Source organism: Brachyistius frenatus, unplaced genomic scaffold (assembly GCF_029030835.1).
Source record: "Brachyistius frenatus isolate BFR_SWC_R1_liver_20210118 unplaced genomic scaffold, ASM2903083v1 Contig_3, whole genome shotgun sequence".
Classification (NCBI taxonomy): domain Eukaryota; kingdom Metazoa; phylum Chordata; class Actinopteri; family Embiotocidae; genus Brachyistius; species Brachyistius frenatus.
The window spans coordinates 1,501,010-1,615,448 of NW_027210602.1; the positions used below are offsets into that span (position 1 = coordinate 1,501,010).

The 114,439-nt window shown below is 41.3% G+C and overlaps 5 protein-coding genes across 7 annotated transcripts in view; 1 reads left to right on the forward strand and 4 right to left on the reverse strand.

Moving 5' to 3' along the window:
- Window positions 1-2,562, reverse strand: part of crhbp (corticotropin releasing hormone binding protein) — a 5,510-nt gene extending 2,948 nt beyond the window's left edge. Inside the window, exons 1-5 of the mRNA XM_069706842.1 lie at window positions 2,454-2,562; window positions 2,248-2,341; window positions 1,570-1,727; window positions 638-848; window positions 1-25 (exon numbers count right to left, since the gene is read on the reverse strand). The exon at window positions 1-25 is cut by the window's left edge and continues 121 nt beyond it. Coding sequence (XP_069562943.1) covers window positions 1-25; window positions 638-848; window positions 1,570-1,727; window positions 2,248-2,341; window positions 2,454-2,543 — 578 coding nt within the window. The 5' untranslated portion in view covers window positions 2,544-2,562. The remainder of the gene's footprint in view (window positions 26-637; window positions 849-1,569; window positions 1,728-2,247; window positions 2,342-2,453) is intronic.
- An 11,817-nt stretch (window positions 2,563-14,379) lies between these two features.
- pde8b (phosphodiesterase 8B) lies at window positions 14,380-49,317 on the forward strand. The gene is given in 23 exon segments (XM_069701863.1): window positions 14,380-15,081; window positions 22,720-22,776; window positions 27,907-28,097; window positions 30,936-30,995; window positions 32,592-32,649; window positions 32,948-33,036; window positions 33,152-33,230; window positions 33,783-33,923; window positions 34,026-34,114; window positions 34,196-34,250; window positions 36,789-36,840; window positions 37,961-38,038; window positions 38,281-38,357; window positions 39,281-39,445; window positions 40,733-40,781; window positions 41,473-41,602; window positions 42,114-42,312; window positions 43,141-43,358; window positions 43,458-43,596; window positions 44,579-44,746; window positions 44,884-45,013; window positions 46,479-46,579; window positions 46,582-49,317. Coding segments are annotated over 23 exon segments (2,781 nt in total). The 5' UTR covers window positions 14,380-14,799; the 3' UTR covers window positions 46,756-49,317.
- A 1,159-nt stretch (window positions 49,318-50,476) lies between these two features.
- On the reverse strand, window positions 50,477-58,847 carry wdr41 (WD repeat domain 41). The gene is made up of 14 exons (XM_069702038.1): window positions 58,668-58,847; window positions 58,452-58,527; window positions 56,938-57,053; window positions 55,933-55,981; window positions 55,565-55,693; window positions 55,404-55,466; window positions 53,986-54,097; window positions 53,844-53,906; window positions 53,649-53,753; window positions 53,346-53,530; window positions 53,138-53,259; window positions 52,053-52,138; window positions 51,101-51,234; window positions 50,477-50,990 (listed from the first exon to the last, which is right to left on the reverse strand). Exons 2-14 carry the CDS (start codon window positions 58,497-58,499, stop codon window positions 50,850-50,852), a joined length of 1,353 nt encoding a protein of 450 aa, XP_069558139.1. The 5' UTR covers window positions 58,500-58,527; window positions 58,668-58,847; the 3' UTR covers window positions 50,477-50,849.
- A 10,267-nt stretch (window positions 58,848-69,114) lies between these two features.
- Window positions 69,115-76,659, reverse strand: otpa (orthopedia homeobox a). 3 transcript variants are annotated; one of them, XM_069706873.1, is made up of 3 exons: window positions 76,099-76,659; window positions 72,686-73,086; window positions 69,115-70,445 (listed from the first exon to the last, which is right to left on the reverse strand). In XM_069706873.1, exons 2-3 carry the CDS (start codon window positions 73,082-73,084, stop codon window positions 69,924-69,926), a joined length of 921 nt encoding a protein of 306 aa, XP_069562974.1. In that variant the 5' UTR covers window positions 73,085-73,086; window positions 76,099-76,659; the 3' UTR covers window positions 69,115-69,923. The 3 variants fall into 3 exon arrangements, with proteins under 3 accessions (XP_069562974.1, XP_069562966.1, XP_069562955.1); XM_069706865.1 differs by lacking the exon at window positions 76,099-76,659 and adding an exon at window positions 73,573-73,787; XM_069706854.1 differs by lacking the exon at window positions 76,099-76,659 and adding an exon at window positions 73,534-73,787.
- A 1,469-nt stretch (window positions 76,660-78,128) lies between these two features.
- On the reverse strand, window positions 78,129-89,004 carry tbca (tubulin cofactor a). Its single transcript, XM_069701777.1, has 4 exons — window positions 88,868-89,004; window positions 83,436-83,541; window positions 80,809-80,895; window positions 78,129-79,305 (listed from the first exon to the last, which is right to left on the reverse strand). The coding sequence occupies exons 1-4, from the start codon at window positions 88,918-88,920 to the stop codon at window positions 79,225-79,227; spliced, it is 327 nt and encodes a 108-aa protein (XP_069557878.1). The 5' UTR covers window positions 88,921-89,004; the 3' UTR covers window positions 78,129-79,224.
- Between the last annotated feature and the right edge of the window lie 25,435 nt (window positions 89,005-114,439).

Consider the following 114,439-nt stretch of genomic DNA (forward strand, 5'->3'; position numbering starts at 1 on the left):
GGTGACTGGGAGATGACATTACAGGCTGCAGAGAGACGAGCAGAGGATCGTTGTGAAGCAGGGTGGATGATTTTTAGAGGAACATACAACATGAAGGATGATTCATAGATACAACAGAGTGGTAAAAGAACATGTACTGGGGCATCGAATCACAGAGGTCAAAGGTCAATTATTCATATGTTTATGGTCGGTTACATCATCCTCTTTTCATTGATGTAGAATTTATTTGTTTATTTTTTCTTATCTTTATCATTTAAACAGATTTTTGAAGCTCAGATAAGAGTTATATTTAGAGATATTAAGAAAAAGTCTGTCAGCAGGTGATTTTAAAGTAAACAGAGTGATGATTATTTTGTAAAAAAAAAACATCTGCTTTAATAGTGAAATGAACTAGTTTTGGGTTCGATGTGGACTTCAGGTTTGCCCCCCTCCCTCCATGTTACTGCAGAACAGCCTCTGCAGAGTGTTCATGGTTCTGACCCAGAGACATAGTGATGAAGAACTGTCTCTGTTGGAGCAGCTGATGAGTAAAAACCCCTGCCAGGCTCGTGTCATCACCTCAGAGTCACACATTACCTGCTGAGACGAACGAGCTGACTTTACATGTGTATATTTGAGAGTTTACGGGTGAACTCACGGAAGGGGTTGATGTGCTTCCTGACCATCAGGGTGAAGCTGCTGCCGGCGTTATGAATGCGGAAGAAGACCATGGCCACGTTCTGAGAGGAGCGCACGCTTTTCCTCAGAGACCCCGAGTCGCAGTAATCCACGTAGCGCTCGTGCACGGGCAGTGGGTGATCGTGGGAGCTGGGGAACTTCTCTCCTTTCATCACCCAGCCATCAAACACCTTCAGGGGACACGAGAACACAGAGGCTTCAGCCGAGGAGGATGTAAAAAATATTCTTTAATAACAAGATGTTTTGGTATTCAACTCTTTATATCATCATGTTATTTTGATTTTTTTATCTATTTTTGATTTTATACACTTTATTAATCCCCGAGGGGAAATTTCTTCACTACAGCAGGGGGGCTCTCAGGGGGGAGATGCTGCAGCAGGCTGCCACTAGCGCGGCGCCAGGTAACCTGACCTGTGGTGCATGTTTTTGGATGATGGGAGGAAGCCGGAGAACCCGGAGAGAACCCACGCAAGCACAGGGGGAACATGCAAACTCCGCACAGAAAGGCCCAGGACCGGATTCGAACCCGGAACCTTTTTTGCTGTGAGGTGACAGTGCTAACCACTGCACCACCGTGCCGCCCTAAATGTGAAGCCTGCAGAGAGTCAGCGTGGGCGGGGAGGGGGGGGCTACAAGGTCAGGTCACCTAAAGTAAGCAGCTTGAACACAATTGGTTTAAGTTAAAGGAGCTTTTTTTGTCTCATCAGGAAGGGTTTCTAAGCTTCCTCAGTGTTGAAAACAACAACAAGCTGCACAAGAAAAAAAAAAACACAAACTGTAATTATTAAATATACACAGAACGTTATAATAGACCTGTATGGAGAAATGATGATGCTGCTCTACACTGTTCATATGTAAGAAGAGGTAGATGTTGTGACTCTGTGAGCTCACCGTGATGAGGTCTCCTCCCCTGCAGTCGATGTCCACGCCGTCGTACTCCACACTGATCACCTCGTTGGGCTCCGCCATGAAGAAAGCAGCGCAGCTGAGCTGAGGACGCTCCGCTGTGAAGGTGAACTGACCCTCCACTGCCACCATGTCCAGACACCCTGAGAGGAGCACGCATCCATCAGACTACAGGTGCACATCAGAGATAGAAAAAACCCCTCCTAAACATGGATGAGATCTGTTTTGATTTTGTTTAAACATTTTATTTAGAAATTTGATTACATAATGTGTATTTTCATATACTGGTCCTTATTTTTTTTTAAATTAATATAATTAATTTATAATGCCAATTAAACCATTTTAAGTCAAGTCAAGTCTCCTTCACAATAAAAAAAAAATGCAACAATTTTTAGAAGCAATAAAAGAAAGGAATACAATAAAAAGTGACATGTCAGAGAAGACAATATATAAAATAGTATAAAATATATATAAAATAGATTATGAAAAGTTAAAAAGGTATGTCTTAAGGTGTTTAGAAACCTAATTTTAAACCTAAATTAAGAAAAAGAAAGCAGTCTGTTAAATGTCTTATATGTGATATTTACAAAAGATAAATAAATGCTAATTTGTCTCTTTTTCAAACATAAAAACAAGCCATTATATAGACTTCACGGGACTTACGTAAAGGTCGGCGGTACATTAACTCCTCAGGTATTTCTCTCTTGAGTTCCGAGTTGAAAAATGAATATAATTCATCTTTGGAGATTTCGTTGTTCTGCAGGAGAAAGAAAAAAAAAAAAAACGCGTAAAGTTTAACAGGAAAGTTGAATCGGTAAATCTTCTGAAAAGTGAATATCAGTAAAGTTTCAGCGTGCTGCGACTCTTACCTCGATATATCTGGAGTCTCCTTTGAGGACCGACAGACACAACACCAGAAAGAAGAGTTGCTCCCGGAACGTGCGCTCCATGACGCGCATCTCTGTCTGCACGGCGCACCTGAGCGGAGGAATAGTCTGAGCTGCTCAGCGGCCGCCGCAGCTTTTTATACGACCAAACTCTCTATCGATCCGGTGACACGGTGGCTGTCACCCACCGTGGACCCCTCCTCTCCACTGCACCCCCCCCCCTTCCCTACCTACCCCTCCCTTACCCAACCGATTGCGTGGTTGTGACGAGAGCAGGGATGAAGAGGAAGCAGAGAGATGGACATATAGAGAGAGAGACACAACACACAAATCACGCGTCATCCTCCATCAAAGTGTCCCAGGTTGCTGCTGCAGTCCTTCCGCAGCATCATCATCATCATCATCATCATCATCATCATCAAACAGCTGATCCATGATGGAGACTTACTTAAATGTCCCCACACACGTTCACTTTCTAACTTTCCTGATTCTTTTTGCAGATAAACATTAAACAAAATAAATAAAGTGGAGCAGAACAGTTTTAATACTCATGTTTACATTAGAATGGAAACTCTTCACTCAGATTTTAAGGATACTTTCATTATGAATCAAAATTTCATGTCTGTAAATAGAAAATTAAAGCAAACTCACTTAGGATGAGGAAAAATAATGATTATCTTTTATGTAAAACATCTACAACTGAACTTCATCTGCTGATGAAAACCATGTGATATTATTTTACTAAATGATAACTTTTAAATAGGACTTTTTTTCTTTTACTATTTCTCATAGGTCAAGATGGAGTTTCGAAGCAAACAAGGAAATAATGATTGCGCAATGAAAACAAATATAAACAAGCAGAGTGAACCAAACTAAAACTGCATGGGAGGAAATCAGGATTCATTCATTTAATTTGATTTATCAATTGAATTAAATTTAACGCCGAGGGCTTTCTGTCTCTGAGCCATAATGACGAAAGCTAATCTGGTAAGAAAACATATATTTACATCAAAACAGGCATTTAAAGGTCGATATTTAATGCTATTATCCCTGCAGGGTACAATACTTGGTATATATAAACTGCTTTGCCCCAAAGCTGCATCTTACCGAATCAAGAAAGGAATAAGGAGATGTAATGTTTAAGACATAAACTGATCTACAAATAAATATGAGACTATAAAATCATAAAAATGGCACCAAAAACAATCCCACGACGCTTTCTTTTTATTTGAAGTCAAATTTTGATGTCTATTTATCTCAAAGTGTTTTATTGTTTACATTTATACTTTCTTATTAACATGACACCTGTAAAGTGCTTTGAATGGCACTAATCTTAATGAGAGATGGATTAAATGAAGTTTGACTGTGAGGATGTAAGAGCATCATCACTATAAAACTGAATTTACTTTTTCTTAAGTTACACAACTCTGTCTTTTTGTTTCCGTAACACATTCATATGGTCTGAATTTACAGTCTCAGTGGTTTGTGTAATTAGAAGGAGAGTAAACTAACCTAATGTCTGCAATTCATGCACTGACAGCAGATCACCTGGAAAACATAGATGAATGTTTGAGGGAGGAGGTGGACCTGAGAGAGATGCAGGAATCTGTTCAACTGTCTGCTAGTAAAACTGGAAACTTAACATTCACCCTGCAGCAGCGTGGAACTCATGTAACAACCTGACATGATTTATACAGCCTTCACTTCACACCCTGAGTCCGTTCACTGAGCTGCTTTCACGCCTGCCTCGTGCGATCCGGTCACAACAAACCCGGCGGCCCTCGGCACTGCAGTCTAGCTCATTTTCAGAGGGTGAGAAGACTCCAAACAAACATTACATGCTTTTCTATCTGGGAGAGTTTAATACTCCCAGAGTTTAAAATCTGAATGATAAATTGTAAACAAATCACAAATGATGCCACAATACCAAACAAGCTTCATGCCAAATTGTTGATTATGATTTAGATTCATTTCTCTCATCATGATTGTGTTTTTGTCACACATCTGGCTCTTCCTTTAAAACCACACTGTAGCATCTGTAAAGCATCATTTACATGTTTTCTGGGCAGAAAAACCTCATTAACAGTCAGATTAAATCAGAAAAATACACGACTGATGAAAAGTTTCCGGCTGCATTCAGACTCTACCGAAAGTCAAGGACACTCGGAGCCTGTCGTCCACCTGTCTGGACTCGGTCTCCGCCGTCTGCAGGTGCCGCAGGCTGCTCAGAAGGTCAATCCATTCAAATGCAGAAATTGGACCTCTGTGTAATCCACGCTCAAAACAACATGTTTGTTTCTGCAAGATAAGGTACGAGTGCCGGAATAGATTCAGAAATAACATATCAGAAAATGGAAAATCCATGAAAATGCTTTCACATGCCCAGAAGGCAAATAGGATTCTGGATATGTTTTATATTTTATGAAATATGTCACAAAGTAATAAAAAAAAATGTTTTCATTTTGTTTCACCAATAAATAAAGTAGACTGATGCCTTCCATATTAATGAGACAAAGAAGAAATAGTTAACATAAATCCTGATCTAAAAACCTTAAAAATAATTCCGAGGTTTTCTGTCCAGTTAAATAATGATCTTCTACTGAACCAGTCAGAAGCAGGCGAACACGCAGGAATCGCACTTTTATATTTGAATGTTCAAGCTTGGTTGAAACGCAGCTTCACACGATGCCTACCGTTACCCAGAACACCTTTTTCTGTCTGCACCTGTAACATCATTCTGTATATTTCATGTCAATCACAAAGACCCAGCAAACTATTAACAATTAACCAATCTTTGAAGGGGGAGATGACAGTTGTTTGAAACATGCTTCAGTATAAACACTGTATGTTGTTGTTAACGACATTTTGATACGTTTTGACATATTTTTTTTGTTTCATCTGTTGTTTTGTTTGTCACAAATTCTCCGGATGTGATTTCAAACTGAATGGCAACTTTTCAAACCCACCTTTTTTCCACCTCCATTTAGATATTTTATCTCCTCCTTCTTCGTCCCACGTCAAACATGCGTGTTTTTTTCAAGCCTAGCGGAGGTAAAACGTGACACTGACATGGTGTCCTCTAGTAGACTGACGGGTGTATGACATGCTTTGGTGTGATGCTGCGATGGAGCAGTTTTAAGTGGAAATGTTTTCTTTCTTTTCTTCATCTGGACGCCAAATTACATGTTTAGTTTCATTCCTTCTGTACTCGCGACATATTGAAACTCCAAACACTGCATTTATTTTCTAAAATAAATATGATGTAGAGAGCACTCACCGGGTTCGGAGCATAATGAACCCTTTAAAGACAAAGTAAACCTCCTATTTTCTCTTTCCAGGGTTTTATATTTTGTTTATTTCTATCATTAATACACCACGTCTCCTACTGCATCCACTTCACCTGGTGAGTTTAGCAGAAATCTGATGGCTGCTGCTCTTTAATGGTGGAGATTCTCCATTAAACATACATTTTAAATTACAAACACTTTTCATTAGGCACACAGATTTGATGTGTTCTGAGATTTGCATACAGACGTCTCCATGTGGTGACAGTCATTAAACCTACTTTCTGCCTCTTTAAAGCGACGTGCACAGTGAGTTTGTACTTTCTGATGAATCTGTAAAGAAGGCGTCCACTTGAGCAACTTCAGCTTTTCATTTGGCCCTGAGAGCTCTGGCTGAATAGCAGAAGCCATTAAGTGCTAGTGATGAAGCTTCATGAGGCTCCATCAAATTTAAATGCTCCCCACTATGTCCTCTTTAGAACTTATGTACATTATCTTTCAGTGGGGCGTGCTCCCACATAATTACTGTCCACTTAAGCAAATAAGAGTACTCAAATATACTTTCACCGTCGCAGGAGGAAGGACAAACATCTGTAACTGTAGCTCTTTGGACAAAGATCGGCACTTATGATCGGCTGTACTCTGAGTAGAGTTACACACCACTACTATAGGGAGAGGCTCTGCAGACATGACAGAAAGCAGAGATGATGTGACACTTAATGTGACATATATATTCAAAAAGCAGAGTACTAACAGTATACAGACAGTCAGTGAGGTCCAAGATGTAGCTGCACTGCCTGGCTGCATGGAGCTGAAGCTGTGTATGTCCGTACTGTAACTACTCTTAACATCTGTTAAAATTAATCATCTGTAAATGGATCAGATATGAAGTTTAAGTTATCTTAAAAGTGAGTTTTTTTCCTTCCCACTGCCACAGGCTTCTTCTTGTTAAAAGTGAGTTTTTTTCCTTCTTGTTGTTGGAGGTTTTCTTCCTGTTAAAATAAAGTTTTTCCTTCTTGTTGATGGTTCTTTTTTCTTCCTGTTAAAAGTGGACATCATGAAAGTCTTCAGGATTCATTATCTGGCCAGTATAAATGTTTGTACCAAATTTTGTTCCAATACAACTTGTAGATATTTTACAGGTTAAGAATAAACTCTAACCTGCTGGTTGGACTTCAGGGACAGTAATTATAATCCATGCTCTAGTGGAAAATGAACTTGTGCACTCCATGAAACAACTGGTGAAATGGTTGAATGTGGACTGACACAGATCAACATTTTCAAACAAATCTACCCTAAAATAGTCGACACATAACCCGTCAACTAAAACGTCACACGGAGAGCCCGAAGCTTCGCGCTGACATTTCTGTTAACGTGTGCTTCTCTGGCATTTTCAAGACCAGATCCTAAAAACAAAACAAAGTGTATTTATCTGTTGGTTTTCATGTAAGCATTCGTTATTGTCAAGAGTTTATAAAAAAAAACGGAGATGGCAGATAAGAGCAGCACACGTGCCAATGCAAATTCACACGGTCTGCAGCCAAACGCTGTGACTGAGAAGCTGTGACTGGACTGAGATTGTTGGTATCTCCTCCCCCCTGAAACTGATAAACAGCCCCCTCGGTCAGCAGACATTACACGCTAATGAAAACTTACGTCACGCCTCAAATTTAAAGTCACACCTCACTGACGGTCTCCTGTCGATACTGTATATTCGGATCGGACTGATATGAAGTAGGACAGAGAGGAGAGGACGTCACACCGGTCCAGGCTCGATCATATCCTTCTGAGATAACTGAGAGGCTGCAGCACCTCCTCCTTCCATCAACGCCAGCGAGGAGGGCGAGCAAAGACACGACCACCGACCCCTGACCTGACAGCCAAGTTATTGGTTCTTTGTTCAGAGTGTGAAATCAAAATCTTTCATCTTTCTATTTCATGTATTACAAGTGCAGTAAAACAAGGACAATATTTCATAATGAGACTCGAAGGAGCATTTTACAACAGGTTGTGGTGATGTTAAGTAAAATAATAAATGAAGCTGTCGGGTTCATCTTCTGAAATATTTGATCAGTCTAACATGTCTTCTGTCATCCTCTAGTCTACACGAAGCAGATGAAATATCTTCACTCAGCATAGAAAAGAACTGCATCTACTGATCCATTCCTGTTTCCTGTAGAATAAATCTAAATGACCTTCCTGTAGGAAATAGTCACATCAGCGCTAAAAAGAAAATAAATAAATAATGGGCATTAAAATGACTGTAAACACGTGTTTTATAGTTTATTCCTTTACATGAAAATAACTAATTGGAACATGGGTCGATGATGAGAAAGTACATAACTGTATTACGGTGGATAATTTTTAAAAGAGCACTTTTACTTTTCACGCCCTGCTGTCTTCAGCAAACTGATGACTGAAGTGAAAGGTCTGCAACAGCCGCATAACCTCAGGCATCATGTATGTCTGCACACACACACACGCATGTAGGAACAAACCTGCACACACACAAACACACACACACACACACACACACACACACACACACACACACACACACACACACACACACACACACACACACACACACACACACACACACACACACACACACACAGGCTTATGTTACACTTTGATGCACGAAGGAGGCTTTCACCCTTGTGTGTGTGTGTGTGTGTGTGTGTGTGTGTGTGTGTGTGTGTGTGTGTGTGTGTGTGTGTGTGTGTGTGTGTGTGTGTGTGTGTGTGTGTGTGTGTGTAAAATGGATTCAGTTTAGCCATGTATAATTCAGATTTAGAGAAACAAAGGCCCGCTGATGTCATAACGGTGGAAGATACACATTCTTGCAAGTTGAGCAAAAGAGACTGAAATCCTGGAAAACAGGATGAGAGGACATCATTCCGCATCTTCAGCTTCCAGGTGTCTTCACCTGTTTTACTCATTTCTATATTTCATAAACAGTCAAGAATTAACACTAAACATTCAGTTTATTTATTCTATAGGGAATTATTTTGCCTTTTTTTTTCTGTTTATTTGATGAAACACAGCTGTTTACTGTTTACATTATTGTTTCCTGTGAAAATGCGTCCTTCCATTTGAATCCATTGTTGATTACTGACAAATATGAATCAGGTTTTTCTTCAGTTGTTCTGTTGTGATTTGCTGCCATTGCTGCTTGTAAAGAGAGATTCCACCTACTGTACTTCTCACGCCCTCTGCTGGGCTGCAGAGGAATTACATTTTTTTTTTTTTTTTTTTTTTTTTTTTTTTTTTTTCTTAATTGGACACCTGAACATGTTTTGCTGATCAATCACACCCCTGGATTAAACCATCTGATTTAAACAAATCAAACAAAATGAAATTCAGGGGTAGAAAATAACTACCCCCTCCTGATAATGAGGGTCAGCTCATTGTTTTTGATTTTAATCAAATTTATAATGTTCATTCATTTTTACAAAGATAAAAAAAAAAGCTATAAAGTAAAAGTTTCTTCACTGAATCTAATCTAAAGGTTTATTATACGTGTCAGTAGCTTCTGCTTAGTGATGTAAAAAAAACAAATTGTGTGTGAACATCTGGAGACAAAGCCTCTTCTTAGTTGATCTAGACTTTGAAATTAACATCTTCCTATCAGCACAAAGATATTTTCCAAATCAAAAATATGTTTTGATTTGAATCTTGTTCTGGTGTTCAGTCTGGCTCTTTTCCACTTCACTGTGAGACCTGGATACGACTCCTGTTAGAACAGGGATTAAAACAGTTTGATCACACAGACAGTTGCTCTGGTTTTATGTGCTGACATCGAGAATAAAAATGTTTTCAATCTTTCAGGCTTGCATAACTCTCATGTCTTGTGGACGATTGATTCAGTCAGCATCCACATTCCAGGTAAAAAAACAACAACAACAAAAAAAACGAACCGTGTCTGATGTGGACAAACTGCAGCCGGAGGTTTGTTGTTCAGCTGTCAAACATCATGTAAATGTCACGCTGCAGAGTCGAAGTGTCTCAGTATGAGCCCAGCTCCTCCTCCCTTTCACCCCCCCATTCCCTCCTCTATGAATATGTACCAGGCTCTCTGCTCCTGTTGGTTAGAAACTGAACTGCCTGAGACTAATCGATGCACTCAGCGACCCGTCAGGTGATAACATAGAACAGACAGATCAGTAATCTTCTATTGACTACCTTCTATTTTCCTCTGTCGCTAGGAAATTATTTCATTTGTAGAGCCGAGCGTCTCTCCCTGAAAGTCCTAAAAAACTGCCGTAATACAATTTTTATATAAGATGGATTGTAACAGAGAAGTATCCCAGAGCTCTGCAGCCGACCTGCTGTCACACTGAAGCTTGTAATACACTCGTCATCCACTAGAGGACACCTGTCAGTTTCACGTGAACTGAAAGGAAAGATTTGGGCACCAAAAACCACCACATTAGGTTAATGAAAAGATGAAGATTTGGGTTAAAATAGATCATTTTACATGACTTTATGTATATCACGTAAGTTACTATTACATGCGATACATAAATTAAACACGTTAAATAATATATAACAAATGTACGTAACCTGAAAGAAATCTACATTGACTTCTGATGTCTCACAGACGTGGACATCGTTCGTCCAGATTAAATCAAATTAAAATTCTCCGTCATGTGACCTCCTTCTGTGACCCTGGTCATACATGCGTGTATCTTTTACACTTAGGTTAGCCATCCTCTGGTGGACTGTAGAGTATATTACACACTGTGGAGAGATACCTGACGGCCTCAGCTCAATGGAGCACTTTAGGTAGGTAGGTAGGTATTTACTTTATTAAAAATTTTTTCGCTACAGCAGCATACAGAAGCAATAAGATAATAATAGAAATAATAGAATAAAATACTAGAATAGAATATAATAATAGAAAAGCAATAAAATAGCAATCTTTTACTGTCTTTCAGCTCCTTGTTTTAGTTTTACAACAGTTTGATTCAGTCTCAGCTGTGTTTGCAGCCCAATTACACGTCATATCAACAGTAAAAGAAGTTACGCTTTCACAAACACATCATTAGATACTGAATATCATTGGCTTAAACTGGATATCAACATTTTACTGTTGTTGCTGGTCAAGGAGGAACTAATGTTTATTACTTTATATCCTGTTTAGTAGTTTAATTTACAGCAACATGTATTTACTCCAAGATAGGCCTACATTTTAGATTTAAGATGATTTCTGAGCGTTTAAAGTAAAAATAGTGAAAGTAAATTAAAAATGATCAGTAAAGTGACCAGGTGTCCCACTTTATTTTCTCACTTGTCCTGTATCCCACGTACTGATTGGCTCTAGTTTTTAAGGGACACTGCAGGACAGACACTTTTCTTTTTGTCCAAAGTGCAGTGAAGACAGCAGAGAAGGAAACCAAACAGGTCAGCAGACTGTGCATGTACAGCTGCACCAAGACCTTTATTTACTTTGCATGTTAGTTTGAAAAGTTGCATTTAAATAAAACATAAATTTGTTTATTCCTTCACGTGTTTTAAAGACCTAACCTGTATCCCGCATTATATATTCGGTGTGTTTATTTTCTAATTTGGATAGACATAAAATATCAGCATTGTGTTCTCCTCCAGTTTATACAAAATTAAAGTATTTGTAGGTCCTTCCTGTCTCTGTTTATGGTATAAACTCGGTGGGTTTTTTTCTTCATCCTGTGGTCCTAACTCTCCTTCCACCTCTCTGCTGCACGGTGAGACACTGTTGGACACTAGGGCCGCACGGACACCGAGTCTGCGCGGTGCGGTCTGAACCGGGGAGGTTCTGAAGTTCAGAGGCCGACATCGAACCAGCCCTCCGGTCGGTGCCTGCAGAGACCCGCGGCAGCTCAGACACGTGCAGAAGTGAAAACGTTTCTATTATATTTATTTTAATGTCGTATTGAAGGAGGAAACATCGAGGCTGTAAGAATGAGTCTGTCAACAGAGGCGGTTTCTCCAAATGGACCTCAACAGGTAGGAACTCACTGTAATCAATAGAAAGTCCTGCTGGGAGGGAACAACTTAAGGCCTGTATGTCTCACTCTTCAGGGAAATCACTTCACTTTAATGCAGAACATGGACAAATAATTATTCTTTTGAATCGCACAACACACACTAACAAGCCACACTCTGCTTTCTTCTCATTAAGAGCCAAAAAAAAAAATAAATAATCATAAATATCCGAATAGAAATAATATTAAAAATAAAATTGACATGAGGGATTTAAAGAAGCTCACTGTGGCTATGTGGACAGTTATGAATTAAAATGTGCTATATTAGAGCCTAAAGTTACTGTTATTTACTCTTCTGTGCTACTAAAACAGATTTATTTTACTTTTATCTCATAAAAATGATTTAAACAACAAGAAAACTTTTTTTTCCCCCCCACATATATGTAGTTGATATAAATAAGTAAACAAGCAGCTCTCTTTGCTCTTAATGGTTGGAGGTGATGTGTAAAACTCACAAAAAGTAATTTAATAGCTGTTTGTAATTGTTCTGCCAGACTGGGCTGTAAAAAGTGGGAACTTTAAAACCCCAAAATATATAACTGAACAGCTGTGATTATGAACTCTGACATGTATGAAGAGATATGTTGGTTATCTGTGTAGATGTTGTTTGAACCACCAGTTGAACGTGTGTCCGGCCACCAGGGGGCAGCCTCAACAGATCATTTAATACTGCTGATACAGTATATACCGTAGAGTATATAGAGTTCATAAATAAGACAGCTTTTACTTAAAGTCTGATCATTTACTTTTTGTGAAAATGTTGAATTAGACTTGAAGTATCACTGCTGATCTTTAAATGTGTGTCCAGTTTTGGATGTTGTAGCTGCTGCAGCTCATTTTAAATGAGTTCAGTGGTTTAATGTAACAATGTCTCATATTTAATCAGAAAATCACATGTTTTCATTGACATGCACTGTATGTAAAATCTTAATATGTAAAGTAGCCTGTACTTAAAGCAGGTAAAGAAATACAGCAGAGTAAAAATAAAATTATTTCCCTCTAAATTGTAGTGAAGTAGAATTTGTTAAATTAAACTGGTATCTGCTAGATTAACTGGACTTTTCACCTAAGAGTTGTTCTCCTTTAACATACAGCTCTTAATGTTAACTTTTCCTTATTCACTTTAAAACATTAGCATCAAAAAGCATAAGGCCTGGTTTTCAATCTCTTATTTTTAAGGTATCCTACCTAATTGCTCCCCAGATGAGTCAATAAATCAACTCTGTGTATTAATGTGGTACGTGTGGACTAATCTGGATGAAGTGATGCTGATCTTTGTTTTAGTGTCACTAAAATTATACGCTTTGCTAGAAGGACGAGTCAGACCTGCTCCTACATGAAGCGTTAAAGAGCTCGTTTCAGGATCGAAAATACTGAATGATGAAAGAGTGAATGTTTGAAGACATGCTTTAATTTACCAGCAGATGAACTGTGTGTATGAATGGATTCTAATATCTGAACTTGATCCAGATACCTGTGATGTAAAGGAGATATTTAAGAACTTTAAACAAGCAGTAGATCTGACTGATCTGATAGGAAACCTGACGATACTACGTCCTGCCCAGCTGTAACCTGACTGCACCACAGACCTGTCAATCAAACAGACACGCCCCCAATAACACGTCTTTTTGAAGCTTATTTTCGAATTGATTAATAACTAATTAATAATTAATTAATTAATCATTTTCAGATGGAACGCCAGAAAACTAATAAGAAGGAGTGACTTTACCGAAGAAGACCATGATAACTTTATTATTGATTTTGTATTTGATGAGAGAAGTTGAATGGGAGTCTATGGAGCCAGAGGCTTTTTGGAGCCAACCTCTAGTGGCACTTGGTGGTATTGCAGCTTAAGACATTTCTGCATCGGCCTCATTTTTCAGAACTGGAAGCTACGAACACTTTTATATACAGTCTGTGATTTAGAGTCTTGTTTCTGTCCATGTAGCTAATTTACGTTCACTCTGTCAGCTGCTGTCTGCTATGTCTAAAAGCTTGATGGATGAGAGCAGAAAGAGTGAACCACAACAGTAAAGATGCAGGGAACCAAAACAATGAGCTGAAAGACACTAAAACAAAGGGTTAGAGATGAGAGAAACTGTGGAACTGAACGATTATTCTCTGTGAGAACCAGTTCATGTCGTCATGTGATTCATTATATAAAAAAAGAAGATAGTTCAGGTTTTTTATAGACCAAACAATTAATTGATTAATTGAGGAAACAATCAGCAGATCAACATCATTGGTGATGATGTCACATTCAAAGGTAAGGTGTCAAAGATCACCCTAAATCATTTTGTCACGCTCACTAACACTTAAATTTAAGATTATATGAAATCTAAAAACTAGAAGCTGAAAGGTGTTTCAGGAAGTGAGTGTCTCCTCATCCATCCTATGTCATACTGACAGCATCACTGTGTGTCTAATTCAGCACCGCCAGGCTGTACATGACCCCCGGAGTCAGAGCATGGCCTCCTGGGAGATGAGCAGGTCACGGCGGAGAGATGGAGGTGATATAATATTAGTGTGATGAGGGGAGGAGGTGGGGTTGTGGTGGGGTGGGTGGACCGCGGCCAATGATCAGCAGGCAGAATCACTAAAGTAGAGAAACGGAGAGATGCATTCTCTCCACACACATCATGTCACAGAGGATGAAGCCGGATATAAAGCAGGAGGTGATGAAGATGAAGAGCAGCCAGCTGGTTCCGTCCTTTTAGTATTTTCAGGCCATCAGCTGGTTTCAGCTCGAAATACGTTTTGTCCTCAATATGATACCGAAATCAAAGATGCTGCTGTAACGGCGGCCGAAGAGACTCCGGATTCATGAATTAAAGAATCATCTTCCCTCCATGTTCTCTAACGGAGGAGAGCGGAGGAGAGAGCGATCAGAGCCCGCAGCCGGTGCCCGGAGAGCCCCGCAGCCGATGTGCAGGCAGCGGTGGACGGCAGGAAGCTGGTACCCGTGTGTCGCCGTTCTTTCCCCGGGATCCGAATCCGGAGGCGTGCCGCCGCGGAGGTATGGGCTGCGCTCCCAGCATCCACGTCTCTCAGAGCGGGGTGATCTACTGCCGGGACTCGGACGAGTCCAACTCCCCCCACCAGACCACCACCATCTCCCAGGGCACCGCGGCCACGCTGCACGGGCTCTTTATCAAGACCGACGCGGCCGAGACCATCCCGTCCCTCATCACCAACCAGAGCCGACACTCGCGCAACAACTCGAACCGGGACCGCAAGGAGAACGATGGGGGACACGTCCGCATCGAGGCCGAGACGCAGACCAGCCACACCAGCGTCAAGGTACGGGGGCTCTCCGAGGGGCGTGCGATCCGGACCGAACACGGTGTGTTCAGGCTCAACAGCAGCATCACCGGGTCGTGATGGAAACACACACACACACACACACACACACACACACACACACACACACACACACACACACACACACACACACACACACACACACACACACACACGGGGAGGCCGCTGTTTGTTTTGGTGAGAGGAGGCCTGGAGGTCTGGAGATCATTCAGTCTTCATCAGAGCTGCAGACATCAGTCACAACAACCATCATTTTATTTTCTGCAGATGAAATAATGATGATGATGATGATGATCTGATGCATGCAGCCCGTTACATTTCTCCTAAAGATGCATTGAATAACATCAGGTCATCAGAATCAGTGATTTATTAATAAAGATGCACTGCAGCTGAACATTAAGCTGAGTGGTGTCGCTATAATTTATAGCGGTTTATTATACATTGTAGCGGAGTTGTGAGCGGATATATTGACATATTGCAAACAAATACAAATGTTTTCATTCATCAACTGTTTGCAGCAGCTTTCACTTCAGTGTGTGTCCACAGGAGGACAAATAATAAACTCTTATATCTGCTTACAAATGTACATTACAGTGTGATAGAAACCCTAATAAATACATTTATAAATGCTGAGGAGTGTCCAAGTAAAGTCAGACTACTTTTCTCCGTGCACTTTAAATTGTCCAGAACTTTGCATTTCTTGGCCGTCAGCTCTCTGATGTGTAAAGTCTGACTGTGTGCTATAAGAAATCCAGTAAATGTGCACCATGTTGGTCATTTAAAACACAGAGTGAATTAAATAAACTTTAAATAAACGCTACCGAGTGCAACTTTAGTCCTTTTTTTGTCAAGCTACTTCTTTCAAAGTCAAAAGAGAAGTTTCACACACAGAAATGAAGTTATTTAAAAGCTCCAAACTTCAGAAACTTGAATTAATATGAAGAAGTTATAGTTGTTACATGAAATCAGCTCGTCTTTGTTATCGGTTCTCACATCTCGTCATACAGTCCGTGTGCTTTTTCCTCGTTGATAGATCCCTCTCATGAGGAACATGTGAACAGATACTTGTTCATATTTATGATCGAGCCCTGGAGGATAGAGCAGTGTTTTGTTAAGAAGCAGCACAGCAGATGATCTTGTCATCAGACCCTCAGAGTACTTTAACCCCTTCATGCCCGGACCACATTCAGACTGTTTTACAACATAATATCAAGTTTATTTAGTTATTTATAAACTCTTAAGATATTATTGAATTATTAACTCTTTTTTTATCTTTTAGAGTCTCGTTAAAGAGTGTCTGTGAGTCCTGTGCTCTTTATGCTCTTTAATAATCACTTTCTATTAATTTCTGCCTCTTGTCTGTTCCTATATGGAAGAAAATCAGCACACTATGAGTGATTATAATGAATGAAAATATGTAGTCATCCTAACATGTTGTTTCTCAATAGCACCGAAAACATCACAAAATAATCAATCGAGCAGTTTTATACTTTTTATGGATTTGTGTCATGAGTTTAGTGTTTTCGCGTGTCTGTGCGTGTGTGTGTGTGTGTGTGTGTGTGTGTGTGTGTGTGTGTGTGTGTGTGTGTGTGTGTGTGTGTGTGTCAGCTGTTCCTCTGCTCCCTCTCCACTGGAGGACTGCGAGAGGATCAATAATGCCTTTTATTAATAAAACCATCTGCTTCACCCTAAAGGATTTTAATAATTTGTCACGTCGCTGATCACGCTAACGTGTGTGTGTGTGTGTGTGTGTGTGTGTGTGTGTGTGTGTGTGTGTGTGTGTGTGTGTGTGTGTGTGTGTGTGTGTGTGTGTGTGTGTGTGTGTGTGTGTGTGTGTGTGTGTGTGTGTGTGTGTGTGTGTACCCCAGTCATCTGTTTACCCCTCTGGTCAGTGTAGCAGCAACAGTCACATGTGAAGGAGCTGATGCTGGTGGTCTGATCAGATTTCCCCCCGAGGCTTCAGACTGTCTAACTTAAAATAATTTACAGTACAGACATGAATGAACACTTTCTCACCGCCGCCACCTCTCGTTTAGACGCACAAAAGTTCAGCTGTCAACTGTGCAGTTTACCGCAGACAGTTCACATTTAGTTGCATGATATGTGAATTTTTACATTTCCATACCTACACTTTTCCTCTGTTGTCTCTATGAGCATCAACCTAACAAGCTGAGCTGCTGCCCTGTTGACTATAAACAGATTTATTTTGTGAAAGTTATCGTTATTTGTCATCATTATTAATGTTACTTCTTACTGAGTTATCGTTTCCGTAACTCATAGCTGTTGTTTTTGTATCGACAATGTCGATGTCATAAAGTTGCAGTTTTTAATTGATGTCTTGATGCAGGAATGTTTACCTGCAGAGTCAAGATGGAGATCTTTAAGAAAACAGATTACTGGTGTGAACACGTGTGGTTTCATGCTGTGTGTTCAGATTTAGCTGTCTCAGTGTGGATGCAGTCTGGGATGGGATAAAACAGTGGATGTGTGTGTGAGGCTGTGAAGTGGAAAATAGTTTGAATGTTGAACTAAGATGACTGTTTACATGCAGAGAGCTTCCTGTAGGTGTGTTTACATGTGTGTTATCTCACTGAAGCATAGTCTGAATTTTTATTGTGCGCAGTCATGTTTCCAGGATCCTGTTTAATCAAATACAGATTAATGAGCAGTAAGAGGTATGGTGAAACCAGTGATTTTTAAATCTTAAATTAATAGAAATTTAACAGTTTGTACTTACTTATGTAAAGTCTTAACCCTCGTGTTGTCCTTGTGTCAAAATGACCCGCAGCTGTGTTCAACCAAGTTCTAATTTATTTCTATATTTTTATATTTTTTTGGCGATGATTGGCCATCATTCTTTAAAGAAACCCTCAAAGCCTCCTTGTCACCAATGATCCCAAAAAAATATGAAAATAGAATAGAACTTGGTTGAACACAGCTGCGGGTCATTTTGACCCCAGGGCAACACGAGGGTTAAATTTAAACCTAAACTAAACTTAAACCACTTTAAGATTTTGGGGGAAATTATGAACTAAATTCATACAACATAGTTGGGAAATCACAACGACATAAATATGCAAACATACACTGAACAAAAGTAACAGAAGGAATTTGACAGGTCACCACTTCACCGAACTACTGTATTGATTAAATGATTATTTTTATAATTTAAACAATGAAACCCTTCTGATAGATTTAATTTAGCACAGTGGAGCATTGAGCATTGAGCTAAACGCTAAGAAGCTAGTTGTAGTTCACTGCATGCTAACATTCGCTAATAACATACCTCCCGCTGTGTCAACGGTCTGACGTTGGTCTGTACGTGTGAGCGCCTCTTTCTGTTCTGCAGCCGGAACGTAAACTAATTCGTCATTTTTATAATCCAACATCACTTTAAACTCCTTCAAAAGAACTCTTTAAACATGCTGTAACTTTGTTAACTTTATTTCATTGTGAAAAATAAACTGCTGTATTTAATGTGCACTGAAATGGAGGAGGAGCCCCTTACAATGAAAGCACTGTTTGATCTGGATCCTAACAAAGTGTATGCAGTATATACAATGACATGATGTACCTGGATCTCAGTCGGCAATTAAGGCTATATTTATACTGCACCGTTCAGAGCCAACATGACAGAGTGGCTCGCAAAGAAACAACAGGATTAGCTGAAATGAAAACAGCTCCATCGCAAGAAGAGCTGCAGAAAGTTTAGGAGAAGATCTACGTCAAAGTTTTCAAACAGTACAACAGTACAACGGCTGGTGGCGGGGGGGGGACACACACTCTGCCTGTGATCGGTTGTTACGGTTGTCGAGGGTAAAGGTTAGCCTCTTATTTCCAGACGGTCTGGCGGATGGTTTTCCTGTCGTTGCACCCTGACAGGTGTAGACCTATTGGAGCAGCCTTCGACCAATCAGCATCGACCAATCGACGTGCCGACACACCGTCGCCGTTAATGGGAACTTCAAAATTTTGCCGTTTTGGCCTGAAAAATAACTTAAAGGATTAAGCAATTATATTATGATAGCATAATACTATAATATAATACTACAAATACTATACTACTACTACTACTGTATGATAATAATACAAATATATTGGCAGGACATACTGTAACATTAAAAGTTATACTACCGATGCACCGAGTATCCCCACGCAGAGATCAGAGGACAAAAACTACAACTCGCAATGCGCCTGCAAAACGCAGCAGAGGCTCTCACACTGAGCTGGAAACAAACGGCTGTTCAGAAATTAGTTTAAACAACATAAATACAATATTTTCAGCTGGACCACACCAAGTGTCTGTTACTGAGAGAGAGAGAGAGAGCGAGAGAGATCAAAGTTACACCACAGGCCAGCTGAATGCTGCGACTAATTAAAATGGATTATTAAAAGGATACAGAATAAATCATACACATCCTGTTGAATTTAAGCTGTTGTGATAAAAGATGGGTGTTGAGCAGCACATAAAAGGAGCTGATTCAGCTGCTTTGGGTGAAGCTCAGCTATGTGAAGAAATGTTACGTTAAACACGAGGAGCCCTTGAATGTAAAAAAGTTTGACGACCCCTGATTTACTGTATGTTTTGTGACTGATGCGACTGGTTGCCTTGACAATGCAGTGTTCCTGTGGGATTAATAGATTCATTTATTTTATACTCTCACAAAGAAAACTACAAATCTCTGTGGTTTGGCTCTGATTTCCTCTTTATTGTCTTCCTTCCTCCAACTTTCTACAGACTCTAAATTCCACCGTTTCTCATCTCTCTGAATATTTTCGTCCTCCTTCCTGTCTCTGCTCTCCCACCTCTGAATCCTTATTCATCAAGTGTTCTTAGCGATCTGTCAGTCTCGCTCCTTCTCTTACATCTCCATCCATCTTCCACCACTCCTCTTAACTCTAAGAGGCTTTTGTCTGTGTTCTCTGTACAAAGTCCTCCTCCACTCACTTTCTCGTCCTGCCTCTCCATGAGAGTTTTGTCACCTATTCTGAGGAGGAGGTGTCCAGTGACAGCTCTTCCTCTATCATCTTCCCACCCCCCTCCCCCGACTGATCTGTCTCCACACTGTTTCCTCAGCACTGATCGCTGTTTTTCCCTTCCTTCCTGCTCGGCTCCACATCTGGCTGTCTCCTCATCCTTAAGTAAAACACAATTACTCATATTCCCATGAAGCCAACCCTCAAACCGCGCTGATATATTCAGATTCGGGCCTCCTGCTGTCACCGACGATGATTCAGTCCTCTCGGTCTTTTGGTTTTGTCTCTGAACCGTGAGGCGCTGGTGGTGGTTCTGACCAACTCCCTCGGATCATCTCTGACTTGGTTGACCTTATTTCTGTGCCCTGTTAGACCACAGCATCACCGCTCACCGTGATTCCTGCTCAGCCCTCCCACAATACCTAATGTAAAGTGCTCCTACTGCTTTTCACATAATACTGTAATAAAATAAACAAACGCTCATCATTAAATGACGGTAAACTCCTCTGGTACAGCAATTCTCCAGAACAACACCAGCCGGTTTAAACATGTTCTCATGTAATGTGTGAAAAACATGTTGAAACTCCTCGAGGACAGTCGAACAAAGACTTTCACTGTCAGTCCTACTTCATCTGAACATATCTCCCAGCCGATTACGTTTCTTTGGGTTAAACTCTCAACAAATAATACCTGAAAACGATGGGTTTTTTTTTCTTCTGTGAACTTTAACATCCCAGAACGCTCACTCCTGCATCTGCAAACTTTTCATTTAACTAATATGAATTTACTTTTTGAATTGTAATCATCCCAACAGGGAAGTTTAAATGACCAGCAGCAAACATCTGGATCAAAAGGCAGAAAAACAAGCAAAAAAAGGCCCAAAAAACCCTTAACAAAAAAAAGTATGTTGTTCAATATAAATATTTTTCTTTTCAGAACAAAATGTCAAAAAATTATTCAGGGGAATTTAGAAATTGTTCTGTTTGTGTGTTGTTGTTTTTTTTTTTTAATTTATACTGATTTATAATTGAAGTTCACTTTCAATGCACTAATGTCGTTTTGGACCATAAAGTGTCAAATATGCATGCCTGCATCATATATATACATGTTTGATAACTGCGTTGTGGACGATATTTTTTATTTAGATATCTTTTTACTCCCTAATATCAGTGTTGGTGCAGCCTCCAAAATCTCAGCGTCTACTGGGAAACCAAAGTGTGTGTTTGTGTGTGTGCATCTTTACCTTCCCTTGTGTGTGTTGATCTTACATGATTCAGTGTTTTTATGTTTCATAAAGTATTCATCCTTTTTTTTTTTAAAAGCCACCCTTCACACTCAGCTGATTGAATCACATGACTATTACATGCGTGTTTATGTCCACATGTCTGAGCCTGCAGCAACAAATAAACGAAGCGATGTGTTCACGTGTCGCTCCACGGAGCTTCGGAGACTTCTCCAGACCAGATGTGGGCAGACATTTGTCCACCTTTTAAGCCTAATTACCGCTGTCAAATAACTGTAATGCTGGTTGGTTGAGTCATCGAACTGCCTCTGGTGGAGGGAACCGAAGCCCTCCTCCTGTATATTTAGAGAATAGATGTTTCTGTGCAGAGAGGCCTTAACCCTCCTGTTGTCCTCGGGTCAAAATGACCCGCAGCTGTATTTAACCAAGTTCTATTTTATTTCTATATTTTTTTTAAATATTTTTTGGCATCATTGGTCATCATTCTTTAAAGAAACCCTCACAGCCTCCTAGTCACCAATGATCCCCAAAAATATGAAAATAAAATAGAATTTGGTTGAACACAGCTGCGGGTCATTTTGACCCAAGGACAACAGGAGGGTTAAAGTGGAGCGTCTCCCTGAGCGTTGTGAGTCTGTGTTCATGAACATGTTAGCAGCAATACACACAAATTCCAACAAACAGCTCTGCAGGAGAAAAATGACTCATCAATGCAGAATATATATAACTGAATACGTGACGGTGGATACTCGGACGCAGAACGCGGCGCTCGCCGTGACACGGCATGATGTGGTACATGTTGATTCATTGTGCGTTCGGCGTGTGGTGTAAACATGTGTGTGCGTTATGCTCAGAGGATGCATATGTAGCTGAGTTGTTTGTTTCCAGACTGACATATGGGATTAAGACGCCCGCTGACGCTGCCCAGACGGGCTGCAGCAACACACACAAGTATATAGAACACACAGAGTGATGCACCTGCAGAAGGATTACGCAGGTAAACCTGTGAGTGCAATCTGTAATACCTTCTAAGGAGGTTTGCAGTGGACGGCTGCGTTCTGGACTGCGTGGAAACGTCCGTGTCCGCAGTGTAGGAGAAGTCACCACACAATCTGCAGTCAAGTTAACTACATGTACACATATTTCTTGCTTTAGAGGGATGATACTTCCTGTTTTACTGCTGTGGAAGAGGAGATCCGTGTCGCTCTGAGGACTGAAAGGTGGAGATTATAGGTGCAGCAGGGACAGACAGGTTGAGGGAGGAAAAACAATATGCCAATATGCTCCTGGACATCAATGGTAAAATGGTAAGAGGTGCTGTTCTCGCTCTGCATGTGTGTGCGTGTGTGTTGTGTGTCTCCGGTTTGTAACACCTGTTGTCCGTGTTTGTTGTGCAGGTTTCAGCTACAGAAGAATGTGTGGGACCAATGAGACTGACACAGGAGCCCATTCAGGTAAGAGCAGCAACATCTGGACTCACGATACTTTGGTAATATTCAGGGTTTGTCTGAGGCACAAAGCTTCCCAGAAAAAGGGAATATGTAGCTCTCGTTTTGGTGCCAAAACTTATTAAATTGAGTTTCTTCAACACCATTTCACAACCAGTAATGTCTGTTATATCCACAGTTTTTGCCTGATTATACATTTCCTTTTTCAAACATGATTCTGTGTATGTTAAGTCTGCTTTATGTTCTTCAGTTCATTAGAAATGTGGATTCAAAAATGAATCTGAAAAAAAATAATCCTAAAATAAGGTTGGAGTTGGTCAAATCAGGAGCTTTTCTTTGAACGTTTGTGTTTTCTTAAGTTGAAATTTATCGATTTAAAAGTGGTGGATGTGTACCTGAAAGAAAACCTCTCATCTCTTGTTATGCAGTGATTTTAAAATGCATAATAAATAATTCTGGATGGATTTGAGTCTCGCACTTATAACAATAATAATAATAATAATAATAAAGACCGAACCTGGAACTGGTCCTCTGTGACCTATTTACTGAAGTGTTGTCTGAGCTGACTGTACTTAAATTAATGTGGTTTTATGGGATATGGTTTTTGCTCTGGGATCCTGTTTTGATGTGAAGTCGCTCGCGGACGTCTCGTCTGTCCTCTGAGATGAAGATTTCATTTGGAGAAGTTGGGAATATTGAAGGTTAGACCGGGTTGAGTCGGGGATTGTCTGTGCTCATCCTCTGGTTGGGGATTAGGACATGCCCTAGTAAGATTTATTCTTATGCAACAAAGAAAGTAAGAGCTGCTGGAGGTGACCAGCTGCTCTCTCTCACAGAGCATTTCTCCGTGCTGCCAGCTCCTTCCTCGGGAATCAGCCTCTTTATTAGCTGCTCATTTATTGCTCTGATTTCATTTGCCTCGGTCGGAGCAGTGCTGCTTGGACCGATCTCCGGGGGTTTCTGAGTTCAGCTCAGCGCCCGCTGGAGTGATGTGAGAGGCCTGGCATGCCACTCATGTTCATGCTGAGCTGCGGTATCCTGCTCTGCTCTGCTCTGCTCTACCCTTCCTCCTCCTCCTCCTCATCCTCCTCCTCCTCTTCCAACCAGCCAAAAAGCATTGTAGCAAGAATCTCTAGCAGCATGCTGGCAGGTGGAAGGAGTGAGTGCTTTATTAAAAAGCCTCATCTCATGCCTCATAAAACCCTCAAACTTCGCTCCTTGAAACCTGTTCGGTCGTACCGCCAACCCTCTGCTGCGTCCCTCCTCTCTCCGTCTTCACTCTGACTTCACTCCTTCCTCAGGCTGGAGAGATTAAACCAGATAAAAGGAGAGAGTTTTATGTATCTGGAGTTCTCCTTGACATTTACTGTTTCTGCCTCGCAGCCCTGCAGAGTTTCAGCTTCTCCAGAAACCTCCTGCTTCAGCTCATCTAATAATTCATGTGTTTCAGTCATTACTCTCATAACTGAATGTAAAGCAGAATGTATTGTTATTATATTTCTCATTGTTTTACCTATTTATATCATGTTTTGTCAGTTTTTAGTATCACTGCAGGATGTTTGCACCGCTGACTGTCAGGATGGGGGTCTTTCAGCTGCATACTAGTAGACCAGTCTGGAAACCCTGTGCACATGAAGGTCCGCCCAGCCACTCTGAAGGGTGGACCAATCAGAGAGCACTGGGGGAGGGGCTAAGTGTGATGATGTTAAGGTTTAAACCATTTGACAGCTGTGGTAGAACTAGATGAAGCAATACAAGCAAATATGGAGGGATTGAAGCCGGTGCTAGAACCCTTAAATATAAATTAAAGTCTGCCGTAGTCATTTAACAACATGGTGCACAACATACATTATTATAGTGGAGGTGTACGTTCAGTAGGATGCAACGACTACAAACAATCTTCAATGGAGTGTGGCCAGACTAGATATTAAACTTGGAGTTTGGGCCTGAAAATACCAGCTGAACTAGGACTAAGAAACAAAAACACTGTTCATCACTTGTACGTTTCAGTCCTCAAACCTTCATCAGGTAGAATTTAAATCAGTCCAACTGCTCCAGCCTCATACTGGATGGAAACCAACAGAAATCACTACCAGTAGCAGCTCCTTAATATCTACTGCACACAAACTAAAGTCAATAAGATCTTATTTTTTAAATATTTTCATACAAAGTGCAACAGAATAAAAACTTAAATACTAACAAAACGCTACACAAACATAAACATGCCCTAACTGTGTCCAGGACTGTCTGACTCCCACACAGATAAAGCTGGTTGGCCCAGTGACACCTCTCTGTGTTTGGGAGACTCCCAGCGTCAGATGGCATGACGCCTGTGTGTGCAAACACAACAGATTAACCTCTGAACTCTGAAAATGTGACTTAGCGCACGGCGGTATTCGAAGATGAGCTCCAACAGCAACTGAACGTTTACTAGAGAGTGTTCATACAAAGAAGAAGACAGGAAGTGACTGTGTGAATCTTCAAATGTTTAAAACTAAAACTGTATCTTAAGGATGCTGTAAGCTAGTGATTATGTAGTGATTACATTTACAATGAGTAAATGTAAGAAGGTGGGTGCCTGTGATATGATGTTGGTGTGATAGAGCTGTGTTCTGACCAATCAGCAACCATCAGTGACATCACTTGTTGGTTTGTGAACATTATGAAGCCTCCAGTCCAGATTCTGTCCGTCACCATCTCGTTAGTTCGGAGCGGTTTGGAGCAGGAAGTGACCATATTTGGACAAGCTGGGGGAGGAGCCAGCTGTGGATCTGACTAATCTGATTGGAAACCTGATGATACTTCGTCCCGCCCACCGATAGCTTTAACCTGACTGCACCACAGGCCTGTCAATCAAACAGATGGACCACCCCCCCCCAAAAAAAACCACGTCTTTTTGAAGCTTATTTTCTAATTAATGGGGGATTATTTTCAGATGGACCACCAGAAAACCAATAAGAAGGAGTGTCTTTAGCTAACAACACAGAGATAACTGGTGGAGACATTTTATTGACTTTGTATTTGATGAGAGAAGTTGAATGGGAGTCTATAGAGCAGGAGGCTTTTTGGCGCCAACCTCTAGTGGCACTCGGTGGTATTACAGCTGAAGGCACTTCTGCATCGGCCTCATTTTACAGACCTGGAAGCTACGAACACTTTTGTATACAGTCTGCTGTTCGGACTGTGATGAGGTATTCAGACTAACAGCGCCTCCTACCGGGCTCGTCATCGGTACCATATTTGGGCGTCGGGTCAGAGATGTGTGCGGTGTGTGTCGTCCCGGCTCCAGCGGCTGCTGTGCGTGTGGAATTTCACATGCTAGCACCGTGGTTACACAGAGCAGCGCGGGATCAAAGACTGTGGACCTTTCACAGGCACTCACCAATACGAGCCCGACTTCTCCCTCTGTCCTCGTCCTCTCTCCACTCTCACCTGCTCCTGTCCTCTTTCTGTCCCTCCTGTCTCCAGCTGTGTGAGACCACGTGTGTCGTGGCTGTAGTCCCCCTCTACTTATTCCACCCACTCCCTCATCGTGCTCCCTCTCTGCTCCTCCGCCTCTACCTCCTTTGTTGTCCTGAGATGGGAGTCAGGAGGTGAAGCTGCTGCGAGCAGAGCAGAGTGCTGTTGCTTCTGGCTGCTGCCCAGCTGCCTGCGTGTGCACGAGAACCTGTGTGTGTGTGTGTGTGTGTGTGTGTGTGTGTGTGTGTGTGTGTGTGTGTGTGTGTGTGTGTGTGTGTGTGTGTGTGTGTGTGTGTGTGTGTGTGTGTGTGTGTGTGTGTGTGTGTGTGTGGTGTGTTCGTGGTCAAAACCCAGTGTGGGATCAAAAACACGAGACCTCTGCTCTGCAGGCTGCAGGTCTGCTGGTGTGAAACAGAATTAATTTCAGTTTCAGCTGCAGGAAACATTTGCCTGATGTTGTTTCCTGCATCATTTTAAACTCTCTGCTCAGAGCAGTGGAGGAGAAACAGCCTGCAGGTTGCAGCTTATCACAGAATAAACAAGAGGACAGTTCATAGTTTTAATTCTCCTGAGCTGAGATTGTCTCCTGGGTCTGAGGGAGGAAATCCACATATAACCAGAGGACATTAAAACCTTGACAGCAGCGCTGAGGGTGAAAAAACAGGACGAAGCTGCAACACAATTTATAAACCTCTATTTTAGTGAGTGAAATCTAAAATAGAGGATAGGTGGGCGTTCTGACTTAATCAATAAAAAGTTTTACTCACTTCTACAAGTTTTACAAGCATTGGAGGGTTCAGACTTTCAGACCAAGTGCCGGAAAATGAGGCAGGATGTCATCAACCATTAAATAACAAGAGAACCGGAGGAGTAAAAATTAGCTGCAGGTTGCACACCATGAGGGGACAAAAGTATTTAAGACAAAGTATTCAACTGGCCCAACGAAGAAATCTAAAGTCCACATCAAACAAAATTATAACTTATTTTCTGAGAAGAAAACAAGTGCTAGTAGTAATGTCACAATAATAATAAAGTATATTTCTCCATTCAAACAAAAAAGGCCAGATTGACAACACGCTGATGTCAGACACACGTCTATCAACCAGTCAGCGTCAAGAACAGGGAGACGGAGGACACGTAGGTGATGAGGACAGGACGTGAAATCTGTCATGAAAGGTTTTTAGTGCACTCGCAGAATTAGTCAATCAAAAGTTTACGATGTAACAAAAATATGAATCTTAGTTCAAACTTTAAGGTGTGAAATTTGTTGAGTTTTGACAGTGAGCTCAATCTGATCATATTTAAAGTCCAACTGAATTAAATTACATAGTTTTGTCTGCTTTAACGTACATATCTGATCAAGTGTTTTAGGGTTTTATGGCGGTGTCCCTTATTTTGATGTCAATTTAACTGATCATTGTTGAATTATAACAGACTGAGAATTTGTTCTCAATCAGTTTTTACATAAATCAGTTAAATACACACTGATGTTAATTTAGAGAAGCTGAACTTGAAGTGTTCAGCATGTGTATCTGTTTATGACTTACTGTAGGTCCATACAGGTCAGTAACCTTCCCAATAGTGTAACTGTGGTCAAATATATAACAGCTGGTTCTTGGTCTGAGTACTAGATGTGGTGTTGATGTATTAACATACACTACGTTGGTGTCTCTTCAGGTCCTGCTGGTGTTCTCCAACGAGGACAGCCAGAGCGATGCCTTCTGGTGGGCCTGCGACCGCGCCGGCATCAAGTGTAACATCGCCCGAACGCCCGAGTCTGCCGTCGAGTGTTTCCTCGACAAACACCACGAGATCGTCATCATCGACGGACGCCACTCGCGCTACTTCGAGCCTGAAGCCGTCTGCCGGTGAGCCCTGGCTTCTGTATGACTGACATTTACAGACTGCCTCCTCCGAGAAAGGGACTTTCAGGAATTAACTGAAGTTCTTGGATTACATTGAAACCACCCTCATGTTTGCACTGACAACATGAAGCCACCTCTGAAAATATGTCTAAAGGTCACGGATGAGGACACGCCTGGCAGGGACGCACGTAACCCGCCTTAAACCGTTGTCGCCTTCTTACTCTCTGGTGATAAAGTGTGCTGGTTTGTGAGCTTCAGAGGGAGGAGGAGGAGGATTTAATGAACAATGTGTTGAACCAGAAGAGCTGTTTCGTTAATCTTCAGGTGAAGTTAAGATAAATTTAAGGTTGAAGCTTCATACGACATGAGACATGAGAGGGGTGTCGACATACTCAGAACTGTCAGCAACAAACTGAACCTGGATATTAATCTGGCTTCTTTTGAGACCAACATGCATGTTTGACTTTAGACGAAGAGTTTTACCTAAACGGTTTTTAACCTAAAATTACTCATGTATTCTAACGGCTACAGTTCAGTGTGTTTAATAGCAGTTAAGATGTAAACATCTGAGACACCAGTCGGAGGGCTTGTTGGTGCCCTCCGGTGTTCACTGGAAGCACCTCAGACATCTAAAGCTTCAAGCGTCACACTCTCAAGGATGTTTTTACATGAAGTCTCAGTTCACATCATAAACCGATCAGCCACAACATTAAATCATAAAGAATAATACAATAATAAATCCTCCTTCATAAAGTTGATAATATTCAGTTGTTATTCATTCTGTCCTTTTTTAATCTGTGATGTTGTTGAACTGGGTTCGACTGAGAGGTGTTCCTAATATTTGGTCAACTTAATTCATATAAATAGGAAGGACAAAATATTAGGAACATTTCTCACCATAAACACAACACAAACTACAGACTCCAAACTGACTGTTAAATTAAAACATCACCTCTCAATCAAATATAATAACAACTGAGCATTACGATGCTGATGAGGATGGAGGTTTTATTGTGTTTCACTTAATACTTCACCTGTCAGTGGTTTTAATGTTACAGCTGATCAGAGTACTTCCTATAATCCTAAGGACTCCTTGCAGGAGTCTTACTGTTGTTGCCATGGTTTCGTTTGTTTTTTAAGCATCACACTGCAGTAATTGTCTGTGTACGGCAAGCCTAGAGGGCTAAAATACAACGAGAAAAGGCAAAGCGAACCTGCTGCACTTAATGTTCACAGTGCACGCTTGTTGTCACAGTAGGGGTGTTGGAGTAAACCTGAACTACAAACTGAGTTTGTTGACATGAGAGATTGATAGATGCTCCAGGGAACCAAATACAGTTTTAATAAACCTATTTTTACTATAGGATAACCTCATTCCCTCCCTGTGTTTGAACAGCTGTTAGTTAAGTTCATACTGGTTATTCTGGTCTGTTTGTCCCCATAAATGTCTGGCCTGCATGAGCATTTTAAGATTTATCTGGATATATTTTTAGTCTTGTATTTTACACAGATTTGTACAAATTTAAACTGCTTCTTCCTGCATCATGTTTGTTTTTTAGTCAGATTCCTTATTTAATTTAATGCTGTCAAATTTTATTTGGACATTTAGTGATTAATGCAAGTTTACTTATAAAACCTGGATGTTCTTCAGCGTTTTAACATGTATTTAAGATGAATTATTTCTCATTATTTTCAGCACAAACCGGTGACTGCTCGCTGTGTTTAACTCCGTGTTTCTGCAGACATTCAGGGCTCCATAGTTATTGTTAGATACAGTTCTCGACACCAAAAGCCACCACCGTATATTTAGTAGAGTGATTTACTGGAAGAGCTTCGTTATTTCCTCGAGTTAAAGGAACACATCCATTCGTCTCTGCTGTCTCCTCATCGCCACAGTTTGGCTGCTGCTCCTTTCCTTCCTCAGCACCATTTATTTTTTCCTCATCCTCCACCTACATCATCTGCTCCTCATCCTCCACCTACATCATCTGCTCCCCCCACTCCTCCTCCTCTCCATCACTGTCCCAATCCTCCTCCACCTCCATCATCTGCTCCCTCTGCTGGATGTTGGAACATCTGCTCCTCCTCTCCTCCTCCACCTCCATCATCTGCTCCTCCTCTCCTCTTCCATCACTGCTCCTCCTCTCCTCCTCCATCACTGTCTCAGTACTCCTCCACCTCCATCATCTGCTCCTCCTCTCCCCCTCCATCACTATCTCAGTCCTCCTCTTCCTCCATCATCTGCTCCTCCTGCTCCTCCACTCCTCCTCCATCACTGTGTCTGTCCTCCTCAACCTCCATCATCTGCTCCTCCTCTCCCCCTCCATCACTGTCTCAGTCCTTCTCCTCCTCCATCATCTGTTCCTCCTGCTCCTCCTCTCCTCCTCCATCACTGTCTCAGTCTTCCTCCTCCTCCATCATCTGCTCCTCCTGCTCCTCCTCTCCTCCTTCATCACTGTCTCAGTCCTCCTCCTCCTCCATCATCTGCTCCTCCTCCTCCTCCATCATCTGCTCCTCCTGCTCCTCCTCCATCATCTGCTCCTCCTGTTCCTCCTCCCCTCCTCCATCACTGTCTCAGTCCTCCTCAACCTCCGGGCCTCTTTCTCGTACGTCCTGCCTGCGTCACGGCTCCGAGGCCGAACCTCTGAAGCGCACGCTGAGTTTGATATTTTCTGTGTAAAGTTCAGAAATGTTCTGCCCGTCTTTTGTAGCGATGACATCATCCTTCATGTTTATCCCATACCTAAATCCCAGCCGCTTCTCCTGAGCTCAGAGTGTGGTTGACACCACATCCCGGTGACACTCGGTTGATTTTTAATCTGGATTTGTGTTACTTTTCAGGATGATCCGCGCCACGAAGCCCTCTGAAAACACAGTCATTCTCGCTGTTGTGTCACAAAAGTAAGTTATAATTTATGTTCTGTATTTTACATCAGTGATTTATTAGATGGAGCTTTAAAGACCCTGACATTTTTGTTTAACAATATTGATCTGTAATAAGATTTAGAAACATTTTCTCAGTTTAAAACTCAAAGTTGATTACTGCAAAATATTTTTCCAACGGCTCTGACAGCAGAGCCTTTATTAGGAGACATTATTTTTCAGAATAAAGAAGGTCTTTTATTATTCAAGTCAAAATGTTAAAGCCACACACTACGGATCAAAAGGGTAAAATAATTAAACTAATATATCAATATGAAGTTTCCTCAGTTGATTACTTATCTTAAGATAATTGTTTTTGTGTTGCAACTTTTCCAAAATGTTATGTTATAATATACAAATGAGATATTATCTAATTAAATATGTGCTAATTTGCATAAATTTCCCAAATAAAATTCTGAACATTGAATAAAGTCAGGTTCAAAATCTGTGTTTCATTTAGATGAAATGCTCGAGTCAAAATTAGTACTTGTGTTTTTTTGGGATATTCCTCCATATATCAATACATAACTACAAAAAAAATACAATTTACCATGTTTTTAAGAAAAAAAATTGTCGTAAATCCGGCTAGGAATGATATTAATCCCTTTGTATCAACCTTCAGAATATAGATGGGAATAAAACTGGAAAGTCTGGTGTAAAGATTTAGATTTGACTTTATTAATCCCACAGTGGGGAAATTCAGTAAAAAGAAGTGCTACTGAAGTTATTCAAGTGGAGATTTCTGACTCCGACATGGATTGTAAAATTTAAAAAATAATTTTAAAAAAATCTAAAATAACATTAAATGAATTGTAATACTCTAAATCAGAAATCTCAACCTCACTACCACATTCATACACCAAACTTTAGTGTTTTTCCATTTATATTATAAAGGTTTTAACAGAGGGATTTGTTCACAAATCATTTATAGCCTGATTTTTATTTTATTTTATTCTCTAACTTTACATTCATTTTAATCTACAGGCACAAATACACACCGGGTGGAAAAATAAAAACCTAAATGTGTATTTTGGATGTTTTCTGTCCAGTAGTCTGAAAGAAGACATCTTAACGTCGCCTTCAGCCACCATGAATGAAAGAACATCCTACAAAATGTTCCTATAAAAAGAAGGCTGCAGGGATTTTAATAAATTAATTTTTTAAAAATCGGAAAGATTTGAAAGATTAAACAGGATTAGAGTATGAAAATATTATTTCTGCTAAAAAAGAGAGAAAGCGAAACAAACTGGAGAGTCAAGAGTTCTGAGCTGTGTAATCAGACTGTGTCTTCACATTATTTGGTTAGCAGCTGTCTTTATAGGACAATTTGACAGAAATCGACTATATTAGTGAGAAAGAAAATAAAATAGAGAAATATTTCATATGAAATAACTGAAAACTATTTTAACAGAATATAATTTTTTCAGAGGATAAATTTACTCACACTATGAAAATAAAGTTTTCAGGGTCTTTAAGCTGCAGTTTGCCAGACACTGTTTGTACAGAGCTACAAGCGTGTTTATTCAAAAATGAGTGTGGTTGCAGATGGTAATAATTTTTCTCGTCACTGTGCAGAGCGCCTGACCAGGACGAGCCATCTGTTCTTCCTCTGCTCTGCGCTGGATTCAGCCGAGTACGTCCGACACTCGCCTGCTCTTGTTGCTGTGTTTGTGACAGATGTCGTCCTGAATGCGTTCTGCTTGTTTCTCTGAAAGATTTTTATTGGGCATATAAATAGATTTCAAACGCTGGAATAGCAGCATGCAGCCACTTCTGGAAGAGACGCTTATTGTCGGGGGTGTTTTATGGTGTAAAAGTGACGTAAAACGCTCAAAAAAACAAAAAAACAAGTGGACTCTGTGAATCCTGACTCATTGGATTTTCTGCTCCTCTCTGTCTCCTTCAAACACTGAACCCTGTCGGGCATCCAGAGGTTCGTGGAGAACAGCAGTGTGTCGGCCTGCTACAACGAGCTCATACAGATCGAACACGGAGAGGTGCGCTGCCAGTTCAAACTCAGGTAAAGCACACAAAAAAAAACACGACATGCGATGCAGATAAATTAACACACACTCCACATGTTCTCTGTTCTGAGGCTCTTAACTCTGAGTTACAGCAGCTTTATTGATCCACAGAGCGTGTAACTCTGTCTTCACTGCCCTGGAGCACTGCCAGGAGGCTGTGGAGATCACCAGTGAGGACCACATCATACAGGTGGGGATCTTACACGCATGAAAACATGCACACGCACACACAACTGTGCAGACTCAGCAGGAACAACAACTCAAACTTCACCTTTAAAGCATGAAGCTGGAGATATTCTATATTTCTGTTATTGTAAATACCTGTCAGACTTCCATACAGTGTGTGTCGCACTCAGCCTCTGGCCCTGCGGTATACGTACAACTTTAAAAACACGTCACAAACGGTATTTTCACTAGAGAAATATCCTAAAATAGTCGGGTTTTTTTGCAGATATTGAGCATAAATAATGTATTTGTTGGACTGTCAGGGTCATAAAATTTTACTTAACAATTAATTGTCATCCGATGGAGAGCAACCAGACTTATATGTTACTGTAGTGAATTGAAGTCTGGGAACACCAAGCTAATGGAGCAAAACAGGAAACACTAGTTAGTTGTACCACACAGGTGAAACTAGTTCATCGTTCATTTGGTCTTTTCATGATACATATGAACAGTAATCAGAATATAGATCATGAATCTACCGGACTTTTCCTTTAACACCTTCCTGGTTCTGTCCCAGTATGTGAACCCGGCGTTCGAACGGATGATGGGTTACCACAAGGGGGAGCTGATCGGGAAGGAACTCACCGAACTACCCGAGAGCGACAAGAACAGAGCTGACCTGCTGGACACCATCAACACCTGCATCAAAAAAGGAAAGGTCAGTCCCTTATCTGTCCGTCAAGTCCTACATCTGTCCATCTGTCTTCATTTGTCTGCCTGTTGAAGTGAGTGTTTCACAGCCGTCCTCTTGTCTCTGAAGGAATGGCAGGGTATTTACTATGCCAGGAAGAAGTCAGGTGACAGCATCCAGCAGCAGGTGAAGATAACGCCTGTCATCGGCCAGGGAGGGTAAGAAAAGTTTCAACAACGCACCTGAACATTTCCAAGAAATCGTAAATCCCTGACAGACTCCCGTCTTACTGCCTGCAGGAAGATTCGGCATTTCGTAGCCATCAAGAGATCTCATGTTGACAACAATAATCAGGTGAGTGGAGTGATCATCTGATCTATTGAACAGGTTTCTTTTGAAATACTGATTTCAGTCAGGACGACCACAAGAGCTGCTACAGTAGGTACAACTTTTAGAGCAGCAGAGGTTTTTCAAAGAAGTCAGACATGAACTTTTGCTATAAAAATATCTTTAACAACGATCAGCTTTTAGATCTTAAACCACGTTCTCTCAAATGTGCCTCCTTTAATACACAAAGCGTGAAATAGACAGGTTCGTCCACTGAAGGAAAATGTGTCTATTCTCACGCGTAGACAACGCCAGGCGTAGCTATCACACGTTTTGTGCTTTTGCCAGCGGGCATGTCTTATTACACGCAGCACTTTATAGGAAAACAAAACCATCTGCAAACCCTCGTGGTTTGGGTTAGGACATTAAAAAAAAAATGCAACTTCCTTCTTATAACGCGCAAAACTGTCCTTTGTACTCGGTCTCAAGACCTTCCTTACATAACATGCCTATATGTGAGTGTTATTCTCACGCCCACACAGCGCCAGGCGTAGCTATCACACGTTTTGCTTAAGTGGACGGGCGCGTCTATTACACGCTTCGCCGTGTTCCTGGACGGGACAAATACGTAGCTTTACAAGCAGCTGTTAGGAGAAAAAACAATGAGCTACAATATGTAATTCAGACTCCGATACCGAGTTGATTTTTCTCTTGAGGAACTAAAACAAACGTCAGTCTATCAGCAGCCCTCATGGTACAGTTCGTACCAAACAAGCCTCATGAACAACGGAGTCCAAACTGGACTTTGGCTTTGGTTTCAAACTCTGTCAGCAGTTATTTTCACATAAATCCTCCGAAAGGAACTGAAGGCTAAAGTGTCAGGTTTAAATGCTTCAGTGGAGCAGGCCGACTGTGAGGCCTCCAGCAGTGCTGAGCGCCGCGCACGGTTACTCTGAAGCAGGTGTGTTGCTGCATTCAGCTGGGTTCCCGGCCAATAACGTCACACTATGCTAAGCTACGGCTAAGCACCAGGATCCCCCACTAAGGCCTGGGAGGGCTATTTATACCCCGGGAAAAGCTGCACAAGGAACAGCTTTAGCTCGCTGCTCTCTTTCATCGTGTGTTCAGAAGGTGAGTCAGCCGCTGGCATCTGTCCGCCTCAGCCTAATGGCATCCACTCGCGCTTGTTGGGATTGGGAATACTCCGACATGGCAGCGACTGATCCCTTTCTCCAAATCATGGAAGTCAACCCCTCTCAACCTGAAGGGTGTAGCGTCAAACTGAGTGGTATTATCAGGGGGCCACTGTTGATTAATTTCCTCCACAAGTTATAGAAGAGAACTGATTCAAAGTTGAGGATTGGAAGCATTTTTAAACTAAATCATGTCATGGTGAATGCACTGCATCTTCACTAAGGTACCATCATCATCCTGATAACCCGAACACACAGAGGTCCTGTCAGGATACCACTGATCTGATTCTGCATCCTGCTCTGGACATTTTAAAACCACACATTAGTCCCTGTCTTTTTTCCACCTGGTTTCCATTTCATTGTGTTTTTCAGTGAGCAGTATTTGTTTCAGAGCCGCAGACTTCGGGTCAGTTTTGTTTGTCTTTGCCCCTCAATTACGGGCCATTATAATCTCAACTATTTCCCAGCTCGAGTTGAGTTCATTCAGAAGATGTCTTTTTAAATGTCTGTTTGTATTTGGCAGCTCAGGAAGCCCATTAGGATGCAGCCTGCTCAGTCTGGCAGCCGTGTTTGTCATTAGAAGTGTTTATAGTGTCTTAATCCTATTTAGTGAGTGCGGGACCGGAGAGCGAGCGGCTGACATGTTTAGAGACGGGGCTGTAAAAAGGAAAAAAAGGAGCAACTATGAGAAAGTGACATGGATTCTAAAAATAAAACTCTATTCAAATGTAATTATTATTTTAGTGACTGTTTTTAGTGATGGTATCTAAATTAAAACTTAGAGAAATACTACAATTCTCCTAATTTTAGGACATAAAAACGAATCGGTATGTTTGTATAGACAAATTCCTCATTACATAAATGTGCATATGTTGCACAGTCAGCAGGATGTCAAGGTGCAGTGACTCAGTGGGTGAGGAAAATCTTCTATAACCAGATTAGAGGCTCTGCTCATCCATATATCTCCAGACCTCTGTGTGACCAACAGGATGTACCATACAAATCATCTCCTGCAGGAATTATTACAAGTCAGGGGGAAAACAAAATACAAGTTTCAAAGTGTTCTGGTAAATACAGCTCAGAACCTGCAGATTGAATTAAGGTTTTTATTACAAATATTTAATTCTAATTTAATAATTATTGTAAATCTTAAACTGAAATTTGAAATAGTCAAGTTAATTTTTCAATTATTTGATAGCAAATATTTATCAAATAATTCATATAACGTCAGAATTAGAGACATAATCTCACAGATTGGTATGTAGTCGACACGTCCGTTGGTGTAAAAGCACCTGCTGGTTATTTCCCTCACAGTGAAGGCAAAACCAGCAAACACCTGGACTTTAATCATGTCTGTCTGTCTGTCTGTCAGGTCCACAAGTTCAGCAAAGAGGAGCGATGCATCGGGGAACATTCTCAGTCAGGTGATATATTACACGACATATCTGTTCATTAACTGTCACTATGTCTTTTAATTAAAAATAAATATTTTTATGTAACGATAGCGAACACAAACCCAAAAGATAAAATGTAGAGAAAAGCACGATTTAGACTCGGTCCAGTTTGTTTACATTTGAGTCACAGAGGTGAAATATGGAGCCCCAAAACTACAAAAAAAACTATATTTAAAAAATGGGACAAATCAAAAATATATCTACATACATGAGTTAAAAATAAAGGTCTGATTGGAAGTAAAGAGGGAAAAAAACCAGTAAGGTTTTTGGTTTTTAACAAGTTAAAACATAAAAATGTTGATTTCTTTTTACACTCCCATTTAATTATTTGATAAACATATTAATTAATTGTCATGTTTTGTTATATGTGTCGGATTTGTCCTTTCTGGGCTTCACATCTCTTGTTCAGAATACTAAATATCTAATCATCTTTGATAAACCTGGAAGCTCATTTAACTATTCTTATTAATTTACTGAAGGTATTTCCAGAACCCACAATGACTTTTCTAAATATCTGGATGTTTCATTTTGGGGTTTTAAAAAAGAAGAAAATAACAGTTTTAAGCTCTTTTCAACACATTTTTTGTAAAATTATTTTGTTATCCAAACAAAAATTGAAGCTAGAAATGTAATACTCTTTGTACATGGACCAAAAATAAATCATTTTAGTTTCAGTTATGATTCTTTATATATATAGATTTTTCTTGATGTTATTTCATATTTTTGTATGAAAATGATACTTTCTTCTTTCATACAATAAAAGGTAGGAGATAGATAATTTTCAGTTACTGGCATGTAAACAAAGTCGTAACTTGAGGACGATCTTTTTTTTTTTTAATCAGCAAACTGACAGAATATCTTTTCATCCCAATGATTAGGAAATACCTTCAAAACAGGGATTTTGTCAAAAGAGTTCCTGAGTTTAAAAAAAAAAAAAATCACTGGATATTTATTTTTGCAGAAACAAAGATGCTTACAGTAACAATACATGTGGTTTAAACGTGTTTCAGAGGAAAAATATGATTATTATCTTTGAAATGAAACAAGTCTGTCCATCAGTCTGAAGATAACGTCCATCTCCTCCCTGCAGAGTGCCATTCTATACGACACAGAGACAGAAGGAAAGACTCGATCGATGCCCGATCGCTGAGCTCTCGTGGAAGTGACGGTAAGACTCTTCAAAGTGCATTCATCTTTTCTCTGAGCCGCGGTTTGAATGAATGGAGCTCCAGTTTGTGGAGAAGATGAGCAGAAAACAACAAAGACAGAGGGGATGAGATGAAACTTAATGGGAATTAAGTAAAGACAGGAAGAAGAAAGGAGAAATGGGGCGAAGAAGGAATGAAGAACAGTAAATCCAAAGGTCAGAGCCCCCTGCATTAGATTAAATTATCATTTTCTTTTTTGCAGCTCCCAGTTTTCAGAACCGAAGATATTCTTCTGTCGCCAGGATTCATTCGATGACTATCGAGGCTCCCATCACGAAGGTACGCTGCAGTCAGTCATTCTCTTATCCAGAAAAAAAAGGACTGTTGGAGGGGGGGGGGGGGGGGGGCTTTCTTTTTTAAAGGTCATTTAAAAACAGTTCACTGTTTTGGAACAGCTGCAGTTATTTTGGGTTATGGGATTTGCTTTTGGTGTTTTTGAGTCGTATTCGGGGTGGACGATGTGGCCGTAAAATAATATCGCAATATGTCTGTCTACGATATTCTTGGCGATATGACAAATAGTTTTTAATAGTTTTATATGTTGGTATACAGCAACAAATATTCATATAAACTGATGATTTTATTAAGTTTGAGGTCAACGTTTGTCTATTTATAAATGAATTTTGGGCTTCAGTTGCACTTTTATTTCACTTGTTTTTAGTAAGTTGAATTGTTCACCTGGAATGTTACATTTTTGTTATCACATACAAAATTGAAATGGGCAAACCTAACAGCAAAATGTCCATATCTTAGTGAGAATTAGTCCTTAGTCCAATTTGATAGTTAAACCTATTTTATTGAAATAGATTCATATGTGAACCTTTCTTACTGACAGTAGACAGATTAACATAAACATCAAATTATATAACAAATGTATGACCCCAGCATCATGACAGGAAGCTGTACGCAGGGACAATTTGAACCCGGTCATGCTGTAGGCTGCATCCTAACTCTAAAGTGTACAGTGTACCGTACATCACTTCGCCTCCTGCTGCAGGCACTGTGATGCTCTGGTGTGTTTCAGAAGCCGCTTTATTTGGCTGTTGTGCCCCAGACATGATTTCCACAGCATCACATGCACATCTCCATGACACATCCGCACACAAAGGAGCACTCTGTTACGGCATTACCGCAGAGGCCTCTGTGCATTCGTCGTGTGTTTTGCAGCAGAGTCTGGACTTTTTCTTCTCCCTCGTCCTCAGGTGATAAACATCATCAACGCGGCCCAGGAGAGCAGCCCGGTGACGGTCGCCGAGGCTCTGGACCGAGTGCTGGAGATCCTGAGGACCACGGAGCTCTACTCACCTCAGCTCGCCTCCAAAGAAGACGACCCCCACACCAACGACCTGGTCGGGGGGCTCATGAGCGTAAGAGGCCGTTAGTGTACTCGACTCACTGCTGAGTCCATCTCTAAGAAGAGATGCCTGAAATGTTTTATAAGAAAGGGCAAGACACAGACTGACCAGGTGATGAACGTAAACTCCGTCACGCAGGCTACACTTGCTTTAGTGCATTCACACCGATGGGTATGTCAACATGCACTGGGAAAAAAACCGAGTAAGAAACTCTGGACATTTCTCACTCTCAGCTGTCGTCATTTCGACTACGTAACAGAAGGGGAGGGACGAACAACTTATTTTCAAAGCGCTGAAAGAAGCGGTCGAGAAAACTGCAGCTGCTGCGACAAACACGGCGCAACTCAAATGTAGCTGTACACGCAAAAGTGTTCACGAAGTACCGCTATATCGTACAGCGGGAACGGAAACACGTTCATTTTTATGTAAAACAATCAAACAAAGTCGGCAGATATGTTGGCGGGTGATACGTTCAGATATTTTGATTTGAGACAACGGTATCCAGCTGAAATTTATAAACAAGCGTACTAATATGTAGCCTAGCGTACTACATGGAAGTGTACTAACGAAAGTATGAGAATTGAGACGCGGCACTAAACTTCTTTTAATCATCTTGTAGAAATGTTCTGACCTCGTGTATTATATTGAACATTCTTGTTTAACCAGGAAATATTTGGCTTCTAAAATCAAATCATTTTTTAAAGTGCCAGCAGTCTATGTTTATTTAAATCTAATCTGTTGAATAAACTGAACTATGAGGTGAGTCACTGCACAAACACATGTCTGTTCTGAGAGCAGGTTTTTAACTCCATCTCTAAAGTTTAAAGGCTGCTCATACTGCGTTTCTTTTTGTCTACAAATGCCATAAAAAACAAAAAGCACCAGTGAATTAATCCTAACAGGTATCATCTGTGTATTGGGGTAAAACAAAGCGTCATACACTGCAGGTTATCTATGTGTCACAGATCTACATCTTCAAACACAAGAAATACTCATAAAAGTATCATCCGCGCATTAATCCACAGCTGAAAACGATCTCCAATAAATGCATCATTCCCTCCAGTTTGATTAAAGCAAGTTAAAAACTACAGAGCTCATTTTTTCTGGGAAAATCACTGTTACGTCTTCAGCAGGTATTAGAGTCAAAGTCAGTCAGAGTGCAGACAGTCAGACAGACACAGTGATGGTTTTAGTGTCCCATTGGGATATTTTGATGTTAAGAAAACTATAGGATAACATAAGTTTATTCGTCTAAATTTATTGTTTAAATTATGGAGCAATATTTCTTTTTTTCTGCAGGACGGACTGCGGAGACTCTCGGGGAACGAAGAATATGTTTTCTGCAAAAGTAAGTTCTTAAAGCTTCACTGTATTAATGCAGAAGAAGAAAGAAAAGTAGGAAGAAAAAAACAGGGACTACTGACATGTTTTTAAGAGTGAATTCACAAAAACTCAATTATCATGTAAATCACCGTAAAATGTTTGAGAAAGTTCATTTATTTAAGACTGAATTTTTTATTTAATTTTTTTTTAAACTAACAATGAGGTTATAGATGGATGTTATATTTTAACCTCTGTTTCTCATCTCAGAGATTATGGAACTTCTGTCTTGACTGAATATCAAGAATAAATATGAAGTTTAAGGAGGTTATTGATGTGATGAACGGCTCCCAATGTTCCTTTAGAGTGTGATTTCTTCCATCTGAGTTCATGCTGCCCTGTTATGATGACTGATGTCATGAGAGCACTTCACTGAGACAAGATCTGAATCAGGAGTGTGTTTTCTGATCTTGAGAGCTGCAGCTCCATCACAGCTGATTCAGCTCTTTAAACAAACTCCATCTTTCCATCCCCCCACCCCCCTTCTCAGAGGATGCGATCAACAGAACGAAACTCTCTCCAGTGTGCTAGATTATGTGTAGCTGTTACAGAGCCATCATTATTCTCTCTCAGAGTCCACACGGAGCGCTCTCACTTCATCCCTTTTATGGTCACATCACCTTGAACGGCGTCTGTCTGTCTGTCTGTCTGTTTGTTAGATATGAGCCAGAGCCAGCTGGCCATCCCCGTCACCCTGAACGATGTCCCTCCGTCCATCGCCGAGATGCTGAATGATGAGGAGTGCTGGGACTTCAACATCCTGGAGTTGGAGGCAGCGACTCACAAAAGGTACTCGGACGACGGAGTAAAGGAAGACAGAAAGAGCCCCAAATATCCAACAAGTCCTTAAAACTTACACGATCATACAAGTCGTGTGGTGCTTTTCTCAGATACAAACCACTACTGGTTAGGTTCAGGCACACTCAATAACTCTCCATAAAACCACTAGTTGTTTTTACAGGTTGGTGTTTTTGTGTTGATTGAACAACTGCAACTATTCTTGTAACTACAACAAACTATTTTTAGTTTACGACTATTTTCACTCAACGGAAATCTACTTTTCTAAAACTACAGTAGCTCAGTACCCTGAGTCATTTCAGTCAGGGTAAAGGAATAAAGATATTTAACTGATAATTAAATCATACACGAGGAGAAAATAATCTTAAAAAGATGAATATGCATGAAGAAGGGATGAAAAAGTCACCACAACGATGCAGAAACCAGTAAAAGTTGAGCCGAGTTTGTTTCGGTAGTTTTGATGTTAAACTCGTTCCGTGCTCTCTCCTCTGTTCCTCTGCAGACCGCTGACTTACCTCGGACTGAAGATTTTCACCAGTTTCGGAGTGTGTGAGTTCCTGAGCTGCTCGGAGGCGACGCTGCGCTCCTGGCTGCAGCTCATGGAGGCCAGCTACCACTCGTCCAACTCCTACCACAACTCCACACACGCCGCCGACGTGCTGCACGCCACCGCCTACTTCCTGCGCAAGGAGAGAGTCAAGGTTAGAGGAGAGACACGCCGACACGACGTCCACACTAACATACTTAACTTTTAAAATGCGTACTTTTTACTGTGTACCGCAGTTAATCATCAAAACACCTTACTTCACTCTTTTCTAAGTAATTTTTGGGACAGAAACAGTCTCTGAACTTTGATCGCCTCTTGTACGAGGGTGGATCAATAAGTTCTAAGACGGCTGCTCTTGCATGTGAACCGCTGGTCCGGCGCGTCAGGTCGGGAGACACCAGGGGGGTTTTCTTTGTGCACCATGAATTCGTCCCCTGGGGTCAGACTGTCAACACAGAGTTCCACTGGGACCTTCTGAGGGGAAATATTCACTGCAGACCACCTGAACTGTGGCGCCATGGCAACAGGCTTCTCCAACATGACAACACGCGCAACTTTCTCGCCCACAAAAGCACAATCGCCGCTTTTGTTGAACAATGATTTGTCACAAACTTTGATGTTCGCTCTCTGCTCAAGTTTCAGGCGTGTAAAACATCTCCGACGCACCCGAACCACCGTTCACAGTAACATGTGGAACTCGGGTGCTGATTTTTATCGACCAATGAAAGTTGGAGCACTTCCTGATTACGGTTCTTCCTTCCTCCTCCTCCGTGCACGTCGCGTGGCTGCACATCGATCGAACGCAACAGGAGCAGCCTCTGAACTTACTGATCCACCCTCATATGCGTTTTCGTTATAATCCATCATACAGACTGATTTAATAACAGTATAAGTTTTAATGACCAGTATCTGCCTCCGTACCGTGCGTGTAGAGCGGTCCATCACCGACGTCCCCCCCCCTTCGTCTCCTTGTCTCCTTCAGAGCAGTCTGGAACAGCTGGACGAGGTGGCGGCGCTGATAGCGGCCACAGTGCACGACGTGGACCACCCGGGCCGGACCAACTCCTTCCTGTGTAACGCTGGCAGCGAGCTGGCCGTCCTCTACAACGACACGGCCGTGCTGGAGAGTCACCACGCCGCGCTCGCCTTCCAGCTCACTGTACGGGACGGCAAGAGCAACATCTTCAAGAACATCGACAGGTCGGTAGCAGCCGGTACATCTTTCCTACAGGGAGGACTTTACAGCGCTTTCACGTATCAGACCGATGCTGATCTCATTCTGTCCTCCGCTGCCGACAGGAATCAGTTCCGAACTCTGCGACAGGCCATCATCGACATGGTGCTGGCCACCGAGATGACCCGACACTTCGAACACGTCAGCAAGTTCGTCAACAGCATCAACAAGCCGATGGCCGCCATAGAGGAGACCAGCACCAGTGTGAGTGGGGGGGGGTGTGGGGGCTGTTTAGCGTTTGATATTTTAAGATGAAGAATCTCAGAGAGGAGCCAGAAAAAATGACGACTCTTTATTTTATAAACTCTTATTTTACTAATGATTTATTTTTGTTGTTTTGGAGAAAACTGTAATTTAGTACAAATACAGACAGGAAAGGAAAAATGAAGATGAAGCTCTGAGACTGTTTTAGTTTTTAATATTGTGTTGATTTCCAATAAATATTCATTGGTTATTTAATTATAGTTTATACTGAATTATCTCTATATGTGGAATTGTAAACTCACCCGTGTTCACATTTTTGCAGTTGATCCACTACGCACCCAGTAAAAGGCAGGTCCTCGATTGGATCAGCGGGAGGGACGCTCTGTGGGAGGGTTAGGATTAGGGATGGACCAGCCAATCAGGCTGCAGGTCACAGATGTTCCTATTTTCACCAAAATTAACACCAAATTTATTTTCTGGAAACTTTCTATTAAATTATTAGAAAATTACAGAATCAAGGCAATATTCGAAGAATGAGGGAAATTCTTCAAACTTGCCAAAAACACTCACTCGGTACCAACGATGAACTGATGAGATTTTGCTGGTCGAAGGTCAGGTTCCCCGTCACCTTACATTTTTTTTTCTCTTTCTTGTGAACGTCATATCTCAGAAACATCTGGAGAAAATATTCTTAAATTTGGCAAAAACATTCACTTTAACTCAGAGATGAACTGATGAGATCTGGTGGTCAAAAGTCAAAGGTCAAGCTCCCTGTGAGTTCACATCCGTCTGCCACTGTGAATGGGATATCTCTGTGCTGTCAGGATTGAGTTGTGTGTGAACCAACAACAGCTCTTGAGTTCAGACAGAAAAGCATGTAAACTTCCACGTTAGCGACGGCGTACAGCTGCTCGGTGGTGATTCTTTTTGTCTCGTACGTGCACATGCTAATGTCTGAACGTCCGCCACGTCTCTCCTGCAGAGCATGAACAGCGACTGCGAGGGTCAGGCCAACATCAGGAACTCCCCAGAGAACCGCCTGCTGATAAAGAGGATGCTCATCAAGTGTGCAGATGTGGCGAACCCGTGCAGGCCGCTGGAGCTGTGCATCGAGTGGGCGGGGCGGATCTCTGAGGAGTACTTTGCACAGGTGTGTTGTCAGCACGACTGCAGCGCAGTTTAATGGAGCGATGCAGTCAGTTAGTGTCTGTTAAAGGAGGCAGCTGTTTATCCAGGTGGAGTAACTCTTCCCGTTATCCTCCCCTCATCGTTCTCTGTGTGTTTCAGACCGACGAGGAGAAGAGATTAGGGCTGCCCGTGGTGATGCCAGTGTTCGACAGGAACACCTGCAGCGTGCCCAAATCCCAGATCTCCTTCATCGACTACTTCATCACTGACATGTTTGACGCCTGGGAGGGTGAGCCACGTTTTCTGACGTCTTTGTTTTATTCTCTTGATTCCTCGTGATTTCAGTCGTTTCCGTTTGGGTTTAGGAGATCCGCTGTGTTCCTAAAATAGATTTACACGTATATTAAAACTGATTGTGTGAGCAGGTCAGAGGTCGTGAGCCAGACTGGTGTCGCATTCATGCTGCTTTACAAACTGAAATATTTACTTTCAAAGAACTAAACCGCCTGCTGTTCAGAGGAAAGAGATTTTAGTGGAGCTTCCTCACCTGCTTTTACTCAGGAATGTTTCCCTGAAAAAAAGTTTGATGTCTGTTCTCTGAATTGTTCCACATTGTCATTTGATTGCGATTTCTTCATCCTTTTATTAAGTGTTTCAATCTTTTATCTGAGCAAATGAAGGAGAGGTTGAGCATGAACATTTACTTCTGTTATCATATTTTCCTGCAGAAAAAGTTTGCTCAGATTGCTAAAGAAGATGCAGCTGAAAGCTCCAGTAGCAGCAAGTGAACGGCAGAATTTTGCATCAGCTAAGTGTAGTTTGAGGGAGCTAATACATTTTCTATGGGGACGGGTACCAAGACAGACACCCGCTGACTCTCTTGTCCTCTGCTGCCTTCACTGATGTCTTCATTTTACAGGACAGAGATGAAGAGTCATAAAGAGTAGCGAGGGACAGTCTGGTCCAGAAACCAGCTCTCCTCATTTCCACTGAACTCTTAGTCTTGGTTCCCCGAGAGAGAACTTGTTTACTGTCAACGCAGCTCTGATGTCACGGAAAGTTTCCAAATGTTAGTGGGACTGAGGGAAGCTCAGGGCGTCAGGGGAGGGGAGGGGAAGGGGGTAATGGGGGTGGGGGGGGGGCGGGGGTGTGTGGCGGCGATGGGGGTTTAAGATCGGTCGGGTCGGGTCGGATCGGGACGAGCAGTCGAGTAGAACGTTGCTTAAACACAAACACACAGCTCTGGAGTCAGAGAGGTCACGGTGAGGTCACGGTGGGGTCACGGTGGGGTCATTTCATGGTTTAATATTGTAAACTGGATATTTGGGGGCTTTGGACTGTTAATTGTTAGCTGGGCAATATTTTACAGAAGTAGTTGTACCATTTAGTATTTTTTTTTCTATTTAATTGAATAAGACCTGAAATATAGTTTTGTTTTCTTCCCGTTTCCGTAACCAGAAAAATGACATTCAATACTTCGGAGGCCGTATGTCCTTCAAAAATAAAACCGCTGTATTTGAAATACTGAAGACTTCGAAATAGTTGGACTTTTTTTCCTACACACATCTACATCCACGAGCTGAAAAACACTGCGGTTTTCAACCGGACATTTCAAAGTGCAGATGGTCGTGTGAGAACTGCTTGAACACAGAAATGAAAACCTGTGAATGGACCTTTTAAATGCACCAAACACCCGTGTGCTCGTGGTTCTTCTCCTTCCTCTACCCACCTGATGTTTGTGTGTCTCCTCGCAGCCTTCGCCAGCCTGCCCGGTCTGATGGAGCATCTGTCGGAGAACTACAAGTACTGGAAGAACCTGGACGAGATGAAGTGTAAGAGCCTGCGTCCTCCTCCTTCATGACCGGCTCCTCTCCTCCTTCTCCTCCTCCTTCTCCTCCTCCTCCTCCTCTTCCTCCTCCTCCTCTCGTCCATCACTCGGAGCAGGGTAGGACAGTGAACGCAGCCCTGCAGCGGGGCAATGAGTCTTCTCAGCGGTGGTTTGATGGAGAGCTGCGTCCTGAAGTCGACTAACGAACACCGAGGCGCCGCTCCCTCCTGAAATCACAGCTTCTCTTCTCGCAGGTCGTCGTTGGAGGAGCTCGCTCGACTCTCTGCTGCCACTTTAAGTATTTCTCTGTGAAAGCGTGTGGAGCTCAGCGCCGTACAGTGGAACACCCCAGAGACACACTGCACTTTATCCCAGCAACACATTTCCCTGCTTTTCACAGTTAATAATCGCTTCCACTTTTTCATTTTCTGTCTGTGTATCGCTATAAAAGAAACGTGGACAAGAAGAGGTGACGAAGTGTCTCAGAGACGCTTTCAGCGGACGTCAAACTGCCAACGTGTGAAGGTGCTCCGCTGGGAATCTTCTTTCTCACACTTTGACTTGTTTCTGGGACCAAATCCTTCACGCTCCCTGTGTGGAAACTTTTCCTAAAAGAGGGGACGTCCACAGACAGTGAGGACACCGTCCCAGCCAGCACACGGACTTTCCTAAATGTCCACCCCCCATAAACAGAGGTGACATCCTAAAGGGCTGTTTGTTTGTGGTGACAGATGGATTTTAAGGTCACGTAGCTGCAGAACAGGTTGGGAAACATCTTGTTTGATAACTTAATGTTGTGTTTCCTTCTATCACCGCCCTGTGTGCACTGTGAGAGAAGCCGGTGGGGAGGATGGAGGTACTGCACTGCATCAGAGCTGCTCACGTTACACTCATAGCTTTGTGACACTAACTGTAGACATTTGCACCCCAAAAAAGCACGACGAGACGAATCATATCTGAACAATATGGGCTTTCTGTGAGAGTGCATCAATCTGTGAGATGAGCCGGACAGACAGACGTACGAAGCAAGCAGCAGATCTATGTCGTAAAAGCAGCATCTGTCTGCAGCTGACGGCTCTCGCGTTGTTTTTATTCAAATAATTTTACTGCATTTAAGAAAAATATCCACAATTCACCTAATTTAACTCTTTTTTTTTTTTCTAAATTATTTGGATTTCAGAAAAAAAAACCTTAAAAAAAAAAGCCATCAGATGGCTCTGTACGAGGTGACTGCCCCCTGGTGGCGATGGAGAAGTGGTACAAGGTCCAATTTATGTGCAGTGGTGCATCATGGGTAAAATCAGATGAACGGGAATGTATTTATTGGGCGTGATTTGGGAAAATAAAAAACAAAGATTTGTTTTAAACAGAAGCTTTGGCATCTTTCAGGTGTTAAATTGTGATATGAACACATGAAGGTGAAACATTGTTGGTAACCAGCAACAGACGCTTTGATATGATAAATTATTCAATAAATTAAGAACATTTAATGAGAAACCAAAATGATTAGCAGTAATCATCTGTAATTTCATGACGTATTACCGAGTCTCCTGAAAATAAATTTCATGTGTTAAAATTTACAACACCTGAAAGATGCCTAAGTTTCCGTTTAAAACAAATCTTTGTTTTATTCCCAAATCACGCCCAATAAATACATTCCCGTTCATCTGATTTTACCCATGATGCACCACTGCAATTAACGAGGGAGGACGTGTAGCTCCGTCTTTTAATCTGTATTAACTGATTATTTAAACAGTATTAACCGAAGGCACAGGGAGCTCTTTACAGGTGCCTTATTCTCTGGTCATCTTCACAGAAACGGTCCCTCCTCTCCTCGACACGCTAAAATATGGCAAGAAAAGCCATTCGTGTTTAGAAATGAGACGTCTGTGCTGCACTTTGGAGTCAGTTCTGATATTTCATCCCGAGTTTGAAATACTAAAATTGTTTTTTTGTTTTTTTTTAAGACAGAAGCTGAATCAGGTGCAGTCGGATCAAATGTTGTCGTTTCAGTTAAACTGGTCACATGTACAATGTGTTCACAATGATGTCATTTTATCGAAGGTCTTAATCGACGCCTTAAATCTCTTCATGTCTCACCGAGTCCGTCTGTGAACTAGCTGCTGTTCCTGTAAATAATCTGCCAATAGCATCTGTGCTTTGCATTTTTTTTTCTTCCTGCTTTCATAACTTTTGTTTTCGATGTTAAACGTCGTCGTTGACTTCCAGAATATCTCAAGTTTTTCTGACAGCGAGTTTACCGTGGCTCCACGTCTGAATGTTTCCTGTCTGCTGTCACTGATCATCAGAAGATATTTTTTTCTACTCTATCCACGGAGATTTAAATATGTCAGACTTCATGCCTTTTCTGCCGATATCAGTGAGATGAGCTCTGTAGAGCTGCTCGTTACGAGACGATCAGCCTTCATTTCCACTTCTTCTTCCTCTGTGACACGGATAGCAGTGACAGCGAGAACGTGCCAATCATGTGTTTTCTACCATTTATAAATGGAACAATAATTAGAAAAAGCCATTATAAACATGAAGACTTTTTTTTTTTTTTTTTTTTTTTTAAAGGATAATAATTAGCGGCCACGAGAGCTGTCGTGTGTTTTGAAGTATTTTACTGCCTCGTAGTTACAGAAAGCTTCACACCTTTCATGTTTTCTGCTCTTGCTGTCTTATTTTGAGGTTTTCTGTCAAACACTAAAATGTATTGTCAGAGACAATGAAAGCATTCTTTAAATACAGAGTCGTTACATCAACTAACACATTCAGAGTTTGAAATCTGTTTCTTTGTCGAGAGTTCGGATGAGAAGATTTAAATCACAGACGTCTGTCCGACATCCTGTTTGTTTGACTCTAACAAAAACAGGATGTCTGACAGGTGTTTGTAAGACGTCAGATAATAAGTGGAGTTTCTGAGATTGTGTAAAGATGTATTTATTTTTATTTTATCTTAGGACAAAGTCAGACAACTTGTCTCCGTATTTTCACTCTTTGTGCTAAGGCAAGCCAATCGGGTGCTGTCTTTATTTAACGAACAGATATGAGGTGAAATCAAAAAGTTCAGAGACCGTAAGAGACCGTGATGCATACGGAGCAGGAGGATCGACAACCTTCCTGAGGAAGTATTCAATGATCAACATTGAGTTCACAGAGTTCCACACGTTAACGTGACCACTGGTACGTGAACGTCTGTGATGTCACCATGGACCTGAAACCGGAGCAGAGAAACATCAGATTTTATATCAAACTCTGTAAATGGTCAACAGAGACCCTTGAAATGCTTCAGAAAGTCTACGGCGATGAAGCGAGGTGTTCTGAGTGACAGTCGCGTTTCAAGAGGAGGCGGAGCTTCACTGTCCAAGACCGAAGAAGGCGCGTCAGGTCAGGAGACACCAGGTGGGTTTTCTTTGTGTCACCGTGAGTCAACACCGAGTTCTGCTGGGACCTTCTGAGGGGAAACGTTCACTGTGAACCACCTGAACTGTGGCGCCATGGCAACAGGCTTCTCCTACACGGCAACACGCGGGTATCGTAGCTCCCTGCGACTCTTTTCTGTTCCCCGAAATGAAGATCAAGCTGAAGAGTCGCCGTTTGGCCACTAGCAGAGAATCACAGATGGTTCTTGATGTGCTTTCCAGAACAACACTTGGGAGGAGCACTGGGAGCTTCAAAACAGACCTACTTTAAAAGGAGGCGGCGGCCAGATTTAAATAAGGAACAGTGTTCGGTTGCTATGGATGCAGTCTCTGAACTTTTTGATCGCACCTCATATGAGAGTGGCATCCGTTTACTCAAGTAATTCTCAGCACGAACACACAAAAAAAAAGTATTAAATTTAAAAAAATCTATGAGTGCAAATCAATACAAGCAGAAGCAGCTTTCACATTTCCTCACAGAACAACTTGAAGACAAGGATGAGGGAAAAAAACCTAATAATGACATTTAAGAAACAGGCGTTTACAGCGAACATGAAGACTGCGGGTGGCCGATCTACCTGCTGAGCCTGGACACGCCCCCTGAATGTGATTGGACTAATATTCTTTCCATAACAGGTCATGTTTGGCACAAAATAACTTGACTTCACGCCAACATCACACCGTTAAAATCAAAAAGTCTTTCAGTGTGTTTCTGAAGTTTTTAAAATCTTAAGTCTTCAGTCGAACAATAAGCGGTCCATTATTAATAAATGTAAACAGTCGTCACGCTAAATAAAATCCAAGCGATTCGTGAGCAACATCGAGCATCCCCCTCCCAACCTCTCCTCTCTTTCAGGCTGCAGGGTCAAAGGTCACAGGCCTCCCTTCTCCTCCAGCCTCTGGAAGAGCGCCAGGCTGCGGAGGTGCGACTGTCTGTCTCCGTTCTTCCACAGAATCAGCAGGTGGTCCGCGGAGCAGGTCACCAAGCCGTTCTCCTCGAAGCTCACAAACATCTGAGAGAAGCCCAGAAAGGGATTAATGAAGCACCGCCAGAGACAGTCAGAGGAGATTATTATTCCGTGACAGGAAGTCTGAAGTAGGACACGTTTTTAACATCGTGTACCTGGACGGCTCCCGAGTGTCCGATCAGATCTCCGGTCAGCTCCAGGGTCCTGATGGTGGGGACGTCCACCACCTTCTTAGACGGAGGACCAGGCGGTTTGTTGGAGCGGCCGAAAGTCCACATCCCAAAGAACCCTGGGTAAACAGACAGGAAAATAAAGAGCAATCCTGTTTATAACCATGGATTAAAGACGATAAACGGCAGAGTTAATACAGATTGTACTTCTTGCACAAACTGATGCTGTTGAAAATATCATGACCGTATATTCAAACAACTTCATCAGTTGGCTTATTGTGTGTTGTAATATAACATATCCTCCTTGTGTCACCATGGTTACCCTCACATCTGTCCATTTCAGCTATTTCAGTCTGCACATGTGCAGCCACTTCCTCCAAGTTCGTGTGATTCTTCTCCTGTACGGATGCAATGTTTGACAATCTCTTCAAAGTCAAAAAACTTATTACCAAACTGAGTTCATGTGCTGAAGGAGACCGAATTAATTAGTTCCTAAAACTGATTCTGATGTACAAGTTTATCAACATAGCATCTCGTATTACATGTGCAATGCACGCGGTTTGGATTATTATCACAAATTGGACCTTTATATTGAAATATCATTTTATTCTGGAAATGATTTCACTTTATCAATTTCCACTTTATTTTCAAAAGCAAAAATAAAAAATTATATACATACATTTATTTTCTTTAATTTCACAATTTTCACAATACATATATGATCTTTCACAAAGAAAATAATAATTTTGTTCTCAAATGAAATATCCAGCAGTGGCGTCCGTCTTCATTATGTCTACAAGGGTGAACGGAGAATGTGAAGTATTTAACATCCAAACGTGTGTGTGTGTGTGTGTGTGTGTGTGTGTGTGTGTGTGTGTGTGTGTGTGTGTGTGTGTGTGTGTGTGTGTGTGTGTGTGTGTGTGTGTGTGTGTGTCACCTGGAGAGGCGGGTTCTGCAGGTAGAGGTAAGTCCTGGATCTCCCACATCCTCACGCTGCCGTCTTCAGAGCATGACATCAGCTCGCTGAAAGAGACGCCGTCACACAGTTTCATTTACTGACAGGATGCAGCTTTGATTTAGAAAATATAAAAAAGCAAACATGTAACAGTCATATCTGTAAGGTTTTAAAATATATTCAGTAAACCTGCTGCCTAAATGTCTACTCATTCTACAAGTTAATGAAGGAGCTGTTGGGAGTTTTGTGTTTTACTAAAGAGATGCTGGACATTTTTTTAGCTTTGTTAAAATCCCAGTGGCGCCCTCGTGTGGAAGACAAACAGAGTACAACTTCTTGCACTGATCAATGTGGACCAGTGGTTTTTTGACCTGGTTGTGAGGTAAATCTGGTACATATGAAGGTGATAAACCACTTTTTTTTTTTTTTTTTTCCTTGTAAATTATAGAATAGCAGAAAAAAACTGTCGTCGGATGAACTGGTCACAGCTGTTAAGAGACATGCAGCCAATAGAAAAGGAGTATAAAGTAGATATTGTTCTGTTTAAAGGAATCATTGTTCGGCTCAATAAGCCAAGGGTGACCAGGTTTTATTATATATATATATATATATATATATATATATATATATATATATATATATCCACTAATAACTCTGTGAAAGTATTTTTGTGTCTTTATTATGCAAAAATTTAAAAATAAATAAATAAATAAACAGCTTTGAGAGCAAATTTCTTGCACTGCAATCCAAAATCATCAGTATGTCGTCGGCATGGACAACGTGAAATACAACCAGAGTGAAAGTCATGATGTCACATTTTAAAGCATTTCAAGAGATAAATATAACATAAGCAGACCTTTAAATGTAGCTCAACACAGTCCTCTACAGTGTCTGCAGACATGCTGTGCGGATGCAAGTCAAACCCACCAATAGAAACTCAAGTCTCAATCTTTTTGGCTGCATAATAAAGACATTCATCTTCGTCCACTTTTCTACAGAGAATCAAACTAAAAACATGTTTTTCTGTCACACTTTGAGGAAAAACATGAATTGTGTTAAAATCCTACCTGTCAGACAGCATCATGGTGTGTAACACATTAGAGTCGTGGGCCACTTTCTTGTAGGCCACCACTGACTTGATCTGAACGTTGTACACGTACAGGCCGCTGCCCACAGCTGCAAGGATCAGCTACAAAACACAAATATACCGTTTTAATTATGGATCACACCATGAAACGTCGTATAATGTTTTCAGGGTACATAAACCGTCCTTACCTTTCCGTTGGTGGTCAGGTGCTGGATGGACATCTCGCTGGGTTTGGGCGCACCCAGTCGGATCTCGGTCTGAGAGCCGGCCTGCGACTCCTCCCACAGGATGTGCTCGTAGGCCAGGATGTTCCAATCAATAGAGTCCCATAAGATCAACTCGCCTGCATGGGAGCCGCTGGCGAAGAGTCCATCTGAGGAACCAGGAGGGAAACGACATCAACCACAGGGGACAATAAACAATTTAGGACATCAAAAAAAAAAAAAAAAAATATATATATATATATATATATATATATTAGTTAAACAGACCGTTGATGTTAATGAGAGCTCTGATCTGGTCCTGGTGATCGGACAGACAGTGGATCTCAGCCACAGACACAGAGGAGTCAGTGGAGACGGTCAGCCTGTAGATCACTGCACAGAGGAGGACCAAGGATTTAACTGAAATAAATCTATTATTTTCTGTATATTGTCCTCTTAATTCAATAAAAGTCTGTCTCTTACATATCTGTTTGTCCATCGCAGCTGCGATGCAGTTCTTGGGCAGCTCGATCAGAGCAGTGATTCCTGCAAACAGCCAACAAACATTCATCAGTTTGTGTGCAAACAGCAGCATCGGGGGTGCACACGGTTGGTGGTTCCCTACCTGTGTCGCTGTGGTTCTGTTTGTGACACTGCAGCTGGAAGTCTCCGCTCCACACACACAGCTCCTCCCCGCCGGAGACCCACAAACACAGCCGCTCCAGCACCAGCAGACACTGACGGGGAGACGGAGAACAGCACGAAGCCATGTTTGTATTTCATCGTCACACACACACACACACACACACACACACACACACAAAATATCAGGGAAGGAGAGAAATCTAATATAATTAGCCTAAAGATGCTGCAATTAACCTTCATCTGCGATCAAGCCGTTACCATTTTCTATCTGAAATTATAACTGGCAGAACAACCTTCAGTGTCACATTTTAATGAGTACGTTTCATATCCTGCCAACACCGACTTTACTGCACAGAGAGATGACGGCAGTAACCTTCTAATGTGAAGAAGAACCAACACTTACCCCATGTCCCGTATAGTAAAATATGTCATTAATAATGAATGCAGCATTCCTGGTAACTGTAAAGAGATTATTTACTGACAAACTGCCTTTAATTTTTTTATTTAAAGTTCAAATATTTGATTCTGTGATAAAATTTCAGACTGGATTTTGTCAGGTTAACGAACAAAACAAAAGTACCATGAAATGCACAAAGCAGAAATGTACAACATAAGTATCACAACCAGAAACATGGGATAGATTCAGCACTAATTAGAAGTCAAATATACAGATAATAGAGCATCACAGATGATGATATTTAATGGCTACTGAAGAGAAACTGAATATTCTTAGTAAATTCTGTGGGTCTGAGAATAATCTTACAGTTAAATAATGGAACTTAAAGCTCCAGATTTCGACTCCTTTTTTATGAAGCCTCCAGTTTCTGTCCGTCACCATCTGTCAAGAAGGAAGTGACCATATTTGGAAAAACTGGGGTAGGAGACCAGCAGTGGATCTGACTGATCTGATTGGAAACATGACGATACTAAGTCCCGCCCACCGATAGCTGTAACCTGACTGCACCAGAGGCCTGTCAATCAAACAGACACGCCCCCCAAAAACACTTATTTTTGAAGCTTATTTTCTAATTAATGACAGATTATTTTCAGATGGACCTCCAGAAAACTAATAAGAAGGAGTGACTTTAGCTAACAACACCGAGATAACTGGTGGAGACATTTTATCGACTTTGTATTTGATGAGAGAAGTTGAATGGGAGTCTATGGAGACGGAGGTTTTTTGGAGCCAACCTCTAGTGGCACTCGGCGGTACTGCAGCTTCAGGCACCTCTGCATCGGTCTCATTTTTCAGACTCGGAAGCTATGAACACTTTTGTATTCAGTCTGCGGTTTTAATCTCACTGTGCATATTTAACACAATTACTTTTATTTTAAAAAATAATTTAAAAAAAATAGGTAGGTGCAGGTGTGAAAGAGGTTTCAAAGGTGTTCAGTTACCTTTACAGAAGACTGGAGATCTGAAATGGTCTGAACCCTGTTGCCCGTATCAGGATCCCACAGCTGATGAGTAAAGATTAAGGAGAATCAAACCTGAATCACAAACACAACAGTGTTCATGTTTGAACGTGTCTGCGTTGTCAGTTTTTTCTTGAGGATACGCTAAGACTTCGGTCCGAGGAGGCGGTGATGAGCGAGGTGTGCGACGTGACTTCATTCTTACAGGTGAAAGTGGTGATGGCTGTTATCTGCTGGGAATGACCTCGCAGCGCCTGCAGCCTCTCGCCGGTCTGAAAGTCAGACAAAGAAAATGAAGCATCAGCAATCAGTCTCACTGGGTTGTCTGTAGTTTCACTATAAGGGCTGCGCCAAATATCGATGTTTTTTTCGTTGGGAGATATAAATAAAGAATATGAAACTGTATATTGAAGGTTTAACCCGCTTCAAAGAAAATATTGAGATTTATATTGTATATCACAATTCAGCCAAACACACAATACACAGAAATAATCAACATGCAACGTTTTACCTCGACGTTCCACACCAGAACCAGACCGTCATCCCCTGCAGAGGCACATCTGGAAAACACAAGAGGAAAGGAAAGAGTTTGAGGAATACCTCAGCTGAGACTGCGGAGGCCTCATCTTCAGCTGACGAGTCAAACACTCAGACAATCTCTATTTATGTGAGCGATCCTTTCCCGCAGGTCCATCTCCACCTGGGAAACCTTAAAAAACATCTGTCCGGGGGCTTATCACCTTAACGTGCCCTCTGACCCCGAACCATGGCCCCCACCTGCTCCCTGAATCAACAGACAGGATGAAACACAGAGATAAAAATGAGAAGAGAGGAACTGTCGAGGATACGTTCTCAGACTTCAAAAGCAATCTGGAGAGAATTTTCTGGCCTTTGCCCCCCGACTGTGGCACTGTGAGCGAAGAGGACGAGACCCAGAGGAGGGGGTGATTACTGGAGGAGACCAGGCGTGAACGTGAACACACACACACACACACACACACACACACACACACACACACACACACACACACACACACACACACACACTTAGCTCCGATATAAATCCCAATCTGAGCACTTATGCAGACCCACTCTAGCGTACCAGGGTGTAGTCCGCTTCCACAGAGCAGCGCAAAGAGGAGAGCAGGTGCACAACCTTTATATATGTGTGTGTGTGTGTGTGTGTGTGTGTGTGTGTGTGTGTGTGTGTGTGTGTGTGTGTGTGTGTGTGTGTGTGTGTGTGTGTGTGTGTGTGTGTGTGTGTGTGGACAGCATTAAAGGGCTATACTGTACTGTGCACACACAATCACACAGTGGTGATGATTGGGCTCTTGTCATGCTCTGTAAGTTTTCTGTAGGTGAGGATCTCCTGTCAATCACAGAGGGATAGAGGCCAGCCAAGGGTAGAGAGGGGAGAGAGAGTGTGTGTGTGTGTGTGTGTGTGTGTGTGTGTGTGTGTGTGTGTGTGTGTGTGTGTGTGTGTGTGTGTGTGGGGGGGGTGCTGTGGTCTACTTACCTGAAGTCATCAATCTGCACCAGAAATCGAACAATGTCAAAATGTCCTTTCAGCACCTGCAGCTCAGTGAAGCAGTTTTTGGGCTGTTCCTCTCCGATGCACAACACGGAGCTTTTCTGCACACAAGACGGAGAGCGGTGAGACAAACAGGCTGCAGTGAAGTGGACCAATCAGACACGAGAGACGAGAACAGGGGTGGACAGCCAAGGAAAGTAATTAGGTACAATTTTAAGAAACATGCGCTTAGTATTTCCATCTTCTGCTGCTTTAAACATCTATTTCGCTTCAATTAAAGGGAGAATACAGTGATGCAAGTCTGCACTGATCTGACAGCTACAGTGACTTTTAAGACTCTGATTTAACATTAAAACAACACGAGTTTATAACATACAGTCCAGATTAAACCAGTGGTTCTTACTTTTTGGCTTACGACCTCTCAAAAAAAAAAAAAACAGTCAAATTAGGGCTCCTTCACATGTACCACATTTCTGTTAGTTCACCAACGAGACACTTCCGATCAAACCTTCTCATTTGTTTTCACTAAATCATTAAAGCTGTTCAAAGCACAATGAGCTAAAATGTTTTTGAAATATTTGACCAGATTTGCATCACAGAACTTTTTCTCTCCTTTCCTGCCTTCATCAATCATCTACCAATAAAAAAAAATAAAAAAATCAACAGAAGCTGTTTGACCTGTTGCTTATGTTAATTATATAACGTGTATACCTGCTCGACATATGAAATAGTCCTGTGGTTAAGTTTGTTTATCATTTTTTTAATCTCTATGTGTATTTCCTCCTAAACATTGTCGTATCGTGCAGTATCAGTGACAAAAACTTTAAACGTACTTTAAAAAAAAGAAATGAACTGTGGTTTCTTATTCCCAACACGATCGGTTTTATTATTACTATAGTTGTCTTATCTTTATTGGGTTATATTCCCCCATTCGATTGGTGTCATGTTGCTTTCAGCTTCTTGTATTTGGGTTTTTAGTTTTTCTCCAGTAAAATATCTCAGAATTTCATCCATCACGGTAGGAAGAGTTTAGTTGTATTTACACACATAGACAACTGCAAAAAAAACATAAGAGAAATAAAACACAAGGGCATGTGACAGGAAAAGAGACAAATCAACTCAAGAAAAGATAAATAACAACAAACAAGATAAAAGCTTTTTTTTTTTTAAAAAGAGAGAAGTGTACAAAAATGAAGACCTGATTAGTCTCCACAGATTAAATGAGATGGCAATTTATATTTACATTTTTCAGAAAGTAGAAACTTCTCGATACAAATGTACTGATGTTGTTGTAAAAAAAAAAAAAAAAAAAAAAAGAGAAGTGGAGATGATGGCGTTATAAGAATAAATGAAACTGAAAGAGGGAGTTGCTCAAAGACAATAAAAGAGAAATCCTGATATTTGATGTAAATTCAGTCAGGACCCTGCAGCAGCAGCAGCAGCATCAACACCTTCAACACCTTCACACGTCAGCTGTCTTTACGAGAACTTAATTTTACCTCCACTGAACCCTGAGCCTCTCGACCACCGAGAATCCACCGCAGCATGACTTCGTGTTTCAGGGACCGACCTTAGCTGAGGAAACAAGAGTAAAAAATAAAAAAATAAACAGTGTATCTGGACGTTTTCTCTGAATACGAGCCACGGAAATGAAGCGCAGCAGCAAAACAAGAGAGCGCAACGAACAACCTGGCTGCAGGTGCTTTAACTCTTACCAGTCATTAGCATAGCACAGAAAATACGGCGAAACACTTCCGCTTGGTTGAATGTCGTCTTTTCTTTTTCTCTTTTTTTTTTTTGACTGCCTCGTGGGAGGACTTTGACATTTAAAGTCCCTGTTCGTTGATCAACGTGACGCTCATACTGCAGTATTTAAGCTACGTGTTGTAGAAATTCAGCCACGACCACAACAAACCGTTCATGTGACTCAAACTACGGAAGCTTTTCACGGACAAGATTCCCTCAGGTCGCTTTATATTTTGGGAAGCGAGAGTTCGGACTTCTGTGTTAAATAATAACTTCTTTATTCATTCAAGTCGAGTTGAATTCAATTCCGTCATCTTCATTTGCAAATATTAACTAAGATATAGAAAAAAAATGTTGTATTTCGTTCTGTTTATCAGAATTAAGCAAATTCAAAACTACTGTTTCAATAACGTATTTTTTTTCCCTACAGTCTTTTAGATAATGTTACATTAACCTTAAAAGTCAATATTAATAACAATGATACTAATTTTGTTTTTATACAACACTTTTCTAAACTTAGATTAAAACGTTTTTCATGCACAAATAAATTATAAGCAACAACAAAACAATTAGACTACAGCATAAAAAAACATAAAATGTGAGAAATAGCAGTAAAACAAGAAATAAAAGTGAAGCATGTAGATAGTGGTAAAAAAAAAAGAAGTATGTTTTAAGAAGAGATTTAAAAGATGTAAGATGTAGGCTTTTAAATTGATAATAATGATACTAGACAGTGTTACAGTGTCCCTTAGCACCAACACTAAAATATCAATCAAATTGCAGAATGGTGACAAAGACAAAACCCCAATAAAAACTGAATTAAAGAAACAAAACATACACACGATACAAATAAAAAAAAGCAAAAACGTAAAAAAAAAATCCAAACTCTTCAAATTCTTTGGCAGCTATTTCAACATCTGCAAGGCCCTGATAGAAGCTTAGTATCCTTTGGTCTTATAGTCGGTATTTAGACCCGAAAAGATGCAGATTAAATACAATAAATCAGAAGTTTTGATAAGAGACTGTCCAATTGAAAGAAGTCCTAATTATGACATACATAAAATTACCAGCACAGTTAAATTAAAAAAAATGGCCCAGCTTGGATGAAAACTGCCCAAACTGGCAACGTTGAATGCAAATAGTTTTATTTTAAACAGCTGTCAAGAAAAGATTAAGCTTGTTCACGTCTTAAACACAGACTCTTTCTTCCTTCAGCAGATGGACATGAAAACAGCCTTCTCGTGTCAAACTCTGCACAGTGATCATCTATTTAAAAGTAACATATATTTTGCACAAGAGGTGTGCTTGAATGTTTCAATCAGATGTGTTCAAATGAGCGTCGTTCACCTTCTTACAGGCAGATGGCAGTGTGCAACAATCCCACGAGAGAAGAGGAAGGTTCAAACCTTCATTTTCAAGAGAAAATCAAATATTATTTCCAGTTTTTTTCCTCTTTTATTCATACAAATTATGAGTATAATTCTTGAAAGATAAAATCAAATCATTTGTTTAGTTCTCATGGATGAACTCTGTCTACAGTTGTTCTTATTTCTCCTCCTCCTTCCCAGGACTTCTGCATTAATGTTGACCTGCTCTCCATCCATACCTTCTTTCTGCACTCTCCAATCTCCTCCTCAGTGTATCCCCTGTTAGCACACACACAGTCACACACACAGTCACACACACAGCACCTCGGCTGTGTCTGCTCTGCTCTCCCGATTGAGACGACATGCAGTGTAGGGCCTGTGACCTTCATGGTGGCTCAGATCTGCGGCTGGCACTGATTTCTGATTTAGTGTCGATCCGCCGCGCTTGTCAGGGGCTGCGAGGTGCTTTCCATGCGGTAATAGAAAAGCTCAAGGGCAGCTGGAGAGAGGAGGAGGGTTAGGGAGAGGGATCGGTGGAGGTGGAGTGGATGGCTTTTAGATGTGAAAATGGGCTCGGCTCTGTTTGTTTTACCTCAGTATCTGTCACACGTCTGAGTGGACGGGTCAAATACCACAGAGGAGTGTTTGGAGTCAGAATATAATTCATGCAAAAGATGTGAGGGAATTGGATCCAAAGCAACAAGGCACGCTTGTGGCTAAAGCTAATTTCAGTTTGCTTGTTTAAACTGTTTAACCTCTTAGTTCAGCATGCTAACATTTAAGTGAAGCCCAAAGACCGTATGTAAAAATGGACTTAGTTTCCAGGTTTGAAAAGTAAAGCCAATGCGCAAGTGTTTTAAAGTGTAATGTCACTGAGGGCCACTAGGGGCTGGCTCCATAGACTCCCATTAAAAAAACCATCAAATACTCTCCTGAAATACAAAGTCAGTAAATGTTTTCCACAAGCCATCATGGTGTTATTAGATAAACTCCCTTCTTTTGATCAGTGTTCTGGTCCTTCTGGAAATATTTCAATATTTAATTAGATATGAGACCTCAAAGAGTTTGATTGACATGCCTGTGGTGCAGTCAGGTTGCCGGTACAGGTGGGTGGGGAATAATGTCTTCAGGTTCTCAGTCAGATCCATCTCTTGTTCCTCCCAAGTTTGTCCAAATATGGTCACTCCTGGTTTAAAAAAAAACAAGACGATGACAAAATGACAGAATGGAGGCTTTAAAACGGCAGCTCTTAAACCAATGGGTGACATCACTGTAGGTTGCCAATTGGTGAAAAAAACATTAAAAAAAAAAAATTACTTAAAAAGTTTTAAGTTTGCCCTGATTATGGCACTCAATGAAAAACCATCAAATAACTTTAATTATCTTAAATATTATCCAAAAGTAAGGCATAAATGTAAACCATTTCATGGCAATTTATCCAATCATTGTCAAGAAATTTCACTAAAACCTATAAATGTCATCCTCATGGTGGCGCTACAGGAGACATCAGAGGATCACCACAGTCATGACAATACCATGAATGTATGTACTCAAGTTTTATGATAATCCATCGGTTAGATGTTGAGATATTTGAAGAGTAGGTGGACATTTTAACCTGCTGGTGGACATAAATGAAAAGGACCAACCAACAGACATTACCACCGTCAGGACGCTAACCAGGCTGCAAAAAATACAAGAAATATAAACCACACAGGAAATGTGTCAGGAAGAAAGAAGAAGGTGAGGAAGAGATTCAGAGGAGGAAGAGCAAAGGTCTGCTGGGTGTAGTGACCTCAGTCCGGTGTCGACGAGGTGTCAGATATGACCAATGGCAGGAATCAGCTGAGAGCTGAAGTCATGATGGGACGGCCTCTGAAACATCCACACCACTAAAGACCAAAGAAAGTCTGCCTGCTCCCTCCTTCCTCCTCCATACCGCTCCCATCTCCGGCCTGTAAAGGAAAACAAATGGTTATGATGATGGAAAAGGAATTAAGTTGTAATTTAACAGTAGGCCAACAGCAGTGTTGAATAACAGGCTCCGTCCGTTGCTGCTCGGAGGTTCTTGTAGCAGAGACCAACACACCTCACTGTCCCTCTTCATCAGGCTCTCACTGTGTTCTGCTTTACCCGCCGTGGCCTCTGGCTCCACTCAGACCTCCACAAACATGGCAGCACCTTCATAAACTCACACATAATGAGGATTTATCCTTAATTCCTGTTTCTTTACATTGTGCTCCATGTATTCTTGTAATGTTTGAGGCCCTCAATCTGAAAGTTTTGCTTTTAAAAACATCTGAATAAAATCTAAAATATCTGGACTCTGTGTTTTTTTTTGGCTCATTTTACTCTAAGTGGAGAAAATGTGTATTTATCAGTAATTATTTTCAGCCATGGATTGACATCCAGTAATATACAGCAGCATGATAAGGTATGTTGGAGTAATTAAAAAAAAAAGTGTGTGTTATAATAAAGAAATATTTTACCAAATGAAAAAGTCTGACTGATGTGTCTTTAATAGTTTTAATAGTCTTAGTTAGGCTAACAGATAAACGTTAGGACCATTTTCATCCTTACATTGGATTTGTTGGCAGTAAAAAATATATAGAAATTCACCATTGTTATATTTAAAGGATTTAAAGGGACGATATGTAAGATTTCAGCGCCTTCTTGTACAGTACCACTTTAAGTATGTTAAGAGGCGAGTCAATAACCTACAGTCTGTCTTCAGTCTGGCTCTCAGCAAATAGGGGTCAGTTCACCTAAATAACCTAAAATAATCTCTCATATTTGCAGATTTTAAGAGTTTGGCTTCTTCTCAAAGCTTCTCTGGAGCACTGAGATCTCACCGTCAGCTCTTCTCATAACGATATTCTGTTGAATGAAATCTGTCTGCAGAATATGTGTTTTTAATTGTTTCTGATCCTTTAAGCCTGAATGGTGCCATAAAACCTAATTAAAATTACACCAGGATGTGCATTTGATCAGAATATATGACGGTGTGAAGCTGACCAGGAAGGAGGAGTGTATTCAGGCTTCTGTCACTTTGATTTGTCACATGAGCATGACTGTAATTGCTGTGTTTCAGTCATCATAGGTTAATTATGAGCCTTGACCTACAGTATTATACATGCACACATACAGACAGAGTTTATAGAAGGGGGAGGACGGATTATTTTTACACAGCACCAAAACTTCAGAGACATCACAGCGTGGCCGTGTAGAGCTGCCACTTCTCTTTTCCTCTGCATCATCTTCCTCTCTGTCTAACTGATCATCCCCCCCCCCCCCACACACACACACACACACACACACACACACACACACACACACACACACACACACACACACACACACTCCTCCCTCCTCCGGTGACCCACTAATGTTCTGTTCATTTTCTCTTATGAATAGATAATGGGCAAAAATCAAATCTCTTCATTTGCATGTAATACAATTAAGACCTTTTCAAACAATGACAAATGGAGGGAGCAGCGAGGTGTCAGTCAGCCTCGTCGGCGAGGAGGCGTCGGCCAACCTCTCCGTTTTAACCAAAATTAATAAAACCTTCAGATGGAAATTTCTCCCCGCCATCTGGAATAACAATCAGCAGGACTCTTCAAGACTCCGCCTGTCAAATGAAATTAAACTTCCCATGAATTTGGATTCATAACGTGGACGTGAAGCCACCGACGTACCTCCAAACCTTATAACCCAAAGAATAAAAAAAAATTCTGTCAATAGTTAAGAGATGTGTGGCCTGAAGTGACATCAGAGAGACATTTCTCTCTTTTACTCATTGGTTAATTTAAGAACAAAGATGGATCTTTTGTTTCTGTTATACACACAACACTGGATGAATGTTTTTATCAGGTCGCTTCTTGCTTAAATTACTCTTTATTCGCTGATTCCACCTCCCAAGCGTCAGCCTTAAGCTGTAAATTATTCTCTTCAACATGAGCAGTGTTTTCTCTCCGTGATGAAGATCTAGCTCAGACTAATACCTGGAAATAAAGGAGGAAACAGCTTGTCGAAGGGACATAAAATTCACAAACCAGAACCCGTAAGGTTTACTAATCATATCCAACTATTCTCTATAAAACTTTATGTCTAAAAACAACAATTTGTGGATTTAAAGCAAGAAGATGTAATATTTGCTGAGCGGTGACAACAGCAGCCTCTGTGGCCACAAATGATAATTACAGAATTCTGGTGTGTTAAATTCTGTTTAAAGACTGTGTATAGACGAGGAGATAAACCAAATAACAACAGCTGTCAGGGCCACCAAAGCTACGCCTTTACTCATAGAACCCGGGGTTACGAACATAACCAACGTCCTTCTCTTCTTCTAGTATTCAGTGTGCCATCCAAATGATTATTTATGGCCTGCAGGCACAATGACAGTCTTGTCGAAATAAGAGAGTTTTTATACAGGTCAAATAAAAAGGATAAAAACATTCACGAGCTTTATCTTTAGACAACGCTAGGCTAGTTGTTTTCCTCTGTTTCCAGGCTTTAGGCTAAACTAAGCTAACTAGATATTTTTTTTGTCAGTAGAAATGTATAAAAGCTGTACTGATCTCATCTAAATCTCAGTAAGAAGACAAATTAGTATATTTCCCAAAATGTTAAACTATTATTGTTATTTTGTTGAGATAATTACAAAAATGTGGAGCTTTGCATGTTTTTATTGCTGATATAATAACCCAATTCATATTCATCAATATAAATTCACATAATTTTATTCTGGCTTCCCTCTCATACACAAATATAAACATGTGGAAAAAAAACACACACACATGCACTAAACATGCATACAAACTCACACATGAACTGTCTCTCTCCTACACACATACACACACACAGAAACACACACACAGGAAAATTAATGAGCTCTCATTCATAATCCGGGATAGAGAGAGCCATATTCACCCTTGGATGGTTTATTGACTGATTTCATTTATTTGTGTGGAATAAATAGGAGGTAAACATTGGCTCGCTCTCACATTTTCTGCGACACACTCGCTGCACAGCATTCTGGGAGAAATGATCCCACCAGCAGCGGGGTCACTGATTGGCTACCTCGTCAGTGTGTGACAAATTACCCAATGAGAAATAGGTTACCCATTTCCACAAACTAATTAACCTGGGTGATAGTGAAACAAATTATTACATTTATGTAATATTATTTCACATCTGTTGCCAGACTACAAAAATCTTCATCCTGTGTTCTGATTGTCTCTTCGCTGTGACTAGAAACACAAGCTGTACACAGACTGTATGCATCTAAAGAAAACATACGATTTTAAACTTTATATCAAACCCTCAAAAATAGACCTGAAATTAGAACTAATGTGAAATCTTTTTTTTTTTTTTTTTTAACAGGCACTGGTTTCCAACATGGGAGTCCCAAGATGATTGACAAGTTGGAAAAGGAAAGGACTGGTGAAATATTTGATATTCTCAACTCATCAGGCCTCGAAGAAAAATAAGAAAATAAAAATCATAGAAAAAAACATCAATCTTTGGCTGAAGCATTTATAATTCATATAAATATGAAACAAGTTTCATCAAATCTTTTAAAATCTTTTCAGCTTTAATGAAAACTTAAATATTTTAAACCACTTCTTCAAAATGTTTTTCATTGGTTAAAAGAGAAAGACAACAAGACAACCTAAAAAGCCCAAAAAGACCACTGACAGACAATAAAAGCCTTTAAAAAATAGTAGTAAAGTATTTTTAGTTTAGATAAATACTTACTGTCAGTATTCAGTTATATTGAATATCACCAGTGTTTACAAATAAAAACTAAAGCAAATTGCATCAAACTTGAATAATTCACAGTAAATTAAAGGATAATTTAGCGCCAATAGTCCACAACAACAGAAGAATGGTTTTATATTTTACCACCTCGTGATAGACTCGAGTGGTTGGTCTCCACTTGAGTCTGTTTAGACTTTGGAGGAAAGAAAGAAGCTCCAGACTCTAAAACGTGGATGCTTCACACACATCTGTCACCACAGAAGATCCAAACAACCAGCAAAGCTTGAAGCTGGACACCCTCGATCAGTGTTCCCCAGTTATGGTGTTCAATAATGGCCAGAAAAACCTTGGTGCCAAACGTTTTGATGTCACAGTGACCTTTGACCTTTTGTTAATAAAATGTGTTTAGCCTTTTAAACACTTGTGTGGAATTTTGTCATAATTGCTGAATTAATTTTTGAGTTATGGCCACAAACTTTGTGAGGTTTCACTGACCTTTGACCTTTAACAACCAAATTCTAATCAGTTCACCGTTGAGTCCGAGTTAACATTTGTGCCAAATTTGAAGAAATTCCCTCAAAGCGTTCCTGAGATATCACCTTCAATATAAATCCATATAAATGTGTTTATGGGTGAAAATAAAACACACCAACATGATTATAAACTGCTGAACTTAATTCATCGTCATGATAACCAATAAACTATCTGCTTTGACAGGTGAGTAGCAAAAGGACATGTCTCTGATGTAAACACTTTAACTCAACATACCGCTGGTGAGTCTTCATGGAAAATATTCAGTCCTCTTCATCCCTGACATTACCATGGTGAAGATCAGAAACCTTTCTCCAACCTAACAAAGAAAAACAAACATTAAAGGTCCACATAATGTCTTGAGATCAAACCAATGTTCATGTCTGAAAGTTGAATTTCAACTAAAACCATATAAAGTCATAGAAAATTATTGGAAGCTTTGGCAGCCATCAGTTGACTGTTAGAAATCAGAACATAATCAGCTTAAGCAAACACAAAGAGAAAACTGTATTTCCACACTGATACAGACAAGCAACCAAGAAATACTGACTTCATCTGCCATGATGCCACTAATGGTGCGGGAAAAAAAAGGCTTTTATTTTTTAATTTTCTGTCATAAATCTTTTATTGTTAATGTCTTCTACTGACCAGAGATTATGGAGCTTTCAAAGGAACCAAAACAGGAAGATGCGCTGGTGTTTAAACCATCGTCAGTGTTAGTGATGAAGTTCCCCTTTAACCATAATTATTATTACAGTAATTGGATAATTAGCAGCTGAACAGAGTCAGTGTCAGGTCTCAGGATTTAAAATAGTTGTATATCATGTCTAATAATAAACTTACAGTGTGTGTAGGTGACAGGAGAAAGCTGCTCCTCAGAGACAGATATCTGCTGCTGAAGTTTCCAGATTGAAAGAGAATAAAAAATTTTTTTTAAAACAATGAAGAAAAAGGATCAGAAAATATGACACGCTTCTGTTGAAGAATTTATGGATGAGAATTATTTGACTGTCCTCTCCCTATATTTATACTTCCTGTTAGAGTATGAACACAGATCTGATGTATCTCTGAATGGAGCCTGAAATGAAGAATTCAGCAGAAGAATCTGATAAAAAGGTGTGAAGTGTGTTGAAATATGTTCATTCACGGGACAAACTCAGTGAGAGTTTTCACAGCTGGTTGTAAACAATGCTTTCAAGTTTCGCCTGTTTGTTGTTTTCTTATTATTGACATATCAGAACAGGTCATGAAAATCCTTTGAAATACGTGATTCAGTATTTCAGGTGTCATATTTAGTCCTGTAGAGAAAGTTGGATTAAGAATTGAGTTGTTTTAAATGATTTACTTAACATTTAAGAAATTATGAGAAATTATCCTTAATGTAGTTTTAAGCAGATGTAAATGTTTATGAATGTATTAAAGGCAAATTATCTCTACAATATATTTACAACTTTTGGAAACTTATAATGAATGACAGTATAGTAAAATACAAAATATGTCTTCAGGAGAATTTATAACTGATGCTGAATTCTGTGTATCAATATAACATTTAAAGATGCCCATATTAATTATAGTTATTATATATATGCTCATAAATGCTGCATATAGAGGGATTTAAGTGTTATTCTGTCATGAAAGCGTCACACTTTCTGGGCTCTGCAGTTTATTAATCAAGACATTATTTATATTTTCTTCTAAAAAGATAATAAAATGAAGACACACACCTTTGGCCCTCTGCTAATTTATCAGTTTGGTCTTTACTCAGATTGAGTTTGACACCGCTGATCCCGACTAAATTGCTCATTTGGATTTGAGGATTTAGTGTGGAGGTCCTCCTTAAGGACCTAATGCATACAGATTTTTCTTTTATTATTATGGCTCCTCTACAGCTGGTGAAAGAGAGTTTTATATACCAAAAAAATTAATGCATTTATTTAGTTTCTGTATATCATATTTTGCAACTGTTTTGGTGTCAATACGGAGACGATCTCTTCACTGTTTGGACCGAGAGACAACAGTGCAAAAATACTTATTTACAGGACTTGTAAAGGAATATTTTTGCACTGTTGTTTTTGTGGTATTAGTTAAAAGTACATAAGTATTATCAGCAAAACGTACTTAAAGTATTAAGAGTAAAAGTATTCTTAATGCACAAAGAGCCATTTCAGAGTGTTATAGATTAAATATCATGTAAATGTTGAGGTCGGTCTGATTCTCACTGCTCTAACGTTGGGAGGTTTAACCTCTAATAATGTGTATTTTATGCATTTTATTAGTTTATCACACGCTGTGCATAAAATTTGTGTCTGCAAACTGCTGTCAAATTAATTCACAGCACATAATTCAATCTGAATAGTAGTAGAAGTATTGATTAAGTAGAATATAAGTAAAAGTACAAATAATACGAATTTATACTTGAGTAAAGTGAAGTACATTTATTAAAGTATGAGGGTCATTGGGGTGCAGAATTTCTTCACTTGTTTAATGTTGATTATGCTTCACAGATTATCACTCAAAGTCATCTGAAACATGATGTCATCGAGTGATGTCTTAGAAAATTAGAAGATGTATCCCTTAGTCAACATTACATTTGAACATGAACAAGGTTAGATGTGCAACTGCTACATTGACAGGTTGATTAAATACAGTTGGGTTTTTTGTATATATTGTTTATATATATATATTTATTTTTTAAATGAATGAATCAGAAGGATTGTGCTCTTCAAGAAAGGAGGATTGATTCATGATGTGACGTAATTGAAAATGATTTTTATTTGATCATTTACATTGAATTGATATAAACATGTCCATGAAACAAAATGGTCCAAACATTTAAGAAAGTCATATTTGATCATAAGCACAGACATAATTTTTGGAAACTTAAGTTATCACAAACTGACCAAATGGGAACAAGAGTGCTTCCTACACAAAACATCCTAGAGAAGAGATTATAGTTAAGTCAGCGTCTGTGTCTTCATTCACAGCATTTCCCCCTGTGGGTGTTTTTTTTGTTGCTTTGGACAGCACATGCAGTCTTCGTCCTGATTCCTATCACATCCTCCTCTCATGTTCTCCTTCTTTAAACCTCCAGCTGTGTGGTGTCTGCACGTCCACAGAGCATCCCTTCACAGGTGCATGCTGTGCAGCAGGGGGAGTGGGAAGGGGGGAGGGGGGAATTTAGTTTTGTATCTCAAAGTATCCACAGAATTTGTGTTGAAAAAGCTTCAGTCACCAAGCAAACGTCACTGAGAGTCCTGCAACAAGAAGGCAGGGTTGCATGAGCCGAATAAATAAATACTCAATAAACCCAGAACTTCATAAATAGACAAATAAATAGGTGATATAGGCTACATGCGAAATAATAACGTATAGCTTGAACAGAAGCAGCCCTGCGATGAATGAGGAGCTGCAGTTCTCCTTTTGGGTGGTTCGGGAGAAAAAACGCCAGCCGAGATGTGAACCGGTATCCTGCTTGTATGATTCCCGGTGCACCGCGTGGACGGGTCGGATGGATCAGAACTAAATGATCTCGGTGAGGGAGAAAGAAAAGCTCTTCGGGCCGCTTCACTAAGTGAAGCTCATGGATACTGTGTGCTCCAGCGCTTTGCGGCGCAGCGACGCGATGCTTGTCCCTCTCCACATGTCACTGTCCGGGGAGCTACACAGCTGAGGCGAGCCGGTCACGTTATTGGGGCCGGACAGGGACGCGGGTACCATTCCGGGGAAGGTGGGCTGGTAGAGGTGGGACTGCAGCCCGGAGCCGTTGGACGACATGTTGGACAGACCCATGGAGTTGGGCGGCGGCCCGGCGCCGAGGCTGCACTGAGACAGGGACTGCGCCATGGCCTGCTGGCGGCCCAGAGAGGGCGGCAGCTGCAGCTGAGACACGCCGGGCATCCCGGCCGTGGCCCAGCGGGTGTCGTTGGCGTGGAAGGAGCACAGGCTGTCGCCCATGGCCGCTGCTGCCGCGGCGGCGGACGGGAACTGGGTGAGACCGTGGTGCGTCGGCAGGAGGGTCCCCGGAGCCCGGAACACGTTGGTGGTCTTCTTGCGCTTCTTCCACTTGGCGCGTCGGTTCTGGAACCAGACCTGCAGACAGAGACGGGATGAGTCAGGAGGGAAGGCTGCAGGTAGACCGACAGGTCAGTCAGCGCCGGAAGGGCTCATAAAAAAGGTGACGACATCAGTCTGTGATCATTGTCATAAAACAACAACAACAATAAATCAGGTGGAGGAAAACACCGATTTATGTTTTATACAGAATCTTATCTGAAAAAAAAACAACAACCACCAACTACTGACATTATTCACATTTAATGTTTCCAAATAATAATACTAATAATAAATAGCACAAGATTATTTCTGTGTTATCAATAACATAACAGTATAACAGAGGTCTCAGTACCTGCTATTAAAAACTTGTATTTTTTAAACCAGATTGTGGCAGTTTTTAACATTTTGCTGGATTTGTTATATATATATATATATAAATGGTAGAATAATGTAATTTTACCTCAATAAATTAGCAGCACTTCAGTTTAGATATTTCTGTTTGAATCAATATTTTAACCTGTAACATTTTTTTCAAAAATACAAAAACATTGAGTCTTTGGAAAAAAAATACTTCTTTTTTCTCTCTCTCTTTTTTTTTAAATTTTATTTTATAATTTGATCTTGAATGATTTCGCTGTAAGGGGAAGGAGCCCCTGAAACGCGCGCGCTCGTACAGTAAAGATGATGTTCCCGCTGAGATCAATAGTTTTGTCTTCACTCTGGAGTCCTTGAGCTTTGCAGGTTCTGCTGTGATTAATGTGTAGATTCGGTTGAGAAAGTGGGCCGCGGTAATGAGACCGGGACCGTCTCACTCTGCTCGGTGAAGCCAGCCGTGAAATCCGGCCTGAAATGCATTAACACTTCAGAGAGAAAGAAAACGTGATTCCTCACCGCTGCCTGCTTTTAAAAAGACACACTGCAGCCTGACAGTTCCCGCGTCTTATTTCCCGCCCTATCATAACAGCAGATGAGCATCATTTCACTAATTCTCATTTTATGTTAATAGCAGAGAAACTGGATGGAGCCGTGCGATAATAATAATAATAGTAATGATTATTACCCGGGTTTTATTTCACATGTGACTGCAGCTGTTTAATAAGGAGCCACAGTGATGTTTTATGAAGACCAGATGACAGTTAATACTGAGAATAAAATATCTGATATTTAACTATGACTGTTTAAAGGTTTTATTAGAGGAGATTAAACTGTGAAATAAAGCTGCTCTCATTTGGTTCCTGCAGATTAATTATGATGGACTGCTGTGATGTTTCCACCCAGAATCTGCTGAAATACAAACTGAAAGAAAATCCACTGCTATTTTTTTTTAACATCTTATAATATTCTTTTTTTTTCTTCCATCAGTGTAAAATGTTGGAGGATGAAAACAGTGATGTCAGGAGGATATTAATATGATGGGTTGTAATATCTGTTGTCATATTGAAGCCTCGTTATGTTCAATGTGAGGATGAAGCACGTGTTTAATCCACAAGGTCGACGGTTTAAATCCGGACACGACATATGACAACATAAAGTGATATTTAGAATAATATGAGAATAAACTAACCGAGTTGATTTGGTTCAGGTGTGAGTATCATTATAAAGTTTTGTATTTAAAGAAATAAAATAATTTAATTCAACAACAGAGTGAAATTCTGGGCTAAACTACTGTAGATATTTAAATGATTTCAGTGCAACAGAAAGCTAAATAAAAACCATAAATAATATTGATAATTTGTGCAGATTATTGCTGTATCTTTAGATTATATTTTTTAATTATTTGTCCATAAATAGTCCATAATTTAAACACAGATGGAGTTAAATCAGAAAATATAAATTAACATCCCAAATAAAAATGCTATTTTATTTGAGTGTAATTTAACTTTAATTAAAAAGAAGTGAGCGAGCTCCGTGATGTTCATTTCCAGCTGAGTATGAACAGTAATGTGAATATGCTCATGTGACCTTCTGCAGGAAATGAACAGTGAACTGTTTGAAGAATTAAAAAGCTCCTGTTAAGGATATTTAATTACACATTTATTCCTGCAGCTTCGAGGCTGTTTGGAGATTTTTTTATTCCGTTTTATTTTAAATGGAAATTTCAAGAAAATAAATCTGAAGAATTACATTTAAAATTAAATTGTCTGTTTGTTTGTTTTTTTTAAATTAATGCTGGTTGTCAAATGTGTTTCCGTTCCTCTTCTGCGCTAATTCTTTTAAAATTTAAACTGATAAATGTCCTTCACACTCGGTGGGAGTTGCCCCTCCTGCCGCCCCACCTGCACTCTGGACTCCGTCAGGCCGATCCTCAGCGCCAGCTCCTCCCGCATGAAGATGTCTGGGTAGTGCGTTTTGGCGAAGCTCCGCTCCAGCTCGTTGAGTTGCGCCGGCGTGAAGCGGGTCCGGTGCCGCTTCTGTTTCTGGGACTGCTGCCCTCCGGACTGGTTCGGGTTGCTGCTGCTGTTCTGCTGCTGCTGCTTCTCCTGCTCTTTGCTGCTGACCTGCACCGGGTTGGATCCTCCGCCGCTGCTGATATCGTCACCGGGGAGCATCGTGGCTCCCTCCACGCCGTCCGGACCGGGGCCCAGCTCCCCGGAGTGTCCCGGGTCAGGTCCCCCGCCGCCCAGCCGGCACTTCAAAGCCTCCCTGTGGCCCAGGAGCTCCGCGGCATCCTTCATCCCTGCACAGACAAACGGAGCAGGTGAGATGTGAACAGAGAGCTGAGTCTCTGCAGGAGGAAGAAGACATGTTAGACATGCAGAGTTGAAAAAGCAGGAAGACACTTTACAGGCTTTAAAATGATGAACTGTTGAAGCATCAGTGTGCTGCAGGAGGACATGATGACACTGACTGCATGCACTAAACACAAGAGCACAAATTAAAGCTCTGTTAGAGAGACACACACACAGCATGCACGTTACAATCTGCTCCTTAAATACTCTTCATTCAATTCCACACTGAGATCTTAGAAAATGGTTAAATCAAATTATGCAGTAATATAATAATAATAATTACTTTTCCAATGAATTAAGCGAATTTAGCTCACTTCAGGCACATTAAGATGATATATGAAGCAAATTGACAATTTTCAGAGCGTGATTTAAGATTAGAAGTTGCTCCAGCTTACAGTAGAGTTGGAGACCGGAGTTTGGTGATGTTAACTCACCGAGGCGAGCATCCAGCAGGTCGGCATGAGATAGCATAGCGCACCGCTCCAGGGCGAAATGCTACTCCCCCCCAAAAAATCTCTATGACTTTAACCTATTTAAGAAATATATATAGCCTAAATGAAAGCAAATTCGGTTTGTGGTTAAAAGGGAGGTTCGTTGCATTATAATGTAGTTTAGAGAAATGGGGAGGCGCTTAACGGCGGAATGAACCCATGAGCTTCTCCAAACGAGGACCAATCAGAGCTGAAGCCTGAGGTATGTCAGCTTCACCCCCTCTCCCCCTCCGACACCCCTCCCATCCACCTCCTCCATCCTCTCACATCCACAAGTTCATTCCTCCTCATTCCTGTAATTGGCTTTGATTTCTCCTCCAAATTACATCCAATAAAATAAGCTGATTTAATATCAGAGCAGAGAAATGTTGGATCACCACAATATTTGTTTAATTGTGCATGCTGCTCTGCACTTGTTTTTATAGTGAGCCACTGGAACAAGAAGTGGGCTTATTCACATGGAGAGGAATGGCAGCACATATAATCTGCTCTGAATACGAAGCTGTTTTTTATTATGATTATTATTATAATTATTATTGCGCCTTCTTTTTCATGACACTTTAGTCGCCTGATGATGTTGTCGACCTCTTTACGACACTAAACAACTCTTGGAGACCAAGTGAACCTCCTCTAATATCCCTGGTTTCCCTCCCAGCCAAACAACAAACTTTATATAATTCTAACCAGCCTCATTAGGCGTCCGGTGCAATTAGCGTGGAATCTATACGCTTTTCACTGCAACCTTTCAGAGTAAAAGCAGTGTATAAATTAGAGGTAATTTACGAGTATTTAGTTCCAAGTGTGAAGAAGGGAGGGACTCGGTGGAAATGATGTGAGAGCAAATTAATTGTGCAAACAGAGGAGGGAGTTCAACACGAGCTCTGATGGAGGGACGCAGGTAATAAAGCAGAAAGGTTGTGAACAAGATGATACATGAACACACAGTCTGATACATGAACAAGGTGTGAAACACTTTGGGGGTTCGTTTTCCGCTGCAGATTTGTATTTTTAAGAAACAAGTTCTTTAAAATAAACAAAAATCCTTCTTCCTTTGTCAAACCACGGTTAGACTCAATTAGCACGGCGTGTGTTTTTTTTTTTTTTTTTTTTTTTTTTTCTTTTTTTGTGCAGCAGTCTGCGACATATTTAAGCAGAACAACCCCAGACATGCTTTAGACAGATGTCGGCACGTTTTGAGGGAGCCGCTTTATTTAGTATGTGCAGAAAAGAGCGGCACAAAGGAGGCGTCCGAGCGTGAAGCCGCCGCTTCTCTTCACCCGCTGCCTCCTCGTGCTCATCTTTTATTTGTCTGCAATCTGGTGGCACGAGCGGCAGACCGGGAGGAGGGATGGATGGAGGGACGGAGGGAGGGATGGATGGATGGATGGATGGATGGAGAGGAGAGGACGCATGCGGGAGTCTGTTTGGGACGCACCGGGAGGAGAAGGAGCTCCGTGTTGGCGCTGATGTTTGCATCTTTTTTTTTTTTTTTTTTTTTTTAAAGGAGGGAGAAGAATGGCACTTGGAGATATTTCTGATCTCTCCTTTATCGATGGTAACGGGAGGTAGATTTTAGGAGGCTTAAGATGCTATTTCATTTCTCTTTTTGTGAGAATTTATAACATATCTGTTTATTTTATCGAATGATAACGAAAGTGTTGTTTATTTGTGTTAATTGTATTCATAATTACGCGCTAAATTTGTGGTATTTTCTTGTGTATTTCACAGAACTTTTCGTGGCGCGCGCAGAGCTGCTGTAATGATAATTTAAACCCATCACATTCCGGGATGATGGATTGCGCTCTTCGTTTTACGACTTGTCGATAGCTGCACGCTTTTATAGCTGCACAAACACCAGTGAACGACTCCCCTCACTGCTGCAGTCATATTTAACCCAAACAACGAAGGAGCAGATCATAAGCTGTCAGGACAAATGACACCTAACGACGAAGAAGAAGAAGAAGAAGAAGAAAAAAAAGGGCCTAAAAAAACCCCATTAAACCTAAATATTAACTTCTGTATTCTTTTTAAAGACTCATTTAATATTTAGAAGTCGAAAAAGGACAACTTTGTTGTTTTTATTACTGCTTTTTAAAAATGTTATGCAACTGTTTGAATTCCTTTAGAATAAATATTACAATATTTCATGGTTTATTTGGAAAATATGGATAATAAATAAAAAAATATTTGATTTAATACTGCAGGAGACTTAAATTCCAAACAGTTATTAATTATGTATTTTTCATTATTAAAGGGGTGTTATTTGTGTATTTGAACTGTTGAATTCAAAGACATCTTTTTAGCTGGTGTCAACAGATTCTGTGTGTGTGATGATGATGATGATGATGATGATGAAGGTCTTGTAATGAGGTAAACAGGTCTCTATAAGGCGCAGTTCTATTCCTCCAACATGCTCACATCAATCTTCTCCATGATATAAATAAAAATAGACAAACAAACAAAGCCGACCTGCTGCAGGTTAACGTGGTGCATCTGAGTGGAAAGTCGACGTTTTCACGGGCGGTGGAGGTGAAGAGAGACTTTTACTAAAACAGCACAAATCAACAGAAAAGTGTAAATGACTGTGTGTACCGGTTGTTTGGAAGTGCAGGAGGAGGCCACAGTGTTCATACCTGAGGTCCATAGTCAGTGCAGAAGGACTCACATTTGGCGAGTGGCGGGACTCGAACTCGTGACCTCCCGGTTCCAGTACAGTCTCTCCGAGCATCGAGGCCCGGGCGGCTCTCCTTCCTCCCTCTGATCCACCTCTGCAGTCTGTATTCACTCAATTAGAGATTTCTGAGGCGAACAACAATCGATCTTCCATCTGCACGAGCTCCCGGTTTTAACAAATGAGATTCTTGTTTCGTGCAGCTGATCTGGTGGCAGTCGGAGGGATTAAAGGAGGAATACATTACTGTGGCGAAGACGAGGAGCAGAGCAGCAACCGCTGCTGCTGCAACTCAGTTGCAACCTGCGTCCTGTTGGACAAACTTCAGACGCTGTCAAGTCCTCAGTGTTTACTGAAGAGACTGAAGTTCAGGGTTACAGACTAAGAGGTCTAATTTCCTGTTTGGTAATATTTCATAAAAATAAAAAAAAAAAAACACGATAAAAGCCTCTTGTCACCCTGAGTGGAAGAAGTATCCCCATCTTTTACTTAATTAGCAGCAACACAATAATGTAGAACATGGTTTCTAAATACTTACTCAAGTATAATTTTTTTTTTTTTTTTTAAAAAAGGGGGTTAGATTGGATCACTATTAATTTAGTTTAATGTTGCGTCGCTGCGAAATTTACGCATTTTTACGCATTGCAATTTATTTATAGCTACAAAATAAATGTTGCAGGGTAAAAAAAAAAAAAAAAGCATAAATATTTCCCTTTCAAGCTGCTGGAGAAGTAACATGACATCGTAATTTAATAAATGTAGTTAAATTACTCAATAAAACATGCGTTTGTGTTCATTATTAGATTGAAGAGGCCGCTGAGGTTTCTGAGGTTCCACAGGAGACGAGCCTCTCGTTTTTTTTTTTGGAGGCTTCGTTTGATTCCCTGACCGTCCGCAGCAGACAGGTCACGTGTCTTCGAGAGGAACGAGGTCCAACTAGGCTTTTTTTTTTTGCGGAGAGAAATGAAACGCAGAGCTCAGTGTTTCTCTAAAGGTCATATTATATGAATCAAGCCATGACTTAAATGCTCAGTCGTGTATTTAAGTAGGAATTGACTTTACTTCTATTTTATACTACTTTAAAATGTATTCTCCACATCTTGGGAGGGAAATCTTGGACTTTTAGTTGTGCGAGTCTTTATTACTGCAGATTCCAAATATTGAAATCAAAATTAGGAAGCGTTTCTATCGATTAAACATGTCCAAACCGATCAAGTTAATGCATCATTAATAAAACTGAATACAAGAAGTGGCCTTTCATCTGCCTGTTCGGTGCTTTTATTTGGTTCATTTACTCTACAGGTATTTCTGCACTGAATTCAGGACCTGGGACTATTTCCACATGGTATTTTTTTGCTCCAGGAGCTGCAGACTCGTCCTGCAGCGTCTCCGTGCTCAGAGCAGCCAGCAGCCTCCGCGGGTCCTCCGGTCACACACACCCAGGTGGAGCAACCCGCCGCCGCATCTCATGCCTCAATTAGCGCCGCTGCCCTCTGTACGGACTCGATTAGGCCGTGATTTATCCGAAAGAAATATAATTATAGCTCCAAATAAAATAATCAGCATTGAAGAGCGATTTCCTTAACGAGATGGAGCGGGGTAGATGTCACGGAGTAGCAGCGCCTCATTAGGGTGCTAATGAGACTTTGGGAGTGATCCCGATAATTATCGAAATCTGTAAAATAAGGATCAAGTCAAATGTAACCTTAATTTGTCTGGCAATTGAGTTCATTTATTAGTATGACTATTTAGGAAGGACTTAATGTGAGGTGTGTTCGTTTGGATAATAGATGCCTGTGTTGTCATTCACGGACACATCCAGCGTTGGTCATGCTACTGACAGGCTGCACGAAGAGCGCCTGTGTTTATTGTAGAGAATCAACACACAATCAGTTTCACCGTTAACAGGAGAACCAGCAGGTGAACACACTGAGCAATTAAAGCCCTCAGATAGTGACGAAATAATGTGAGGATTAATCGACCAAACGGAAAATAATCCCAATGTAAAAAGGTTTTAAGACATGGAACAAAATATGTTGACTGTTAGCTTCTGAAATAATAAAACGGTCTGTTTTGTAACACTGCAAACTGAATATCTTTAGATTTTGGACAGTTACAAATTATATTTTCTATTGTTTTTGTTTATCAACCAAATCAACACTGAAAATAATCGTGAATTATTAGTTTTGATAGTATTCTAGTAAATAGTGAAGCTGCTGTGATCTTAACCAGTTCAAACACTGAAACTAAATCAATCAATTAGTGTTGAGATGATTAGTTGACGATTGGAAAAAAAACAAATAAACCCAATTTGAAATGGTTTCCAGATATATTTAAAACAAAAAAACGTTCACGTTAGCTTCTCAAATGATATAATGTGTCATTTTACATCAGTGAACTGAGTATCTTTGGATTTTGGACAGTTAGAAACTGTTTCTATCATTTTTTGTTTTTTTAATTGATCAACATATTAATAAACACTGAAAACAATCATTAACTGTTGCTCTAGATGTTCTGATAAAAAAAGTGAAGCTCCTGTAGACACATAAAAGAAAAGAGAAATTTAAAATGAGAAAAGTGTCTACCAGTGGCCCCACAGCTTTAACATACAGCATTAATGCAGCAGAAAAGACACTGTGTGTGTGTGTTGAACTGTGTGTGTGTGAAGTCCAGACTGTTAGTACGACTAATGAAATCTAAAGAAACACCCTCCACTCAGCTGTAATAAACTGTATTCTTTATGTATTCTCGTGGGCGTATCACACAGGAGAGGCGTAGTGGTACGTTAACAGTAAACAGTCGAAATAATTACATCAGGAACGGAGACTGTGAATGGATTTAGTCGGCCGCCGCGGCTTCGAACGAGGCTCGGCAAAAGGAATGGACACTTAAAGCAAGCGAATCTCCCAGAAACACATCAGAAATCATCCTTCAAGCTTCACTGAGTCCAACATGTTCCTCGCCTCTTTGTACTCCTGTGATTCACCCAAATCCTCTTCTGTTTCCTGGGAAGAAACAAACACACACAGGTTTGGTTTTCTCCTTCAGGATGAGGAATAACAACAAACTTTTTTTGATTCAACTGTGTATAAACGATATCGTGAACTGCGGCGCTGGGCTGTTGTTGGGTTATTGGGCTCTAAATTTAGCAGTGACGGGCTGGACGGAGGATTAACGTGACTGTAAGGTGTCCGTGTCTTTTAATCAAGTGTGTTTGAGTTCCTGTGGTGGTCACCGCGCCGACAGCTCCGCTAATCAACTGTGATGAGCGTGTGCATACGCACATGTCTGTCTAAGAGAAGGGAAGGAGGGAGAGAAGGAGACATGTTGCTAATTCTAGGTTAGCTCCCTCTGCCTACCCCCCCCCCCCCAACCGCCTGCTGACTGCTGCTCTGCATTAATTGAGATGACCCTGAGACATGCATGCTTATGTTTGCTTCTCTCCATATCAGCCTCAGTGCGGCAGGGTTCGGCACGCTCGCTGGTTGAAGAGACACCGAAATACAGTTCCTTGGTGCAACGCGTGTTGTTGAGCATATTCACATGTTCAGTTCACTCGGAGCTCCAAAAAAAAAAAAAAAAAAAAAAAAAAAAAACACGTTCCCGATTAAACTTTAGCAACACGTTCTCCAACTCGCGCTAAACTGGAGCTCATGGTCAGGTTTCAGGCATTAAAAACCACCTGCTTAGCGAAAGATAATAATTTGGGTTGAAGAGATGACTTGAGCAACGTTGCGTGTTAAAAACAAGCATCAACCAGCAGTGACGTCACCCGTTGGTTTGGGAAGTGTCATTGTAAAGCCTCAAGTTCGGATTTCAGGCCTTCACCATCTTGTTATTTTGGAGCAGTAATTGCCCATATTTGGACGAGGTGGGGAGGAGCGAGCGGTGGATCTGACTGATCTGATTGGAAACCTGACGATACTACGTCCCGCCCACCGATAGCTGTAACCTGACTGCACCACAGGCCTGTCACCTCGAGTGCCACCTCTAGTGGCACTCGGTTAAAAGATAGGACTTCTTTTCATTTATGCAAACTTTGTCGTCATGGCAACAATGAACGCACTTTTAAAAGGTGTCCCGACTCGTGGGTATCAAAGCATCCACTCACATTATATCTTTAAAACGGTAATAATGTTTTTCAGCACCATAATGGCCAGGAATCAATTATGAATGAAGTTTTAATTATAATACCTCTTGTTTTTCTTAAATTTTCAAATTTACTTAAAATATTAAAAAAAAATAAAGCCTAAAACAAGATACACTTGATTGGAAGGGCGACCAATTTTCCTTTCGTGGTGTTGAAATTTAAAAGTGGAACACAAGCTGGGATTCAGATTTATGAGAGTCGTTTTTGTCCAACAGATAAAATTGCTCCATGTTTTCTTTTTTTAAACAAAGTAAGAGCCACTACATAAACGGATCAATACGTGGATCGGTGCAGGTCTGTCCTGGTGCGAGATGAAAAAGATTCGGCACACGTCACGGTGCCGGTGAGCGTTACTTACTAATAACTGCATCAGGTCTGCGTGTGCAATGGCCAGCCGGCGGTGACAGTCTGGGACCATCATTTTGGCCTCCTGCAATACCTCCATCTGCAACCACAGAGACCTCATCAGAACCACCCCCATCTTTATTCATCAGAAAGCCCCCCTCCCCCCCCCCCCCGACTACATTTGTCATTACCAGACTTCACAAAGACAACCACACACATTATTAAACATGTATTTACAACATTAATTTGAACAGCCAGAAACGGGCATATTCATTGGCTGGGTTGTGCCGCAGCCTTGTTCCTGACAGCAGCGTGCAGGGTGTCCCACGCGCTCCGCCGTGGTTAACATCTCCCGACAAGCCGGCAATATGAAAAATGTTAGTGAGTTATCGATCGGGCCGGGACTCGGGCAGCGGGGGACCGCCTCGATCCGGCTGCACACCTGGATGAATGAAGCGACCCTGAGCCGAGGGCGCCGTGATCAGGCGTAGAGAGGTTTTTACTGCGCCTGCAGTGAAAGTGGGTTACAGCCGAGGGGAACTTTCACAGCCGCGGCTAATGTGGAATTCCCCTAGCTGGCACCCTAAAGAGCAGAGAGGAGCTGGCTAACGCTGTCAGACACACTCACTCATGACAGATGCTTCCTCGGCGAGCCCTCTGTCGAGCTGCACAACACGGACGCAGATACACACATGTACATTACACGGTGCTGCACACTAGCCGTCTGCCTGCCTGCCTGTGTATGAGTTCATCTGAGAGCCTAACTGACACGCTGAAAGACGCTAGACAACTAGCGGAGTTGGTTGCCACCTCGATGTGACAAGGTGAGCGGAGGAGTGGTGGAACAGAGAGAAGTCACGGTGCCCTGCCGGTGTGCTGGAATGATCCCATCAGCTCTGGATGAAGACGACACTTACGGCGTATTGATTCCATTAAAATAAAAACCTCTAATCCATCCTGCCTCAGACCTCTCATCTCCACCCATAATCCATCTGGCCTCCTCAATCTCCCCGTTTAACACCAACCAAGCCGGCCGCTCAGCCCGAGCCGCCGCTCCTCGAATGAACAAACACAAACAACACGCACGCTGAATGTTAATGTTCGCAGTAAACATCATCAGATGAGGAGCCTCAAACATGCAGAGGAGACATTAACACCGTCCCAGAACTCCTGCTGAGGTTTGGAGCTGCACTGGTGAACCATAGCAGACCGAATATAGAAAAAAGTATATATATATATTTATTTATTTATATTAATATATATATATATATATATATATATATTCTATATTCGGTCCGTTTGGTATATGAACTACATATGAACTACAGTAACACGTAAAATACACATTTGTGCATGTTGTCTGTCAGCCTCACTCTCTCCTGTCTTTTTTTAGCTTATCATCTGTGACAGCTGTAATTCCACATTTCATTTCTGCAGTCAAGACGTTGGCGCGCCTACGAGCTGGTTCTCGATTGTCGTCAGTTTATTTCCTTCGTAAACAAACTATTGGCTGCCTTTCAGAAGAAAAGTCAGCAAATTCGATTCAATTTTATTTATTTGCCGCGAACTCACAACACAAGCTATTTTGAGTTATTTAACAGAGTAAAGTCGTTACAACAGAACCCAGCACTTCAACAAATTCCTGAGACGAAAAAAAAATATCCCCTTTAACAGGAAGAAAAACCTCCGACAGAACCAACCTCAGAGGTGGGCGGCCATGCGCCTCGACTGGTTGGAGTGAGGGGAGGAGAGAAAAGGAGAGCATAGAGATCCAATAAACAGCTGGTGGGGCCAGTAATCACAGACCAGACACAAGCAGCTCCAAATTTATGACAATTCTCCCTGAAGGGGGACACAAATGTCCGAACCCAGTTTCAACCAGTTCAAATCGATAGTTGTTGTTTTTGTAACAGTTCAGCCAAAAACTGTCGACCTGATAGAAGTGCTGGAGGAAACTGAGCGTCACCGAAATCATCACGCTTCTTTTAAACGTCAATGCAGAAATGAATCCCAGTAAAAAGGTAATAGTTGGGACGTTCAAGTTTGCAGATCATTTGGTTATAGTAATATATTAAATGGGATTATTACTCCCAGCAGAAACATTCTTCCTAAATAATTCCTCTTTTGGCCTGGACTGTATCTGCGCGTTTGTGTTAAGTCATGATCTCATCGTGTTTCAATTTGTCCGTTATAAAATCTGAAAATGCGAACAGAAACACGTCGGAGTGTAAAAAGTCTCTAAAAACACAGTGCGGCTGAGGAGTGATGGAGGGATGCAGGCGGAGGCAGAGTGAGAGCAGGACATGGGCCACTGATCTGTTAGGGACACTAAATTACCAGCATGTGTCAGTAATTATCAAACTCCTATAAAGTAACATGATATAATTACATCTGCATCGAGTACATTACAAAATCACTAATGATTCTCCTCTCAAAACCTAATTCTTCATTATCACTGTGGACTGACCTCATTACAGGAACGAGGGGCTACGAAACTCATCGGGAAGCAACTCGCTCCCCAACAAAACCGCCGTCTCCTACCGGCTGAGGGACAGGTGGCGATGAGCGGCTAACGCAGAATTAAGACGCGTGATTGTTGCTGGCGCGTCGAAGGAGCAAAAACGTACAGAAGTCACATACCTGTTTCTTGATGACATAATGATCTCCGTCCTCTGCTTTCAGCCGCTCCACCTTCTCCTCCTGCTGCCTCGCTTCGTTGAGGTACGCTATCTTGTCTTTGCTCAGCCTGCGGAGACACGAAGAGGAGAGGAAAAGACGTGGTTAGAGGCAGAGAGTAGCTCCATCAAACAGGAAACGTGCATGCGCGGCCTCACAGACACATAATACTGAAGCATGAAAGGCAGGCAGTGATGGTCACTTTCTACAGACAGGGCCATCTATCCTCATTCTCTGCAGCGGTCCTGTGACTGAGGGGACACAGCGAGATCATCTCCCTCAGGACGGCAAGATACACACCTCAATAACAACCTCCAAACACATCACTCCTCCTCACCGCTGCCAGCTGCACATCAGCACCGAATTCAGCTTTGAAATGCAGCTTATCGTTTACAGTGTGATCTAAAAACAAACTTTTTTGGGGGGGGGAATAAATAAAAAAATGCATCTGCATGAAAGACATGAATATTTCTAGAACAAAACCTTCGCTTTACATTAACGTCAGAATACTTTGTACTCTGCATGATGATCGCAAAATACAAGTCAGCACCTGCGCTACGTTCGATAAACTAGTCTTTTAATTGCAACAACAAACTGTGGTTGGCTGCAACGCAAATGTAAAGATTTTTTTGGGCCACTTTTGGGGCAGCATAGATAAGTTGTACACGTAACATATCGTTACTGTTGGTGAAGACAAAGTCACAACCCCACAATGACGTCACCAACTGGTTTATGAAATGATATTTCGCAGCATTGAGTCTGGCATTTCGGTTGTCGCCATCTTGTTTTTGTTTTTTTTAAAGCCAGAAGTGACTGGAGAAGCTGGGGAGGATCTGACTGAGAGCTCCAGGACATCATGCCCCGCCCACTTATACCGCAAAACTATCTGCACCCCAGGCATGTCGCTCAAAACGCCCCCAAACATATTTCTCTTTGAGCTCTAATATCTAATTATTGATGGGACTATTTTCAGAAGGAAGAAAGTTAGCAAATGACACCAGAAGGACAAAATGTATTCACGTTGTATTTCAGGAGAGAACTTGATGCGTTTTGAATGGGAGTCTATGGAGCCAGAGGGTTTTTGAGCCCCTAGTGGCTCTCAGCGGTATTACACTGTAAGGCACTTCCGCATTTTTATGTCTATTGCAAACACGCACTTTAAACAATTTTAACATATTCAATTAAAGTACTTACTCAGTTATGCAGTAAATCAAGTGTTTCAACTGTAACTATTTTATTATCAATTATTCCTTTGACGAAATGTTTCCTCTGCAAAACGTTATAAATCGTAAAATAATAATTATCCTAATGTACATGTTCACTACATATTCCTTTAACAACAATGAGAATACTGGACCACAAAAAGAAATGTATTATTCAAGCTAGAATTTGATCGATGTTATTGAACTTCTTATCGAGTTTTCTTAATTGTTCCTAAACGAAACCAATCTGCTGTTATCAACACACATATCAAATAAATAAGTTTTAGAATTTCGTCATTTTAAAGTGCCGAGTGACACCAAATTACAAGTTGAACATAAACCGTGTTGTCCATGACGGTTCCTCTACTTCTCTTAGGGTTGAGTTAACATGCCGTACGCAGACACACACAACCTTCTGTCCCTGTTAACTTCTCTCTCTCTCTCTCACACACACACACACACACACACCTTTTTAGAGATTAATTGATCACCAATTCAATCCCTAATTTGGACCAAGTCAGGTGGTAAATGGGCCTCTTTTCCTTGATTGTTAGTGAAAATGGGCTGGAGTACATTGATAAATTTTGATTATTTATCAATTACGGTCCAAATGGAGCTAAATCTATTAAGCAGATTCCGACCCTGATTGGCATAATGGGGTTTGAAAATATCCCTATTGATAATGATTTCCAACTAATAGTCTTTTTCCGGCTCCGCCTGCTTGTTAGAATGACAACACAAATTTCATTTTTCATAAAATCAGCTGTGTGTGTGTAAGTGAGTAATCCTTCATTAGTCAGTCACATTACTGGAGACCCTTCCCTCCCTGCTGCAGCGCTCCTCGCTCAGCTGAGGAAGCCAGCAGCACTCTGTCATATTTTACATCAATTACCACTCATTCTTATACACTTCCATCAAGGAGCTTTTAAACAGGCACCATATGCAATCGCAGCTCCTGTCTTCCACTCTCGTGCTTGATGCAGAATGAGTGATGTCACCTGTTTAGAGTCAAAGACGGTGGCAGAGAGAGGAGAAAAGATGGAGGGAGCAAGGCTGGAATAATTTGAATAAAACTGAAGGACAGTCTAATAACAAAATGTCCATTCCTCCCCTTCCAGTCCTGATGTTAATTTCTTATTTCTCCCAGACTTGGAGCGCTGTGTGAATGAGGGGTGGGGTCGTGGCTGGTTTTAAATAGACCTGCCACCTCAGCCTTAATGGAAAAGGCAGCTCTGTGGAAAATAGAAAAAAAAAGGGAATTAGAGCCAGCCGACACACACATTCGACCGCCTTACCAAGCACTGTATTTTTGAGCCACGATGTAGTCTGCGCTGGGACCGGAATGACAAAGGCAAATTACTGTTGTCATTTTATTAAGGGCATCCGCCTCGCTAGGGCAGAAAGGCACTGACTGGAATGTGCAGAAGCCACTGGAAATAGGCCTGGCTAAAAGAGCAGGCAGGTTTCCTCTAAACTCCAATATATGAGAGAGAGGGGAAGGGAGGAGGAGAGGAGAGGAAGAGGAGACAGACACGGGAGGAAGAGGCTGAACGGGAGGGACACGAGGTTATGAAGCGACGACGCTCTGTACATTCAAACCTAAAAGCTTCATTAAGAGCTCATGTCAACGTTGTACTTTTGGTCAAGAGAGGGCAGGCTGCAATACCTGCCGTCTAACGTTCAAACAGTGTACTCAACCTCGGACACCTCAGAGCAGCAGGCAGGGCGAGTACACACCTGTACTGATGACCACTCCTGGACACTCTGTGGGAGACCCAGCCTCCATCATTACCACCTCAGGGAGCCTGTTAGTAATCTGACCCTCATCAAAACACAATCGATAGCACATTACACAAACGCCATTGACAGCAGGGAATTAGAGGTGTGCCTGATCGATGAGAGACACACTCACACTACCACTGAGCCCCTTATCGCACCACGCCTCATAATGTACACGATATTTTCTATTCCAGCCTGGTAAATTTGGTCATTGTAGAAATTTAGACCTAAACTCAGAATTGATGCCAGTTGTATTATTGTGCCGGCTTATACTTCCCTGATGAGTTCACAGGTCCGACTGTACATCAGAAAGTCAATGTTCTGTCCCATTTCAGATCCATCTGGATGTAATGCGAGTGTTTAGCGTTTCTATTTATCCTTTGTTTGCAAGAGACAAAGAATTAAGATTAAAAACATTCATCACCAGCTCTGGATAAGCATGTAAACAGTGGAAAGACAAAGGAACGGTGCATGCAATTGGACATAAAATATATACTACGCCATTAAAACCAACAACTTAATACAAGAGTTCTCCAACAAATAAAAATGATATTGTTTCGTTGTAGTTTAAAATGTGAGGTGTTGAGTCAAACTTTCTGACCAAACAAAAACTGAAAATGCAGGATTTATTGCAAGATTGTTGCATTTCTGTACCTAATAAAATGGATTACATCCAAGATAAGACAAGGTACAGTTTTGTGGTGTTGACATTATTTTCTTAAGATCATTTTAGGTGATCACAATGCAGGCCAACAAAGTAATTTATTGTTTTCTTTTGGAAAATGCCACACTTGTGGCTTTTTTTTTTTTTTACAGTAAACACCAGATGAATAATGTATTGGTTTCATTGAGAAGTAGTCACTCAATACTATCGACTATGATAAGCGGATACTAAAAGGTATACTGCAAACTGTATCAATGAAAATCCACTACTGGCAGAAAGAACGAGCAGTAGACTTCATTCACTTAACAACACTGTAAAGCAGTCCAATAAAATAGTTCTGAGATAAACCTTTGTAGTGTTTTCCCTTTTAGTTACTGATGACTCCTTGACAGATCATTTGAGGCTGTAGTCCACTGCAGTGATGTCGTACTGGACTGAATTACTCTATAAACCGATCCTAAAATGTTTAATTCCCCATGTTTGCTCCTCCATATGTAAAAAAAAAAAAAAAAAAAAAAGATAGCCTTGTAAGACAAAGTAAAAAAAAAAAAAGAAGAAGTATTGCAAGGACTATTTCGTATTGCACCAATTCATTCAGGTGTCACCAAGGGAAACTTGAACAAAAGACCTGAATTCCCTCCCATCACGTAGTACTTTAATATCACCCTGCCAGATTTCTAAAACCGAGAACTGCCCATTAAACCCTAAAGAAACAAACAATATAACTGCATAACCTGTCTACAGTACAAAAGGGGGAATAGTATGATATCCACAAACTATAACAATCTTACAGACAGTAGATATCCTCCTCCATAACTGATGCCAAATCATGCACCAAAACACAGATGCAGGTAAACCTGCAGTATGTGTAGGTAATGTTACAGTAGTAGTAGTCATTTCAGATTAGGTTTTAAAACACATTTAACTTTGTAAATATGTGCACAAGAATACATGGTAAAAAAACCATGATTGCCTGAAAAAATTAAAAAATAAATTTAAAAAAAAAGGATGTGCGATATTATTTTTCAACCAACTAACTACAAATGAATTTAGTATTTTAGAAATAAGCAGCATTATATTTTACACGGATATTCCTGTGGAGTATAGTGACGGTGCCTGACAACCACGTGATGACACACGTGACATCACAGGCAGGGCCGTGAGAAAGGTGGCTAGTCATCAGCCAGGTTAAGGCAGCGTGAGCATCCCTGTGACGACACGAGTCATTTTAACATTTACAAGGCATTACATAAATCTGATGTGATGGTAAATGAACAGCTACGACCTCGGTTGACGCAGAATCCATCACAGTCCGAGTGACGACGCAAGACGACGCAAGAACGCGTTCCTACCTCCGAAAGGCATGTTAGCTCGATAGCTAACCGCTAGCATCAGTCAACCGACGATTCAGGTTAAATTAGTCACATTATTATTATTATTATTACTACAACAGAACAATGTTACCTTCAGAGAACCGTGAGCTGTTACCGTCGCACCACAAGTGTTCATTAGGTACCGTCACACAATGAAAACCGATTACTGCGTTCCGGCAGGCCGCGCTCGAACACCGAAGTAAAGTAAAAAAAAACCTCCCGGACAAACGTTCATACGTGCGGCCTTCGTCGAGTCACCCCCCCCCCTCTCCGGCTAAGTTAGTTAGCTCATTAGCAATAGCCTAACGTTACCTACTACAAGTCGCTTGTAGGAGATACTAAAAGTCGTCTTTAAATATAACGAACAGCCCGCCTCACCTCTTAACGATACCAGTTTTGATCTTAATCTGCCGTATTCTTGGATCTGCCATGGCCGTAGATGGAGCGTGTTGCTCGGTAGAAACGGTGCGGTCGTGAGCGAACAGTGTCTGCGGTGTGCCGGAAGTCAAGGATGGCGAGCTGATCGCAGATAAAGCGATTTTTAGAGCAGCTCATTTTCAAGTGTTCGGGTCTGACTGACTTAAGTCCAGTAGGGAAACCACTGTGAGGAGGGGGCTCGTCTGGTCTTGTGGGCTCCTTTAAATTACATCTGTCCGTAAATGATTACATTTTTAAAAGAACCCTACGAGAAATGTATCATGAAAAAATAAATAAATAGGTGTCCTTATTCACTCAAGTCACGAGCTCTTATGGAGTAACATTCATATAATATAGTATAATATAATATAGTTTTATACAGTTTTGTTTTTTTCAAACTATAGTGGTGGTAAATGAGAACCAGCTGCAGGACTGTTTGAGCTTTATCTTTATCTTTGCTCAAAAGAGGTACATAAACTCTTACTAATATAACTGTGGAAGAGTTATGTGGTGTGTCTGCATATAGGCCTGTTTAAGTTTAGGAATGTAAATCCTATATGCCGATTAACTATCTACTACCTATTAAGTGAAAATGACCTTAAAAGTGTCTCTTAAACTTTATTTTAATATCAACAGACTGCCATCACAACAAAACCAACAGGAGTTATAAACTACATCTCAAACCTGGTGAGAAATGTGACAAAGAACTGCATCGTCATTTAAAACAGTCAGTATGAAATCTTTCTTATATTCTCTTAAAAATAAAACAATTACTCTGTGCAGAAAGCAGGAAGCAGAGTAACAAGTGTAACTAATAATATGAAAGGTTGAGCCGTTCCAGTACGACAATCCGGTGAGCCAACATGCATTTCAGAAACACACTGAAACTTCTCCAGCTGAACGGAATCAAGTCATCATTAATGTTATAATCTACTCCAAGTGTCTGAATCTAGGGGAAGCCGCAGAGCTGAGCGTGCTCAGAAGCAACAGAATTTCAAATTTGTTCGTGAATGATTATCAACATTTCTAATGCAGCAATAAACAAGACACAAAAAAAACATTAAATTCATGTCCTTTAACTAGTCGGGAAGATCCTCCGTGGTCAGTCCAGCTCACTTTATCAATAATGTTTGATTCGTACATGTGCACAGAGTTGTTTTCTTATTCATGACTTATGGGCTGCAGCAAATTCCACTGACTGGTCTGAACAGTGTTGTTGCTGCAGTTCACCTCCTGCCATCACATCCAGTCCAGCAGCTTCTGTCTGATCATTTATACCAAGTAAAGCTGAGACTTCACCCTGCTGGTGGTCAGTGTTATTACTTTAATATTTAAATCTTTTCCAAGCCAAAACACCAAACAACATGTTTAGTCAGGAATCAGAGCTGCATGCTGCTGCGCTGACCGTGGTCCTGATCCTGCGGCTGCCAGGGGTGAGGGAGCTGTCCAAGGTACTGACTCGTGCATTTGGCAGGTTGTGACCAATAACGGGCCATGTCTAATCACTGGTTTCACCTGTTTGTGGGATTATATGCCCCAAGATAATTTCGCCTGCTGAATTTTCTCCATATAACTTCAGCGTGGCGTCTTATTGAGCTTATATGCATCAAAATTAGTTTTTCAATTGACACAGCTGTGGAGAAACTGGCGTTTAGCCGGGAGATCCAAAATACAAGAGTTAAACACAATCTGTCACTTTCAAATTATAACCATAAAAATGTTCTCATCCTTATTATCCAATTATTTATCAGCATGTTTACATCAATTCTTGCTTAAATTCAATATAGTTATATATGACGTTCCAAAGAAGGTATAACTGTATATATTTGCAGTTAAATTGTGACACTTACTGTTTGCTTCTGTTCAAGATTTTTTTCTCTCTGTCTATTAAGGTCTCTAACATGCATGTTGGTCCTTATCTGAATAATGTTAACGTAAATGCTTCATTTTTAAAAACTATGTGGCGGCAGTAAAATTTATTTGAACGTTTTGTCTTTGTTGTACTTTAACGTATTCCTCTTCATCAATCTGATCCCAAATCAAAAATCCTAAAGGTCTTATGGCAGGTCCAAAAAACAAACTAACTTGCTTTTTACAACTTATTCTAAATGTAATTCAGATCTATTTGCAGGTAAATTCACTATTTTTGCATTAACTTGGCTTTTCACATTGAGTTTCGATGAGAATTAAACTCCATATACAGAAATATGTGACACTGTGCGTACTTTAAGGTTTATAAGCCTCAAAATAAGCCAATTTCTTATTTACACAGTATATCACTTAAACTAAACGATTGACATGCCCCATAAAGCTGCGCTACAAAGACAGCACATTCAATATCATTTGAATCTTTGTGCATTTGATATTGATTTATATGACCTATGAAATAAAAATCAATTTCATAGTATTTTACGAGGCAGCCTGTGTCAAAACAATATATGTATTATAACAATCCAGACTCCTGCTTGCCAATAACATTAAAAGTTTAATACATTTCTGCACATTAACAGCTTTAACTAAACTTTTCCACAATAGCAGAATGCTAATTATACACCGAATGTTCAAAACTCAACTTAAATGTCTTAATTGCTCATCATAACTGATCACAACAACACAACTGATGAGCGGAGATGTTAAGCCAGCGGTGGAGGAGAGGAGCACAGCTGCTGCTGTATGACAGAGGGAGGAAATTTACACCTTTTCTTACTCTCAAACATGTTCTCAAACATGATAAATAAAGCCATATTCCACATTTTCTGCATTAAAAATAAATTACATTAATCACAAGGTCAGTATTTATATTTTTTTCACTTGTCAAAATCAATAAAATGTTATCTTATCACTGTCAGGATGAAAAACATGAGCAAAGTTTGTGGGAACAAAAGTCCCATCTGGTGGTGTATGAACGATAAACAATATAGGAAGTAGCCAAATTCCTTCCAAAAAAGGCGAGATATAGAATGAGACTATGCCAAGAGATTTATAGGACAAACATGCAGTAATTGAGTTGTATTGGTGGAATTGTTCCTTGAAATATAATTTTACTTGAATTGGTCACTAAACTATTTTAGAATATTCTAGATTGTTTTGCTAATTTGTTTTACACATTCAGCCACAAATTATGTAAAAATAAAAATATACTGTGAAATGTTTTCAAAAATGTATAATATTTGCTTTAACAAAAAAATTAGAAACATACTGTATTTCATATGAATAAATTCCTTATTCCACCAACAGAAGCTCTGATTTTCATTGAGATGCTTGAAAGCCCTGCACACAGGAGATTTATTATATATGTTGGCTCTGTTTGTGCAATATAAGGCTGTAAATCCAAATTTAATTCCACAACAAACTAAACATAAAAAATAATCTCATTGTTTTCAACCCGAACAGTTTTCTAAGGACTTTTTGTATCACTTTATACACAAGGTTTGTTGGAGGAAAATTAACATTAAAATATTTACAATTTTACAAAATAATCCAGTCATATAATATTCTGTATAGATGGGGTCAAGTTTCTGCATAATGAATGAATAATGAATAACTTTTACTTTGTAGTATTTTAGTAATGGAGTATTTTACCTTGATGTTTTACTACTTTTACTTCAATAAATTATATTAATACTTCCTCCAGTTCCTCCTCAGATCCACTGCCCATCCAAGGGGTTAAATTTCCTGCCCAAAGGCCTAATAATAATAAAAAACAACCACGCACCGGGATTCCCTTCTCATGCAGAATGATGATAATGAGCTGCTATTAATTTATATTATACCAAGACTAAATAGGTTAACATAAGAGGGTAGAAAGCAGCTCATTCTCTCTGCAGCCGGAACCGTCTAATGATGTCAGATTAGAGATTTGCATGCATTATTGCAGGTCCTGATTTCTAAATATGACCACAACTGGTCTAATATATATTTTACTCTCCTGTAAAGACATGAATAAAGAGATGGCGGAGGTGTCTGCGTGCCGGTGCACGGACTCCAGGCCTGCAGCTGCAGCAGCAGCAGCAGCAACAGAGAAATCCTATATCAGGCCGAGCTGTTGTGATTGCATCTGAGTGGAGGGAAAGCCCCGGACTCTTTCCCTGCAGCTTCATGGCCGTTGATTATTGGTATTTTCCGAGTTTTCCAAACTAATAAGTGGCACTATCAAGCATTTGGAAGCGACGGGAGACTCCAGACGGGCTGCTGGACTTAATTGATATTGAGCGGGGCTGTGGTCGGCGCGGACGGGGCCGCTGCTGGTAATTTGCAGTTTAATCAGCGTTTGTAATGAGAGTCGCTGATTAGCGCGGGGTGGAAATAAAAGAGAGTTACAAGGAACGTCTGTCAGAGTCCGGTGATAATTCACGACTAATTGTAATGATTAGAGCAAACTGGATGACTTTGGACTTTTCTAATACGCTGCCTCGCGCACTTGTAGTCTTTATACTGCTGCAGCACGTGTGTGTATTTGCAAACTAGTTATCTTCCTCCAAAAAAAATCTGTTATCAATTCATTTTGGCAATTTTCTCCATCAGAAATAGCATGTGCGCACGTGCGTGTGAGTGTTTGCGTGAGAGAGAGAGAGAGAGAACAAGACTGAATCGAAGAGGTTTGATTATCAAACAAAACAGCTAATTTATAGCTGGGGAGGCGGGTGGAGGTGGAGTGTGTGTGTGTGTTGTGTGTGTGTGTTGTGTGTGTTGTGGGGGAGGGGATGGGAGGGAGGAGGGGGGGGGGAATCACCGTTGATGGACTGTGCTGCTGCTGCTGCTGTGAGGATGATATGTATTCCTCCAGACGTGTCTTGGCCTCTGCAGGAATAGCAAATGTGAAATTAGTGAGAAATGTGTGCATGAACGCCGCCGGTCAATTAGCGGGAAGCGAGAGGAGGAGGAGGAGAAATCAGCCGGGCTACTCTGCTTGGAGCCCCCCTTCCTCCCCACCCACCACCACCACCACCTCAGCCGCTTGAATTATAATAAAGTTTAGAAATAACATCTCTGACTGATGAAGACTAAAGTGTTGTGTGTTTGTTGTTTGTGTCTCATAAAGCCACGTTTAGAGGCTTTCAAACGTTTTATAGCACAAACATTAAAGGGTCAGTTCACTCAAACTACGAAACATTTTCTCAGCTCCATCTACATGCAGACAGTTTTAATTCTCCACTTTTTTTTAAAAGATATTTATCACTCAAATGTGTTCTCTGCCTCAACTCAATTCTCTTTACAATATTAGTGTCCCTGTTACTTTGGATAATGCAGAAATTTCACTGCAGATTTCATTCAGGGACTATTTTAATGAAACCTGTCCGCAGCTTGTTGATCTGGTTTGTTCTGATAATTATCAGGAACACTCAGATCATTCAACATTTCAAAATGTCCCAGACTTAAAACATCCTAACAAACAGCAGCAGCAGCTGCAGCTGCAGTGTTTGCAGCTGCAGTGTTTGCAGCAGCAGCAGCAGCAGTGTTTGTAGCAGCTGTAGCAACATTGTTTGCAGCAGCAGCAGTGCTTGCAGCAGTTGCAGCAGCAGCAGCATCACAGACGACCTGTTCGGTATCAGGTGTGATGTGACCTTCTCCATCTGATCCTCAGCAGCGGGAGCTCCGATCGATTCTCCAGCAAGAGGTTATCTATACGTGGTATTTTAATGTCACGGAGTCAGGCTAAATTGATAGTGATAAATATTTGCCGGAAGATTAGGTGAGGGGGGGCGTAGGAGGGAGCTCCATCTCAGACCTGTAACCCCGGCAGAGCTGCTCCTCTCTGTGTCGGATTAGCCCCATCCATCCAGTGTCAATGGCTGTCTTGTTGAGAAAATCAGTGAGTAAACACGGCTGACAGAGGGAGCCGTGTGTGTGTGTGTGTGTGTGTGTGTGTGTGTGTGTGTGTGTGTATATATATATATATATATATGTGTGTGTGTGTGTGTGTGTGTGTGTGTGTGTGTGTGTGCTGATTACTCATACAAATAGACTCCAAACTCTGCCTGGTCCCTCCTGAAATGTGTTTTCTCTCTGTTCACCTCCTCTCCTCTCTTTTTTCTCTCCTTCTATATATATAACCCCCCCTCCCCACCACCACCCTTCCCTTCCCTTCCTTTCCTTTCCTCCCTCCCCTCCCCTCCTGTCCTGCTGCTCCCACTTTGTCCCCATCAATCACTGCAGCATTGTGTCCTGGATGTTATATAGACTGACTTAATATCCCCTCCTTCATCTCTATTCACTCCTAAAATCATTCTCCATGAGGGTCCAACGCTGCAGCCCAGTGTGTGTGTGTGTGTGTGTGTGTGTGTGTGTGTGTGTATGTATGTGTGTTTCTCTAAATGGGTGTGTGTTTCCTTTAAATGAGGAAACACAATGAGTTTTAGTGTATCCATCAGTTTGCGTGTTACTTAATGATCCTCACGTGTAAATTTGACCTCCACCTCTAAACTAAAACTGAATCATAATGTAAAGATGCTAACGGGGTCCGTCGGGGATTAATGCAGGTTCGGAAATCTTTTTGTTTATGTATTTCATCCTTTCAAAGATCTAATCAATGTCCCATGAGGCAACGCAAACAAATTAACTTGAACAAGCTGCCCTCCAAATTATAAAATGCTCTGTCACTTTCTTGTTTGTTTAGAGGAGTAGATGGATACCGCCAGGAGTCATTTAGTTTAGTTTAGCATAAAGACTGGAAACAGCCAGCCTGGCTCTATTAAAAAAAAAAAAAAGTACGAATTAAACAAGCAAGATATCAAATGTGAATTAGTGAGTTTTAGTGGAGCTGGTGACCTGGACTGATCTTTAGGTTGGCTTTGGTTGCATGAACCCGCGTCACACCAAAGCGTGTAATACACCCGTCAGTCCACTAGAAGATACCGTGTCAGTATCACGCTTTGTCTCACCCAGGCGTGAAAAGGACACCCTTATGAACAGGATCGAAGAAGGAGTTCACGTGATAAAGGTCATGTGACAAACCCGGAACTTTCACCCAGGAGACAAAGATTTGAGTCCGTGAGAAAGCAGCGTGCATTTCTTTAAAGTAACGTAACGTGATCGCGGGTTGGTAAAGTAAAATCGATCGTCTCATCTGATGACGATTTAGCTTCTTATTAACTTTTTTTTGTAGTTGTTTTAAAACGGTCAACTGAGTGTAAGCTGACTGCTTGTGAAACAATCCGGTCGTACACGTCGTCTTATTCTCAAGTCAAGTTGGTAACTGGACTGTAAACGATGACCGTCATACGGAAGAGGAAGTCTTGGTCCAGATATCGACTGGCTACATTGGAACCCACGAAATATTCGTCGTTGTCACCAGAAGCTAATCGTCGTCAGACTGATAGCTACTCAGAGATCAACTCCCATCGTGAAATAAAGAAATGTCGAGATATTACTTTAAAAGCCATCAGACATGTTTGTAAAAAAAGATTCTAATAGATCTAAACTGAATATATTTTCAAAGGAGATAAAAAAAAAACGAGCAAAAGACTAAACTTAGTGAAATAAATGAACTCCCTTTGGTCACTATTTATAAAACACAAATTTCCTGTGTGATTGTTTCCTCATTAACTTTGATGGATGCAATTTCAAAATATTCTAAAAAAACGCGCTATTTCCATCCTCTGACTTGAGAACACCTGCATGTGCAGCAGCAGCTACAATGATCTAAAACCTCCTCCTGTTAAATCCACCGCTGCAGTCTTTGAGTGTTTCTGTGTGAAATGAAGACATCACGTCTCCAACACCGGCCCCGTGTTTTATGAAAGGTCCCTGACAGATAGGGCCTCCCGGCTGCACGCTCGGGTGGCCACCTTCATTCTGCACCCGGCTTGTTTACATAGCACCAGGACCATTTCCACGGATTAAACAAATCACTGCCCGAGGGGGACATCCATAATCCGCTAACAGGTCACCAGCTAGACAGTTATAAATGTGCCCGGTTGGGTGGGGGTGGTGGGGGAATAGATGTTCATGTCCATAGATGACCTTCCCTGAATGCAGCACCCGCCGGCTCCTACAGTTTATTATCAGGAAAAAAAAGAAAGACAAAAAAAGAAAGAAAGAAAGGCTTTGTCATACAATTTATTCTTATATTATTACAGGACAAGCTGAGGAGTGGAGCCATCAGCGTCTATCAGCTCCTGTCTTTTCTGGGAGACTTCCTGACACCTACAGTGATAACGAGAGACAGTTTTCCCACCAATAGAAAGGCCAGAAAAGAAGATGAGTAAAACACTGTGTGGATCTTGGACCAATTTACTTCATCATTCCACATTACAGCCTCATGAATTGTTCAAATGTGGTAACAAGCACTCAATTCGCTCTATTATGTAAGTTAAATTAGACTTTAGAAAAAAGTTGCAGTGGCATTCAGTGGCTCCTTGAATAAAATGTAATTTGTGTGAGAATTTGTTGTATCTGTCACAAATATTCACAATTAGCGGCGGTAATTATTTGATAGTTTCTGCAATTACGGCCTAAACGGTTAAATTTGGAACTGTGTGGAGCCCTAATTGGCCTAAATGCGATATTTTGCATATTTGCATAATGAGGAAATTGGTAGAAAATTGTGTTCATTCATTTGTGAAAAATCCTATGAATTTTATGAATTTGAAAGGTCTGTTCCTGCAGTCTGTGACTTTGCCGGCTGCTCCCCGAGGAGCGGCGGTGGAAAGTGGGGCGCAGGCGGCGGGCCAAATGGAGGTGATTTAAAGAGAGGAAGGGGGAAGTGAGGAGGTTTTTGCAGAACTTCATGTGTGGAGTCTTGGACCAGGGACTCTTTAAATTCACCTGGTTTGTTTCAACATAACAAAAAGCGCTGATTTATCTTGTTCAGATAACTTTTAAGATGCTGATGATCCAATTTTGGTTTCATGTTTATTTATGTTATAAGCAGTAAAAATAATATAATTCCCAGAACTATAATCACAAGTCACACGTGTATTTAAATTAATTATAAAACCGTATTTAATTTTACTGTTTTAATTATCACCATGCATCTCAGTAAAGATCAAGTGCACTCACAGCATCTTTTAAAATTATGAACAGTTATCAGCTACATTTAGGGAAGTTTAAGCAACTTTTCCGGAATCATTTCTTTTTAATCTGTAATTTGATTCCTTTTTAATGAGAAGAATAAAACTAGTGAAATACCATAAAAAGATGAAACGGTGAACATTTAGTTTGCATATTCAAAACCTGATATATTACTTTTCCTTGACTGCTGTCCTGCTGCTGGAAATATTGACTCCAGCATCAAATATGGATTAATACGCCACAGAAAGTAGTCCTGAACAAATGTATTATTTCCTCCTGTTTGAGAAACGTCTGCTAAAAACTATAATATCCAGCTGTTTGGGAAAATTATTGAAACTTTTTCTGGCATCAAACTGTTTTTAATTTTGATGTCTTCTACAGGTAGTATCAACTGATGGATTTTCACATTTTTATTTGTATTTTATTTATCTTGTTCTATTAACAGTTTTTACTCTCATAGTATGTTTATTTATAGTATATCTATTATTTGAACACAAATAAAACTGTCTGAAAGTTTTGATTTATCTCCTGTCTGAACAGATTTTGGGGGTATTTTGAACACTATAATGTAGTTTTCAGCAGACACAAACACATGGTGCCTTTTTTTTTTTTTCCCAGTGTAATAATCTCTACTGAAGATATATTTTATGTTACTACAACTGAGCTTCACTATATTGTTATTTATTGTGTTTTTTCACAAGCAGCCACTTAGATGAATAATACATGAATAAACCGATATCTACCACATTATATAGCTCATTTATTAAATATTTATATGTAGTTTATAAATTCTAAATGGGGATTGTTACCAACAGATCCTGTGTTCAGACAATTCATCTCTGCTCTCTGCTGTTGATACGGAAAAATAAAATGAGCCCCTCAAAAGTGCATTATTTTCATCTTAATGAGAATCTGGTTGTTTGTGTTTTGCGTTTTGAGTATCATCCACATTAATTAGAATTTGACAGATCCAATTAAAACTGTAGGCCCATAATGATGCGTCGAGGTCGCCACCGGGGGAGCAGCCTCAAAACAAACAGCACTAGTTTAATGTAAAGGTTGAGGAGCTGCATGACAAAGTCTCAGAGAGGAGGGATGAGTGTGTGTGCGAGCCCGTCTCCCTCCGTACCGCGCTCCCCTGCCGTTCCCCAGAACCTCATAAAGCTCAGAGACAATAATGATCCCGCCATAGACTGTAATGATCCCACCATTTCATGGGGTATTACACTGTAATGATGATAGTCCTCCACATTTGCATCCCATCCAGCCTTTAGCTGCCGGGCTGCGCCTCCATCTTACCTGGCACGGCTAATTTATGGAGCCGAGGCGTGAAGAAGCCGCGCTGCAATAATACAAGCTGCACTTAGAGTCCAGCGCTGAGATTTATTACAGCAGGGTGTGTGTGTGTGTGTGTGTGTGTGTGTGTGTGTGTGTGTGTGTGTGTGTGTGTGTGTGTGTGTGTGTGTGTGTGTGTGTGTGTGTGTGTGTGTGTGTTGGAGAATAAAGACATCGGTGAAAAGCCGCCAATGACAGCACATAAAGGATGATGGGGAGGCGGGTGTGAGAGACCTGGGAGGGGAGGGGTGGAGGTGGGTGGGGATGTGGGCGTGGCTGAATCATAAAAATATTTGCCTCCCAAAAAAAAACAAAAAAACATAGAAGAAGAGAGAGAGAGAGAGAGAGAGAGAGCTGCAGGGTGGGAAAAGGTACAGCGAAAACATGTTGTTTGAGGAATTTTCAGCAGCGTTCTTTACAAACAGAGAGACACAAAGAGGACACACACTCAGACACACAATCACTGGAAGGAGGAGAAAAAACAACAAGCCTGTGCGTATTTTACTCTGAGAGTTAATGGGAATAAAATACCTCGGTGGATGAGTGCAGATGTGTTTGATACAAATAGTCATTTTCCTATTTGCTGCCTCATTGAGCATGATGAATGATGGGAGTCAGGGAGGCGGCGTGATGAATGGCAGCACCTTGGCTCCATTGCATGCCCTATTGATTCTCCTTCTTTATTACTCCTACAACCCAGCTGGCTGCTCCTGCCCTCCCTACACTCTCTCCTCTCCACTCAGGGGGAGCAGAGGAGGAGGAGGGCGTGGGGGGGGGGTGATTTTCCTACTGTAAGGCCCCGCCTCTTACAGGAACAACACAGCAGTGTGTGTGTGTGTGTGTGTGTGTGTGTGTGTGTGTGTGTGTGTGTGTGTGTGTGTGTGTGTGTGTGTGTGTGTGTGTGTGTGTGTGTGTGTGTGTGTGTGTGTAAACATGCAAGTGAACAAGCGTGAGTGTGTGTGTTTGTGTCGGTCTGCTGGGACTTCATGGATCGGGGAAAAATGAGTTTTCTGATTAGCAGATTAGAGGCCAACAGTCTCTAATAGGGACTCGTCTGGGCGCTGCTTAGTTAGAGGGAACTCTCAGATGACAGTAATAGGACGTGTGTGTGTGTGTGTGTGGGGGGGGGGGGGGGTAACAAGAGAAAGAAGTCAAACTGGGCTCTAAAAAGTGTGAATCATGGGAATGTTAAAGGACACATAGGCTTCAGTCTGGAGGGTAAACCATGTAATTTATAAATATGTCCAGTCCACATTAAAGATATAAATTAGGGGACACGGCTAGTTGAAGCTAAAATATATCATGTTTTAAGATGAGGCCGTTGGGAAGATCAACATTTATGAAGTTATGAAGACAAACTCTACGTGACTAACACTACAATATATTAGCTCAACATCCAACCAAACATGAACTTCCATGACCTCTGACCTTTCGGTAAGCGTCAGCAAACACGTCACAACTCGTGAACTCGAGGCCGATAGAACATTTAGAGTTGTGACATGGTGAACACCACGAGAGGGCGCCATTCATACGGACTCTTCTCGTGTGCACGGAGAATACGAAACAATCTGAATGCATCGCATGTACATCCAGGGTCGAAGAAGGAGGTCACATGACAAAGTACAAAGAGTGATAAAATCTGAGGAGGTTGGGGCGGATGGAGAGGTCAAACAAACGACTTTCTTCCAAGAGACCAGGGTTTAAGTACGTAAAAAAGTAACGTGGATTTCTTTTACGTATTGAAAGTAAGGTACTTGCATAGAATATCGTTTTTAACTTATGTTAACTTTCTCTCAGAAAATGAACGGTTTGAGTAGGTAAAAAAGTAACATGGATTTCTATTTTTAGTAACATAAGTACAAATTGTAACATATTCGAACCACATAACAAACATGAAATAACTTACAAGATATACGTAACATTACTCATGTAAAACTACATATTTTAACAAACCAGGATCTTTTCGGGATCCTAACCAAGCAGGTTTTTTCCAAAACAACGCGGTCAAGTCAACTGCTGCCTAAAAGTACTCAAAGTGGACGCACAAGAAGCAGTGAAGCATGAAACGTAAAGTAATCTAGCACTGAAAATTTGAGTTTAGATAGTTTTGTTCTTTTCATTTGCTGAGAAAAAGACAAACAAAGACACATTTCAGTCGTATTCTTTGAAGAGAAGCTGCAAGTAAACGCTGAAAATAACTATATAAATATTAGCTCATCAGTGAGCACTTGGTTCCTGTAAAGTGTTATTTATGAAGTGCACTGCACCCGTACTCGGTGGGTGAGACTCGGCTCTGAGGTGAGTTAAGTGAGAGGTAACACGTGTCATATCTGCAGCCCTTTGAGTGGCAGCTCGGTGTTTCCTGTCAGACTGCAGCCTTTAGAAGATCAGAAAACACATCTAGCAGGGACGGTAACCTCGGGTCCCAGCGGCTCCGTCAAAACAAAGGCCTGTTCAACCAGCCGTTCCCCCGTCTGAGTCCACATCTGAGAGAGACTGGGCCTCGGCCGGGACGACAGCTCCGTGGGGGGCTGGAGGTACAAGAGAGGGATGTCACTGGGATGATATCAAACCGGTCAAACAGGAAGTGTCTGACCAATGAGAAGATGAGCTAAAGGTTGCGACAGGAAGGAGGTGGATCTCGGAGACATGTTGTTCCAGTCCGGCTGCATGTCCTCGCTCCACAGTGTGAAGTGAAGCATGAAGGGGGCTGCAGATCATGTACAAACAACCCGCAGCAGAGTGTGAAACTCAACATGCATCGTGAACACTGCATCCACCCGGGGTCAGTGAACGCACATCCAATCCCAGTCTGGAAAACAATCCTCCGAGAGAATATAATGGGCAATCTCTGCAGCTGATGAATTTAATCTCCGTTCGCTTCCTAAATGGGGGCAGGTAGAGATAGAAATGATCCACCACTAATATGCATACACATATTACCCCCATACACACACGCGCGCGCGCGCGCACACACACACACACACGCCGGCAGCCATCTTGCTCTCAGCATGGCCTGCACGAAGCTTCCCCGACTAAATTACAAATGTTTCAGAGGATTGGAGTTGCAGGACATAATGAAGCAGTGCGGCACGCTGAGAGGTAATTACCCAGCAGCACTCCCGCCGCTCCGCCGCCCGGCGAGGTGAGAGACAAGATGAATAGCCAAAGTACAAAACCACTGACCCCTCAAAAGTTTCATTTACCGACTCCCCTCCCCTCCCCCCCTCCCCAACCCGATCTGCCTCCCCCTGGTTTTGGGGAGCTTGGAAGAGGTAATCATCGAGGGACAGTTTTGGTAGCGTGATGAATGGTGTGTGTGGCTTTGGTGCTCGAACACACACACACACCTATTTATCTGCTCCGGCCTCAAACCCAGCAGAGCAGCGCCGGAGGTGTGGAGCATGCTGGGACTTATTGAGTCACCAGGAGAGAGTGGAGAGAGGATGGAGGAGGAAGAAGAGGAGGATGATGATGGAGGATGAGGAGGAGGAGGAGGATGGAGCGATGGAGGAAGAGGAGGAGGATGAGGATAGAGGAGGAGGAGGAGGAGGATGGAGGTGGCGGAGGATGGAGTGATGGAGAGAGGAGCAACCGCCTGGCTGAGAGACGTGGAGCCGATCAATTCTCCCTCCCTCCATCAGTCATGTCCTCTCACTCTGTCCGTTTCTGCTGATGACACACTTTCTCTGCCCGGCGGTCCATTTCCAGGCCAACAGAGGAGAGAAAGAGAAACTGCGTGTGTGTGCGCGCGCGCGTGTGCGTCTGTGTGTGTGTGTGTGTGTGTGTGTGTGTGTGTGTGTGTGTGTGTGTGTGTGTGTGTGTGTGTGTGTGTGTGTGTGTGTGTGTGTGTGCGTGTGTGTGTGTGTGTCAGTCAGAGAGGAGAACACACCTGGGGGCCGTCGGAGGGGAGCGCTGCTGCAGACGGCCAGTTTCTGTCAGAGTTTCTCCTCCCAGGAGTGGAGGGGGGGTGGGGGTGGGAGGAGGGCCCTCAGGTGAGCCCGACTCCGCCTCCTTCAGCCTCGTCTCCCCGGCGTGCCAGCGAAGGTGGCAGCATCCAAAGCCTTGTCAATGCATAATGCATTAGAGGCCTCCTTCTCCTGACAACCCCCCCTCCCCCACCGCCTCCCACTCCAGCAGCAGGCCTGCTAATCAAAAACGACACATCCCAATGTCCGGACACACACACACACACACACACACACACACACACACACACACACACACACACACACACACACACACACACACACGGGCAGAAATGTACTAATCAAAAAGTGTATTTCCTGGAGGCCGACTCCCAGGAGAAATCCAGCTGCAAGAAATTGGAATAATTTATTAGCTTACAAGTTTTGGTTGACAGTTAGCCCGAGGCTATTTATCTCCGTAATAGAGAACGTCTCCAATGTGGCAAAATTGACCAAATCAAACAGCTTTGATCAGAAAATGAATCTGGCAAGGCTGTCTGTCTGCGGGCGTCCCGCGAGGCGAGCGGGAAACAAACAGAACCGGGAGACGGAGGGTCGGACTGGAGCTGGAAAACCCAGAGATTGTTTAACAGGTGACCGCGGGGAGACGGAGGAGTGAAGGAGAGGCTCACGCTCTTATTATTATTCATTCAACAAAAGGCAGGCGGCCATATTTAAAACGGAAGGTAGTTCACAGTCGCTCCTGTTTTCTCACTGATTCCCTGTGTCAGCTGCAAAAACAGAAAGAGGCCCGTCAGCGCTGCCACGTTCAGGAGACTCCTGGAGGAGCCCAGCACACGTCCAAACCGCATCTACTTCCATCGTCTCAAGAGATGTCCAACACGCTCCCGACATGATCCCCTGGCATGTTCATCTGTCCAGGAGACTGACAGACGGGTCAAAAGTCACCCGGCTGACAGCGGAGAGGGGGACAGTAAACACACCACAACCGTCTCAATTAGCAGCTGTCAGGCTCAGATCCTGAAGAAGCAGGTCTCATTATGTCTCATGCGCACGCACACGCACACGCACACGCACACGGATCAACGTGGAGGAGGAGAGATCTGAAGCTGATTCACACGTCTGAAGCGTTTCAACACGTCTGGTAAAGTTTCTGAGGCCGAACAGAGAAGACGTCTCGGAGTTTGTCTCGTGAACTTTACAAAACAACAACAAATTGTCTCCAGAAGTGTTTTTTAGCTGCTCGCTAAAGAAACAATGATTGGATCACGGTGGGAAATTTCTCCATAGACTGGCATTAGCATTGACCCCCCCCCCCCCTGCTCCCCTCCCCATCCCCCCCCAGGCTCCCCCTCCCCCCAGCTCCCCCTCCCCCCGGCTCCCCCTCCACCTGTTCTCCTCCCGCTCCTCGTCCTCTCCAATCTATCCGCCTAATGAATTTCTACCTGGCACAGACTGTTTTAAACTCCATTTGGACCCGTGCCTACAATTACCTCCTCAGAGTCTCCAAAGGAACCGCGCTCAGCCTAATTAGTATGCATTATCAATTAACAAACTTAATAGCTGGCAGATTGATTGGATCCTCTGTAGAAGGGGGCAGAGCTGGAGCGAAACACAAAATGAAAAATCATCTCCCCGCGCTCTGCTCATTTCTCTCTGCACTGACTGGAGAGCGGACGTGAAATAAGTTAGCAGACACACAACACGTGAGATCCGTACACGGTGCTTTCTCGTGTTTATCTGTAGGAACAGACATGAAATTTGGAAAGTAATTTTATATTTATATAGAATCGAAACTACATTTAATGCTGCATCACTTGTAGAAAATACAGCAGTGGAGGAAACATTTGACCACTTTACCAAAATAAAAGCATCAAAACTGCAACGTAAAATTCGTGTGAAACATGGAAAGACATGACATTTATTCCCATTATGGGCACTAAGCACATATTTTTTCTAAGTAATCCCATCATCATGCTTCTGATATTTCACATTATAGGCAATCTTCCCTGCACAATTGTGAGAAGATATCTCTATTATCGCTTGTAATATCTCTACTATTATGTAAAAACCTCATTTCATAACATGCTAACTTTTTTTTTTTAATCACCGATTTAAAAATCTGCACGTATTATCAAACGTCAAATAATTGAAGATAAAGATTAGAATATCTGAATAAAATAAGACAATATGTATTAGTGTCCTCAATGACGACTGAGATAAGAGTTAAAGTACCTTCAGGGTTGATAGTATCAAAAGTCTTTGCAGAAAAATGTCCTCTGTCACTGTTATATGTTGCAATATATGATTATTATTATTATTACTTTTAATGTGCATGACTGTGACTGGTGGGAGCAGTTTTAATGACTTTATGAGCTTTAAATCTGTATCTAGTGGTATAATGACGTATATAGAGATTTAAAATGCTGCTCGAGTCCTTTCAAATGTGATGAAGTGCAGCACTCGACTAAATGTTCGGGTTTGCATTTAAAAAAATATCCATATATATGATAAACGATAGTGTAAATACATCCATCAGTGGAGGAAGTATTCAGGTTCTCTAGCACGATTACAGTTAAAAAATATTTCATTACAAACGTTAGAAAATGTACTTTAGAGAATTGAGTATCTCAAAATAAGTTTTCATCAGCAGCTGTAGGAGATCATTGTCACTATTTTATACTGTTTGATGGATAATACATAACAATAAATCATATTTTATGACCTCATCATAAGTTTACTGGGTAAATCTCGACTATGGTATCGTACATCCATCCGCTATCTACACCCGCTTTATCCTGGGATTCTATCCCAGCTGACTCTAAGCGAAGGCGTGGTTCAACCTGTGCAGGCCTCCAGTCCATCACAGAGACAGACAACCGCTCTCGCTCAGAATCCCCAGTTAAACCTCGACATACATGTGTTTAGACGGCGGGAGGAGAAAACCAACACACGCTTTTCTGTGAGGTGACAGTACGAACCACTGCACCACCATTAAGTCTTCTCTACAGTAGAACTATGTTCACTCTGACGTGGACGAACAAAAACCTCATCATTGTTGGTGCAGGACATAAATTGGTTCTGTAAATAAACTGAAGTATCTTTTTAGATCCTTATAGATGAAAGTTTCAACACTGTGATATTAAAACAATCAAATGTCTGCTTTTAAAACTTAAAACAAAGTTGGGTTTTTATGCAGGATTTTTAATGAAGTGAATATGTGAAGGCAGGAGCGGCAAAATGTCCTTGAAGTTTCAACAGTAAAGTCCTCATAATGCAAAAAGATATACATTTTCAGTGTTATATTATTGTATATTACATTATTGGGTTAGTATTAGGACTGAATTAATGTGAGAAACTTAAATTTCTCAGTTGATGCAGGTGAAGCTCATTTTTAACTTTAATTTCTTTTAAACCATTCACGTGTTTTAAAATCTGAATCTACAGATATTGAAGCAGTCAAATAGATTTAATGGAGTAAAAAGTACAATATTTCCTTTGAACTGTATAAAGTAACAACATATTAGTACCCCAGTTCAGAACTTGAGTAAACTGTGTGATAATGGAAGACTGTACGTTTATGTGCACATGTAGGATCAGTTTCGTCACGTATGTCCTCTCCCGCCGTGCTCTTTAAATATGAGATGAGACAGGAAAGAACACTGCAGTAATTCAGTATTAAGAGCTTTATGAAGAAGAAAGGCGGATAATGGAGGCGGCGGCTGTGAAAAATGAAGAGGAGCTTCCCAGGAGGCGAGCGTGGCGCCATGGAAGGCATGTTGGGCAGAGGAAACCAATTTGTCACGGAAATGAAAATGATAGTTAGAAGCAAACATTCATTTCTTGGACATCGACGTCGTCATTAAATTGTGCTGTCTGACATAAAAGTCGCTGAATGGATGGGAACGTCTGCATTTTTCACTCCTCTCTTAATTAATGCCACCTGTTTCCAACCAAAAAAAAAAAAAAAAAAAACTCTGAGAATGATTTGAGGAGGAGAAAACAGATTACCTGCTGTGGTTTCTGGAGCTGCTGGCTTCTGTTTTAAAAGACTAAAATCTCAGCAGCTCTGTTCCGTTTAAAAAGTCTCCATTTGACTTTGTTATTCGTGATTTCAGCCACTCTATCAGCGTTAAAGTCTAACTTTAAGGCCACTTTAGAGCAGCTACTTAACAACACTGCAGCAGTCCATGTGAGGGAAAATAATCCACCTTAATATCACTCTTTATCCACGCCGCTAATGCTCCAATAACATTCATAAACGCATTACCAAAACATGTCTGACAGAGTCGTTTTAGATGCAAATTGGCCGATACGTCGTCAGCTTTAAGTGCGCTGTCCGTGGTGCTAGAAATTAATGCTGCATTGATGTGCATTGTAATGAATCCCAACGTTTTCTCCTCATTCAAACAGAAACCTGCTTATTTACATAAATATCAATAAGAAGACATTACGACAATTATTCGCCCTATTGGCCACAAACTTTATAAGCTTGAAAATATACTTTATTTTCATTAGGAGGCATGAAATGCAGTCATTAGAGCATTAATTAAGGCCACTATAAACAATTATGTGGGTTAGTTTTTCAGTTATCCTGTAATGGGTCATTGTTGTGATAGAATCAACTCCGCTGTGAGACTAATTTCTACACAGCGCCACCGAGGACAGTGAAGAGGGTGAAAATGAACAAATAGAATCATTTTTTTATGGAAGAGGATCTGAGGTGGAGAAATGGCTCCTCAGCAGAACAGCAGCGAGGTCCAGAGGATAAAAAAAACAAAAACAATCCATTACCTGCTGCAAACACTGGTTGTCCAGATAGTTCATAGCGCCGTAATACAGCAGCAGAAATGCGCTGTAAATGCAGGGAAGCAGCGAAATAGAGGAGTCACATACAATGAGTGTCACCTCGGGGGGGGGGGGGGGGGGGCTCAGGGGTGTGTGTGTGTGTGAGGGGGGGGGGGGGGGCGCCTCGGGGGGACCAGATCCAGCAGCGCCTCCTAAAACACTGCAGCAACTTCGAAGAAACGACAAAAACTGATTTAATCTTAATGTCAAATATTGTAGAAATTTCTCAAATAAAACCAGTAAAAAGATGATTTGGTAAAAATTTTTACACAAAACTGATGGAAATGTTGATCAGGATGATAAATTTACCTCCTGATTTACTGCTTTGTTGACTTAATATTACAACTGAAACAATTAGCTGATTATTTGGGGGATAAAACATTAATTTGTAACAGTTTTGATCATGAAATCCTCTTTTAAATTACATATTTCTTTTGCTGTTACTTTCTCAAATCTGAGAATTTTCTTCTCATCATGAACATATATGATTATAATTTGAATATATTTTGTAGAGTTGGACAAAACAACCAATTTGGAGACATCAACCAGGAAATACAAAATGCATATTTTATAATATCTTGACATTTTATTTGAAAACATATTAAATGAGTGAATAATTGCTGCCCATTACTGAAATATTTTCATATAAAATTTCAGTACCTCTGAATGCAGTAGTCTCTTCTAAAGCCTTTAAAAAGCAGAGACAGAATTCAGATTATTTACTGAAGTAAAACACTGTAGAGATACTTCATTAATTAAAACCTTAAAGGTAGACAAGAGGCTTCAGTCAGAGTATCTCATTTCTTGTAATAACGATGCATTGATGTGCATGTAGTTTAATGGTGTCCCAGCAAAGTATTGTTTTTAATAAACTCAATATTAAAACATTTAACTTCAATTTGACCACTGTAGCACCTGAAAAATGTTACAAGTGAACTGCACCAAACTTAATCATAAAGTGAAACTAAATAAAGCAGAAGACCTCCAGCAGCATCAGTACAGGTCTCCATGGTGACCGGTGTTTATGGGATACAGAAAAGGATGCTAACTGCAGACAAATTAAAGAAGGGCTCTGTTTGGTTTCTAATAAACTGAGAGCAGGTTTACAAAACAAAAGAGTGACTGATCTGGATGTTCAGAGTAAAAACAAAGATTTTAAGGTTTAAAATGACAAAACGCGTTTAATGTTGAACATTATATATTTTTTTAAATATATCAGAATGAGTATTTTTTTTTTTTTTTACTGTGAACAGCTGTGACACATCAAGGGATCAGACAGATGAAGAGGAGGAAGAGGAGGAGCAGCCATACAAGGGCAAGCGCTTCATTTCTGTGTGTGAGCACGCGGCTGTGAGCACGCGGCTGTGAGCCTCCTTCATCGTTTTTTTTTTTTTTTTTTTTTTTTGCACTGATGTATATTTCGTTGTCCGCCGCCTTAATTTTGATTTATAGTCCGTCCATAAATTAGAAAAATATGTTTTAGAATTCCATCCCGTCCGTGATGTCAGGGGAGTGGCTGATATTTAAGATGTCACAAATACATATTGGATTAGCGCGCTTTGTTCCCGCGCAGCCACAGCAGGTGTTTAATCATAGCTGATGGCTGCAGAGAAATGCGTTGGGACAGCCGGCCGCCGAAACACTGGAGCTGGTTCCCCTCGCGATAAATCATACGTTCACACTCACACACACACACACACACCTCCTCCCCCCTCCCTCCCCCTCTCTCTCTCTCTCTCTCACCCGCTCGCAGGTACTCCATCACGTGCCGGCCACGCGCCTCTCCCACCTTTCCCACCTGCGGGTTAAAGCACCTGATCAGCGGTGTAATTGAAGCAATGGTCCGTTATTATGTGAAAACAATTACTCTCGTATCAATTTAGTTCTCATTCTTTTGGCCCTAATCGGGATTTACACACCACTACTGTGCTTTTATGAAACGGCCGGTTTCTCCCGCGGCCCTGAAGGCAGCAGCTCAGGTGAGGGCTGATGTCACTTCCTCGTGTCGGCCAGCGCTAGAACCAACAAGGCCTTTTTTTTTTTTTTTTAACATGAGCAATGAATGAAGAAAAACATGAACTCACCCGCTCTTCTGCTTCTAATTGATTGTTTTTGTTGTTGATATTTTTGATACAGGAGGTCACGTGACTCCACCCACATGACGTCATCATTTTTGTTTAAGGTGATTTTAGAGGCCCGGCTGTTTCCAGGGGAACCGGATGAGAGGGGGAGAGAGAGAGAGAGAGAGAGAGAGAGAGAGAGAGAGAGAGAGAGAGAGGGGGGGGGGGGCGTTTAGAAGAGCAAACATTTTCAAGGTGACCCGGTGAACCGGAACCGGGGGGGGGGGCGAGGGGGGGGGGATGCATGGAGAAAATAGTGCGTTTTGACACCAGCGCTCGGTTTGATTAAAAGCCAAAGTAATGGGTTTAAACACACGCAGCAGAAAGGCGCCAGACTCTGTTGGCTTTCTTCCCCGCAAATTACTGAACGGTGCAGTGATGGAAATAAGGTTGTAATGTCTGGTAATGGAAAAGAAAGCCCATATATTCTTCTGTTTTTCTGCTCCTCTTGTTTTCTGACACTCGCAGAATAAATTGCCCGAGCTAATAACCATGGAGATATTTTCTTGTTCTTCCAGGTTTCTCTTTCCAACCCTCACCGGGAGCAGTAATGGTCCAAACGATGAAACATCACTCTTTTAATGCAACACAGTGAGAGAAAAATAACGCCGGACCTGAAAGGAGGAATTAAAGAGGAGAAAACTTGTCCCAGCCAGCAGAGAACGTTTTTTTACAGGGAGCCTTTAAACGCCTCGCACCGGCGGCGCCTGCAGAGTGGAGAACCTGCAGAGTGGAGAACCTGCAGAGCAGAACAGAGGATGGAAAACGCACTGGAGATGATTTCCAGCAGGCAGCGTGGGGAAAACAAGCTCCGGCATATTAGCTTCAAGAGAGAAGCCCTAATCATGCATGTTGGCCGGCGGGAATACCGCCTGCACATCTAAATATAGGATTCGTTGAACATGAAAATCCAATAATCAAAGAGCCCTGGAATAAAAACAAACAAACAAACCAAACAAGCAGAGAGTGAGGAGCTCCGAGGACGCTGGGTTTTTCCCCGCTCTTTCTGTCCGTCCTTTTGTCCAGCTCCTCAGCGAGCCTCTTAATTCCCCGGTAACTGGTGGTGTCAGGGCCGCGTGGCCCCGCCGTCCCGCCCGGTGGCCCCTTCGTCGCCCCGTTCTCGGCTCTCCCAGCGTCACTCCGCTCAATGACACACGGCAAATTACATTTAATAAATTAGCTTAATGGATCCGACGATCGGTTAGCGGCACCGTGTTTCCTCTGGTTAGGCAAAACATTTATATCCCACAATCTCTCCCTCGCTGTTACATCACAGCTCTGCAGGAGTGTGTGTGTGTGTGTGTGTGTGTCTCCATTTCCGGTGCTCCCTCCCCGTTTCCGCTCTCCTCCCTCCGCTGTCCAACCTGTGAGTAAAAAAAAAAAGAAAAAAAAAGGTGATCCTGAAACCTTTGAGGCCATAAATCACCATCATCATCATCATCACCGTGAGCATCCTGCTCCTCCTCCTCCTCCTCCTCCTCCTGCGGTTAAATGTCATGCCCCCCTCCTTCCCCCCCTCCCCTCTATTGCCTCTGCATGTTTGGTTGCGCAAAACAATCTCATCGGACGTTATTGATGTTACAGATGTTATAGTAATCAAATTATCGGCGTGTGAAGGGCCCCTCTGTCAGCGCCGCCTGATGAATTATGGGAAAGGTCACAGGCTGCTGCAGTTTTATGGACGGTGTGGACGGTAACGCTCAGGTGAGCTCCTCCAGGGCCGCGTGTCACGTATTCGTTCAGGTTAGGGGAGGTTTTTTTTTTTGTTGTTTTTTTTTACATCCCGGAGGGGGAGGAGAGGTGGAGGCGGAGGTTGGGGTGTCGTCGCCTCTTCATAACACAACTTTACCTTTTACCATTTACAAGTAACGGGAGCAGAACGTCCCGGAGGATTCAACGCGCAGGAGGGGGAGTGAAAGGGAGGAAAGAAGTCTGCAGATAATCTGTCAACAGAAACCACAATGAACCAGCAGGTATTGTGTATTTGAAGCTAAATATATGTCATTCAAGATCTACACCGATGTCCAAAAAAACGAAACTAGACTGTTAGACACGACCACATCAGGACAAATTCCTCCTCTGTGAAACTTGACATGTCAATAAACCTGATTCTGATTGAAAACGCATCAGTGAGTTTCTTTGTTAAATTCCTTGTGGAAATTCAGAGCTTTTTTTTGTTTTTTTCAGTGGAATCGTAGATTAAAAACTCTTTAAATGTAAAGAATAAAGAAAGAAAAACGTAATTTCTGTATTTGTCTTTGTTTGCTTGAACATATTTAAATACACGTATTTGACTTCCTTTTTGTTTAAATTGGACATTTGTGCTTATTTGAGGAGAAAAACTGTCAATCTGAGTCTCACTTTAAATCTGTTTTCTGCACATGAACAAATAAAATGTTCCTGACAACAACCAGAGAATTTGTTTTGGCCCGTTTGTTAAAACTTGTATTTATTGACATATTCGGGGTGAAAACTGATTTTTAGGTGATAAAAGAGTTCAAAGTGTTTTTAAAGCCTTTAAATGTTTTTTTTTTGTGGCATTCCGTTGTAATAAAATTAAAATGGAACTGAAAGGGACTTTAATTATACAAACGTTGCACCTGTAAACTCCTAATTTCATATATTTCCATCTTATTAAATGTCAATCATTTTTTGTTGTATTTAGACATGAGCTTTGGTTAATGAGATACTGATGTCACATGTAAACTAGTTAAAGTGGAGGGTAAAACAAGTTCAAAAGTTTGAAACTGGTTTGGTTGTAGTTGTGTTTAATTATTGTAAATAAACCTGAAATAAACATTAACGACATTAAACAGCTCTGCAACACCGAGCTGCAGCAGTTTTGTGACAAAGAAATTATGAGGAAATCAGTGATATTAAATAATATGACCAAATATTAGATAAAATTCGAACTGCTGCCTTCAGGTCTCTTAATTCATTATAAGGAACATGAATAACTTTGTGTTTTTATATGTTTTATTAATCTTTATTATCATTTTGATTTACAGTTTAGAATTTTATAGCCTGTGATTGTTTATTTATCAGATTAGTAGCCTGCAGTGATTTTGATTTAATAAACTAATTATGAGGAAAATGCCTTTATAAACCAGTCAGGCTGAAACTGTATAAATGCACTACATATTCGGATTATATTGAAATACTGGCTGCCCATGACCTCCAGTTTCCAAATCCAAACACAAGAATTTGCAGAAATATGTTAGCCTGGTTATTATTTTCCCCTGAAAATAGCCAGAAAAATGTACTTCAGTGATTTTAAATGGCGAAAACATACATTCATTTATCTATTGGGCTGAATGAAATAAATAATGTGTTTTATTTCCTTGAAAAGCTCATAAATTCAGAGTAAAGTTGTCCTTATTGGAGGAAAAGCGTTCGAGCTGTCAGTCCGGCCACATGACTCCAGACCCGGCGACGTGTTCTCCGGTGGATGATGGCCTCGGGCTGAACACGCTCTAATCAGGAGAGTAAACTCCGCTATATTTCAATTTAGGAAGGCGCTCTTCCGCTCCGGGGGGCTTGCAGCTCGCTCGTAAATAAAACGCCCATTTACTTCTACAGCGCCACCGGGCCGCAATCACAGCAGCACATAAATCACACAGCTGGAAACGAACATCATTAGAGATGCCAAACTCCAACAAATGCAGCGTGTAACCTTGTCAGCCGGCGAGCTCGTCTCAAATCATCTTCAATGAGAGATGAAACTAAATGGAACCATTGACTCTCAGCCAAACACTCGGTCCCCCCCCCCCCCGAAACAACCCGGAGTTAATCCTAACAGGATTACAGCCTCCTCTCCGTAATCCCTCAGTATGACCACACATCTGGTGTTAACACGTGGGACAAAGGTGGCCGCACCAGTGGGCGGGGTCTCCGGCTCCTTTCAAATGTTAACCAGCATGGTTAAAGTGCTAATTGTCCGTTTGAGTCCATTTGTGTAATCCCTGGTTCCCCCTCACCCCCCCGCTGCCCTCCAGCCCCCCGAGGTTGAAGAGCTGCACACGATCTCTATTCAAATACGTCCGTATGACAACTGCTCGCCGACCACTCCAATTACAGGCCGCTCGCTTTCCATTTAAACTGCTCTAAAGGAGCTCGCCGCGTGCGTGGCGCCAACAAAAGGATCCTTCCAAAGCATTTAACTCGCCTCAAGTGACTCCGGCCGCCCCGGGACCGGGAACCGGACCCGCCCCCCCCCCAGAGCTCCGTCAGAGGTCCCTCAGAGGCCCCTCGGGATCAGATGCTGGATCAGGAGGAGAAGTATTTCTTTT

Excerpts from the sequence above, each read along its gene's own strand:
- wdr41 (XM_069702038.1), bottom strand. The coding sequence starts at position 58,499 with ATGCTGCGGTGGATTCTCGGTGGTCGAGAGGCTCAGGGTTCAGTGGAG. Across the intron at positions 53,907-53,985 it reads ACAGAACCACAGCGACACAG|GAATCACTGCTCTGATCGAG; the intron begins GTAGGGAACCAC and ends GGCTGTTTGCAG. Across the intron at positions 51,235-52,052 it reads TGCAGAACCCGCCTCTCCAG|GGTTCTTTGGGATGTGGACT; the intron begins GTGACACACACA and ends CTGTTTACCCAG.
- otpa (XM_069706854.1), bottom strand. The coding sequence starts at position 73,609 with ATGCTATCTCATGCCGACCTGCTGGATGCTCGCCTCGGTGAGTTAACA. Across the intron at positions 73,087-73,533 it reads CTCCGGTCTCCAACTCTACT|GGATGAAGGATGCCGCGGAG; the intron begins GTAAGCTGGAGC and ends TTGTCTGTGCAG. Across the intron at positions 70,446-72,685 it reads TGACGGAGTCCAGAGTGCAG|GTCTGGTTCCAGAACCGACG; the intron begins GTGGGGCGGCAG and ends CTCTGTCTGCAG.
- tbca (XM_069701777.1), bottom strand. The coding sequence starts at position 88,920 with ATGGCAGATCCAAGAATACGGCAGATTAAGATCAAAACTGGTATCGTT. Across the intron at positions 83,542-88,867 it reads AAAACTGGTATCGTTAAGAG|GCTGAGCAAAGACAAGATAG; the intron begins GTGAGGCGGGCT and ends GTGTCTCCGCAG. Across the intron at positions 79,306-80,808 it reads CAGACCTGATGCAGTTATTA|GAAACAGAAGAGGATTTGGG; the intron begins GTAAGTAACGCT and ends GTTTCTTCCCAG.